Source organism: Cyrtonyx montezumae, unplaced genomic scaffold (assembly GCF_038088225.1).
Source record: "Cyrtonyx montezumae isolate F1298 unplaced genomic scaffold, pur_monq_1.0 scaffold_76, whole genome shotgun sequence".
NCBI lineage: Eukaryota > Metazoa > Chordata > Aves > Galliformes > Odontophoridae > Cyrtonyx > Cyrtonyx montezumae.
Window position 1 is genome coordinate 81 of NW_027072085.1, and position 119,255 is coordinate 119,335.

Sequence of the window (119,255 nt, forward strand, 5' to 3'; positions counted from 1 at the left end):
GGGGAATGTGGACATGGGAGTATGGGGACACGTGGAAATGGGGACAAAGAGACACAGGGACAGGAGAACACGGGGACAGAGGGACATGGGGACGCGCAGAATAGGGACAGAAGGACACGGGGACGTATAGGGCTGCATGGACGTATGGTCTGTGGGGACGCAGGGACCCGGGGACACGCAGGGATTGGGGGCCCGCCTGTGTCCCCCGCGGGGCTCCACTTTGGGGTAAGAAACCGCAACTTTTGGGGTAAGAAACCGCACATTTTGGGGTAAAAAAACCCCACACTTCGGGGTTTCGTTTCGGGCGCTTTGCGGTGGGGGAGGGGCGGAGGGGGACGGCGGAGCGGAAGTGCGTCGCGGCCACTTCCGGTGAGCGGAGCGCTTCAGATGGCGGCGCTGATGCTGAGGTGACTCCGCGCGGGCGGGGCCTCCCGTGCCCCCCCCCCCCCACACCCCCTCCGTTTTTGTGGTTCCCTTTTTCCCGTGTCCTCTCGGTCCCGGAGCCGCGAGGGTGTCCGCTCCGGGGCCGGATCCCTCCGGGGCGGCTGTTCCGGGCCGAGCAGCGCTGTCCCGGCGGGGTCGGGCCTGAGCGGGAGGGGGGGGTCCGTGAGGCAAAAGCTCGCGGCTGGAGGGCCTGAGGAACTTGGGGGGGGGGAGGGGACTGAGGGGGGGGAGGGGACTGAGGGGTGGCCCTATGGGGGTGCCCGGGGGGGGGTTGGTCACAGCAGCGGTGCAGCTCTGAAGAGGAGCGGATCCGGAGCTCTCCGCGCAGCACTGCAGCCCCCGTCGCGGTTGGGACGTTCCGTTTCTCGGCCCATTGCGTTTTGTGCCCCCCCCCCCCCCCCCCCCCCCCCCCGACCTCTGGGGACGGAGCTCTTTGGTGTCGGCGCTGTTTGGGGTTTTGTGCGGCGGGGGCTCAGGGGGCGGCCCAGAAGCGGAGCTCTGCTTTGAAGGCTGCTCCCTATAGCTCCACCTGCTGCCTATTTCTGCCCACCCCGGGAAAAAAATAACACTTCTGATCCCCGTGCTGCCCGAGGCCGCTTCGGCCTTTTGTAAAGAAATGTTTCGTCAGAGATTGGGGTGAAAATCTGAGCTCAGGGACTCGGGGCTGGGGACAGAGCAACAGCTTAGAGCTCAGAGATTGCAAAGGGGACGGCTGCTCGGTGCAGGGTGCCATGTCTGCTCAGCTGCGGGCTGTGCTTTGCAGGCAGGATTTGTTCCAGTGAAGCCAGGCGTGGTGCTTTGCATTGGGAAGAGTCTGGAGAGGACGGGGGGCTCGTGCTGGAGCTGGGGGGTTTCTTCTTTAGAACAGCAGCGTGGTTTGGAGGTGGCTCTGCCCTCCTCCCAACCACAGCAGCTCCTGCACGAGGGAAATGTGGAGTGGGTTGGTCTGGAAGGGAGAACTGAGGGGGTGTGAGTGAGGTGTGGCAGTGACCCGTGGCCTCAGGGCACAGCTTCCAGTTCAGCTCCTCTCCCGTGGGCTCCAGAGCAGGGCCGGCCCCACGCAGACACCGAGGCTGGATTGTCTTCCCACGGTGGATAAGTTGGGAAGGGAGCAGCTCTTTGTCAACGAGCAAAGGTGGGGCTGCAGCGAGCCGAGCTCAACGAGCTGGGACTCAGAGAGCTGTGGTGGGGGTGGGATCTGCTCCCAGCACTGCAGGAGTGGGAGGACGCGGACAGGAAGCATCCTGCAGGGCTGTTTATTCACACGGGGAGCTGGGGCAGCTCAGCACGACAGCTCGTGTTGCTGCTGAGCTCCAGGTGTTCCCGTGGCCGTGGGGGCCGAGAGCAGCAGAGCTTCGTTCCTCCTGCAGTGGGAGGTGCAGGAGCAGCTGCTCGTGCGCTGGGGGGGATTAATCAACGTTTGTTGCTGCGCTGGGGGTGAATGTTCCTCCTTTGGCGTTTGTGCTTTGTCGTGAACGGCTGCTGTAGATTCCAGCCCACAGCTGCCCCGGCTCCTGGAGAGCTGCCCTTCAGTGTCCCATCACAATCACCACCATTGCTCCGTGGAGTGCAGCTCCCACTCCTCCGGGTGCCGTCAGATCCTCCCCGGAGCCAAACAGCAGCGATGAACTGCTGTAAGCAGGAGCCCAGGGAGCGCTTGGAGGAGGTGGGGGTGACGCCTCCGTTGGGTGCAGTGGGGGTTGGGCCGTGTCCTCCTGGGGACGTGTGCCCCCCACCCCATTCGTTGCTGCAGTGGGAGCGGTTGTGCTGTCCTGGTGTGACTGTGGGGTCGTGTGAAGCTGTGGGGGGGGTGTCGTGCACAGCCTGGGTGCCTGATGTAGGAGCAGGAAGGTTTGGGGCTAAGGATCACAGCGTGGTTGGGTGGGGGGGACCTCACAGCCCCCCAGCTGTGGGCTGGCTGCCCCCATAGGCTGCCCAGGGCCCACATATCCAGGGTCAGAGCCAGGCCCCGTCCCGTGCAGCCTGATTTCGGGGCTCAGGTGCTGTGGAGCCGCATCCTGGCTGCGTGACATCGCCGTGTCACGCATCTCTTTGTCACTGACGGACCTCTCCCTGTCCTCTCTTGCAGATGTGTGGGTCGGCGCTGCCTCCTGGCCCAGCTCAGCCCCGTTCCCTCCGCGCGCCGGTGAGTGCAGGGAGCAGCAGGATGCGGCCCTCCCCTCGGGGATCCCGTCCTGTTCCCCTCCATCGTTCTGCTCGTGTGCTGGCTGGGCTCAGAGTGCTGCCTTCACACCTCTGTGTCACAGACGTTTGGTACAGCGTGCCGTCTCTGGGGCAGGCTGTGTTAGCAGTGCTGTGGGAGGTGTTATCCCCTGCGCAGAACCGAGCTCAGCACGGAGCTGCCCGACCCCTCTCCTTTTGCAGTGTCGTCCCTATGGCCACGACAGCCAAGGAGGAGATGGCACGCTTCTGGGAGAAGAACACCAGCTCCAGCCGCCCCCTGTCCCCTCACGTCTCCATTTACAAGTAAGGCTCCTTGTCAGGCCCACATCCCAGCGCTGCCAGCCTTCCCCTCCCTCTCAGCTTCCTCAGCAGACGCCCTTCCCAGCTCCGTGCTGCTGCTGTTTGCCATTCCCAAGCTGCCTCTGCACATTCCCCGCTCTCTCCCCCCTTTCTCTGTGCCCGGATTCCTGGGATAGCTGAGTGCAGAGCTGCCCACGGGCAGCACCTCGCCCCCCCCCCCCCCCCCCCCGTGCCCCCCTCGTGCTGACAGGCTGCTTCTTTTGCAGGTGGTCTCTGCCCATGGCCATGTCCATCACGCACCGTGGCACCGGCGTCGCGCTCAGCCTAGGTGTGTCCATCTGTGCCCACCGTGGGCTCTGGGGACGTGGCTGCCCTCCCCTTGGGCCTCTGGTTGTAATTCTGCCTTCTGCCGTGGCTTTTCTCCCCGTCCTCCCCCCCCCCCCGGAGCTGCAGCTGCTCTGGGAAGCGTTGCTCCCCCGCAGCACTGCGTCCATCACGGGATGCTGCTCTGCTCTCAGCCCCTGGCGCAGTGCTGACCCCACCAGGCCCCGCTTTGGGGGGGGGGGCTGACAGCCCCACAGAGCTCTGGGGGTCCTCCTGGCATAGGTGGAGCGTTTCAGCTTCCTCAGAGCAGCTGCTGCCTGCCCAGGACCCCTGAGAGGATGGGAGGAACAAAATGATGGCATCAAAAGTGATGACCCCCCCCCCCCCCCCAGAGCATTGGGCTCAGGTGGTGCAGTTCAGCAGTGCCCTCCTGGCAGTGGGATGGCATGGCTCCTGCAGGGGGGGCACGGGGCAGGGGGGCTCAGAGCACCGTGGAAGGGAGCAGCCGGGCTCCTAGCTTTGGGATCTCACCTCCAAGCCCTGGGGGGGATGTGCTGGGGGGGGGGGGGGGGGGGGGCTGCCCCGAGGTGTGGGGCTGTATTGCTGCCTTTTGCGTCCCGTGTGGGTCAGCACAGGACCCCCATCCCCTGCATCACTGCCCGGGTGGGGGTGGGGGGGTCCTCCTCCCTCTGTTTGCTCACGGTTTGGTGCTGCACCCCCCAAACTGACATGGCTGGGGGGGGAGGAGCACCCCATAACCGCCGTGCTCTGTCCCCGCAGGGGTGTCTCTCTTCAGCCTGGCTGCCCTGCTGCTCCCGGAGCAGTTCCCTCACTACGTGGCCGTGCTGAAGTCGCTCAGCCTGAGCCCCGCGCTCATCTGCTCTGCTAAGTTCACCTTGGCCTTCCCCTTCTGCTACCACACCTGGAACGGAATCCGGCACCTGGTGAGCCCCCCCCGGTGTGTGCGTGTGTGTGTGTGTGCAGGGATGCAGAGCTGTGGGAGCAGGATCTGGGCACGCTGCCCTTGCAGACGGGGCTCGATCTCGGAGCTATTTTTGGCTGTGTTTAAGCTGCAGAGAGCAGCGCTGTGCTGACGCCTGGCGGAGCCATCCGAGCGCCCCCTGCTCTGTGCCCCCTCTCTGGGGAGCCCTGCAGAGTGCCCACCTCAGCCCTGCTGTGCTTTGCAGGTGCTCCGTGCTGTGGGGGAGCCCTTTGCAGGATGGTGGTGCCACGCAGAGTAACCCGGGCTGCCCACCCGGGGCTGGGGAGCGGAGCAGGCAGCTCGGCCCGGCCCGGCCACGCTTCCTGCGTCTGATGGAGGAGGGAGGGCTGGGGGTGGGATGACTTGTGCTGCTTTTTCTGGCTGCTTTTGTGTCCCTGCAGCTGCAGATGGGTTTGGTTTTTACGAGGCAGCCGACCCCACGGGTGTGCAGTGCTGTGTGCTCACACCCCAGCGCTGTGGGGGCTGTGGGGCCGTGGCAGTGGGGCTGAGCACGAGGCAGCAGCGTGCCCCGGTGGCACATGGGGCCAATGGGAGCTGATCCTCCCCTCTGCTCTGCCATGGGGAGCCCCCAGCTGCAGCACCGGGCCCGCTGTGGGGCAGACTGGGGAGTGCTGGGAGAGCCCTGCAGAGGGCGGTGGAGCTATGGGGGGGAGGGGTGAGGGGGGGGGGGGCTGTCAGCTCTGCCGTGCTGTGTAACCTATTTCTGTCCTCGGGGAGAGCAGAGAGCAGCGCTGGGGATTAGGGGCAGCTTCCAGCAGCTCTGTGATGCTGGGGGAGGGGCAGCGTGGGGATCCGGATCCGTGCAGCGCACCCTGGGACCCCCACCCAGCGGGGACGGGCAGCACTTCTGTAAAGGAAGAGGGGGGGCTTAAAACCCAAAAAGGGGAGGGGGGGGGGGAGGTGAGTGCCCACCTCTGGGGGCAATGCAGGACATGGGGCTGGGGGGGTGGGGGCAGAAGGGCAGTGGGTCCAATGCGGCCCCCCCACGGGGGACCGTCCCCATCGCGGTGCCGTAACTGCGTGTCTCTCTCCCACCCCCCAGGTGTGGGACATGGGGAGGGGCTTCAAGCTGTCCCAGGTGGAGCAGTCGGGGCTGGTGGTCGTCGTGCTGACGCTGCTCTCCTCCGCCGCCCTCGCGGCGCTTTGAAAGCGCTCCGTCCGTCCCCAGCGGCCGAGGAAGGTTCGGTCCGTGCCCACACACACACACACGGGGGGGGGGGGGGGGTGGGCAGCGTTCCCCCCCATCACCCATCGTGGGGAGGAGGGGAGGGCTCAGACCCCGCGTTGTTCTCAGTGTCCCCCCCGATTCTGACGCTGTGGGGCCGGGGGGGGCAGGGGGGGGGCAGGAGCTGTCCCAGCAGCAGTGGCAGTTTATTCAGCCCTGGATTCTTCGGCCCTAAGGAGTGAATGGGGCAGTAAAAAGGGGGCGTGGAGGGTTTGGAGGGAAGGGGCAGTTCTGGGGCTGTGGGGTGTCCCATGGGGGGGGTGTTGTGTGTGGGGGGGTCCCGGGGGTCCACCGTCTCCCGGGACAGCACCCCCTGGTGGCCGCACGGTGGGGGAGGGGGTGTCCGGGTAAAGGGGGTCAGGGCTGGGTTACTTTGGAGCCAGGTTATGGGCGGTGTGGTGATTGGGGTCAGTACGATCACTGGGGGTCACTCTTGAGGTCACCCCACGATGACCTCCACTGAACAGATCCCCCCCCCCCCCTTTTTGGGACCACGCAGTGGGGACAGCGCTTCGTTCACTTTGGGTTTATTTCCTTTCCCTGATTTCTTTCCTTTATTTTTCTCCCTTTTTTTGGTTTTCCCCATTCCCAACTGCAGATCCCGGTGCCGTCTCCACCCCGCGCCCCATTGCTGCAGCCGATCCTGGGGGGGGGGGGGGGGGGTGGGGGGGGGCACCGGGCGGTGGGGTCGGTGTGGGGGGGGGGGGGGGGGGGGGACACAACGAGAAATAAACAGTGCTGGAACAGCGTGGAAATACAAAACGAAAACGGCCCAAACAGTGACGTCGGAAGAATTGGACCCCCCCCGGGGTGAATTCTCGGCTTGGATTGACGTGGACGAGCCCCGGAGCGGGGCTGGGACCCCCCAGTGGGGGGCGGCGGTGGGGCGGCGGTGGGGCTAGAGGGCGGGGCACGCCACCTGGTGCCGGATGCCGTCGTTGCAGAGCAGCGCGGCCGCGCGCTCGTCGCCGTCCCCGTGCTGGCACTGCATGTACGTGACGCCGTGGGGGGAGTAGGGGTGCGCGCACACGTTGCAGCTGCGCGTCATCGCACCGCCCGCGCTGCTCCTGCGGGGAGGGGGGGGGCACGGAGAGCCCCCCCGGGGGCACGCGTCAGCACCCGGGGCTGCCCGGAGTAGCACCCATGGGTGGCAGCCATGGGCGCTCGCTCGGGTGCTCCTCACCAGTGTCACCCGTCCCCAGCGGCGCGCCGGTGCTTCCACAGGGGCACTGCCCCCCACCCCCACATCTCTGTCCCTTACCCCCATGTCCCCCCACCCCCCCACATCTCCATCCCTTATCCCCACATCTCTGCGTCCCCGCACCCAATGCCTCCATGGGGGCAGTGCCCATTGCTGCCCACATCCCCGCCCCCCTTATCCCATATCCCCCTGCCCCCCCCCCCCCCTCCCGGTGCCCCCCCCCCCCCCCGGTGCCCCCCCCCCTCCCGCTGCCCCCCCACCTGCACTCGCTGCAGCTCCTCTGGCACTCCTTCCTGCGGTAGCGGCTGAGCAGAGCCCCGATGAGCAGCCCGAGCAGACTGAGCAGCAGCAGCGATCCCAGCACGGAGCCCACGATGACGCCCGTCTGGCGGCCGCCTCCTGCGGGGACACATTCTGTCACCGTCACCGCGGACCCCCCCGGACCCCCCCCGGACCCCCCCCGGACCCCCCGCGGTGCCACTCACTCTGCGCGGCGCTCAGTGTCAGCTGGCACGTGGCGTAGCCCACGCGGTTGGTGACGCGGCACTGGTAGACGCCGGCGTGGGCCTCCGAAACACTGCGGATCAGCAGGTCACCAGGAGCACGGCCTGGGGACGGGACGGGTCAGCGTGGGGACACGGGGACAGCGTGGGGACACGGGGACACGGGGGTGTGGGGACATGGGGACGCGGAGACGCATGGACATGGGGACACAGGGGCATGGGTGTGCAGGAACGTGGGGAAACATGGACATGGGACACAGCCATGGGGTGGGGATATGGGGACACGGGGACACGGGGACAACACGGGGACATGGGGACATGGGAACACAGACAAAGGGATGTGGGGACACGCGTGCACACAGATGTGGGTGGGTGGGTGGGGATGTGGGTCTGCAGGGACACCTGCATCCGGATCTGTCCCTGTGCCCCCGTGTGTCCACACACGGGTTCACACGACACGTGGGCACAAACACGGGGGGCACGCACGGACACGGGGGGCACGCACGGACACGGGGGGCACACGGATGTGGACACACACACACACACACACACACACACCCCGTGGCGCACGTGGCCACGGACGGGCGCGCTGTTGGACACCCACGGCCACACCGAGAAGCCCACAACCACGCGTAAGCGGGCACGGACGCGTTCACACCCACACACGGCCACATCCACGCGCACCTACGACCCCCACGCCCCCCCCCCCCCCCCAAAGCCCCGGGAGCCCCCCCGCACCCACCTTGGATGGTTCCTTGGGGCAGCCGTCCCCCGCCGTAGCCGTCCGCCAGCTTGGCCCACTGGTAGGCGAGCGGCGCGGCCCCTCCTCGGCTGTAGCAGCGCAGCAGGACACTGCACCCTGAACCTGGTCCCCCTCGGTCCAGCACTGCGGGACGGCCGGCTTCTCTGCGGGGCGAGGGGCAGCGTCACCACCGGGGGCACGGGCACCGCCGGGGACGTTGCCGCCACCGGGGCCGTGGTCGTCACAGGGAACGCGGTCGCTAGCAGGGACATCGTCATCACCTGTGCCACCATCACCACCGGGGACATGGTCACCGGCGGGGACGTCGCCGTCACCACCGCCGCCACCGGGGGACGTCGTCACCACCCCCGGGGTCATGGGCACCACCCTGACCACTGGGGATGGTCACCCACACGGGCACCCCTGTGGGTCTTGTCACCACCAGGGTCGTGGTCACCCCTGAGGTCGTGGGGACAGCCAGTGCCACCACCACCGTGAGGGACAATGCCACCACCAGGAATAGGGTCACCTCTGTGGACGCCGTCACCACGGGGGACGTCACCACCACCACACATCACCGCCGTCATCCCCCACCGGGGCCGGACCCCCGGCGGGGGTCTCACCTTGCACGGTGACGATGACCTCGTGCACGGCCACCGTGTTCTTCTTGACGCGGCACTGGTAGGTGCCGGTGTCGGACACCTGCAGGTCGGCCAGGCGGATGGACGCGTCGTGCTGCCCGGGGTCGTTCTGCACGAAGGCCACGCGGTCCTGCAGCCCCGAACCGCTGCCGTAGTTGACGTGGTGGTCGTGGTAGGAAAGGAACTGGGGGGGGGGGAGTGGAGGGGTGAAAGAGGGTGTGAGGGTGGGCAGAGGGCTCCAGGGGGGCTGCTGCACCCCGTGTGTTCCCTGCTGCACCCCTTCTGCCCCATCCTTTCTACTTCAGCGCCCCTTATCCCTTTCTCCTACCCCATATCTGCTCCTCCATCTCTCCTTGGCCATCCCTCCATCCCATCCCACCCCATCCCATCCCACCCCATCCCACCCCATCCCACCCCATCCCATCCCATCCCATCCCATCCCATCCCATCCCATCCCATCCCATCCCATCCCATCCCATCCCATCCCACCCCATCCCATCCCATCCCATCCCATCCCATCCCACCCCATCCCATCCCATCCCATCCCATCCCATCCCATCCCACCCCATCCCATCCCATCCCACCCCATCCCATCCCATCCCACCCCATCCCATCCCACCCCATCCCATCCCATCCCATCCCATCCCATCCCATCCCATCCCATCCCATCCCATCCCATCCCATCCCATCCCATCCCATCCCACCCTTCCTTGTCCTTTTCTCCCACCCCATCCCTCCCAGCCCTGCAGGACCGAGGCCATCTTGGTGACCCCAAACCCAACGCCCCACACTCACCACATTCTCGGGGCCGGTGCGCTCGGGCGTGATCTGGATCCACTCGATGCCCACGCCCTGGGGACCATTGTCCTCGGGCTCGAGGACGTAGGGGCAGCCCAGCTTCACTGAGTCGCCCTTGGCCAAATACAGCACCTCACGGCCTTTGCTGTTGATCCTCACGGCCAGGAGGAGAGCTGGGGGGGGGGGGGCCTCGTGTGAGCAGCCTGACCCCATAACCCACCCCACCCCGACCCCACACCTCTTGGATACCGTTCCTTAGATATCCCAATGGGATGGAGGTGACACTGGGGCCGTGGCACCTACCTGGCATGAGCCCCAGCAGCAGGAGCTGCCCGGCGCCGTGCCGTGCCATCGCGCTGCGGTGCCGGCGGTGAGGAGGAGGAGGAGGAGGAGTGCGGGCGGAGGAAGGCTCCGAGGCGACGGGGCACCCGCCGCGCTCGGCCCTTTTACATGCTGGGCCCGAGTGCTCCTCCCTGTGGGGCGGATGCCTTTGGGATGACTGAGTGGCTCCGAGCTGTGCGTGAGCGATGCCGCCCTGCTCCACTCCCTACCCGGTAATTATGCTCTGCCATATGGGGTTGCATCCCGTCGGAGCGGGGCCGGGGGCTGTAATAGGGGATGGGGGTCAGTGGGGCGCTCTGCGGGGCCCAGTGCTGGCGGTGGGGAGGGGATGTGGGGCTGCGAACCTGCTGTCACCCCGTGATAGGTGGTGGCAGAATCAGTGGGGTCCACCCGGGATCGGTCGGGAGCATCCCGAGGAGATGGCAGTGCCACCCTACACTGCCCCAAAAGGGTTTTGGTGTCGGAGTGGGACACAGTTGCAGGAGCTTAAAGGTGTGGTTGGACCACGGGCTCTAATCCCCTACAGATCCCTCCTCCGGTCCTGCCCCCTTGGCACGGGGCACCGCCGTCGCCCCACGGGGACCACCAAACCCACCTCGGTGACACCGGGTGACACTGGGACACAGCGGCAGTGTGGGGTTGGGGGACGGGGATGGAGGAGGTGGGGACCCACAGCGACCGCGGATGGGTTGGGGACAGCAGTGGGAAATGGGGACGGGGACACCGCAATGGGACAACAGAGGGGTTGAGGACGGGGATGGCGGCATTTGGGTGCAGGGATGCCACGCAGGGGCTGCTGAACCCCTGAGACCCGGACGAGCAGCACCCCACACCCACCCCATTGCCCCATGGGGCTGTGCCACACACGGGGCAGCTCCGGTCGGTGCCCCGCGGCACAGTGGGGCTCCGTCGGTGTTTTCCGCCCCACTGCCCGATCCGGCCGGGCAGCACCGCCCCTCCGGCCCCAAACGCTCCCCGGGGCCACAGCCGCTCCATTTTCCGTCCCCACGCTGAGCTCATCGCCGTCTCTTAACCCTTTGCCGGGAATGGGGGCCGAGCCGGGCACGTGTGGGGCAGCGTCTGTGATTTGGGGCCCCCGGGGCGGCGCTGAGGGGACGGTCCCCACCGCGGTGTGGGTCGCGGATCGGCGGTGACTCCCGCATTCCTCGTGCAGGAGGAGTGGGGACGCAGTGGTGTGGGGAGCAGTGGGGCTGAGTGTAGGGAACGGGGATGGAGGTGACCACAGAGGGACAGCGGTGGCCCCATAGAACTCGGGGTGACCCAAAATGGGCCGTGCAGATCTGCGGTGCCCAGATCCACCACCACTCAGAGACAGCCACAATAAAAGCAGCACTTTGGGGACACGGAGGAGGCGGTGTCCCCCCCCCCACCCCACCCCACAGCCCCCCCACGCCGTCCCCCTGCCCGGGGCGCTCTCGCCTTTCCCGGCTCTCCTTATTTTTCAGCTGCTCGGTGAATTAATCAGAGCCACTCCTATGGGATCGTGGCCCTCTGAAGCTGCCAGTCCCCGTCCCGCTGTGGTTTGCTGTGTTTTCCTTTTGTTGTTCCAAGGTTTGCATCACGCCGCGGACGCTTCGCTTTGTCCCTGCGCGAGGCCACTGCCACAGGGCCTGGAGGTGACACGGCGCTGAGCCAGCGGTGCTCATAGGGCGGGGGTGGCAGTGACAGCGCCGGGTTGGGCTACGCCTGGGTCACGGGGACCCCCCCCGGGGCCCCCAGGAATAGGGCAGGGGCTGGGGATGCTCCCGGCCCCAGGGGGATGGGCGGGGGGCTGTCCCTAACGCTGACCCCTACCCCAATCCTACCCCAACACAAACCTGATCCTAACCCCAACCTCAGTTCTAACCCCAACCCAACCCTAAATCCAACCCAACATCACCCTAACCATAACCATAACCCCAAACCCAGCTCCAACCCTAACCCCAATGCCCCTTCGAACCCTAACCCAACCCAACCGTAACCATAACCCCAACCCAGCTCTAACCCTAACCCTAACCCTGATCTGTAAGGGCAAAGTAAGAGAAGGACAGGAGCTGCAGTCTGCTCCACGAACATCTCTGTTTGTAGATAACTCTGCCTAAGAAACCCCGAACGGCTGAGCTGCCACGCTCTGCTCCACACGGCGCTGAGCTCCGCTCCGGGTGCACCGCTCCACCCAAGCGCAGTACTTCTCAGGGACACCAGCAGCTCTGCGGAGAGAAGGAACCTTCAGACACAGAGCTGGGATGAGCATCGGGATCTGTCTGAAGGGTATGGAGAGGAACCCAACGGGGACAGAAAACGGGGGCACTCAATGGGGACACCCAACGGGGACACCCAACAGGGACACCCAATGGGGTCACCCAACAGGGACACCCAATGGGGACACCCAAGAGGATACCCAACGGGGACACCCAATGTGGACACCCAACGGGGACACCCAAGTGGATACCCAACAGGGACACCCAATGTGGACACCCAATGGGGTCACCCAACGGGGACACCCAATGTGGACACCCAACGGGGACACCCAACAGGGACACCCAACAGGGACACCCAATGGGGACACCCAAGTGGATACCCAACGGGGACACCCAATGGGGACACCCAACGGGGACACCCAATGTGGACACCCAATGGGGACACCCAACGGGGACACCCAACGGGGACAGAAAACGGGGACACCCAAGTGGATACCCAACGGGGACAGAAAACGGGGGCACCCAAGTGGATACCCAATGTGGACACCCAATGGGGACACCCAACGGGGACACCCAATGGGAAGGCCGGGATAGGACTCAGGGACGTGGGCACCACCTGAGCTCCTGGATCTTGTGCTGCTTGAGCTGGGCGATGCGCCGTCTGCGCTGCTCAGCCTCCTCCTGCAGCCGTTGGCTCTCCTGGAAGGCGTCCACGCGCTCCCGGGCGCAGCGCTGCTGTCGCTCCCGGATCTGACTGCGGATGGCATCGGCGTGGGAGAGCTGCAGGGCGACCCTCCGTGCCTCCTCTGCCTTCTCCTTCTCTATCTGCTCCTGCTGGGCCCTGCGGGGGGGAAAAGACCTCTGAGGTTACCCGGTCCCTGTAGGGTTTTGGAACTGTAGGGTCGTTGAGGTTGGGATGGAGTTGAACCGTCCCCACCATCCCCGAGGGAAGAACTGCAAAACCATGGGGTCCGTAGGGTCGGAAAAGACATTGGAGGTCTTCGCATGCAACTGCTGACCCATCCACCCATCCTCACCCCACGGGATCGTTAAAGTTGGAAAACGTCTCCGAGGTCATTCACGTTGACCCACGCCCACCGCGTCCACTAACACCGTCACAGAAGTGGGGGGGTCGTGGAGGTGGAGGAGCACCTTTAGGACCCCCAAGGTCGATCCCAGCGCATCCCCACCTCTCCCACCAAACTGCAGCCCAAAACAGAACCAACAGCTGGAGACCTCCGAGACCCCCAACGCCCAAAGACCTCCGAGACCCCCTGCGCCCAACCCACACCCCCCACGACCACCCACCCCATCCCGAAATGCCACATCTCTGCCTTTTGGAACCCCCCGGGCCCCCTGACCCCCAGCTCAGAGCTCAGAGCAGTGCCCATCTCACCGGAGGACGCGCTCGAAGTCGTGGCGGTCGCGCTGCGCCTGCACGGCCATGAGGTGCTCCCTCGCAGCGATCTGTTGGCTCCGGCCCCGCCGCAGCTGCTCCACCATCTCAGCCTTCCTGAGTGCTGCCTCCTTCTCCTTCCTCCTCCACTCCCGCTCGGCCGCCTCCTGGCTGCGTTTGGCCCTCAGTGCGTTCTGGACAGAGGGGACGGCAGCGGGGATGGGAGGTTGGGATGGGAGGTCACTCAGGGATGGCTTTGCCGCCCCGCTCCTCGCTGCTGGCACAGCTCACCCGCTCTGCCTGCTGGTCCAGGGCCCTCTCCTGCTTGGCCCTGAGCTGTGCCATCTCCTTCTCCTTCTCCTGACGGATCCTGTGCTGCTCAGCTTCCAGCTCTGCCTCCCGCTCCTACGTGGGGCAGATCCCGGTGGCAGATCCCCGCGTGCTGTCACCCCCCCGTGCCGCTCTGCGCAGTCCCTGTACCATTTTCTGCCGCTGGTACTCGAGCGCCCGCTCGTCCGCCATCCTCTCCTGCTGCAGCCGCTCCTCCCTGCACCTCTGGTTCTCGTCGTTGATGCGTTTAATCTCAGCCTGGATTTTCTTCTGCTGCTCCTTCTTCTGCTCCAACTCCTGAACCGCAGAGCTGAGGGTCCGTGGGTGCTCGCCCCGGTGGGCAGAGCTCAGCAGCTCGGCGTTGCGTTGGAGGGCATCTCGGCCCCCCCCCAGCACCGGGTCACCCATCCAAGAGGGGAAAATCTGCCTTCACCCCCCTCTGCTCCCCAGCAGCTCCCTGCTCAGTGCACCTTCTGCTCCTCCATCTTCAGCTGCTCCAGGTAGCGCAGCATCTCCTGGCTCTCCTGGTCCCGCTGCTCAGCCCTCAGCGCCCGCTCCTCCTCGTTCTTCTCTATCTGCTTCGCCAGCTCCTGTCTACCCCTGGGGAGAACCGCGGGATCATCGAGTGCTTGGGTCGGAAGGGACCTCAAAGACCATAGAGCTATGGGATCACAGCGGGGTTGGGTTGGAAGGGACCCCCAGCCCTGCAGTGGGGCCAGCAGCACACTGCTGGGGGTGCACCCGATGCCACAGTGTCACTGATAATCACACAACCGTAGGGGCTGGAAGGGACCTCGAGAGACCACCGAGTCCAACCCCCCTGCCAAAGCAGCTCCCCCCACCGGGTAGGATGACGATGCTCACTGCATCAGCTCCTGCTTCCTCCTGCGCTCCAGCTCCTCCTGCCTCTCGTTGGCCTTCTGCCTCTCCACCTCCATCATCCTGGCCAGGCGCTCCTCCTCCTCCTGCAGCTCCTTGGTGATCTGCTGCTTCTCGAGGATCTGCGCGTCGCGGATGGCGTGGCACCGGACACCCAGGAGCATCTGCGGGGACAGACAGAGCACGGGGTGGAAAAAAGGAGGGGAAGAAGGCCCTGAGCGGTGCTCAGAGCTCAGCACCTCCTGCCACCTCTCCCCTTTGGTTCTGCGAGGTTGGGGTGGGGAGGATGGGGACCCCCCCCCTGGCTGTACCTCGCTGAACTCCTTGATCTCGTCCTCCTGCTCCATGCGCATCCTGCTCGCCCGCTGCTGCAGGTGCTGGGCGCGCTCCCTCGCCTCCTCCTCCAGCTCGCTCGGTTTGCTCTGCTGCATGAGGGCTTGGCGCTTCGCTGCTGCCTTGCGCCCGTTCATGGCCTCCTAAGGGGACAAGGGGAGAGCTGAGCTGCCGTCCTGCACCCCCGGGTCACCACACTGCACCCTGGGTCACCACACTGCACCCCCGGGTCACCACACTGCACCCCCGGGTCACCACACTGCACCCCTGGGTCACCACACTGCACCCCCGGGTCACCACACTGCACCCCCGGGTCACCACACTGCACCCCCGGGTCACCATCCTGGCCCCTATCCCTATAGCCACCATCCTTCACCTATAGCCACCATCCTTTGCCTTTTGCCACCATCCTTCAGCCTGGGCCACCATCCTGTACCCCTGGGCCACCATCCTGACCCCCGAAGCCACCATCCTTCACCTTGAGCCCTCATCCTGACCCCCCTGAAGCCACCATCCTCCAGCCCTTGGCCCTCATCCCACACAGCCCCTGGGCTCCCACCCTACCCCCCCTGTCCCACCGCCCCGCTCCCTCCTCAGGGAGACGCCCCGGACCCCTTCCTGCCGTGGGATGGGGGGGGGGTTAGGAGGGGGTGGGGGGTTCGTACGAGCACAGCCTCCCTCTGTGCTTTCAGGGCCTCCAGCTCGGCTGCACGCTGCTCCGCGCTCAGCACTCGGGACGATTCCTGGATGCGCTGGAAGTCCCTCAGGCCGATGATGAGGGGCAGAGAGGAGACCCTGCGAGAGGAGAGGAGGGGAGGGCACAGAACGGAGAGCTCAGAGCGCCCTTCACCCCCCACCCCCCCCCTCCCCACAAACCCTCCCGGTGCGGTCACGGCTCCCCCCCTCCCAGCGCTGTCACACCCCCTCGGGTCTCTCCATCCCAAAAGGAGTGGGACCACAGTGTGGAAAACCCCAAAGCAGAGCCCCACACGCAGCACCCAAAGCGTTTCGGGCCCCCCCGAGCACGTGGTCACAGAGGGACCCGAGGGTTGCAGCGCTTTGGGATGGAGCTGGGGGGGGGACACGGGGGGGGGGGGGACACGGCTGTACCCCGCAGTGACTCAGCCGGAGGAAACCACCGCAGCTCCGTGGGTGCCCCCGTTTCCCCACGCGTAAAAAATGCGGATAATGACACGGGGCTGTGTTTGGTGTTGTTTTTCTTTTTTTTTTGGGGGGGGGGGGGTTTGGTTTTGGTTTTGTTTTCTTTCCAGGACTTTTAATTAGCGGCGGAGTTACTCAGGCGACGCGTGCGGTGCTTTGAAAGCCCTTTGAAGGCGCTCGGGGACTTAAGGACGCGCTCCTATTATGGGTCACCTTTTCATCCGCCCCTCGGACGGATACCTGCATAATGAGCGCATCGCTGCGCCGCATTCCGGGACGCTTCCAAGAATGGGGAACGGCAACGGCGGCCCCAATAAACGCAGTGACGCGCGGCCCGGGCTGAGCTGTCCCCGTGTTCGGGTGCCCGAAGCGCACCCCGGTTTTAAGGAGTGGAAGAGAGGGGCACCCAGAGCTTCCTCGTGGCCCCATCTCCTCGGCCCCGTGGGGGGGGGAGCGTGGGTAGAGGCCCCAAAAGTGGGAGAGGGGAAGAGGGGGGGGGCACCGTCCGACCGACGCGGGCTTAAGATGAGCGTCTTTATGGGCGGAAAGAAAGGGAGGAAAAAAAAGGGGGGGTTGTGGGGGGGGGGGGGAAGGTCAAAGAGAGGTTAAATGGGGTTGCACGGGATAATGAGCCGCGTGTGCTGCGGGTTTTTAATGAGGTGGAGTAATTAGAGGTGGGTTCGGAGCGCTCAACCTCGTGCGCAAACAGCGCTGCGCCCAGAGAGGGGAGGGGGGTGCACTGGGGGGGGGGGGGGGGGGGATGGAGGGTTTGGGGGGGGGTCTGACTCACACGGGGCGGCGGCCGTGGTCGTCGCTGAGCGGTCGGACACCGTCGGGGCGGTGCTGAGCGCAGGGCGCTGATTTTGGGGCAGCTCGCGCATCCCGCGTGGGGCCGTGGGACTGTGAGAAAGGACGGGGAATTTCGGCTTCGTGGCACCGGAGCTTGGGGGGGCGTGGGGGGGGGGGAACGGGTCGGGAAATGGTGCAGGGAAATGCTCGGACCCCATCGGACCCCACAGAACCCCACAGAACCCCATAGGACCCCATAGGACCCCATCGCAGCGCCGTGGGCTCAGAGCTCGGCTCGTGTGGGGGGTGGGGGGGGGATTTCTCGCTGTGACAGCAGCAAAACAGAGCGTGGCTGAAGGGGGTGGGGGGCTTTGAGGGGGGGGAGCTGTGCGTCCCCTCTGTTGGTGGCCAAAGGGCCACCGGATCTCGCGAGGATCCCGCGGGACAACTCCACGTCCCACTCCGCGGCTCTCCGCCTCCTCCCAGTGCTCCCAGTGCTCCCAGTACCGCCCGCGCTGCTGCTGCTGCTGCTGCGGGTCCCCGTGCTCGAGGTGACGCTGCCACCTAGCGAGCCCACGCTTTCCGTGGGGCACCTCGAGGGCCACGCACCGCCCCGGTCGTGGGTGGGACAAGGGCAGCCAACCCCGTGCTCTCCGTCCCTACGTGGGGAGGAGGGGGGGGGGGGGGGGCTGGAACAGCTCCCAACCCCGGGAGCCCAACGGCCCCCCCGGGTTGGGTCAGGACAGACCCTAAAGATCACAGATCCATGGGATCTCAGCACAGTTGGGTCAGAAGAGACCCCAAATCCCCCCCCCCCCCAGCTCCCCCGTTGCCACGGGTGGGTGCCCCCCCCCACCCGCTCAGACCGCGCAGATCCCCACCCACATCCTCGGGCACCTCCAGGGACGGTGCACCCACAGCTCTGAGCTGCCAGGACCCATTCCCCCCCGAAAAAAAAACCCGATTTTCCCCCTCCAATCTGCAGCTCAGCACCCGCCCGCAGCCCCGGCCCCACGCCCACCCCACAGCACGCCGTGGGGCCGGGCAGCGCCCGCCGTGGGCCGGGCAGGGCGGGGCGGTTCGCTGCCCTCGGGGTGCGTTTCTCAGCCGTCCACCGTTATCAGCTGCGTGTGTGTAATTACAGGGCCGGGGCACCGGCACCGGTGTGCCAACAGATAACGGGCGGCCGTTCGAGGAGAACGGGACGGGATCCGCGCCCAGGAGCCCCGTTAATGATTGCGGGAGTGCTGTCACGCCGATGGACACCGCGATAACGGCGCGTGGAGAACCGCCCCGGGACGGAGCTCAGAGCGGAGGCGATGGCGGTGATGTCGCTCCTTCCTCCCCCATCCCCTCCCCCCCACACACAAAAGGAGTGGGGGGGGTTGGGATGGGGGCGGGGGGGGGAACCTCCATGGGGATCCCAATGGGGTGGGGGGGATGGGGGGACGCGGGGGCGGCACCCACCGTGGCGGCCTTGGACCTGAAGGGCGTTGGGTGCCATAAAGCGCTGCGGGGCCATAGGCAGCGGGTGGGGGAGGGGGGACGCGGTGATGGGGTCAGCGGCAGCGTGTGTGTGGTCCCCCCCCCCCCCCCCATAGTTCACAACAGAGGCTCTCCCTGAAGCCAACCCCAAAATGGCAGGGGGGTCTCTGACCCACAGACTTGGGTGTGTGTGTGTGGGGGGGGGTGTTTCCAGACCCAAGGAGGGGGGGCAGAGCCCCACTGCCCCCTCCCTTACCCCAAAGAGGGTCTCGTCCACCTCGGTGCCCTGTGCCCGTCTCCGGTAGCGGTTGGAGGGCTGCGGGGAGTCGGGAGGGAGGGGGGGGGTTAGCGGTGGTGGTCCCGGGGGGTCCCGGGGATGCCGTGCCGAGCCGGGCTGCGCTCACCATCCCGCTCCGGCTCCGTTCCCATAGTAACGCGACGCGCGGGGGCGGGGCCAGCGCGGAGCGGCCGCTCTAGGCAGCCCGGAGCCGACTCTATGGTCGCTGGGAGGTGTAGGGCCCCGGCTGCGCCCGCGTGGTTCCGGCGGTGTCCCTTCCACGCGTGGCTCCATCTGTGCCCTTCTGTCCTTCGCCCCGCGCGTCCCCACTCGCGTCCCCTTCCTGTTTGTCACCAGCTGTGCCCTCCCGTCTCCCTCTCCGCGTGCCCACAGCCGTGTCCCCGCGTTTGAGCGCCTCATTCCCCAGCGGTCATCCTACAAGCGCGTCCCAGCGTGTCCCATCCACGCGCGTCCCCGCCTCCCCCCACCCACGTGGGCTTCAGCATGGCCTCACCCGCCCCGCAAGCCCCGCCCTCTACCACGAGCCCCGCCCCTCCACGTGAGCACCCCCTCTGATGGAGACCCCAGGGTGGGGGTGGTGGTGGTGGTGGGGGGGGGGGGTTGGGGGGGGGAGGGGTCATCCCCTGTTCCCCCTCATTATCTCCGGACCCCACCATGGGGTGAATGCCCCCACCCCTGACCCCCTGTGCCCCTCACCCACCCCAAAAGCCACTGCGCCCCACCCACACCTGGGAGGATGGCCCCCCCCCATCCGACCCCCCCCCCCCCCCCCCCCCCCGGTCCCCCCACTCTCAGTCCGTGTAAACAAGAAGGGGGCATTTATTGGCTGAGAGCCGTTGGGGGGGGCTCTCCCCAGCACGGCCCCCCCAAGGCACAGCGGTGTTGGGACGGGGAGAGAAGTGGAGACAAAATAATAATTATAAAAAAAACCCACAGATTTTGGTCCTGGGGGGTGGGGGGTGGGGGGGGGGCGGGCACAGCCCCGGTTGGTCCACAGAGGGCTCCATGGGGTGGTCCACAGTTGTGGGGGGGGGGGGGGAGGGGAAGCGATGCGCTTTGGGGTCCCCCTTCCTCCCCGCCCCCCCCCAGCCCCACGGAAGCTTTGGGGTTGGGAGGAGGGGGCTCAGAGGATCTGCCGGGGCATCCCGTAGCCGGTCATGCCCGCCTGCGACGCGCCGCGGTTTGGTGCCATCTGCAGCCCGATGACGCTCTGCCCCTCCTTCAGTTTGTCCTCCGAGAAGACGCGGCGGTTCTCCTGCGATTTCTACGGGCCACCACCACGGGGGGTCACCCCACGACGTCCCCCCCCCCCCCGTCCGTCCGTCCCCCCCCCTTTCCTCTCCCGTATCACCTACTTGGGGAACCCAGTTGGGGTCACCCACGAAGAGCCCGTCGCCTTTGGCCACCGCCAAGCTGCCCAGGTTCATCAGCGTCCTCTGCACGCACGCCATGTTCTTCCCTGCGCCGGCACCAACGCGGTGTCACCCCCCACCCCCCCACCAAACCCCGGGGTTGGGGGGACACACATCTCGGCGTCACCCCCCCATCCCCCTCTTCACCTTCCCACAGATCCACGGTCTGGAAGATGTCGGTGGCGGCGATGCCGTAGCGCTCGGCCGCCTGCAGGAACTGGGAGATCTGCTCCATCTGCCGGAACGCCATGGAGGACGCCTGGATCTTGGCCACGGGCGCCTGGCCCCGCGGGTACAGGCTGTTGATGAGGCGGCACAGGACCTGGAGGCAGCGTGGGATGGAAAGGGGGCGGGCTGGGGGGACGCCGTGAGACCCCAAAGTGGTGGCACCGTGAGGACCCCAATGTTGGGTGGGGGGACACCGTGAGACCCCAAAGTGGTGGCACCATGAGGACCCCAATGTTGGGTGGGGGGGACACCGTGAGACCCCAAAGTGGTGGCACCATGAGGACCCCAATGTTGGTGTGGGGGGACACCCGTGAGACCCCAAAGTGGTGGCACTGTGAGGACCCCAATGTTGGGTGGGGGGACACCGTGAGGACCCCAATGTTGAGGTGGGGGACACCGTGAGACCCCAAAGTGTCAGCACTGTGAGGACCCCAATGTTGGGTGGGGGGACACCGTGAGGACCCCAATGTTGGGTGGGGGGACACTGTGAGACCCCAAAGTGGTGGCACCGTGAGGACCCCAGTGTTGGGTGGGGGGGACACCGTGAGGACCCCAATGTTGGGTGGGGGGACATTGTAAGACCCCAAAGAGGTGGCACCGTGAGGACCCCAAAGTGGTGGCACCGTGAGGACCCCAATGTTGGGTGGAGGGACACCGTTGAGACCCCAAAGTGGTGGCACCGTGAGGACCCCAATGTTGGGTGGGGGGACACTGTGAGACCCCAAAGTGGTGGCACCGTGAGGACCCAATGTTGGGTGGGGGGACACTGTGAGACCCCAAAGTGTCGGCATTGTGAGGGACCCCAATGTTGGGTGGGGGGACACTGTGAGACCCCAAAGTGTTGGCACCGTGAGGACCCCAATGTTGGGTGGGGGGACACTGTAAGACCCCAAAGTGGTGGCACCATGAGGACCCCAATGTTGGGTGGGGGGACACCGTGAGACCCAAAGTGGTGGCACCGTGAGGACCCCAAAGTGGTGGCACTGTGAGGACCCCAATGTTGGGTGGGGGACACTGTAAGACCCCAAAGTGGTGGCACCCGTGAGGACCCCAAAATGTCAGCACTGTGAGGACCCCAATGTTGGGTGGGGGGACACTGTAAGACCCCAAAGTGGTGGCACCGTGAGGACCCCAAATGTTGGGTGAGGGGACACAATGAGACCCAAAGTGTCGGCACCGTGAGGACCCAATGTCGGGTGGGGGGACACCGTGAGACCCCAAAGTGGTGGCACCGTGAGGACCCCAATGTCGGGTGGGGGGACACCTCAAAGTGGTGGCACCGTGAGACCCCAAAGTGGTGGCACCAGGACCACTCCAAAGAGACCACCATGACCCCAATACCACGCGAGGTGCCCCCGCAACCTCCCCACCACCAGAAGTGGGGACACCCCGCCCCTCAACCCCTCTCACCATCAAGTGAGGTGACCCCACAGCCCCCCCCCCACGGTCCCCACGTTCCCTTCAAGGACTCACGGTGCCATCCTTGAGCCACTGCTGGAAGCCATCGCGCCCGGGCGCGGGTTGGGGGACGTCCTCCCTCCACACTGCCCCCACCATCCAGCGCACCAAGAGCTGCTCCAGCTCGGGGTCGTACTGCCGGTCGATCTTCTGCTGCACCTCCCGGCTCAGCCCGTACGAGGGTCCCCGGTTGGCCATGCCTGTGGGGGCACCCCGTGTCACCCATCGTCCGCTGGGCTCTTATCGCCCGTGCCAGGCGCTGCCCGCTTCCTGCCCGCTGCCACGGGGGTGCCATTGGGGTTTTTCTCCTCTCTCGTCGGCCCCGCACGCTTTTACCATCCCAACGACAGCGACGCTGTGCCCACCCAACCCCACCCCAAATAATCCGAACCTAACCCAGAGCTACAGCCCTGCTTTCAACCCCAACCCCACCCCAAATAACCCGAACCTCAACCTAACCCAGAGCACAGCGCTGATTTCAACCCCAACCCCATGCAAAGGTCCATTTGGGGTCCCCCCCCCCCCACGCTGCCATCCCTTAGGCAGCACCGCACCGTGCCCGCCCAACCCTAAACCCCAAAACACCAATCCACAGCCAACCTTAACCCCAACCACACATCTCTAACCCCAAAACGCAATCCCAAACCCAGCCCTGCACTGCACCCCCAACCCTAACCCCAAACCCCAACCCTAAACCAAAACCAACCCAACCCTAAACTGAACCCCCAACCCTAACCCCAAACCCCAACCCTAACCAAACCAACCCCAACTCTAAACTGAACCCCCAACCCTAACCCTGAACTGCACCCCCAACCATAACCCCAAACAACTAACCCCAAACCCTAAACTGAATCCCCACCCCTAAACTGAACCCCCAACCCTAACCCCGAACCCCAACCCTAAACCAAACCCCCAACCCTAACCCTGAACTGCACCCCCAACCTAACCCGAACCCAACCCTAAACCAAACCAACCCCAACCCTAAACTGAACCCCCAACCCTAACCCTGAACCAACCCTAACCCAAACCCCAACCCTAAACCAAACCACCCACCCCAAACTGAACCCCCAACCCCAAACCCCAACCCTAAACCAAACCGACCCCAAACCTGACCCTAAATCCCAACCCTAACCCCCCCCCTTCAGCTCACACTTCTGGCATTCGCTCTCTGTGTGTTTGCGGAGTGCACCCGTTTGTATGGGATCGGCGCCAGATCCGGGAGCGGCCCCGGGAGCCCCACACCACAAACCCCAACAGCCCCACACGTCCCGGGAACGGCGCCCGGCCCCGGTCCCGCCGGGTGCTATGGGGCGTGTGGGGGCCCGGTGGTCCCCAGGGCCGGGTGACAGCATCCCAGTGCCACCCGCTCCCGGTGCCCTATAGGGACGTGGGGCTGTGGGTCAGGCCCTACTCCTATTGGGAGGGGGGGATATATGGCGGGGTTTAACCAGCACCCCACTGCACAGTGTCCCAAAGGTGTGGGGACCCCATTGTCGCCCTTGAGGTCACCCCCCCAGCGTGGCTTGGGCATCCAACGTCCCCGGGATCACCCCAACACCCCGAGGTCACCCCAAGCTTGAGGTCACCCCAAGGTGTCCCAACACCACTGAAGTACCCCCGAGGGCACCTTGAGGTCACCCCAATACCACCGGGGACCCCCCAGCACCTCCGGGGTACCCCGAAGCCACCCCAACATCACCAGGGTATCCCGAAACACTTCAAACCTAGGGTCACCCCACATCGCCGAGTGCCACTGGGGCTCCCAGTGCCATCATGGGGGGAGGGGGGGGGGTTGGGGTGGTCCCCCAGGACCCGGAGTGCCCGGGAGGGGGGGGGGGGTCGCAGGGGACACAGGAGCTGCACAGACCCCATGGGCAGCAGTGAGGAGGGGACGTGACCCACAGCCACCACGGGGGGGGGGGCAAACGGGGACAGCACCCCAAAGGGATGGGGACAACGGGGATCCGGGGGGGGGGGGGCGGGGGGGAACCGGGCACCCCCGGGCAGAGGGCAGCGGGGCCCGGGGGGGGCTCAGCCCCGCTCCGACGGCCGCAGCCCGGGGCCAGCCGCTCCCCCCCCCCGGGGCTGTGGGCCGGAAGCCGCGCCCCATCGCCGCTCCCGCTGCCGTTCCGGGCGCGGTGCCGTTACCCGCGGCGGTGCGGGGGGGGGCGGCTCCGGACTCTGCGGGACCGCCGTTACGGGACAGAACTGCGGCGTCCGAACCGGGGGGGGGGGGGGGGGGGGGTGGGGGGGGGGGGGGGAACTCCATCCCGGACGACCCCATCCCGGTGCCCACCCCTCCCCGTCCCCCTTTTCTTGCCCCCTCCTTCCCCGGTGCCCACCCCCGCTCCCACCCCACGGGCGGTGCCCGGTGCCCCCCCCGCCCCGTTCGGTACCTGCGGTGCCGATCCCGGTCCCGGTGCGGTCCCGCAGTGGCGGATTCCGCCGCCCGCGCCCTTTTCACGGCTGATGTCACCGCGGAGGGGGCGGCCCCGGCACCGCCCGACCCCGGGGCGGACCCGCACCGCCGGGACTGGGGAGAACGGGACCGGGGGGGGGAGGGGGGGGGACGTGGGGGTGCGATGGGGACTGCGGTGCTAAGGAGGGGGGGGCACGGGGGGGTGAGGTGACCATGGAGAGGATGCAGTGGGGATGGGGGGGGCGTGGATGGGGTGGTGGCTTTGGTAGTGGTGGGGGGGGGGGCAAAGGGGACAGGGGGGAGGGGGGGTTGTGGTGGCCATGGTGGTATGGAGGAGGTGGCTGTGGTGGGGACGGGGACACAATGGCTGCGGTGGCCGTGGGGGGGGGGGGTAAAGGGGTGGGGGGGGGGGGAAGGGTGCATGGGGGGATGGGGTGGCCGTGATGGTGACATGGGGACACGGCGGGAAAGGGGGATGGGGACCCATGGGGGGCGGGGGGATATGGTGAAGGGGGGGCGGGGGAGGGACGGGGGGGGGGGGGGGTGCAGAGCCGCAGTGTCCCCAACCCTGGCCTTGTCCCCATGGGTGGGGAGGGCCGGTGGCAGTCACCCAAACGCCGTCTCCATGGGGAGCGCCATCAAAACAACAAACACAACCTCGGGCACGAGGCCACCGCCGCCTCCTCCACAACGCCGTCCCCACCCCCACCAACCCCCCCCCCCCACCCCCTCCCCCCCCCCATGGGGAACGGTGTCACACGGATGGTGGCGAGGAGGGGACCCCGGCCCGGCGGTGTCACCCCCCCCTCCCCTATTTGGTGACACCCAGAGGTGCCACGTGGCCCGGTGCCCCCCTGGGGGGGGTGGGTGTCCCTGGGGATTCCCCCCCACCCACGCCGCCCCCCAGGGGTTTCCGGTGCTGAGAGTGACAGCTGTGGTGATGGGGGGGGGGGGACAGGGGTAGGAAGTGGCACGTGGTGACCCATAGGATGAGGGCAACCCCGGGGTGGGGGGGGGGGAAATCACTGGAGTAACACGGGGGGGTTACAGAGAGGGGCGATGGGGACAGAGGGGTGGCACAGAGAGTGGGGGGGGGCATCAGCCCCAGGGTGACATGAGAGGGGGAGTAAGGGACATGGATGACACGGATGGAGGATGGGCAGATGGGGAAAGGCGTTGTGGGGTGGGGGGGGGGTGAGCCTGGGATGGGACCCCCCCCGGGACAGCACGGCGGGTGGGGGGAGGGGGACACGGAGAGGGGACAGCACCCAGGACAGGGGATGGGGGGGTGACGGCACTTTTGGGGGGTGACACGGGGACACAGTGGGGACATCACCCCGTGGTGACCCCCCCGTCCATAACCCCGGAACCCCCCGACCCCCGGCGCTGACGTCGCGCGCTCCTTGGCCCCGCCCACCGTGACGCGCTCCCGCGCTTTGACCATATAAGGGAACGCGGCACGCAGATCACGCCCACATCCGCGCAGACCCACGCCCCTCCGCCTCTGGCCACGCCCCTCCGCCCCCGCCCCGCCCGGGGCAGCTGTTGGGGGGGGGGGGGGTGTTATGGGACGGCCCTACAGAGGCGGGGGGGGCACAGCGGAACTAAGAGAATATGGGGAGGGGCAGCGGAAGGGGACGATGGGGGGCACAGTAGGTGTAGGGAGATGGGGGAATGGGAATGGGGGGGGGGCAATAGGATATGGGGGGGCAATAGGGGGGGGGGGCAGAGGAGTGAATGTGAGGACGGGGAATGGGGGGGTGATGGGAGGCAATGGGGACTGGATGATGGGGATGGAGAGTACCATGGGGGGGGGCAATGGGAATAGGGGGTGGAAGGAATGATGGAGGAGTTGGGGGGGGGGGGAGGATGGAAAGTGCTGGGAGGGGGCGATGGGGGATCCAGGCCCCAGTGCGTTATAGGGTGGGGGGGCAGCATGGGGGGTTTGGGAGCACAGCACCCGCTCTGACATCACATCTCTTTATTCCACCCCCCCCCCCCCCACCCAACACAGAGGAAACTGCTGGGGCTGAGAGGACCCCCCCCCCCCCCCGCACCCCATAACCCCTAGAGCACTGAGGGGAGGGGGGGGGGGGGGGGGAAGCGGACACCCCCCATCCTCCAGAGCCGCCCTAGAGCAGTGTGGCCAGCTCACAGCGCTCACCGCAGCCCCCACGTCCCCCCCCCGTCCGCTGCCTCCGCCGTTGCTGGGCCCCCTCCCTGTGACGCCCGTGCTGGGGGGGTCCACCCCGCTGCCACCAACGCCTCCGCCGACACCCGAGGTCACGGCGTGGAGCCGCCGCCACCGGGCTCTGGGGGAGGGGCGGGGGGGTTTGTCACCACTGTTGGGGACCCCGAGGGCACCCCTGTGTGGGGGGGGACGGGGGGGGGGGGGACACACACTCACTTTGTCGCTCGAGGTCCCGGAGGGCGATGGTGGAGAGGGGCCGGGGGGGCTCCGCGGCGCGGTACAGCTGTAGGGCGGCCAGAAGGTCGGTGGCCAACGTCACCTCCGCGTCCCACTCGTAGCTCTCGTCCACCGACGTGTCCCTCCTGCGGGGACAGCAGTCGGGGGGGGGGGGGGGGGGGGGGGGGTCACCTCCTGGTCCCCTCCCCCGGCTGCCACTGCGGCCCCATCCCAAGGATCCCCGCGTGCCACCATCATCCCTGTGCTGTCCCCATCCCCAGGTGTCCCCCCACATCCCCGTCCCCAAACGCCACCACCTTACCCCCCCCCCCCCCACTGTCCCCATCCTCACCTCTTCCCCCCCACGCTGGGGGGCGGCTCGGTGCCCACTTTCCAGCTGCCCTCATCCCCCGGGGGGGTCCCAAATCCCGGCCCCCCCCAGGGACGGCGCGAGGGAGGGGGGCCGCAGGAAGGACGCGCTGCCGCGGCCGCTGCTCTGGCTGGTCAGGCTGCCCCGGGGCAATTTCTCGGGGGGGGGCACGTCCCTGCTTTCAGTCTTGTCCATGGGGGGGGCCGCGGCGGGTCGGTTCCGGGGGGGTCGACCAAACTGGGGGGCCGGGCAGCGAGGCTTTAAAACGGGGCCCAGCGGCACCTTGGGGGGCTGCAGGAGGGTGGGGTCCGGGGGCAGCTTGGCACATGGCACCGTGCAGTCCTGGCCCCCCCCGGGTTGCTGCTGGGGGGGGCTGCGGCGGTTCCTCGGGGGGGGGCCAGTCCCCGTCCACGCACATCTCCTTGAAGAAGGCAGGCTGAGGTACTGCAGGATGCCGCTTTGGGGCGGGGGGGACGCGGTCCTCCGCGGGGTACTGCAGTCTGGGGGGGTGCCCCGGGGGGGCAGCGAGTCCCAGCGGTCGCAGGGGGGGGCGGGGCTGTAAGGCAGAGTGACGGCGGAGGCCACGGGGGCTGACGTCCACGACGCACAGAGCGGAGCCTCCGTCGCCGCACCCGAAATAGCGGCCCCGACGGCGGCCGGAGGAGAGGGGGGGGGTTCCCCGGGGGGGCGAGGGCGTAACGCCACTTCCTCGTGGAGGATGGGCTCCGTCTCGTGGCGGTGCACAGAGTGGGGGGGGTCCCGGCGCGTGGGGGTGCTCTCGGAGGTCTCCACCACGAAGCGGGCCGTCGGGGCCGCGGCGGATGCGCTCCAGGGGACGTGCTCCCCGACGTGGCTCTCGTAGAGGGCGAATCCGGCGCCGGACCCCCCCGCGATGCTCAGCCCCAAACTGGTGCCCGCCTTCTCGCCCCACAGCAGAGCCCGGCGCAGGCTGGGGCACGGGGAGGGCTGCAGCTTCAGCTTGGCCGTGCTGGGGGGGCTATCAGAGGCGTGAGAAGGGCTGCAAAGGGAAAACGGGATCGCTGCGGTCGGAGCGTCCGATGCACCCCCCGTTATTTGGGGGTGTGGGGGGGCTCACAGTTGGGAATCCCAACGGTGCTGCTGAGCTCCGTGCCATGCTGAAACCCGCAGCGGGGGGAGAAAAAGCAGAGCACCCAAGGGTGGTACCCCGAGCCCGACCCCCGCCCCAAACCCAACGATGATGGAGGTGGGGGGAGGGGGGAGAAGAGCACAGCGAGATGTGGGGCGCGACTTACTGCGCAGGTGGGGGCTTCTTGCTGGGGGAGAACACAAGCGGTGGATCTGGAAAGCCATGAAAACACAACGGGGGGGGATCACACGGCGAGCACGGCAACAGCGATGAGATGACAGCGGCACACCCCCAGACCCGGACCCCCCCCACCCCCCCCAGCTCCTTACCTTGCTGTCGTTTCCGGACGCGTGCCGCACGCCGTCGGTTCATGATGCACGCGGCCATGGTGCTGAAGATGATGGCCACGCTGAGGAAGCAGATCCCTCCGATCACCCCCGGCCAACACCGGCTGCGGGAGCAGCTCGCGGAGCTGCGTGCGGGACGGGTACACCTCCATCCCTGCATCGGGGGGGGCGGGGGGACATGGGGTGGGTCAGCACCGCCCGGCACCCCCCGGATGGCAAAACACGGGGGGCTCCCTCGGATCAGGCAGGAAAAGAGAAGCAGGATGTGCTGCTGGGGGAAGGGCCTGGGTGCAAGGACTTATTTCTCAGTGGGGTGAATGCAAAGTCCCTGCACTCTCTGCCAATCCGACCCCTTCTACCATTCTGTGGCTCTGCGATCTGTAAGGACCTTTCCAACCCAACCCAACCCAACCCAACCCAACCCAACCCTTCCATGTCTCTGAGATCTGTAAGGACCTTTCCAACCCAACCTAAACCAACCCTTCATGTCTCTGGGACCTTTTTGTATCTTCCAACCCAATCCAACCCAATTACTCTGTATCTCTGGGACCTGTAAGGACTTTCCCAATCCAAATCAACAATTCCATGTCTCTGGGATCTGTAAGGACCTTTCCAACCCAACCCAAATCAACCCTTTCCATGTCTTTGAGACCTTTTAAGATCTTCCCAACCCAACCCAACTGTTCCATGTCTCTGGGATCTGTAAGGACCTTTCCAACCCAACCCAACCCAAACCAACCCAACCCAAACGTTCCATGTCTCTGGGATCTGTAAGGACCTTCCCAACCCAACCCAACCCAACCCAACCCAACCCAACCCAAACGTTCCATGTCTCTGGGATCTGTAAGGACCTTTCCAACCCAACCCAAATCAACCCTTTCCATGTCTTTGGGACCTTTTAAGATCTTCCCAACCCAACCCAACCCAACTGGTTCCATGTCTCTGAGATCTGTAAGGACCTTCCCAACCCAACCCAACCCAACCGTTCCATGTCTCTGGGATCTGTGAGGACCTTTCCAACCCAACCACTATTGGAGGTGATCAAGGCCGTGCTGGATGGGGCTCAGAGCAACCTGTTCTAGTGGGAGATGTCCCTGCCTACAGCAGGAGCTTGGGCCCAGATGATCTCAGAAATCTCTTCCGACCCGAAGCCATTCCATCATTCCACGTTTCCTGGCTGGGGGCAGGGGGTGGGAGCAGCCCTCACCTGCCGTGGAGACGTTCACCGTGTTGCTGGGGTCGCTGATGTAGCTACCAGCGAAGGCCACCAGGCGGAACTCATAGAAGGCGTCCTGGGGTGGGAAGAGGGGCAGAGCACAGTCACCCCCTATTTACCTCATCCCCTTCCCAGCGAGACCCCCGCCCACCACGCAGACCCTCACCTTGATGAGCCCCGGCACCAGCACCTGGCTCTCGGTGCCGGGGATGGAGCGCTCCAGCACCTCCCAACCGCCCCGATCCTGCCGCAGCTCCAACGCGTAACCGCTCAGCGGCACCGAGAGCTGTGCTGGGGGCTGCCAGCACAGCAGGACCCCCCGCGCCGTTCTGTTGGCGCTCAGAGCCCGTGGTGGGGACAGGAGGATGTGGACGGTGACGGCCGGCGGCTCCGGAGGCACTGTGGTCACTGGGAAGCCTGGGGAGAAAGGGGATGTTGGCGGGGGGTGGCTGAGGATGGGGTGGAAAGAGGGGGCTTGTTGTCTTTTAGGGGGGGGGTTTGGGGGTGTTGCGTGGTCTGCTCTCACCCCTGGGCACGGAGGTGATGATCTGGCTGAAGGGACCGCTGCCCAGCTTGTTCTGAGCCAGCACGCTGAACTGGTAGCTCGTGTCTGGCTGCAAGTTCTCCACCAAAAGGTGCTGAGCCCCCGGCGGCACCGCCAGCGACACCCAGTTATAGTGGGCACGGGGCGGGTGCTTCACCCTGCGTGGGGGACACGGAGCCCTGAGCCACAGCTGAGGGACGGGAGGGGGCAGTGTCACCGGGGCGGGGGGGGAGGACGGGACTGACAGCGGCATGTACCAGACGCTGAACCTCTGGAAGTAGCCTCCATCAAAGCCGGGCTGCCAGGAGATGTTGGCCGCCAGCGGGAGCGGGAGCACGGAGACGTTGGTGACAGCGTGAGGACTGGTTCCTGGGGACGAGGGCGGAGGGAAGGCCGTGCAGGTTGGAGCACCAAAGCGTGGCCCTTGTGCCCCACCCGCACCCGTGGGCGATGCCCGCCCCGCTCACCCAGCACGTAGACGGTGGTGGCCGTGCTGACGCTGGCCACCGCGTTGGTGGCCGTTGCACTCCCACAGCCCGTGCTGCTCCTTGAGGAGTGGGTGGAGGATGAGGCTGCTGTTCCCATCCACCTGGGCACCTCTCTGCCCTGTGCTGCCCCACCTGCGTGGCAGGGACACGCTGACAGTGGTGACCGTCCCATCCCCCCTCCCATCCTCACGGCTATTCCCACTCTCTGCCCCATCTCCATCCTCATCCCCATCCCCACCTCCACCCTCACCCCCATCTCCCATTCTCCATCCTCATCTCTATCCTCGCCCCTATTTCCCACTCTCTGCCCCATCTCCGTCCTCATCTCCACCGCCATCCCCGCTTCCTTACCCCATCTCTCCCTCGCCCCCCCCATCCCCATCCTCCTCCCAGGGAGGACACCCCAGGAGGGCAGACCTCCCCGCTGAGCTCCCAGTTGGGCTCCCTCACCTTCCTCCAGGTGACAGTGGGTGGGGGATCCCCGTGGGCTGCGCAGGGGATCATCAGCTCCCGTCCCACCTCCTGGAAGTACTCCTCCTTGGACTCACCGTGAAGGTGGGGGGGTCCTGGAAGAAGCACACGCAGCTCTGGGGACGGCGGTGGGACACAGCGGGACGGGGGGCCGCATCCACAGCCCCGCTCCTCATCCTCACCTTGAGCAGGACCCGGGTGGGCCGGGACGCGCCGGCGGTGCCGTAGCTGTTGTAGGGGGTGCAGGTGTACACCCCCAGAGCATCGTCGTTCCCCGTGGCGATGACGATGGAGCCGTCAGCTCTCATGGACCACCCGGGGAACTGCGACGAGGGACGAAGCGGGGTGAGGCCAAAGTGGGCACCGTGACGCTGTGGGGTGGGCACACGGGGCCGTACCTTGCCCAGCTCCAACGGGCGCCCGTCCCGCGTCCAGCTGACGGACAGCAGCGGGGGGTTGGCTCTGGAGGGGCACCGGATGACACCTCGCATCCCCTTGGGCAAGTGGGTCTCCGGGAGCATGGTGGTCACCTGCGCCGGGTCTGCGGGGACGAGCGGGGTGCTAGCAAGGCGTCAGGGAGCCCACGGAGGTCCCAGAGGGCACCCCAAAGCTCTTACACAGCACCGTGATGAAGGCTGAGGCTGAAGGCGGTTTCCACAGCCCGTTGCTGGCGATGCAGGTGTATTTACCCGCGTCGTCCGGGGTGGTTCGCTGGAGGAGGAGGCTCCCGTCCACCAGGATGCGCACCCGTGCCTGGAGGTGGCTGTGAGGGCACAGCGGGGATGGGGGGGAAGCCCTCCATCACTCACCCGTCGCACCCAAAGTGTGCCCCACGGATCCGTGGGGGGGGGGCCGAAGTCCCATTGCTGTACCTGAGGTGGAAGACGTTGGTGCTGCCCTGGAACCAGGTGTAGGTGAGGTTCCCCGGGTACGCCTCGGCCTGGCACGCCAGGAAGGCATCTTGGGACACGTTCACGGTGACGTTCTGCGGCGGCACCACGATGACGGGCGGCCCTGCGTTGGGGGGAGAGGGAGGGGGGGGTGGGGTTAAGGGCTGAGGATGCGGCCCCTCCCCCCACCCCGAGGGGACCCTGGTGCCTCACCCTGCACGAGCACGCGGGTGGTGTGGGTGATGGTGCCCTCTTTGCTGGACGCGTGGCACGTGTAGGTGCCCGCGCTGGCACGCTCCACCGCCGCGATGCTCAGCGTCCCGTTCCTCACCTGCAACGTCACCCGTTAGGGCCACCACGGATGGGATCCCCCCCCCCCATCACCCCCTCCCCACGTTCAGCCCGACTCACGTTGTCCCCACCTGCACCCCGTCCCCGCTCTGCAGGGTCAGGCCGCTCCGCTTCCAGCTGACGATGGGCTGAGGGTTCCCCACGGCCGCGCACGTGAGGTTCAGAGCGTCGCGGTCCCGCACCTCCACAAACGCCGGGGGGGTCTGCAGGAAGGTGGGGGGTGCTGGGAAGGGAAAGACGTGCCCTGAGACATCGGGAAGGAGAGGATACGGCCCAGCGCTGAGGGCGAGGGGTCCGCAGTGGGATCCCGTCCCGCGCGGACGGCAACGGGAGCGGTGCGGTCCTCCCCGGATCACCCACCCCACAAACCCGGGCAATGGGGCGACAAAGGGGTGCAGGGTGCTGCCGTAGGGTGGAGCATCGCTGAGCCGGGCTCAGCACCGGGACCCCCCCCACCCCAATCCCCATCCCTACCGTTGACGGTGAGGTGGATCCAGGTCCCGTTCTGGAAGTCGGCGCCGGCGTTGGGTCGGTCGAGGAAGAGCACGCGGCACTCGTACCAGCCCTGGTCCTCAGCACGCAGCACATCGATGCGCAGCGACGCGCCCTCCTCGATCCGCACGCGACCTACGGGACGAGGAGCTCGTGGTCCCCATCCCTCCCCCCAAACACAGCCCCCCAAACCCCCCCACCCCCACAGCTGCTCACCCTCGGGAGCCCTTCTAAGCCCCGGCCACCCCCGCACCTCCTCATCCCCGCGGTGCCGGGGGGGTCCGGAGAGCTCCGAGCACCGCCCTGAGGGCACCGAGCAGCGCTGAGCCCACGGTCGGGGCCACCCCCGTGTTTTGGGTGCTCGCCCCGAGCCGTCCCCTGGGATGAGGAGGAGGATAAGGACCTGAAGCGGAGCGAGCACAGCCCCCTAATCCCTGCACTATTATCAGAGCCGTAATCGGCTCAGGCGTGCGGAAAGCAATGGGCTCAGCAGTGCTGGGGGTGCGCCCCAGCGCCGCAGGACCCCCGGGATCCCACTGCTCAGCCCCCATATTTGGGGGTGGGGGGCATCACCTGGGTGGGTGACACAGAGGAGCAGCACTCCATCAGGTGGCTCCATCACATCCGTTTTGCTGGGAGACCCCCAAGTCCCCCCATGTGTGCCCCCAAAGCCCCTCCCATGTGCGTCCCCCAGCCCCCCGTGGGTGTCCCCACCCCAAAGCCCCCCCACACGCATCCCCAAGGTCCCCACGAGCATCCCCCTGGCCTCCATACGCATCCCCACCCCAAGATACCCCACGTGCGTTCCCACAGCCCCCCATGTGCATCCCCAAGGCCCCCCACAAGCGTCTCCACCCCAAGGTCCCCTGCGGGCACCCCCAGGTCCCCCACGGGCACTTCCAAGGTCCCCCACGTGGGTGCTGCACTGGACAGACGAGCCTGGCGAGGATGAGGAGGAGGAAGAGGAGCAGCAGGACTGGACAGAGCGGTTCGGGGAACGCAGCTGCAAACCCAGCACGCACCACGGGCAGCCCCGGGTTCCCCGCAGCCTCTCCCAAAACTGCTTTTCCCAGGAGGTGATGGGGACGTGGGAGGGATGGGAACGGGGGCACGGCCCCGCCGGGATGCGTGGGGCAGCCCCACAGCCGCCAGCTGGGCGCTGGGAACAGCGGGCTCCGAACAAAGGTCCCTTTGGCGCGGATCAGAGCGCAGGGGACGCCCCCTAATCCCCCCCAGCGCCGGCCCCACATCCTCCTCCTCCCCCCACTGATAACAAAACCGCCGCCGCCGTCCCCACCGGCATCCCCCGGCGCCTGGCAACCGCCATTCAAAGGGACACAAAGGGGACGGCGGCCACCGCCGCGGGGGGGGGGGGAGGGGGGGACGCGGTGACCGCGATGGGGCGACCGCCACCCCCAGCCAAGGGGACACCGCGGGGGGACGGCGGCAGCTGGCGGGGGGGGGGGGGAGGGGGAGGAACGACCCCATTTCCCCCAAAGGGCTTTGGCGGAGGTGGCTGCAGCCCACTCTTGTCCCCAAAGCTCTCGGGTGACACGAGGGGCTCCGTGGGTGATGTTGGAGCCACGGCTGTCGGGCTGAGCTCGGTGTGTGTGCGTGTCCCCCCCCCCCACCTCAGTATCAACCCCGGGGTGTCAGTGACACCGTGGGGACCACTGGGGACGGAGCCAAGGGACACAGCCAAGCCCTGTCTGCCACCTCCACGCAGGGAAACCTGAGCTCTGCAGGTAACCGGAGCCGTGGGGCCCCACGGAGAGCAGGTGTGGAGGGTTTGCTGTCACCGGTGGGGGGGCGGGGGGGGGGTTTCTTGTCTTGTGGGATCGTTCCTCCCACGCCGCGGCTCCAAATCCCGGCAGCGCCGCTGCTGAGCCGCTGAAGGGCCAAATCCCTGCCCCACGCACAACCTTGGGGCCACGCGGGGCAGCGGGGGCTCCGTGGGGACCGTGACCCACGGGGGACGGAGGTGTGGAGCCTTCGTGGGGACTGTGACCCATTGGGGATGGAAACCACGGGCTCTGAAAGTGCTACGGGGACCACAACCCACTGGGGACAGAGGTCAGACTGTTATGGGGACTGTGACCCACGGGGGACTGTGACCCATGGGGGACGACACCCAGTGGCTCCGAGCCTTTGGGGGGACAGAGGTGAGGGGCTCAGGACCCTCTGTGGGGACCACAACCCATAGCAGACAGAGGTCAGAGGATCAAAGTTCTCACGCTGACTGTGACCCACACAGACGGGGGCCAGGTGTTCGTGGGGACTGTGACCCACGGGGGGCACTGTGACCCATGGGGACCGATCCCAGGGGCTCAGAGCCTTCACGGGGACCGTGACCCATGGGGCACAGAGTCCAGGTGTGTCCCCATGAGGGTCACAGCACGGGAGCTCGGGGTCTTCGAGGGGACCGTGACCCATTAGGAGCAGCACCCAGTGGCTTCACGGGGACTGTGACCCACGGGGGACACAGTGGGGACAGAGCTCGGGGTCCCGAGGCCTTCGTGGGGTCTGCGACCTATACAGGATGGAGAGCATGAGCTCTGGGCCCTCCATGTGACCCATAGGGGACAGCACCCAACAGCTCCGTGCCTTCCCTCCCCCCCCCCACCCACCCCGACCCTCCCCATCAGCCACGCGACGCCGACCCCACCCCCCCCACCCCCTCACCGATGTACTCGGGGTCCACGCGGGGCGAGTAGAGGCCGAACTTGATGAAGATGGGGAGGACGAAGCCGACGCGCACCCACTCGATGACGTAGAGCGGCGGGCGGCCCGGCCGTGCCCCCAGCAGATCGCAGCCCAGCACCACGCTGTCCCCGACGCGGCCCACCACGGCCCCGCTCCGCCCGCCGCCTGCACCGGGACGGGCAACCGTTGGCACCGGGACGGGCTCCCGTTCCCCCTCCCCCACCCCGGGGGGGTGCTCCGTACCGTCGATGCCAGCGAGCAGGCTGAGGAAGACCGCGTAGAGCCAGCACCGCATAGCACAGGTCCCCGTCCCGCAGGCTCCGTCCGGTCACCGGGTGCCACCGCCGGAGCTCAGGAGGGGTTCTCCGGGCTCCTACGGCCCCGCACCGGCGGGAGCTGCCGGTTCTCCGTCCTCATGTCCCGCTCCGCTCCGCTCCGCTCCGCCGCCACCGTCGCCGCCAAAGCAACGGGAGTGGGAGGGGCTCGGGTAGGGCACGCCCACTGGGAGCTGCGCGGCTTCTGACTGTTTGTTGCCGTGGCAACGGATGCCAACGGATGCCCGGCGGAGGGCGATGGTGGGGAGGGGAGGAGAGAGTTGGGCGCGGGGGGTGATGGGAGGTGTAGTTCGGGAGAGGGGCGGGGTGCGGATAGGGGGTGTGGGAATAAGGGGGTATGGGGTGGGGACAAGGACTGTGGGATGGGGATCAGGGGCATGGGGTGGGGATAAAGGGTGTGGGAATAAGGGTATGGGAATAAGGGTGGGGGTAAATATGGGGTGGGAATAAGGGGCATGGGGTGGGGGTGAGGGGTACAATGTGGGGATTAGGGGTGTGGGGTGGCGACAAGGGGTATAGAGTGGGGATAAAGGGCACGGGACGGGGATAAGGGGTATGGGGTGGGGATAGGGGGCACGGGGTGAGGATGAGGGGCGTGGGGTGGGACAGAGGGGATGTGGGGTGCCATGGCGTGGCATGCTGTGCGCAGCCGTTCCAGCCCACGCCACGTGGTGCTGTGCCATACTGTGCCACGCTGCTCCGTGCCACTCTGTACCATACAACACATTCACCCACAGGATTCGGGAGGTGCAGAACCAAGGCTTGAGCTCCACGATCCCCGTGGGTCCCTTCCAATTGGGGACATCCCGTGGCTTTATGGCTCCAGGATTGCAAGCCGTGCCGTGCCACGCTGTCCCTGTGACAGCCCCCACCCCGGTGCTCTCCGGTTGCCCTCTCCCACCCTGCTCGTCACCCCTCTAATCCGCCGCTGTGTCCCCAACGTGGGGACGGCCACCGGAGCCGTGTCCCCATCCCGCAGTGCTGAGCCGGAGCTGGGCTGTGTGCCAGGCTGGGGGCTCTGGCACTGGGGGCACCGGGAGGGGACACCCCCGAGTCCCGTCCCTATAGTGCTGCCAGGACCCGATGGGTCCCTGCCAAGCCGGTGGCACAGAGTCCCCAAGACCCACAGTACCGCAGTGGGGACACTGAGGCCAATCCCCCATCCCTGTCCCCACCCTGGGGTGGGGGTCTCGCTGTCCCCTGTCCCCCCCCCCAGCCCCCCATCCCCCCCGTTCAGCTCGGCCTGGCCCGGCCGCCAGAGCACGGGAGACTATTAAGGACAGAGCTAAAGTAAGAGGAGTTAAAGGAAATAATTCTGTGGTTAAGCTGCTTTCCTGCATCTCCCAACCCCGTGTGAGTGCTGCGCCTCCGTGGGCTTAGGACCGGGCCGTACTGCCCCCTGCCCCTTCCGTGTCCCCACATCCTCCACACAGAGCATCCCCCCCTCCTTCTCCCCCTCCCAGGGCCACCCATGTCCCATTTGGGCTGTGGGCACACGAGAATCCCGATGTCCCCACGTGGTGTCACGGTTTCCTCGGAGCCGTGGTGACACCCATAGGGGACACCCTGCCTCCAAGTCCCCACGTGGGGGTGGTGGGTGACACCGAGCGCTGCCCCCCGCACCGCTTTGGGGCGTCCCCCTCCCCACGGCCGCCTCCTCCCATCCCTGCCAGCTCTGAGCCCAGCCACGGTGTGCCACCGCCACGGTGAGGCACTTCTGGAGGGGAACGATGGCACTGTTGGGGTTTCACCGCGACGCCTGGAGCTGTGGAGGTGGCTGGGTGGAGGTGAGGGCCCTCCAGCCCGTGCTGGTGGTGTTTTGGAGCCCGGCGAGCACCGTGTGCCCCGGCAGCGTGCCACGTGCCCGGGAATGGGCACGGTGACGCTTCCTGCACTTCGGATTTAAATGCCACCAAGGTTAGGAGCAGCTGAGAAGAGATTTTCAGGATTGGACTTTTGGAATGGAGATGCCTAAATTCCATCTAAGCTTCCCTTTAAGCATCCACGTCCCGGGACGGCCCTGCGGCGCTGACGCTGCTGTCACCGTCCCCGTTGCGTCACTGCGTTGGCGAGTGACCAACTCTGGGGCTGATGGGCTCAGACTCAGACCTCCACGACATGGGATCCCCAATTTCAGGGCGCTGCTGTTGGGTTCCAAGCAGCCATGCTTGGGATGAAGGCTGAGGAGCGTGGCTTGGGGACGACAGCGGGTCAACGTGGAGCAATGACTCCTGGTGGGACACGGTGGAGGTGGGGGTCTCTGGTTCCCCAAGCAGAGGTGGAGAGCAGCAACAGGAAAGTCCTTTAATGAGGGCCAGACGGTGACACCACGGGGATGGGATGGGCAGAGCTTCCCAGGGAGCGTCTCACCCCCATCCAGCACGCGCTGCTCACACTCACACCTCCCTGCTGCCGTCTCCAGCACTACAACAAAGCAGAGCCGTGTCTCCGTGGGGCTCTCAGCCCCACAGCTGCACCACATCGGCTCCATTAGCACGGGGACCCCCCCTGGGGGGGGGGGGCTGCACGTACCTAAAGCGCCGGTGGAACTCGATGATGGCTTGCTCCTGCTCCCGTGTCTCGACGGAGCCCGGCCGCAGCCGGCGGATCTCTCGGATGGCGTCGCTGCCGCTCATCTTCTGCTCCTTCACCAGGTAGCAGGCCAGCATCGTGCCCGTGCGGCCGTGCCCCAGCATGCAGTGCACTGCCACCGCCTGCGCCGTGACACGGGACACGGGCACCCCGGGGCACCCCAGCCACGCTGCGGCCGTGGCATCACCTCCCTCTAGGTGTGAGCCGTCACCCACCCTGACACTGCCCTCTTCCACACGGGCGTCACCCCCTTGGCATCACCCTCGTGGCATCTTGGTGACATCCTCCTCGTGCACCCCAACATCACCCCCCCTACCCCGGCGTCACCTCCTGTGCCACCCCCCCCTCGGTGTCACCCGCTGCCTGTTACCTCCCCGCGGCCGTTGGCCTCCTCCACCAGCTGCAGGAAGCTCTGGATCTGTCCCGGTGTCGGTGGGGTGAAGTCGGGGATGCGGAAGCGGTGGAGCTGCAGCGCGGGGCAGCAGCCGTGGTGTGGGGGGGCCCTCTCTGACAGTGACACCAGGTGCCGCACGCCCCGGCCCAGCAGGAAGCGGTAGTGCCCGGGCTCCCGCGGCATGCCCAGCCCCGCCAGCCGCCCCTCCGCCACCCACGAGAAGTTGGGGGGCTCCACCATCGCCTGCGGGGACTGCCGCTGTAGCACAGTGCTGCCACGGGGCCGTGCCATGCCCCAAACCCGTGGGAGCCCCCCGCCAAGCACCCCCACGTCGTCGCACCCCAAGATCCCCCCCACCCCATGCTCTCCTAAGACCCCTGCCCACAGCCCTCAGGACGCCCAGCCCAGGCTTCCGGAGACCCCCACCCAGATCCCCCCCCAACCAGCCCCCCTCCTCCCCCATCCCCCCCAGCACTCCCACCCAGGCCCTCTGAGACCCCCACCCCCCCACGCCAGACCCCAAACTGTGCCCCAGCAACGCTCCTGGAGCCATCCCCCTCTACAACCCGACAGCCCCGGGCCCCTCCCGGCCTTCCCCGGCAACCCCCCCCCGCCGTAGGCCGCACTCAGCAGGCCGGGTCTTGCGGCCTACCCCGAACCGAGGAGACCCCGGCCCTAAACCGAGACCCCGGCTCTGAGGCCTACTCCAAACCGGGACCCCGGCCCCTCCCTGCGGCCTACCCCGAGCTGAGACCCCGGCCCTAAACCGAGACCCCGGCTCTGAGGCCTACCCCAAACCGAGACCTTGGCTCTGAGGCCTACTCCAAACCGGGACCCCGGCCCCTCCCTGCGGCCTACCCCGAGCTGAGACCCCGGCCCTAAACCGAGACCCCCGCCCTGCGGCCTACCCCAAACCGAGGCCTCGGCTCTGCGGCCTACCCCGAGCTGAGACCCCGGCCCGGCCTGGCCGCCCCTCCCCCCGCGATCCCCCCCTTTCCCCGTGGCCCTCTCGCCCCTCCGTACCGGGGAAGGCCGCGGGGAGGCGGAGCAGCGCTGCAGGGAACGGCGGAATCGATCGCAGCGGCGGAACCGGGAGGAGGCGGCCCGGGAGGTACCGGGACAGCGGGGCTCCTCGTTTGTCCGGGCTTTAACCCCTCCCCGCTCACACGGAGGGGGACGAGGGGGGGACCCCAAAGTGGGGGATAAGGGGGGACCCCATGGAGGGGGGCAGGGGAAGACCCAAAATGGGGGGACAAAGAGGGAACCCCATGGAGGGGGGCAGGGGAAGACCCGAAATGGGGGGACAAAGAGGGGACCCCATGGAGGGGGGCAAGGGAAGACCCGAAACGGGGGGACAAAGAGGGGACCCCATGGAGGGGGGCAAGGGAAGACCCGAAACGGGGGGACAAAGAGGGGACCCCATGGAGGGGGGCAGGGGAAGACCCAAAAGGGGGGGACAAAGAGGGGACCCCATGGAGGGGGGCACAGAGGGGACATGGAGAAGGAAGTGTGGGGATGAGGGGCTGTCCCCATGTTCCCCTCCTGTTCCTGGTGGTCATTGTGTCCTCGCAGCCATCCTGGGGACAGGGGGCCAGCCCCAAATCCCTGCCCCCCCCCCCCCCTCCCGTCCACAGTGGGGTCGGTGTGCGCTCGCTTCTGTCATCGTCGCCCGGAGCTTTCATGGTTTATTTTGCCACCGAGCAGGGGAAGGACGGCGCCCACTTGGCAGCGGGACAGGGCCGTGTGCCGCGGGGTCTCAGCGGGAGAGGGGCGACGCGGATTTGGGGTGTCCCCAGCTCGCTACGCATCACATCCCCGGGGACGACAACGAGGGGGACGGGGGGGGACGGGGGGTCTCAGCCCCCCAGCGCCTCGCGCAGCCGCGGTTTCACCACCACGTCCCCCTTGGCCTCGTAGCGGAGCCGACCCCATGCCAGCAGCGCGGGCGGCAGCCGCAGCGCCAGGTACGCCGAGCGCATCTTATCGGGGGACAGCCCCGAGTCCCACAGGTGGACGTCCGCCATCTCCCCCGTGAACGAGTTGTAGACGTCGAAGCCTCCCCCGTAGGCGTCCTGCTCCTGGCCCAGCATCACCACGGCCTCGTTGCCCACCTCGTAGCCCTTCTGCAGCCCTTTGCGGGGCCACGGGCGCCCGTTGAGCCAGAACTCGGCGATGCCGCCGCCCGACTCCCAGCTGACGCAGACGTGTTCCCATTCGCCGCGGTTCTCGGGGACGCGGAAGGTGACGTATTTCCCCCCGACGTAGAAGCGGTACTCGCCCGGTTTGGGTTTGAAGAGGAGGATCTCGTTGTCCTGAGCTTTGGTGGCGTAGGAGAAGAGGCTGTGGGGCCGCGTGAGGTCGGTGTAGGAGCGCAGGCACACGGTGAAGTTGAGCAGGGGGTGCTCCGGCCGCGCCTGCAGCAGCACGTAGGCATCGCTGGGGTCCTCCCGGAACACAAACACCTTTCGGTAGAGGTCTGAGGGGGACAGAAGGGACGGGGTGGGTGTCACACCTTCCCCGATCCCATGGGGGGTGGCCGTGCCAAGTGGTGTCCCCATGAGGGGCGTCCTCACCGAGCCGTGTCCCCACTGGGGGATGTCCCCGGTGAAGGGCTTCACCGTTGAGTGATGGCCACACCGAGAGGTGTCCCCATTGAGGGACGTCCCCAGTGAGTGACCTCTCCACCAAGTGACATCCCGGCCCCCCTTCCCCCCCCAGTGTCCCCATACCTTCCTGACCCGTGACAGCGATGACAGCGGTGAGGACGACGAGCCACATCGGTGCAGTGCCCATGGTGTTGGTGCAGCTCTGGGTGCGGGCGCCGCGGGTTTATGGGGTGGGTGAGTGGGAGGGGATCACCATTCCCCAATCCCATCTGCTGGCGCCGACGGAGCCGCGATTTCACGGTGTCACACGGCTGCGGTGCTGCGTCACCCCAACACGGGGCTGTCCTGGAGCTGTGCCCGGGGCGCGTGGTGTGGGGTCGGGTGTGGGGTCACCCCACCGCGTGGCATCGCCTCGACCCCGACCCTCGTGTCGGCTGATGGTGTACATGTGTCCCCCAGCAGCATCTGTGCACTCTCTGGGGCTGTCTGTGCCCCCTGTGCCCCCTCTGTTTCCCCCCCCAGACCCTTTATCACCGCGTGACTGTCCCTAATGGGGACTTCCAAGCATTGGCTGAATGCCGGGCTCAATCCCTTCCCTTCTTGCTCATTAATTGCAGCGCCTCATTAGCATCCCCCCCCCCCCCCCCCCTCCATCCGGAGCCTCAGGAGCGGTCCCTCCCACCTCCACCCCATGGGAATGGGGCCGGAGATGATGATGGGATGGAACGTGAGATGGGCATCCTCAGGAAGCGCTGCGCCGTCCCACACTGTGCCCCACGGCCGCCGCTGTGCCAAAAAGGGGGCTCAGCCCCACAGCGCTCACAGGGAACTCTTCGGGGTGGTTATGGGGCAGGAGAGCTCCCCAGGGCATTAAACCAGGCTGCGGGCAGTGGGGCTGCAGGGACGTTTATTGTATAGGACCCCCCCGGGTGGTGGTGGAGTCAGTTTGTCAGGATGGGAGGAGTGCCACCTTTAGGTGCTGGGCGGGGTGGGGGGCACTGCCCCTTGTGGGGTGCTTGAAGGGCACCCGTGGGTGCTGAGCAAGCAGCACTTGTGGGGTTCCGGGGTAACAGTGGCACCCATAGGGTGCTGAGGCCGACGGCGCCCATGGGTGCGGGGAGAGCGACGGTTGCAGGGGGAGCAGTGCCCTTAGGGGGTGTCAGAGGAACGACGCGACCCACAGCCGTCAGGGCCACGCGTTGGGGGGCAGGGAATGGGGCAGCAGTGCCCGTTCGGGGCGCTCAGGGCGCATCCCCCCCTTTGTGGCAGCCGAAGGCAGCGAGGAGCAGCGCGAGGGGCACGAGGCAGCAGTGCAGCCCCCCCAGCGCCGCGCTCAGCCCCAGCGCGAAATCAAAGCCCTCGAAGGCGCCGCAGTTGGGCGGCAGCACCCCCGCCTCCAGCAGGAACCCCCCCACCAACGCCGCCCCATAGGGCGCCCACAGCGCCCAGAACAACCACCCCGGCCCTCGCCCCACTGCGCCCCACATCCCCCGCAGCATTGCGCCGGGCAGCAGCAGCAGCAGCACGCAGCAGCACGCGGCCAGCTGCAGCACGTACGCAACCGACGCCGCAGCCACGCTGCGCTGCACGCACTGCGTGCTCTGCCCCGTCCCCACCGCGCCACCGCTCAGCGCCGCCGGCACCGCCATCGCCATCCCCGTCACCCACAGCACCACGGGCACGCAGCGGGCACGGCCCCGTTCCCCACATCCCAACAGCAGCCCCTGTGCCAGGACGCTGCCGTGCCACAGCAGCAGCACAGCCCTGCACGGCCCTTCGCCCGCCCGCCAGCCCCACGCGATGCCCGCGGCCATCGGGAAGAGCGTGACGGCAAACAGCGCGGAGCACAGGGCCAGCTGGGCCACCAAGGCACGGCCACGGGGCCACGCGTGGGGACGCAGGGCCAGGGCCAGCAGCAGAGCGGCCGTGGCCACGACGGCGGTGGCACCGGTGGCCGTCAGGAGCGGTGGGGCCACGCGGTGGAAGAAGGGGCAGTAGTGGCTGTGGCACGGCTGCGCGGCCGCGTAGGACGCGTCGTCGGTCGCGTAGTCCGTGTCGTTGGCCGTGTAGTAGTCGTAGTCGGAGGAGGAGGTGAAGTTGAAGAGGTCCGTTAGGAACGAGGAGGTTCTGTTCGCTGCGATTTCGGGGCTCTGCGGAGGACAGAAGGCGCCGTGTGCTGTGGGGCGGCCCCTCCGGTGGCCGTGTGCCGTGGGTTATCAGTCAGGGAGGGACGGTGTGGGGAGCGCTGATATCTCAGGGTGTGGGTTCACCCCAAGCCAAGAAAACCCCGTTTTCTTGCACTCAGCTGTGTGTGTTTCCCAGGACCATGCGCCCACCCAGAGCTGGGGGACTTGGGGTGGTTGGGTGCCCCATGGCGTCGGGGTTGGGTACCCCATGGGAGTGATGTTGGGTACCCTATGGGGTTGGGTACCCTATGGGGTTGGGTACCCTATGGGGGTGGGGTTGGGTACCCCATGGGGGTAGGATTGGGTATCCATAGGGGTTGGTACCCCATGGGAGTGATGTTGGGTACCCTATGGGGTTGGGTACCCTATGGGGGTGGGGTTGGGTACCCCATGGGGGTAGGATTGGGTATCCATAGGGGTTGGTACCCCATGGGAGTGATGTTGGGTACCCTATGGGGTTGGGTACCCTATGGGGGTGGGGTTGGGTACCCCATGGGGGTAGGATTGGGTATCCATAGGGGTTGGTACCCCATGGGAGTGATGTTGGGTACCCTATGGGGTTGGGTACCCTATGGGGGTGGGGTTGGGTACCCCATGGGGGTAGGATTGGGTATCCATAGGGGTGGGTACCCCATGGGGGTGGGATTGGGTACCCATAGGGGTTGGTACCCCATGGGGGTGGGATTGGGTACCCTATGGGGGTGAGGTTGGGTGTCCCATGCGGTCAGGGCTGGGTATTGTATGGGAGCGATGTTGGTTACTTGTAGGGGTGGTGTCAGGCATCCCATGGGGGTGGGTACCCTGTGGGGGTGGGGTTCAGTACCCTACAGAGTCAAGGTTGGGTTCCCACTGTTGTTGGGGGAATTGGGGGTGGAAGGGAGAAAGGCGATGGGCGTGAGAGCTGAAAACGGGGTCACCTCCGAAGAGAGGAGTGGAACTGGGGAGCACCCCCCGGGGATGGGAAGGACTCACCCCCGGGATGCAGTTGCCCATGCTGTGTCCCCAGCGCCTCCGGGCTCAGCGACGGACGCACTCAGCCCCACTCTGCCTCTGCTCTGTGGGGCGCAGCGCTGCGGGGCCGTGATAAGGGCTGCCCCAACTCCCTCCCCCCCTTCCTCCCTCCCCACCACCCATGTTCCCTCTGCCAAAGCCGAAGGAAACGGGGCGGCTGCTGCCAGTAAAGGCACTGAGCTGCGGCGCTGGTAATTTCTGGTGCAGGAAATAATCATTTATTGGCAGAACCACCGCAGTTCCTTCGGAATTTTGTTCGGAAGCGCTCGCGGAGCGGGATGTACGAATCCGTGCCAGGATCGCAGTCCCCGCTGCGGGGTGAGGAATGGGGCCCCCCCTCGGGGGCTGGGAATGAGGCGTGGGATGGGGGTCTGGGGTCTCCATGGGGTGAGCTGTGTCCCGCCCCATCCCTTCCCCCCTGGGGTGGGGGGCTCGTGTGGAGGCAGAGACGAGCAGGCGGGTGAAGGTGTGTAATCCAGATATATTTTATAGGATTATTCTTCCGAGATTAGCACAGGATATTAGAAAGGTTATAAAGTAACACCGACGTTCGTTGTCTCCCTTTATGTACATACAAGAACACAGCACAACAACACAGCCCGTCCTCCGCCCCACGGCCGCCCCACGGCGCTCAGAGCTCCGCACTAATATGGCTTTCGTGGTCTATTGAGAGTTCAGTGCCCGTGTCCCCGTCCCTGTTTGGGTGCTCTGGTGGCACGTGGTGGCCACGGGGCCAACGCAGCCCTCGTGCTCTGGGAGGGGACACCGGGGATGTGGTGACACTGCGCAGCTCCACTGGGTGCCAGCAGTGAGGGGCACGGTCCCTGTGTCACCCCCCACCCTGGGGCCACACGTCCCAAGTGTCCTACTGGTGACACTGTGCTTCCCCTTGGTGACACCACATCCCACTGTCACCACTCTGGAGCAACCCCCCGTGCCTCTGACCTCTTGTCCCCATGGCGCAGCCCAACCGGTGGCACCGTGTCACCTCCAACCACCACAAACCCACCCAACCCGTGCCCTCGGTGTGACCTGCAGGACGCCGTGTCCCCCCTCCCCCCCCCTCCCAGCCCCACACCGGGACAACTCATGGCACTGTGTCCCCATTCACACCAGTGACACGGTGTACCCCTCACACGGGGACTGTCCTCCCACAGCCCCACCATGGCTGAGTCCCGACCCCAGATCCCCACAGCCCTTTTTTAGGGACCCCGATCCCTCGTGGACCTTCAGGACGTCTCCTGCGCTCCGATCTGCGCCGTGGAGAGGTCGTGGTGGGATGGAACCGTCCTTGAAAACACATCGCTGCGTTTCGCTGGAAAGGATCGTGCCTCTGGAGAGTGGATGGTGAAGACCTTCGGAGAAACCCACGTGCTGTGCATGCTCTGTGTGTGCAGTGACGTGAACGGCATCGTGTCGGCAGTGTGACCTCTGGTGACAACGCGTGTCCCGTGGCAGGAGCTCGGGGCTCCCGTTGGGACCGTGGTCAACGTCCTCCTTCCACTGGGATCATGACCAATGCCTTCCGTTGGGACCATGACCAATGTTCTCCTTCAACTGGAACCATGACCAACGTCCTCCTCCCGTTGGGACCATGACCAATGTTCTCCTTCAACTGGAACCATGACCAACGTCCTCCTCCCGTTGGGACCATGACCAACGCTCTCCTCCCATTGGGACCATGACTAATGTCCTCCTCTTGTTGGGACCATGACCAACGTCCTCCTCCCGTTGGGACCATGACCAACGCTCTCCTCCCATTGGGACCATGACTAATGTCCTCCTCTTGTTGGGACCATGACCAACGTCCTCCTCCTGTTGGGACCATGACCAACGTCCTCCTCCCGTTGGGACCGTGACCAACGCTCTCCTCCCATTGGGACCAACTGGGACCATGACTAATGTCCTCCTCCTGTTGGGACCATGACCAACGTCCTCCTCCCGTTGGGACCGTGACCAACGCTCTCCTTCAACTGGGACCATGACTAATGTCCTCTTCCTGTTGGGACCCATGGCCAACGTCCTCCTCCCGTAAGATGGAAGGGGTGGAATGGCAGTGAGGAACCCACGGGTTTTCCTCACGTGGTGGTGATGGCTTCGTGCATCCCTCTCAAGGGATCTGCTGATGGAGTGACCGAGCCATGTGCCACAGACATGTCCCTTGTTCCCACCGAGCCGTGGTGGCCCCAGTCCCCATCCACCACTCCTCTCCTCGTTGTCTGGGTGGGAGCAGCACTTCCACCCCACACTCTGTGGCGGAGGACGCAGTTCTTCCTTTACTTCCAAGATGGGGCTGCCCACCCCACCCCACTCTTGCACCAAAGGCTCAGAGCTCCTCTGGGCACCCCAAAATGTAATGGGGCGCTGCCAGTGGGTGGCTACTGCGAGCCTCTCGCATCCAGACCATGCAATGCCAGCACCCGGGTGGGGGGCCTGGCCCTATAGATGTAGGGCTGGGGGGAGCACGGCGACCCCGTGATGCGATGGGAAGGTGAGAAAAACCTTCTGGTTCCCATCTGGCTTAGAAGAGGCGTGGTTTCTCCCCAGGTTGGACGTTGGGCGAGTGCCAACCAAACCTCTTCGGAGACCCCCGAGCCACTGGGACACAAAACCCAAACATTTTGGCCGCCCTTGGAGCCAACGAGGCCTCTTCCAGCTCAGCACCCACAAGGAAGGGGCCAGGAAGGACAGGGGCAGCCCCGAGGAGCACTTGGAGCAGGGAAGCCCGCGGCTCACATCGCTGCTGGGGCGTAGAGCTGCCGGTCCCGGTGTGTAGCACGGATTGGGCTGTCCCCACCGCACCAAAGTCGCTCTCAGGACCCAAATCCCCATGCCAGAGGCTCCCAGGGCCACCGAGGAGGTGTTGGTGATGACCCAGCACTGAACATCTCAATAGATGGTTTGAATTGACATCTCCAATTTGAGAATTTGCAAACTGGGGCATTTTTTCCTTCTCTTTTTTTTTTTTTTCCCCCTCAATCTGCCCCCCAAAACCCTGCCCTCCCCCCCCCCCCCCTCCCCACCAGGTGGGAACGGGGCAGCCACGCTGCCCGGCAGCTCCGGGGGCTTCAGCAGTTCCCACCCTGGGAGCTCAGCCCCTTCACACACCGACGGCACGAGGACAGCTCTCCTCCCCACCAGACACTGTCGGACGAGAACCACCAAGGATAAAATCAGGGCAGGGACACGGGGGTCCACAGCACAGCCCCGTCCCTACGGACCGGGGGCAACGGGAAGGTCCCAGCTCTTGGCAGGAGCGCTGGTGACGCAGAACCCGGAGCTGATTTTATCCTTGGGTGTCAAAAACCGAAAATAAACCCAAAATGGAAGAGAAACGAAAAGAAAGAGCTACATCGACCCCAGCCCAACACCCCAACCGAGGGCCCAAAGCAAAGAGCAGCCACGAAACCAAAGCAAAGGTCCAAAGGAAGAAGGAACGTCGCTCACTCACTGCTTGGTCTGTGTTTCGCGCGAGCGCCGGGCGCGGGGTTGGAGATGCAAGCAAGCAAAACGGGGCTCTCGCTGTTCGTAGTAACAACGTTTTGTACAAGTTCAAGAAGAAGCATCACGTCTCAGCCGGTCGCTCTCTGCTCTCGGTCCCGCCATCCCTCCGTCCCTCCGTCCGTCCGCCCGTGCCGGGCGCCAGAAGTAAATCTGTTGGGTTGAGTGGGGTTTGTGGTCTGGTTTCCATTTCCATCGGGGTTTGCTGGCTCCGTTTCTCACCCTCTCCCGACGCCTTTAGATGAAATATTCCTTCTTGTCGTCGCCGCCGGCTTGGCCGCCCTCTGCGTTGATGATGGCCGTGTCGGCGTCCGGCGCGTCGTCAGAGCCCTTGGCCTCGTGGGTCAGGTAGGTGCCTGCGGGGACAGGGGAACACCGTCAGAGCTGGGACATGGGACACGTGGCACAACGGGGCCACCGTGGCTGGGAGAAATCCTGTGGGCTTGGCCTGAAATGGAAAAAAAATGGGTTTCGCTCGGGGTGAACCCCACCAGGGACCGGGCTGCTCAAAGCAGCTGATGTTGTGAGTCTACGACAGAGGGGGGATGGCTCTCCTGCGTGGTTCTGCCCACCCTGTCCCTCCATCCCTGTTCCCCCCTGGAAGGTTTTCCTGCAGAAGGAGGAGCCGGGGTGGGGATGGGGGGCTCTTACTCACACATCACCTCGGGTGGGTTTTGCTGCGGTCTGGCTGTGATGGTCTCCCCGTGTCTTATGCACACACCTGCCGGGCGGATGGAAAAGGGGTGGGGAGGTGGAAATGATGGGAGGGGGAGGGAGAGGACAAAAGGGGGGAATGGATCGGTGGGGCAGCGGGCACTGCGGGTGCACCGAGGAGGGGGAACGGAGGTGCAGCTGTCCACTGCTGGGTCAGCACGGAGATGGGGAATGGAGGTGGAGTTGGCCAACTGGAGGCCGGCACGGAGCTGAGGAGCAGGCCCCTAAAGCCGACCCTGGGGCTCTTCTGGCTGTCACCTCCCGTCGCCCCACGTCCCCGTACCTTTGTGCCTGATCAGGTAATGTCCCAGCACGATGAGGAGGCTGAGCAGGAGGAAGACGATGACGGCCACCACTCCGCCGATGACCGCGTGGTACGTGCTGGAGGTCGACAGCACGGGACTGGCGTCTGCCCGGGAGATGGAGGGGGAGAAAGCAGAGAGAGAGAGAGAGGGGAAGGGGACGCTGTGGTTCGGCCCCGGGTCCTGCTCAGTGCGGTGCTGCGGAGGCAGAGATCGGGGAGGAGCGGAGCCGGGGCGAAGCGGCGTGGGGGGAAAGCAGTGGTGGCGATGTGGGATGGGCAAAGCTCTGCCCACCGTGTGCTGCTCTGCTGTCACTGTCCCCCGGTGCCTGGCGGGGGCACGGAGCCGTGGGAACGCTGGGAGGTGACGTTCGGACAAAGAGAGGGAGGAAAAAACAGTGGGGGAAGGACGAGAAGCGCGGACATGTCGGACGGATGGACTGATCACACCACAGCGGTGATGACGTTGTCCCCATGTCACCAAACAGGGACCGAGGCCTGGCTGGGAACCTGGCACGTGGCAAAGGTGTCCCTAACCCAGCACGGGGCCATCGTCCTCCTGGCATCCTCTCCAGCTGAGGAGCAGCGGGTCCGTAAAGAGACAGAAACGGAGCGTACGGTACCTTGGATGGGAGCTGGAGTGAAGGATGAGGCGGTGGCCATGGAAGCATGAGAGATGGGCTGGGAAGGGCCCGGCGGAGGGGCTGGAGTGGAGTGAACATGTGGGGTGGGGAGCTGGGAAAGATCTGGGGAGGACAACAAAAACACAGGGACAGCAGTCAGCCCCCGGCAGGGACACAGCCCACGGGTGGGACCCTGGCATTGGGGGGGGGGGGGGGGGGGGATCATCCATGGCCCCATTTCTCTTCCTGCCTCTGGGTCACACTGGGGATACCTTTGTGGTGTCCCAACTGCCAGCAGCCCCGGTCACCCCGTGAGGGACCCATGGGACCCTCCTGTCACCTCTGCTTGGGGGTGGGCTGCTGTGGTGATGGCACCTGAGACCCCTGTGGCTCTGGGAGGGGGGAAAAGGGGATTTGAAAATGGGGGAAAACAGTGCCTGGATGCAGCTCTGGGTGTGCTGACACAGAGCAGGTTTGGAGGGGGAGGGGGGGGCACAGTGTCCTGGGGGCTGACGGGTGGGCACCGGGTGCTGCTGCTGTGAGCCCAGGAGTGGGTGCAGGAGCACCAGGGGTGAAGGGGACATGGGGAGGCGAGGGCAGGGGGCTGCTTGGGGCGTGGACGGTGTGGGGTGGGACACATCGCTGCCATGCACTCCTGCCAACCCACAGCCATTTCAGAGGGGGGAGGACGGGGCTACAACAAAGGGGGGGGGGGGAAGAGGAAAGGCCGAGGAGTGAGGGATGCTGGAAGATGGAAAAAGCTCAAGGCCGGTGGAGAGCAGGAGGACGACGACGAGAGATGAGGGAGAAAAAGGAGGAGGACCCCAAATCCAGGCCCAGAAGCGCAGGGGAGGAGGTTCCCCACGAGATATGGGGGACAGGGGGGGGTGTGCAGCCCAGTGGGGCACGGTGACAGCGAGCAGAGCACAGCCAGGGCAGGGGAAAGCAGCAACGGGACGGATGCTGCCACTTCCCCTGCAGGGATGGGCTGCGGGTCACGGGATGCAATGCGAGGGCCGCAGCACGGGGCAAGCTGTGGGGGTCGGTCTCCAAAATCTCAGGCTCGGAGGGGTCAGAACTGCACCGGAAAACCTGCCCCAGAGGCTCCGGGTTGAGACCCCCCCCCTCCCCCCATCGGAGCTGATGGGGACCGAGCTGAGCAGCGCGGTGCGCGGGCACGATCCGGACGCAGCGGGGGATGCTCCATCCCACCCACGAAGCATCTCCACGGGGTCACGGTGCTGAACCGGGCAGTGCCACATCTCCCTGCCCCCCCACTCCCCCCCCCAATCCACGTCCCACCCCACCGCCTTACCGCTGACGTCCAGGTTGTACTTGGCGATGACGCTGCCCATGGAGCTGGTGGCCGTGCAGATGTAGGTGCCGCTGTCACTCTTGTTGAGGAAGGGGAAGATGAGGACGCTGTCGGAGCTCAGCTGCAGCGGTGCATCGCTGCTGCCTCCTTCTCCATAGGAATTCCTGGGGGCTGCGGGGCGGGATGGGGTCAGGCAGCGTCGGGTCGTCCACCCATCCCCCCCCCCCCCCACAGCATCACAGGGGAGGGTGGAGGAGAGGGCTGCCCCCCCCCCCCCCAAACCCATTCCACCTTTCTGTGATCCCAGGTGCTCCAGGGGGAGGAAATCACCCCCCATAGGGCATCACAGACGGGGGTAAGCAGTGATTTGGGAGGCGTGGATGGGTGGGAAGGGGGGGGGGGGGTCCTTACACGGGGTTGCCCTGCCCGTCGCACTGCAGCTGGAGCTTCTCACCCTCCCGCGGGTACTGGGGGTGCGGCTCGATCCTCGCTGTGGGTTTATCTGGAAGGGAAGCAGCAGGGTGAGAGTGCTGCCCCGTGCCCCCCCCCCCCCCCCCCACACCACAGATGAGGTGCTCAGGATGATCCCCCATCCCACACATCCCCAAGAGGGGCACGGGATGACGGGGACAGAAATGGGTGGGGGGGGGGTGACTCTGCGCAGTACCCCCATGTGGGACAGCGTGGTGCACACACCGGGGCCACGTGTGCGTGCTGTGCTGTCTGCTGAAGAGCAGTGATGCTGAGGTCCCGTCCCTCCCCCCCCCCCCACATACACTCTTTGGCCCCAACAGCCTCGTGCCCCCCCCCCCCCCTTCATCCCCACGTGCCACGTACAGTGGACCTGCAGCTTCTGCGTGGTCGACCTCTCGGAGTTCTGCAAGGACTCGTGGTCCACCGTGCAGGTCACCTCGGCGTCGTTGTCCTCCTTGGTGACACGGAACTCCACCCGGCTGCTGACGGTGAAGTCTTCCCATTGGAGTCCTCCAACACCTCGGTGCCCTCAGCTGCGGGGACAGGGAGGATGAGGATGACACACTTGGAGGTGACAGTCACGTTGTCCCCGCAGAGGGGTGCGGCTGATGGAGCAGGGGACGCCCCTATTCCACACCCCATGGATGGGATGGCCCAACTGGGGTGGTCCAGCACTGGGCGCACCTACAGCCCCCCGTGCCCCATTTGTCCCCATGGTGTCCCCAGCCCCCCCAGTCCCGTGTCACCCACCCTTCAGCTCCTTGTGCCCTTCTTCCACCGGAGCTGTGCCCGCGGGTTTGCTGCCGGAGGACCGGCACGTCAGCCGGGCGATCTTCTCCTCATCGATGGGCTGCTCCGTGGGCCGAAGATTTGGGGTTTCTGGGGGATCCCTGGGAGAGGAGGAGGTGGGAAAGAAAGATGAGAAGCCATGAGCTCCGTGTGCGCTGCCATGCGGGGATGGGTGGGGGCACACGAGGCGTGGTTGGGGCGGTGATGGGTTGAAGGTTGGACTCGATGACCTTGGGGGTCTTTTCCATCCCCGATCACTCTGGGTTGGGCATGGGTTGGTGGAGCTGGCTTGATGGGACCCCTCCAACCTCAACGATTCCCACGACGAGGATGAGTTATGGGGTTGGGACGTGGGGTAGAAGAGATAAAGGCCGTATGGAGGGCACTGTGCAGATGGGGCAGACACACAGAGGGGGACAGCGGGTGCCACCGCTCACCCAGCACGGTGACGAGGGCCTTGGCGGTCCGCACGGGCATGGTGAAGATGGAGCAGGTGTACTCCCCCCTCGTCCGACAGCACCACATCGCTGATGCTGATGGTCAGCTCGTTGGGCGTGGACCTCTCCAGCTGGATCCTGTTGTCTCGGAGGGCTGTGGGACAAGCAGCAGCGGGGTAAGTGGCAGTGCCACCACGCTCCCCATGGGTGGGGATGGAGGACGGGCATCGCCCCAATCCACCCCCTCTGCCCAGCGTCCCCACGCACCTCGTTTCTCCCCGAAGTAGAGGGTCTGCTGGGCAGGGTTGGACCACTGCAGCGAGGAATCGTCGGGGTCCTCCACCTGGCACTTGAGCACCACTGTGCCACCGGCCACCACCGTCTCGTCCGACGTCGTGGGCTGGCTCACTGGGGGCAAGAGAGGAGAGGTCGGGGTGGGGGGCCCGGGCCGTGCTCTGCACCCCACAGCACGGGGTGCACTGCCCTCTGCCTCCACCAACAGCGGATTTGGGATGCGGGTCACTGTGTCCCTACTACGCACGGTGACAGATCTGCTGGGAGGAACGCCTGCCAGGGCTCTCCAATGGACCGCGGGGTGGAAACGGCGCTTTGGGCTCTCACCCCCAAAGTTTTGGCCCTACATCAATCCTGAGGGCTCTGCACAATCCCTCCTAGCCCACGTCTCCTTCGCACGGACGTCGCTGCCGAGCAGCCCAAGGGCAGAGAGGAGCAGTGGAGGATCAGATAACCCCTCCTGCCCCAAGGACGGCTATTTCGGGAGAGCCACCGCGCTGAGCTGCCCCGCGGGGACGGGAGACGGCGGCTCACCCAACCTGGAGGTCAGACACAACCTGAGCACTGCAAGCTGCACTCCATCACGTGCTGGATGTAAGACAACGCTCCACAGAGCTCCGCGTCTTGGCACTGGTATGTAGGGCTCAAACCTCAACCTCAGGGCTGGTCCTGCCCCGTGAGTTCACAGCGCAGTCTTCGTTGCACAAAACCACTTCCCTGCACGATGCTTGCTGACAGGAGGAGCTCCGTTTAGCAGAAGCAGCCTGAATCAGGCTGAACGTCTCCATTTTCTGCCCAGAACCACGGAGGGAAACATTTTCTTTTGCTGACATTGTACATTCCACAAAGCTATCACGGGAAGGGACGGAGAGGGCTGAGCAGGGCAGGGGGACGCCGCCGCGAAGCTTCCCAGGGCTTGTGCTGAACTGATGGGTCGGTGGTTGGATTAGATGACCTCGTTGGTCTTTTGCAACCTTAGCGATCCTACGAGAGGGCCCGTGGTTGGACCTGGTGATCTTGGTGGGCTTTTCCAACCTTATCCTTCTACAAACTCCAGGCTGGAAAGCACGGGAATCCCACTCCAGCTTCGGAAAACAACAAGAACTTCAATATTCCAAAGACAGCGGATCTGGATTAAACCATTCCCAGGGCTCAAGGCTCCATCCCCGGGGTGCTGACATCGGATGGAGCTCAGCTCCTCTCCCCTCGCTGGGGTTAGCAGGCTCCACATCTCCTTCCTCGTGGATGTTTGTCGCTGCTCCTGCTCTCCTTCAGCTCCAGCTCACTCCAAGCACAGTCCTCGTGAGGGTCTCCAGCCCCAGTCCTGGGGGTGTGGCCTGGGACAACGCTGCTCCTCTGGGTGGGGAGGTGGCTGTCGGCTTCTTTTAATTTGTTAATTAGGAGATTAAGCCGCTCCAAGCCGCTGTTGTCCAAACTCAAAGCGCTCCGACTCCGATCGAGGATGGGGCATAAAACCCAGACTACAGACCCGATCTTTCAATTAACACAATTACCATCACCTGCCGCAGGCGTAAACCCGGGGAGGGGTTCAACAGCAGGAGGAGGGCACGGGGTCCCCACGCCAGCACCGGGCTCAGGGGAACACAGTGACACTTCGGAACAACAGCAGATCCCCACTGCTCCTCCACTCCACCCCAACCTTGGGACCCCCACCCTGAGCATCGGACCCCCCCCCCTCTTTGGATTTCCATAGGGGACAGCCCCCATGGGGGGACAGCCCCCATGGGGGTACACCCCCGCTGTCCCCCACCCCACAGAGAGCTGCAGAGCCCCGTGCCCCAGATCCTGCTTGCCAGCTTGGAGCAGCAGATGGGCACGGCTCGCTGTAATTAAAACCCGGCCCGGCTGCAACCCGCCGGCCCTTGGCAGAACAGGGACACCGATGCCACGCGACCCCGCGAGCTTCGCCCCCTCCCGATCCGACACAACAGAGACAAAGCGTCGCCCCCATCCCTCAGCTCCACCATCCCCGTGAGCTCACGGGGACACCGGGCGCTGGGGGAGGAGGATGCTGAGATCGCGCCCAAATCCGTCGGGTCCCGGCGCAGCCCCGACGGCTGCGAGCGCTCCGCTTCGGGTCCCGTTTTGGGGGAGCCCCGCGCTGCTCCTCTCGCACTTCTCCAGGAGGGGGAAGCAGATCCTCAGCTCCGCGTTTCCTCCCTCTGCCCGACCCGTGGGCACCGCGCTACGGTGGGAGACGAAGTCTTGCGGCAACAAAGTGCTCCGGCGGCCGGAGAGCCGGGGTCTGACCCGCGGGGACCCCCGAGGAGGAGGAGGAGGAGGAGGAAGAGGAGGAGGCATCCAGGCTGCAGCCCCGGAGCAGCGCAGCGCCGAGTGGCAGTAACAACGTCCCTATCTCTCTTCTTTTCCCCCCCAGAATCCCCATCCCAATCCGCTCCCATCCCAAAGCTCCGACATGTGGTGCGCGGGTTGGTTGGAGCCGAGTGCGTATCCACAGTCTGGGATGCCCAGAGCCCGACTTCCAGGCTGCTCCACGCGAGCAGCTGCTCCGCTCCAGGTTTTGTTATGGGAGGAGGAAAAGCTGCTTTGGTTTCGATGCATCTGCTCAGCACAGCTCCTCCTCTTCCTCGCAGCCTTCCTCCCACAGTGCAAGCAACACGTCCCAGCCCCTCTGTAGCGTTGCTGTCCCCATCCCCGCTCACTCCTCGTGCTGCCATCATCACCATATCCCCGTTTGCTCCACGCACAGTGCTCCGGTGGCACTGGGACACGAGGTTGGGACGGCTCTGAGGGCAGCAGGAGGGGAGGAAGCAGATGGAGAGCCGGGCTGTGTGCTCGGAGCAGTGCCAGCAGTCCCGGGGACCGTCCCCACGCCGCACGAGCTCTGGCATCCAGGTGCTTTGGGAAGGTTCCCAGGTTCTGCTTCGCAGCTACGGGGATGGATCCATCCCAGTTTGCACCTCCCGGTGCCAAAACGTCCCTCTGCCAGCTCAAAGCACGAGCATCATTCGGAGCGGAGGCAAACGTGACCCCAAACATGGGGCACACAGACAGGGCCGTGCACCATCCCCCCCCCAGCTCTACAGAGGGCGGATCCTCGCGGCGTGGGGTGAGATCCCACAGCGACAGAGGGGCAGAGGGGAGCGAACCCAGTGCACACACAGAGCTGCAGCGCCTACCAGCGTGACCCCAACCGACCTGACCCCAAACGCCGCGCTTCCCATCCTTCCTCTGAAGGCAGACACGCACAGAAAGCATTTTCCAGGAAAGGGCAAAGCGGAGGAGAGCTCAGCTCCCAGCAGCAGAGCGTGGGGATGGGGCAGGGCTGCTGGTGACATCTGGTCAAGGTTAAGCAGCCAAAACACACCCAGCAATCAATGCGGGAAAAGCAGATGAGGAAAGCAGAGTGGATGGAGGTGTGGGACGCTCCTCTCATCATCACCCCGTGGGTCAGAGGCCCGAACTGCCCCACGGCCTCAAATACTGAAGTGTGGGACAGTGCCCCGGGGTGGATGTGGTCCCACAGCCACTGCTGATCTGTGGGTCACCACAGCAACCCCCCCCCCCCCCCCCTTTTTTTGCACACGAGGGAGCGCAGTGTGGGTTGGAAGCAGCCCCAGGGCTCCCCCCACCCAACCCAAACCCAGCCCCAGAGAAGGACCCTTCTCTCCCTTCCCTATTTCCAATGGGATTTACCCCCAAAAACGCTCCAGCAGAAGCATCCCACTGCCCCTCCAGCCCCACTCAGTGCTCCCACCCCACACGTGGGGAAGGGTGACCCCCCCCCCGAAGGGCTCTTCTCCCATTTGACAACAAACAGCCAAAACCCGCTTGGCCCGAGGGGCAGGAGCTAAAAAACACGCGCTCCCATCTCCAACATGGCTGTTGCCAAGGAAACGAGCTCCTTGCTTTGACAGTTCTGTTTTAAGGATCTCTGCTGCCCAGCGAGCGAGGTGTCACCGAGAGCACCCTGCCTCTGCAGTGCTCCCCCAGGTCCCAGTGCTGGGGGGGGCAGGGGGCTCCAGAACTTGGGGGGCAATGAGAAATGCGACGGTCACCACTGTCGGGGTGAGGAGGCCCAGCTCCTCTGCTCAACCCTTCCACCCCAACCCATGGGGACAAAGACCGACCCCATAGGCTCCGTGGAGCAGAGGATGGGAGCAGTGCTGACCCAGATCCTTCTGACGAGGTGGGGGGGGGGGGGTCATTGTGCCGGCACCCCCATGGGGTGACTGAGGGGTGGGGACGCAGTGCGATGGTGCATGGGAGGAGCTCTGAGATGGGGCAGGGCACGGGGGTGCAAAGGGAGCTCCAGAAATGGGGGTACTGTGGAGCAGACACCTGCACAGGGAGCACGGCACTCCCCACCGCATCCGCACGATCAGATCGTGCCCTACAACCAGCGGGATGAAGGAGAACGGAGCCCACCACCCCAAGCACAGGTCCTGCACCTCCCCCTCCTCTTCCTCTCTCTCTCTCTCTCTCTATGGGGTCGCTGCTCTCCTGCCAGGACCTGGACGGCCACGAGGAGCTCCGCATTGGGGTGAACCCAGGTTAGATCCAACCCAGCGCAAACAAACAGCGGCGCGAGCCTTCAGTGCACACTCCTCCATCTGGCGGAGGGCTGCGCCAGCACCGGGGGACTCCCAGATGTAACCACCCCCGTCCCTCCAACACCCCTGGAGAGGCGAGAACACGAGCGGGGAATCCTGGGCAGACATCCCTTCCCTCCCTCCTGCCTCCCATCCTAAGGGATTTGGGATGGAGACGCTCTCAGCGCGGCACCCTGGGTCGCTCCTCCAGCGCATCCAACCCCACACGCAGCACCCCGACTCCACCCCACGCTCCTGTGTGCCAAAAATAAGAGGGATTATCGCATCCCCTCACTGTCTGGGTATGTGGCCGAGCAGTTTTGCAGCCCTTGATCCCGGGGTATTGTCTCCAAATCCGCTGAGCGGGGCCTTTTCCGCTCCGGTCCCCTCCGCTCCGATGCTCCGGTGCGGGCGGTTGGTTGCACTCATCCCCACCCTCAGGGATCCATCCGTACCCTCCAACTATTGGGGACACGGAGCACTCAGTGATGGGGATCCGACCCCATCCACACAGCCCAGGGGTCCCACAGTGCGTCCCAGCACCGCGGTGCTCACCCTGCCCCTCCCCCACGGTCACCCTGGTGCACTCACACGCGGTTGGGGGCAGCTCCCCAGGATGGAAAAACCCCAAATCCCGTTGTTGGCACACGATGGCATCTCCCACGGGTGAGCGTGGGGTGTCGTGCAAACAAAGGCTCACACAGCTCCGGAGAGAGGAATGAATGTGGGGGGGGGGAGCGCTCCTGGAGAGCACCGAGGGCCCCCGATGGGAGATCCGCACCACGGCTCCGCCTGCACCCTCCGCTTTGGGGTCTCAGCCCCACTGGGGGCTCCCGCTGAGGTTCCCACCCTACAGGACGGGGACACGGCACCCCCTGCCCTCCCCCCCCCCCCCCCCCCCCGTGGTGAGGCTGCAGTTGGCGGCCCCATCCCCCACAGCCCAGGGACCCCGGCCCCATCGGGGGCTCCCGCTCAGCCCCAGTCATCACCCCACGCACAGCACCGGGATGAGGCCCCAACAAATTGGTTTGGGGTCTCACGGGATGGGAACGGAGCCACAGACCCCCCCCCCCCCCCCACCACGTTGATGCTGAAGCCACCCCCCCCCCCCCCGCAACCCAGAGACAATATGGGACCCAATCGCCCCCAGCACCGGGATGAGGCCGCGCCCGCACCCCAACCATTTGATTTGGGGTCTCACGGGATGGGAACAGAACCACAAACCACCCCCCATAACCCCCCCCAACCCCCCCCCCCCCCGCGGTGACGCTGCAGGCGACAGCCACAGTCCAGGGACAGCAGTGGGGACATAACAGAGGACCCTCCCCACCATCCCCCCCCCCCCCCCCCATAACCCCTCCCACGTCCCCATAGACGCAGCAGCGGTGACTGCGCCCAAAATGGGGAATGAAAACAAAAAACAAACCCCACACAAACACCGCCGACCCTAGAGGGTAAACTCCCTTTGTCTGGGGGCTCAGCACCCCCCCCCCCCCACTCCCACCCCCCCGGCCCCCTCCCCCGGGGATGGGCGGACGGATGGGATGTGCAGATGCCATCACACCGCACCACGGCTGTCCCTGCACTGTGTGCCCCCCCCGGCTCCGTGCATCGCCCCAAAACACATCTCCTCGCCCCCCCCCCAAAAGGAAAAATGAGGGTGGGCTCCTTATTCTGGGAGGGGGAGGGTCCCATCCCTATGAAGTGATGCCCCACCCATGGGTGCCAATGTTGTTATCATCCCCCCCCCCCCTCACACACACACACACAAATCAGAGGGTGACATTGCCATCCTGCCCACCCCACGGCGGTGTTATTGTCCCCCCCCCACTGTCCCCCAGAGGGCGTCACCATCATCCTGTACTCCCCAAGGTACGCTCACCCCCCCTCACCCCCCCAGAATAACCACACCACCATCACCGTACCCACAGAATGGGGCTGCCATCGTCGCGTCCCCCCCCCCAAAAAAAACTCTGAGCACACCGCCATCATCCATCCCTCTGTCCCCAGAGGTTGTCACCATCATCCCCCCGTGGGGGGGGGCAGCACCATCTGCCCCCATCCATCTACAGAATATGTCACCACTGTCAACCCGTCCCCACCCCATAGGACTGCCAGAATTGTCCCCCCCCCCCCCCCCCACATCCCCCTCCCCCCCATATGAGTGTCACCATCAGCCTGCCAGACATCCCCCCCCACCCCAAACCGCCAGAGGATGTCACCATTATTGCCCCTCCCCACCCTACTGAGGAGGGGGGGGTGTCACCACCATCTGTCTGCCCCCCATTCCCAGAAGACGCCACCACCATCATTCCCCCACCCCATGGGGACACCAATATTGTTCCCCCCCCCCACAGGAGGGTCACCATCATTCCACCAACAACACCCCCCCCCCATTCCCACAGAATGTCACCATTACCCCCCCCACCCCGAGACGATGCCACCCCCCCCTCCCGCCACCCCACGGGGGTGTCACCCTCATCTGCCCCCCCCCATCCCCAGACGATGCCATCACTCCCCTGTCCCCCCCCCACACACACACACGGGGGGGTGCCAGCACCACCCCCCAGAGAATGTCACCCCCATCTCCCAAGTGGGGTTGGGGGGGGATGTCCAACCCTCCCCCACCCTCACCCCGCCATGCCCCCCCCCCGCAGCCCCACCCGCCCCGGGAGGGGCTGTCTGGAACCTTCCGCCGCCCCGGCCCCGCCCCGGGCGGTGCGCGGTGATGGGGGGGGGGGAACGGACAGCACCGGGCGGCGGCACCGTGACCTTGAACCCCCCCGCACCCCCTCACTCCCCCCCACCCCTCCCCATGGGGCAGCGCTGCCGCTCCCGCGGGCGGCGATGCTGTGGGGCGGGGCTGTAGGGCGGGGCCCCGCACCTGCGGGGCTGACCCATATAACGGAGCGGTTCCGTTATCCTCCCCCCCCCCCACCCTCACTCCCCCCCTCCCCCCCCAAACCTCACAGCCCCCCCCCATAGAGCCTCCATCACCCCCCCCCTCCCCCCCACTCACCATCACGGGACAGGTTCCCCTCGGCAGCACCGAGGATGAGCAGCAGGACGAGGCCGAAGGGGGGGGCGGTGGGCGGCATGGCGGGGGGGGGGGGGGGGGGAACACCCGCACCGATCCGGAGCGCAGCGCTCAGCACCACCCGCACCGGGCGCTGATCGCGGAGTGGCGGCGGTGCGGCACCGCGCGGCTTAAATAGAGCGCAGGGAGAGACCATTCGGCCCAGCCGGGGGGGGGAGGGGGGGAGGAAGCGGGGTGGGGGGGGGGGGGGGACACGTGTCTGTGAGCAACCCCCCCCCCCCCAACCTCCAGGCTCTCCGAGGGAAGCAAATGGGTGGGGGGAGGGGGGGTCCCGGGGTGAGGAGAGGGGGGGGGAGGCTAGCGTAGTGATGGTTCTGGTTCTCGTTTTGGTTAAGGTTCTGGGTCTGATCCTGGTCCTGGTCCTGGTCCTGAACCCGGTCTTGGTTCTGGTCCTGGTCCTGGTCCTGGTCCTGAACCCGGTCTTGGTTCTGGTCCTGGTCCTGGTCCTGGTCCTGAACCCGGTCTTGGTTCTGGTCCTGGTCCTGGTCCTGGTCCTGAACCCGGTCTTGGTTCTGGTCCTGGTCCTGGTCCTGGTCCTGAACCCGGTCTTGGTTCTGGTCCTGGTCCTGGTCCTGGTCCTGGTCCTGGTCCTGGTCCTGGTCCTGGTCCTGGTCCTGGTCCAGTCTGATGGGGTCTTGACTGATCTGAAGTAATCCCACTCTCAGACTGAAGAGATCAGGGTCCCGGTCTGAGGGGGTCCCGGTCTCAATCTGAGGGGGTCCCGGTCCCAGTCTGAGGGGGTCCCGGTCCCAGTCTGAGGGGGTCCCGGTCCCAGTCTGAGGGGATCCCGGTCCCAATCTGAGCGGGGCTGGTCCCAGTCTGTGGGTATCCTGGTCCCAGTCTGGGGGAGGGTCCCAGTCCCAGTCTGGGGGGGTCCTGGTCCCAGTCTGGGGGAGGGTCCCAGTCCCAGTCTGGGGGGGTCCTGGTCCCAGTCAGAGGGGATCTTGCCCCAGTCTGAGGGGTTCCTGAGGCCGAGGGGTCTGAGGGCTGAGGGGACCCCACGTTTGGGGGCACTCACCACCGTCCCCCCACCCCGCACAGTGCCACCGCTGCCCCCGGGGGTGGTGGGTGACTCTGGGACTGTGACCCCCGGGGTGGGGGGGGGGGGGGGGGGGACACGGCCGTACCCCACCACTTCTGGAGGAACCTCAGCAAATCCGTCTGCGTTGGGATGGACGGAGAGCTCCGCTGTGCGGCTTCTCGGGGGGCGTGGGGCTGGGGGAGGCGGGGGGGGGGGGGGGGTGCTGCTGCAGTGTGGGGCAGATCTCACCCCTTTGGCGCGGGGATGCGGTGCTGAGGGACGGCTCTGAGTCATTGCCTCCGTGGGAAGGGGCTGTGGGTGGAACAGCTTTTCTGGTGGTGGTGGCGGCGGTCAGAGCGTTGCTCAGCCCGAATCCTCATCCCCTATTCGGATGAGGCCCTGGAGGTGACGTCCATTGCTCCAGCTCCGTCCCATGGGGTGGATTTTGGGGGACGGTGGCACTCTGGGGAGGTGTGGGAGCAGCCCACGGGGAGGACATCCCCCCAGGAGCAGTGCCAACACGAGCTCTCGGAGACCCCAGTGGGAGGGTGGGATGGGGCAGGGAGAATGGAGGTGGGGGAGGGGGGGTCCTATGGGGGGTGTGGGCGTCTCCAGCTCCACTTGCAGCGCCTGGGGAGGCAGTTTCCTCGGGAGAAGAGGGTCTCATGACACTAGGTCTCTTTGATGGACCCCCACCCCCCCCCCCCTCGGGATGCCTGCCCTAAAGGAGGACGTGGTGGGATCACCGCATCCCTCGTCCCTCTGGAGGAAGGATGTGGTGGGAGCTATTGCTGCGCCCCATCCCTGAGCCCCACGGCCCCGGGTGGCACTCAGAGCTCTTTTCATCCCCTGCAAAGCGGAGCTCACCGCTGGGTGGGTGCAGCACCCACGCTCTGTCTGTGCGGGTGGCTCCCGTGGGGTGAAGGCCCACGGAGGGAGGCAGGGGATGGGGGGATGCGGCGTGCAGCAGGTGGCTCGCCGCCACAAATCGCTGTGATTCAGCCCCGGAGCATCTGCCAGCGCCGGGGACTGAGCACTCACGAGCGGCCGAGGGGGATGCTGTCGCGCTGCCGCCTCGGGGTCCCCAGCGAGGGGATCTTCCCTGCACGGATCCGTGCTCTGGAGCCGGGGGAGGGCGGTGCTCCTCCGTCCCTGAGCCCTCCCCGGGTCCCCACCAGCCCAAACCTTTCCTCTGCTCCGTTGCTGATGACAACGCCGGGCTGTGGAGGTGGGTGTTGCGAATCAGAGTGTTGTTGGCCTCTGGGTCTCCTTGTTCAACTTGCCATGTGTGCCAGCGGTGACCTGGCAGTGTCCTGAAGCACCCCACAGCACCTCACAGCACCCTACAACACCTTACAGCATCCCACAGCACCCTACAGCACCCTACAGCACCTTACAGCATCCTACAGCATCCCACAGCACCCTACAGCACCTTACAGCACCCTACAACACCTTACAGCATCCCACAGCACCCTACAGCACCCTACAGCACCTTACAGCATCCTACAGCATCCCACAGCACCCTACAGCACCCTACAGCACCCCACAGCACCCTACAGCACCTTACAGCACCCTACAACACCTTACAGCATCCCACAGCACCCTACAGCACCCTACAGCACCCCACAGCACCCTACAGCACCCCACAGCATCCCAAGGCACCCTATAGCACCCTATAGCACCCTACAGCACCCTACAGCACCTTACAGCACCTTACAGCATCCCACAGCACCCTACAGCACCCTACAGCACCTTACAGCACTCCACAGCATCCCAAGGCACCCTATAGCACCCTACAGCACCTTACAGCACCCTACAGCACCCCACAGCACCCTACAGCACCCTACAGCACCTTACAGCATCCTACAGCACCTTACAGCACCCTACAGCACCCCACAGCACCCTACAGCACCCTACAGCACCCCACAGCACCCTACAGCACCCCACAGCATCCCAAGGCACCCTATAGCACCCTACAGTACCCTACCAGCCCAGCGTGTGCAGGCTGAGGGTGCAGGACCACCGGACTGAGGTACAGCCCCCCCCGGGTAGAGGGCATTGGAGCTCACTCACCTCCTGCTGACATCAGTTTCAGAGCTGCCAGCCCTATCAGCTGTGAGAGCCTCCCAGCCCCGTGTCCTGTCTGTGGTGCAGAAGAAGAACAAATCCCCCCCCACCCCCCCACCCCCCCCCCGGGAATTCCTCTTTTCACCCAGGGCTGCCTGGGGCGCGGCACTAAGACATCCCCAAGCACTTCAGCCGTGCTGGTTGCAATTTGGAAGAAAGCATTCTCTCTGTCTGGGGTCTCTGGGTAAAGTTTTCCCCTGAATTTGGCTTTTTCAACCTTTAGGATCCGACCTGAAGCTCCTGCCTTTCCCTGGGGGGCTGGGGGGGTGGGGGTGGGGGGGATGAAGCTCTGAGTGATCAGATGGGTTCAGTAATGTCTTTCTCTTTCAGTATCTCCCAACCGGAGCTAATAACCCCCGGGGGCTGCAGGAGGCACCGAAGTCTCCAGGGAAAGTGCTACAGATGGAAGAAGAGTCCTTTAACGATATCCTCACCGACCATAACTGCTCTCCTTAACCCCTGACAGCCCGTCAGCGCCGTGTTCTCCTCCTTCCCCCCCACCCCCAAAGACACACTCAGCCCCAATGTTTGAATTTGTGCCCCTCCGTCCCTTTGTGCCACTTCAAGCCGAGTCCCGAGCAACATCCCCCACCCCTCCCCACTCCCCTCCTTGGCTCCAGGACACGGAGTACCACTGTGAACACGGATCTGCTCTGCCCCCACAGAGCCCCTCGTTTTGATTTCCCCCATCAAAGAGGGCGATCTCATCGCTCCCCTTCGTCCACCTGGGCAGGGGGACGGGGTCCTGCAGGGGCCTGCTGCTCCCTGCAGCTCTGCAGAGCTTGCAGCCTGATGTTCTGCTGTTTCTTTGACTCGTGCAGCTCCTCTTACATCGACATCGAGGTCCTTTTGCGGTGCTGTTTCAGACCGGTGCGGGCTTTCATCGAACTCAACCTGCAACCAAGCTGATTGTACAGAAATATTCCGTACAGAAATATCTTGTCCTTGATTTGCTTCTGTTAAGGCTTTGGTAGTTACTCCTGCGTCACGCTGCTGTGAGTCAGATCACAGCTCTGATGCATGTCAGGAACCAGAACCCCGTGGCCCTGCTGGGGGTTCTCCCAGAGCTCAGCTGTCCTGCATTTAGGGGCTTTCGTTGGAACAATCTGTCTTGGGGGCAGGATTTAACTCCACCTGTCTGGAGCAAACCCAGAGGAGATGGGACTGGGGAATGTCTACAAAGCCCCAATCACAATGGGTTGGGTGGTGGGGCTGGGGAGTGCCTACAAAACCCCAGATGCAATGGGTTGGGTGGTGGGGTTGGGGAATGTCTACAAAGCCCCAATCACAATGGGTTGGGTGGTGGAGTTGGGGAATGTCTACAAAGCCCCAATCACAATGGGTTGGGTGGTGGGGTTGGGGAGTGCCTACAAAACCCCATATGCAATGGGTTGGGTGTAGGGTTTGGGGGTCCCTACGAACCCCAGATGCAGCTGCGTGGTGGGCTTGGTGCCCGCCAGCCCCAAATGCTGCTGTGTTGCAGCAAACTTTCCATATCTCCATTGGATTTTTCCTATATCCACCACTGCTCTTTGTTTCCGTAACATCCAGACCTCGCACTTTCCTCCAAGTGCAAAGCCGTACAGCACTCCTGCTGTGTTGGACATTCTTTTTACCTACAACCCCGCTGAAAAAAACCAACAATCACCCAACCAGAACGTCTGTGTTGCATTGTGCAGACGCTGGAATGATTGGAAAGCAAGGAAAGCTGCAAGAAATGCCTAAAACCTGGCATCAGCTTCGAGGAACGAATGGTGGATGGTGCTACTGTGGAGCCACGGAGACCAGAGAGGAGTGGGAGGTCACTGGAGCAGCAGATGACCTTTATCTGCTTCAACTGTTGAGTTTCTAAGAGCATTAAGGGCTTACTCAGACACGGTACCCAAGTGTCCGAGCGAGAAACCTGCTTCCTTAACAGCTCTCCCCATCAGGAGCACAAAAATAACCATTGCACCACGGACGGAGGAGGACAGCTGAGGCAGAGCCACGTTCTGGGGCAGCTCAACCAGCACAGGTGATTTTTCTTTTAATTTTATCCTATATATATATTTTTTAATTTCAAATGAACTTCATTGCCACAGTCCGTTCTCATTCATGCAGGAACGCGGCGACGTGCCGCGGCCGCGCCGCTCCTCCTGATGGCCAACGTCCAAATGGCTGCTTCTAATCTACTCAGCGCGGGCTCGGTGACATTTATTAACTCCTGGCTTGCAGCACAGCCCTGAGCTGACTCCAAATCCGGGCTGGAAATTCACTCTTTGTGGGCTGTGGATGTAGAGCAGAGCTTGGAAACCTACCCGCGATCCTCCTGAGACTGTCCGCCGTTGCTTTGACGGTTTTTTTTTGGGGGGGGTGGATTTGCTTTGCTTTGGGTGTAGGAAATGTCACAAACAGCACAGGAACTCGTTCTGGAGGATCTTATTTCATTGATTTTTTTTTGCACAAAGGAACGAATTTCACCCCAATTAATGATGTATTGAGCATAAACGCACGCCGTGTCAAAACAACGCGTTTAAATAGCTACAAACAAAACAATGCGAAGTGCCAATCAAAAAGAAAACGCTCTCAGGAAAGAAAGAAGCTGCCATTAAAAACAAAAAAGAAGAAGAAGAAGAAGAAAAATAAATAAGAGAAAAAAGACAAACGTGGCAGAAGTTTCTCCTTGGCAACTCCGAAGCTTCAGAGCAGATATCAAAGGCGTCGTTGCGAGGTGGCAATAGCGGCTCCGGAATCTTCCTCTTAACTTGAAGCCATTTAGTCACCAGAGAACAGAGAGAGTGCCGTAAACTGTTGGTTAAAATAGTTTAATTCTCACAGCGTTGACATTTGAGACATCCAGTTGTGCAATCCTCAGTTTCTTCATTCCCCGTGGATGTGGTGGAGTCACTGCCCCCTGAGATATTTAAGAAACGTGGAGATGTGGACCTTGGGGACGTGGTCAGCGGGGATGGGGTGATGGGTTGGGGGTCCCGGGGGTCTTTTCTGGCCTTAATGGTTCTGCGAGTGGGAATATTGGTGGATGGTTGGACTTGGTGGGTCTTCTCCAACCTTAATGACCCCATGAAGGCTGGGGATGGGCTGAGGTTGGCTTTGGTCACCTTAGAGGTCTCTTTCAACCTTAAAGGAGCGACGATTCTCTGTCTCTACTGAAAAGGAAGTTTTTGTCATCACGTGGAAATGAAGAGCTGGACAGAGCTGTTCCTCTTGGGATAAGAAAACGAGGTTTAGGAACCACGGATGACTCCTTTGCAAAACAACTGGTGAATGACCTTACAAGGGGAAAGGGAACTCTTGATTTATTCTACAGTAATACACAGGATCCGAATCTATATATCACTATGAAAAATACGCCCTTTTTATACCAACCATACTGTACTCAAATCCAACATCCTCACGAGCCAAAAACGTTGACGGCAACGGCGGGAATTAGGAAAAGTCTTTAAATGACATAAAAAGAGGAACCTAGTTCAAAGGAAATTAAAGAGGATAGCTAAATGAGTGCAATCGTTGGAATGGACCATGTACAGCGCTCCAGGGGGGACTCAAACCCCTCTGAGCTGCTGAACTGAAGGCGAAGGACTCTGCAAGGATGAGGTGGAAGGAAATGTGTGGAGCTGTTCCTCTGCAGACAGGTTGTTGTTCCACCGCCTGAACCTCCGAGGGCTGAGGTGGGATGCCAACGAGCAAAAGAAGTCCTGCAATGCTTCAGCAACCGGAGTTAGCACTCAGACAGCCTCCGATCGCGAGGAACAATGGTGTAGAATAATTTCATTAGGTGCTCGAATGAATCTGGTGGATTGGGGAAGGCTTCGATTTGGTTCTGAGGGAGGGAAGTCGCAGATGGGAGACGCATCGAAGGCGGACGTGAGCTGCGGTGCGGTTAACGCAGCGGTGCGTGGAAGTTGGTGCGTTCAGAGGGAATTCCCACGCTGGTGACCTGCGAAGAAACACTCCGAAGGGCGAAGAGGCAGAGCCACGGGTTCATAGAATTCGTTTTCACAGTGGCTGTGGATGATGGTGGAACCTCCGGAGGTCTGTGCTGGTATTTGTGGTGATCGGTGCGTTCGTAACAGCTCCAGAAAGGGCTGTGAGCAGCGGGCAGCCCCGTTCGTAGGGAGAAACGATTGAGGAGAGCCAAATCCAGGGCTTGAATGCAAGAAATTGAAGAGGGCCCCGTGACACTGGTGCAGATGACATTCGACTCAAACAGACGCAAAGAGGAATGCAGAGGAAGCGGAGCGGTGTGTGTGGGGTGGTGATGGTATCTGGTGCAGCTGGAGGAGGCATGGAGATCCTGGCAGTGAGGGCAGAGCTGGCTTCCCTCTGCACAGCAGAGCCCGGGATGGGTTGAGAAAGGAAAGCGGCAGACATCTGTGACGGAGGGAGTGAGGGAATCTTTTTTCTCCTTCTTTTTTTTTGGGGGGGATGTTTTCTGCTGCACGAGGAGTGGGTGCAGCAATGGATGAGGTCCATTGGCATCACTTGACAAATCTGTCTTCTTGCAGTGCTGAGGGCAGAACACAGAGATGCAATCAAAACGAGGTTGGGTGGGTTCAGGGCAAGAATCCGGGTCAAAAGGTCCATCCAGGATGGAGACCCGTACGTTCCCAGCCACCAGTGGGTCTGAATGTCCCCACGTGTCCTATCCACGTGCTCAGCTGTATGAAATCAACACAAATACAACACAATAGCTTCAGAGAAGGTGGGCAGATAGAGCTAAGCTGCAGCAGTCCAAGGGTCCCCACTGTTGTCTGGGGTGATGAGGAAAGGAAGCTCATGGGGAGACCAGGGAGCAGTGGAGGAGCTCCTGCTAATGACAAAGGGGCAGGTAGAGGGAGTATGGCATGTATTTCCTCAATGACTGAGTCTGTGACACAGGGCAAACATCAAGCCACTGAACAGGCAAATCTGTATCTCAGTTTTGCTTTCCTGTGAAATGAGATAGGGTTTTTTGTTTGGGTTTTTTTTTTTTACATGCTAGCTCCGCTTGTTGTAACATCTTCTGCATGGTTAAAGCTGCTGCATCCCCAGCAGCTCTACCAGAAAACAAGCCAACAGAGCTCCCTGGGGACAACAATTCATGCACTCCTCCACCTCTATGGGTCTGAATGACAAGCTGCCCCATTCCTGGTGATACTGGTGGCCTGACTATGGGACCGTAGCTGCGCAGCAGAGGGTTACTCCTCCACCTCTATGGGTCTGAATGACAAGCTGCCCCATTCCTGGTGATGCTGGTGGCCTGACTATGGGACCGTAGCTGCGCAGCAGAGGGATGGCACGTGCACTGAAGGCAGTGCTGGATGCAGAGCTCTGAGCTCCTGAGCTGAGGTTGTTCCTGTGGCACAAGCTGGAGCTCTGGGAAGGGCAGGTTGCAGCAGATTACGGATTGCTCGCTGCCAGTTCTGCTCTGTGGAAAAGAAGTTTTGCCCTGCAGACCTGAGTGGTAACTCTTGGTCGGATTAGAAACTGTTGGAAAGAAATGTCCTGAGGCTGTGTGTTGGGAGCTTCTGCAGGACATGGGAGCTCCTCTGCTGCACAGTGTTATCCTCAGCTGCGTGACCTAGAAGAAAGCTGTAAAATTCAGGTGTGTTCTAGATTGCAAGATCCTTTGGAAATGGGACAGTGGGGTGGCAGGCCCTAAATTAAGTTTTGGACGTATGAGAATGAAGTAAGAGGTGTATTTGGGAACATGGGCAGGGCAGGCAGTCCCTGGAGCACTGTGAGCTGGGTGGTTTTGCATTCAGGAGGGATGTAAACCAAAGGAAGCAGGCAAAGTAGCCAGTAAAACCCAGAGGAACCTTGTGGAGAGGAAAGCCAGACCCATAGCAGTGCTGGATCTACTAGGGGGTACGTATCACCGAGCTCCAGGCCCAAACAGCAAGCTGAAAGCATCTAAGAAACAGCCATGGGAGAGAAGAGTTGACGTTTTGTTCTCAAATCTATCAGAAACAAGGCGTGTGCCAAGGAGTTGGCGGAGCCAGCACATGAGCAGAGTATAAAAGGAGCAATTAGAAGAGATGAGCCCATTGCAGAGGAACTGAAGCAGTTGTTTGCATTATTGTTGATGGTAGGAGAAAACACGGAGATCCCCGTGCTGTAATTAACCTTTGTGGAGGCTCATCAGAGGATGTGTCCGATGCTGAAAAGCCTGGAGAGGAGATTATGGATCCAATCGACAAAATGGACAATGATGAAGCATCGTGGCTGGGCCGCCTCGATTCAGACTTCCTAAGGAAGCCACGACTGAGGCTGCTCGTTGAGAAACACTGCTGTGTAAGTGCTCTCTCAAACAGCCTTGCATCCGAAGGCTGAAATGCTGCAAATGAGAAAGAGAGCTCCAGAAACGATCCGGATAAGCGTGTGTTGGTATTGGTTTGCTCCCTCACACCGGAGAATGGTGTCTGTAAGCAATCAGATGCCCAGGATTTGCCAGGGGAGAGGAAGCGGAGATCTCTGAAGGGCCAGACAAGAGCAATTTGTTTCGTAGACTCTACTGGGATTCCCAAAATGCTTTTGATAATGTCCTTCATCAAAGGAAATGAAGCAGCGATGGGATGAGGCAGAAAAAAAAAGTGCAGGCGAGTGTAAATAACTGTCGGAAAGGTCAGGAATGAGGTGGGAGGAAAGAGCTCTGCGTGGCCAGAGCTGGAGTCCTGCGGAGGCTGTGGGCTCAGTGGGGGACAGATTAATGCAGCAGAGGGGACTGTAGGGCTGTGAGTGTGCAGAAAGAGCACCTGGATGGAGAGGAGCTGGGAAACATGGCACACCAGCCTGCATTGTCCTCACCGGTGCGTGGAGCAGCAGACCTGGGGGGCTTGGGGTTTTATGCCCTAATTATGGGTGAGTACAAACGTTGGAGCAGTTTTCCCTACGTCTTCTACAGAGGAAAACCAGTGGAGCACCACGGAAATGGCAGCAGCTCCTCTGGGCTGGTGGGGAAGGATGCTGAGCACGGCTCCCTGCCAAGTGGCACACGGTTATGTGACGGGGACTGCTGCTGAGGAGGAGATGCAGAAGAGAGCTGAGGATCCTGAAGGATAAAGTGAGAAATCTGGGGTGGGAGCCGGTGGCTGCGAGAAGGGCGTTTGTGCGGTGAAATCCTGAATGGGAGCAGAAAGGAGAACTGTCTCTTCGTTCATTCATCGCCGTCCTGCGGATGCTGCATCCGGCTGCACTGCTTCTCTGCTGAAAAAGTCTGCTTGCAAAGGGCAGGGAAAGCGGCCACAAGCGGAATTCAGAGGCTGGGAAGTCTGCGTGGAGAGGAAGCTCTGAGAGCCCGACACGTTTTGAAAGAGGACCGAAAAGTGTTCTGATTTTCATCCGTGGTTCAGAGCAAAGATTTCTGACAGCAGAAGACTGAGTAATCCCAGCTAGAGACTCAGCAAGGTCAAGTGGCTGAAGGGAAGAGGAGATCCGATCGAGAAAGGGGGTTCAAAATCGGAGCCGTGCTGAGGATTAACCATTGGGATGATGGAGCTAAGCGATGCACGTGGGGCTCCAGCATCCCATAACCCTTGCTGGCAGCCCCAAGCTGTACTCTCTTTGCTTAGCAGCTATCTGCTTGTCCCAAAATGAGGGCAGGTTGGCACTGCCTCGTTGCCTCGGGCTGATCTCCTCCTTGGCCATCAGGAATCCTTATCACAGAGGACTCATTGCCAAGCTGTCTGCGGAGACGTTTCTTGGACTAGAGGCTCTCCTCTCTCCATCTCCTATTTTGCCAGAATTCTGCTCCGGCCACAGATAACGTGTGTGAAATTTGAGTGTAAAGATGGTTTTCTGGAGAAATGTAGGCTGTGAAATCAGGCTTAGAAGCGAGCACAAACTACACCCTTAACTGTGGAGTCCTTAGCCGGGCTTAGAAGGATGCTAATCCCCATCTGCCATAGAGGTAAATGGCCTGAGGAGGCTCGGGCCGCTCCGCTGCCGCTGGGATATGTGTGGTAGTGCTGAAATAATTTCCTTCTCTTTTAATTAATGACTCACTCTCATCTCTGCTCTGTGCGCCTTCACTGCTCCGTATGAAAAACGCCCTTCGTCCTCGACCACCGTCGGTCTGACTGGAAGTATTCGGGATCACCCAGAGGCAGATGGAGGTCCGGGGTGGTTGGCAGCAGCCTGGGTGACAAACTGCTTCGCTCTTTCCCCTGTGTGAGCTCTGGAAGCCTGAGACATGTGGGGCAAGGAATTAGAGTTGGGAACATACTCTGTTTTCCAGTGGTTTTGCTCTTCTCAAGTCCAGCACGCAGCCAGAAAGCCAACAGCACTCTGCTCATCCTCCCGTGCACGGCAGGCAGCGTTCTGTGCTCCTCATGTAGCTCTGCTCTCTGCCTTTTGTATCACAGAGTCATAGGATGGCAGAATTTCAAGTCCTGTCCTGGTTCTTTTTGGCCCACATCGTCATTTATTTAGGGAGGAGTCCACCGAGGGATGAGTGCTGTGCAAAGCACAGAGGGAGGAACATCTCTGGCCTGAAGAAATACATCATAACTCGTGTGTAGGGCCACCAAACTCTGCTGCACTGAGAGTGCATTTTAGGTTGCACTGATCCAATGAACTCTTGCTAAAAGCAGTGGTTTCTGAATATCCTTTGGCTGTCACATTCTTGGAGGTGTTTAAAAGAAGTGGAGAACCTGAGACCAATCTCAGCTCTCCCTTCTTCTCGTTGTTGTTAGAAAGAGGTGCTGAGAAGCAGTAAAAGTGATCAAGGGAATGAAACAGCTGCTCCAGGGGAATGGAGGGGACCTGGACCCACGCTTGTGGGGGTGGTGGTACAGAGGGGGAACGTGGCTGAGCAAATCCCACAGTGCCAGAGCTATGTGAGCTTTGGTGAATGTGGGAGGAGAGAAGCTTAAAGCAGATAAAGGGAGTTCATCTTCACCACGTGGGGAGAGAAAGGGAGGAACTTACTGCTGGAGGATGGAAAGGGAGTGTGGTTCCAACAGGGTCAGAATGCTTCAGAGGCAACAGGTCCATGAGCTGAGACCAGAGGTGGGGATCCCTCCTCCAGCCCTGCTGGCACAGCAAGAGGGAGAGCAAGGAGGATGCCTGCAGAGAGGATGGGTTTGTGTGCATCCTCCTGGCAGGGATGGAGCCCAGCTGCCTCCGTCCTGGTGCCACTCTGCAGCTCACGAAGGGGGGAAGCAAGATTTGCTGGCAATGCCACGCTTTGAGCATTACACACCGACCCCAGGATGAGTACAAACTCTGCTTTCTCACAGGAGTAGTCACAGTTGGAAAGCGAGCACCAAAATATTTATCGGTGACTAAAACTTTGGATCCTTGCTTTTTGAAAGGGGATGCTGCAGCCACCTTGTTGGATGGCAAACTTCCGTGGGGAAAATAAAATCATCTGGGAGAGCTCCAGCGCCTTTCAGTGCTGCATTTCGTTAGGAGAGCCTTCCTCACTTCTATCCATGGATAAATATCCTGGGTGGCAGAACTTTGCCCTGTGCAGCAGCCAGCTCCAGCAGAGAGCCCTTCTGGGGGAGGCTCCCTGCGGGGCTGCCTTGCTGTGCTGCTGGGAAATGGTTCAGGACGGGGTTTTGCTGGGAGAACCCATCGCTCCTCTGAGGGCATCGCGATGGAGAGAGGCTGAGAGCGAAGAAAGAGGGCTCAGAGAGGAGGAATTGCATCAGGAAAGGCATTTACTTGGCAGGTTTTAGTGCTTTTTGATGCGCTCCTGAAAGCAGGAGTGCCCGCTCCTCCTCCCTGCTCTGCAGAAGCTGACACGAGTGGGCTTGGGCCACTCCAACTGCAGAACCGCTGATTTTTGCCATTTTCTTTCCTGCTGAAGGAGTGGGGAGGGACTCTGTGTCCCTTCCACTGCTGCTGCTGGGCAGTGCAGGACCAGCTCTTCCATTCACAGCACGGGTACGTGCCTGGCTCAAGCACTGACAGCATTTGCTCGCTTTCTCTTTCCCCACATCCCCATCCTGGGAAGAAAGGACTCACCCCAACGTGACTGTGAGCTCCGGGGAGGGAAGAGTGCACCGTCGGCTCCTGGTGTGATGGGCCAGAGCTTCTCTCTGTGCTGTGATCCTCACCACCCACACAGCCCATGGCAGCCGCTTTGGCCCTCGTTAACACTGCTCTGATCACTTTGCATATCTCACACTGCGCATCGCATCTCTCCGCTGTGTCCTGCGTGGATCAGGCACTGCGTGAAAGCAAAGGGATGCCCCATCTCCAGTGCTCCCGAAGCTTCATCCGAAGGGCCCTTCCTCCCTGCAGGACTCCCAGGAACTACTTTTCTTTCCAAAAACTGCCAGCTCTGTGCTGTCCGAGAGCTGGCCGTCGCCTCCGAGCACATCAAGGACAAAGGCAGAGTTATGAATCCGCTCTAGCACTGAGATAAGACTCAGTATAATTAGAAACTTTCTATGTGAAGAAATGAATCAAAGCTCCTTCCACTCCTGGGACGCTTTAACTCTTCACAGCTTCTATTATTAGTTGTCAAAGCATTTCTTTTCTCTTGGTTTCAGGCTAGAGAAACCTGGAATAAGAGAGCAGCCCACGCTGGACCCTGCTGAGCTTTGTGACCCCATGGACAAACCGATGGAGCGCGGAGACATCCGAGGGCACCTCGGTGCCATCCCATGGAGGAGTGCAAAGTGATGCGGGACTGCAAAGCAGTGGTGTCCTTCGGCCTTGATGGTGGGCAGGGGGAGGGAGACCACCGGGTGTGACAGCAGTGTGACCTGTGCCATAAGCAGGGGGGTTCGGTGGCTGCAGCTGATGGCACGATGTGGCACGGAGCCGGAGGTGATCCCTGCAGTTATCTGCTCCCTCTGGTGCTGAACTGAAGCTAAAGTTGAGGCGTTCCCATGGCAGTTTCCTAGGAGGGGAAAAGTGAAATAGAAAGGAGCGAAAGAAGGAAAAGATTTGGGAAATTTTGGTGCAAACTCCTCTTGTGCACGGGGTTGGCCTTCAGCCTCATAGAAACACTGAATCCTCAGAGTTGGAAGGGACCTTTAACAGCCCGGCAGTGAACAGAGGCACTCACGGCTCCATCAAGTTGCCCAGAGCCCGATCCAGCCTGGCCTCAAATGTCTCCAGGGACGGGGGCATCCACCACCACATCACGACGTCTTCCTACTGTCTCCATTGCATAGAGCCCGGGGGTTTTGCACTGAGCAGACAGCACAGAGCCTCAGGGTGGGCTGCCCACAGCGGTCATCGCGTGAGCTGCCCTCGCTGGAGCTCCCCGAGCATGCACTGCAGGGCTGACAGCAGCAAACAACCGCCCTTTGTGCTGAGAGGGGCTGGAGGAGGGACTGGGCAGCTTGCAGAGCTCAGCTGGGAACCAGCAGGGAGGCAGAGTTAGCAAACAGCTGCGGGGGAAGGATTCGCTGCTGTGATGGGGTCTCTGTTTGCGAGACACGGATCGGGTGCCGCGAAGATGCTGAGTGGGGAGAGGCTGCGATGCTGTGGAGGGGGATCTGGTTGCTCTCTCGTGTTGCTCGTGGAGAGGCAAGGGGAGGAAGAGCCGATCCACGCGGAGTGCACAAAGCTCTGAGTGCTGTCACTCAGCTCTGATCTGCTCCTGGCTCCGACCGGAGCGTCTCCGCGGTGGTTTTTGTGTCGGTGCACTTCAATGGGAGAGCGCGGTGGGATGCGACGCGTCGCTCTTCTTTTGATAGCTGGGATGTTTGATGAGAACCTTCCCCCGCCACGAGCACCCTGAGAGGGCTTTAAGACAAAAACGGAGATCTTAGGAGGTACCAGAAATGAGATAACTCATCTTTGCCTGTGGCAAAACAAGCTGTATTATTCGTGCTCTAATTTCCTGGACAACTTCTGGGAGCATCTGCAGCACTGTGCTGCAAGCAGAGGGGCTGAGCATCACCACGGCCGTGCTGAGCCTGATGCGGGGGGACCACCTTCTGGAGGGGGCTCCTTTGGAGCAGATTGCACGAGGAGAACATCAGAGGGCACCGCGAGAATCCGTCACCTCCCTGACACTTCTTAGCATCGCCGCTCTGGGTGACGAGCTCAAGAGATAAAATGAGAGGGGAAGGAGAAGATTCCCTATTCAGAAGAGGGTTTGATGCGTAGTAAACAAGCCCTGAGGCTGTACACCCAGCAATGAAGATATAAACTCCAACGAATGGTGCAGAAATGCAGCACAAAAGGAGGGAATGTGTAGCTGTCCGGAAAAGATTGGTTAATCTGTCTGCCATCACAGCGGCACCGGGGAGTGCTGCAGGTGCTGAGCTCCCAGCGGGAGCTGGAAGAGGGGTGTGCAGAGCAGGGTGGGCAGGCTCTGCTCAGAGCTGCGTCAGAGGCTTAGGAAAACAGGGGAACAAATGTGAAAAGCAGTACAGAGGTTGGCTCCCTGCAGCACGGGGGATGGCTGCTGGGACGGGGCTATGCCCACCCTGGGCCCTTCTCTCTCTGCAGGACATCATGAGGCTCTGCTGTGCCCGGGAGCGGGATGGAGGGCACTGATTCTCTTTGGAAACTGCAGACTCCCCCCCCCATCCCCCCTCGGTGCTCCCACATCCCGGCAGGTTGCATGAAGATGCTTCAAGTTCACACAGTGTGCAAGGTGCTCTCTGTGACTCCACCTGGGAACACTGGGGAGCGCGAGACCGAGAAACCCACCGAGTTCCCCTATCCCTGTTGGTACTCCTGTACCGATTGGCATTAATGAGCTGTTTGTCTTTCCTAGCCATCCCAGGACTGCTGGAATTGGCCTTGGACGAAGGGACTGCGTGGCACAACCTCATCGACGTCCCCAGGGACGCGGAGGTTTGTCTCAGCAGAGCATTCAGGCACAGCTCCGTGTCTGTATCAGCAGAATTGCACCGTGACCCGGCCTGCTTCCTGCCCAGCAGCGCTGCCTATTTACCATTTAGCTCTGAAATTGCAATAACAAGATTACTCGATATAAAGCAAAGCTCCGCGAGCCTTTCCGCTCCGTCTCTCCTCCTCCCTTTCTGCACAGGGACCTCTCTCCCAGGAGGAGTCAGCAGTGGATTTGCTGCTAGAAATTGCTTTCTCTCCAGCTTTGCCTATATCCTTCAAAGAGAATCACTGCTAGGAAGGAAGAGCTGTTGGTTTAATCAGGCTGTTTATCCCTTCAAAGTGAGCAGTTCTGCTTGGAGTGAGCAGGAGAGCTCAGTGGGCTCAGCCGTGCAGCAGCTTGTCCCAGCAACCTGTGCTGCCAGGGGCAGCTTCGCCCTTCAGACAGTGCAGAGAGGTACAAAGGGTTAAAATTTGGGTTTAGGTTGGGTCTGACTTCGGGTTGGGTCCATCTCTCCCACTCGCTGCGTGCCCTGTGCTGATGGAGTCAAGGTGCTGCACTTAAACTGCTGATGCACAGGGTCTTGTATATTAACTGCTCTGTTGTTTTGTCTCAGACACGTGTGAAAAATCACCCTGCTGAAGCCACAGCAATGGCAGTGTGCATACCTGCAAGCACGGTATGCAAAGTCCGACCCTGCCAAGGTAAGGATAGGCCACAGTTCTCCACTCACACACAACTATTTACAGCCCGAAAAGCAGCAGCATCAGCGAACCCCATTTATGCGCTAGGACTTCATGGCGTTAGTACTGTGAAAAGAAACAGAAGTGCTCCTTAGCCCTAAAGCAGCTCGGGGGCTGAGGATGGGGCTCTGGGCACCCGCGGTCCGTAACATCCTCCTCTTTGTGTCTCTTTAGACTTCGTGCCATTTGCACTGTACAGATCATTAACACAAATGTGTTGATCAAATCACTGTGACTAACTGGAAATTGAGACTTTATTCCTCCCTTCCCTGCAGTAAGAGGTAATAGACCCCATGCCTGAAGCTTATTAGGGATCCAGATTGCACCTGTACGGTCCTTGGGGGCATTCCTGGTGTGGGAAAGCGTGTACATCAATGAATTTCATCCCATTTATAAACCCCCTGCCCACAAATGAACTCTCAGGCACTTCAGCTGACCTGAGAAAGCAGCACTGACAAACACCTCTCAAAGCCATCATACCCTCACTCAACCTATGGCTCTCCACAATCTCCTCTGCGTTGGGTGAGAGCTCGGTGTTAGAAAACACATCAGTGGCAAAATTAAAAGGGAGAACAGTTTAATTGCTTCCTCTAGGAGATCGTTTTCAGTTGCTAATGTACTCCTGATGGAGGTCTGAGCTGCCCAGGCCAGGTGTGCACCCCGGTCACTGGTGCCACCACCTTTCCCTGCAGGCTGTCCTCCTCCTTCAGGAGCTCCTGCAGAAATGGGGCGCACCCCATAGGGCCGTGCTGGGTGCAGCCCCACCTTTCAGGCTGCTCTGATGTGGGGCAGCTTTCCCTGCAGCTGTTGGATTTGTCACTTATCTGCCAGCAACAAGAGGCTTTGGAAGGCTGGAGCAGGAACTCGGGGGCAGTGGTAATCTGGCACGTGCCCTTGCCATCAGTGGTGCCCTCGTGTTTAACTTGCTGTGCTTGCTAAGGGTCCAGGCCAGGTTTTATCTGCCTGGGTGATATCCCCTGCATCAACATCTCCCTGTGAGCCAAGCACTGCCTGTACTCACAGCATCCCTGAGCATCGCCCAGCAACGCTTCGTGCCGCCTTGACTTTCTGAAGAGTGGATTTCCATGGCGTGCCTTGAGGAGCTGCTTTCTGACCAATTCTTCCCCGAGGCCATCTTGGAAACAGAAAAAAAAAAAGAAAAAGACAAGAAAAGCTTCCTGCAGTCCCTGTGCCCTGCAAAGCCAGATTCCCTTGGAGCACGCCAAATGCACGGTCACGCGGAGCTGAGAAAATGTGTGTGCCATCTCCAAGAGCTTTGAATACGTGCCCAGGAAGCAGGATACCTGCAGGCCAGTCTGCCTACAGGAGATAGGAGCAGGCGCCTGGCACGGCACCGTGCCATGTGCACATCACTGCAGGGTGCTGGGCAGCCTGCTCCATCTCTGCTCTGTGTCTGAGCCCAGCACAGCCCCCCCCACACACTGATGGGCAACGTGCACTCATCCCAGTGCTGCATACTGGGGCTGGGATGTGGGTAGGAGGCTCTGCTCGATGACACCGTCAGCAATTGCTTTTTCCCTTCCAAATTCAGCGAGGAAAGTGGTACCTGGTTTCATTGCATTTCATATTCCCACTGGTTCCTGCACGTGAGGCGGACACAGGAGGATGCTGGAAAGGGGCAAAGCCTGGTGTGGGGTCCTGCGGTGCCTCTGTGCGCTGAGCTGGGGTTCTGCCTGCCCAAAAGAAGGATTCAGGGATGCGAGAGAGCCTGGGGTACATAAGAGGTCACCCCAAGGATGGAGGCTGTGATGGAGTACTGTGCTGGGGGGAAAGTGGGTCTGCAGGGCAGACATTGGTGTGGAGGACTGAAGCTGTCTGCTGGTTGGGATGCAGACGTGGCTTCACTTGAACTGCTCACCTCACTTCACTGCCTCGAGCACCAGGGCTCTGTTTTGCCCCCTTGGTACCAACGCCTGAATTCACCCGGTTGCAACTTCTGGCTACGAGCCTCCCATCGTGGCTCTGTTTGATCTGCCAGCACCACAGGGATGTCTGCAAGACCCCCAGACATCCGAATCCGCTCTGTAAGACAACATTTGGACAGCTGAACCTCAGCACTGGCAGAACACCGAGTGCTTCGCTCCCTGGACCCGAGCAGAACCCCTCCACGCACTCTCCATGTCACGCCTGGATGCAATCTGCTCCCAAACAGAGTCCGAGGTGACAGCTGAGACGCCAGCGCTGGCCCTGGATGCGGTCACGGTTGGGTGAGACGAATCCCAGAGATGAGATTGAGGGTTGTGTCCAGTGCCACTCGCTCAGCACAGAGCTGTGTGCGTTGCTGATGCTCTGGGGACCTCCTGGTGGTGGCACACGTGGGGCAGGAGGAGATCTGTGGGTTGTGCTGCTCGCAGCCCGTTCTGTCGGGGCAGCGTTGGTTTTATCGTCAGAGTTTCACGGTTGCGATGTCAAATGAAACGCTCTTCACATTTAATTATCGTTAAATCATCAGTTTATCACCCGGATCTATCATCCCAGCAGGATTATGGGCCGTGATGATGAAGTCTGCCTCCCTTGAACTCCAGTGGAACGGCCAACTACTCCCCGTCCGACTGACAGCCCCGTAATTACCAACTCTTCTCATTTACCTTTCTAAATATTGGCACTGAAATATTTTTCTTCCCATCTGCCGGACCTCCTGGCTCTGTTCTCACTTCCTCACCTCCCCCCGTAGATCTGCCTTGGCGGACTCTGTTACCAGCAGCCCCAGTCTGTCTGCTCAGCTTTCTATCTTCAATCAGGACAGGGATTCCCACTCATCTCCAGCATTTCTCTCTGGGAGGGACTCGTGTTTCTTCCCATCCCGAAGGCTTGGAAGCCTCCCCTGGATTTCTTCTTCCTTTTCTGTGACCTCCTTAAAGAGAGCAGCATCTGAAAGGGAATCCGGGTCACTAGATCACTTTGAAAAGAGCTGCTGATGGTTTGGTGACATCTTTTGCAGAGGAGAGAGCAGCTCCTCGGTCTCACAGTGCTCTTGTGACAGCTGGGACATTCTCCAGCCCTTCTGTGTGGACACCACTGAGGTCCATCCACGCTGATGGTGTGACATCAGGACTCACTGGGCCTCAGTTTCCCTGGGGTGCTGTGCAGAGGCACTCCTAAGGCTCTGCTTCAGCAGCTCCTCAGCCATCTCCTCTGTTCTTGCCTTACTTGAAAGCAAGGAAGCAGGCACCCAGCTAAGAGGGGGTTAGGCAAGGCACATCTCAGAGGAAATCCTTCCTGCTTTTGGAGATTGCTGGCCTGAGAGCTGCTCTCTGCTGACAGAAGTCCCCACGTGGATAGTTAAAAGACGTGTAGATATCAGAACAAACAGTTTGAAGTAGTAAGGATGCATAACGAGAAAGATTACCACAATGAAAGGGAATCGTCAAAAATAGATGAAATGCTCACCTGTATCCCAGGCTTACAGTGGAAAAACTCCAAAGGGAGCAACCCCCCCCAAAAAGAGACCCTTCCCCTGTGGCAGTCAGCCCTTAAATGAGGTCTGGGAGAGGTGGAGCCAGGCTCCACCCCTTCTGGTCACACAGGTGCATTGCCTTCACCTGTGCTCCCACAGCTGACTCAGTGCTCGCCCCAGGTGATCAATCCTGGCTGTGATTCAACAGTTCCCATACCCCATGGGTTTAGTGTCACCTCCTGGAGGTGGTGGCACTGCTGCCAGAAGAATCCCAACAAATCTCTGTGCCGTGGGATTAAACAGCAATGGTTTAACCCACTCGTCGCCCCTTGGCACACAGGAGATAAAACAATTGGTTTTAGACCCTCTCCATCTCCTGTTGCTTCCCCTACAGAAGGGTCACAGCATTTCAGCACCGGGGAACTGGAAACCACCAATAGTTTCTCCTCAGGCAAACAGAGATAAGTGGGCATTTACATAAAAATGGAATCAGGGAAAGCTAACGAGTGTTAAATACCAACTCTGGAGGCTCTGATACGAAGGGAGGCACGGAGTATCAGGAACAGATGGGTTTGAAAGCTTGCAGAAAGACTCATCAGAGCAGTTCCAGCTGCCTGAAATCGTGTCGATGGCAAAAAGGAAGAGGTGGCCAGAAAGCATCATCAGCCTCAAGGCATGGGTGGCTGTGGTGCTGGCAGGGATTTCACCCAACGTGCTTCTGTGGCATCCCAAAGGCATTAGCAGCTGTTTGACGAGGGGGTCCAGGTGACAGAGGGTGTTTGGATCTGCAGAAGTGTGGGAAAAGCTCCTCTGAAGGAAATTTAGCGGTCGCAGTTTAAGGGGAAAAGTGTTTGCAGGGCGTAATAATATGCTAAAGGATGAGGAGTGAAGACGAGAGTGGTTTTCACAGGGAAGAATTAGGTGCAGAGTGGTGTGAAGATCTGTGCTGGAGCTGGCAGCACTCAACACATCCACAGAAAAGGAGCTAAGTTGGGAGGGACAGTACTTCCCCGTGGTGCGGTGTTATTTGGGACGGTCAAACCTCACCCTGTCCGTGAAGCCCTTCCTGTTAGGAAGGTGAGTCCTCATGATGTGTCCTGGGACTCTGCTTGGGCTCGTGTTTGTTCTGGAGAAACTTTGCCAGGCCCAATCTCCAGCAGTGACCACTGAGCTCCTTTAAGGTACATTGATACGCGTTGGGTGCTGAATTAAACAGACAAAAATCTTGAAGGTTGTGCTGAGTGTGGGATTCAGCTCTTGCACTGCCCCACGGCCTCAGAGCTGGCTGGAGGCACCTGACACGGTGCAGAAGCTCATTTCTGTCTTGCTATATGTGTTCCTGCATCATTTCATAGTTAATACACCTTAAAAGCTCACAAGTGTGACAGCACCTTATTGCTGTGATGACCTTCAGGACCAAAAATGGTACGTGAGTGATCCTTGGACCAACCCACGTCCCATCTTCCAACTTTTCCCTCTGTGTTTTGGGGAAATTGCTCCCAGGACCTTAAAGATGAGGGATTCCTCTTCTCTGCAGTATTGCAAGAGGCACAAGAAAGCCTTTGAAATATGTTGCAGATTTAATGCCGAGGAGGAATGCTTAATTTGGTCTCCCTAAGATACCTTTCATCGGATAAATGATGGAGGGCTGCAGAGAGAGGGGACACAGATGCTTGACCAAGAGCTTGAGAGAGCTGAAAAAAAGCACCCACCCCAGTCACTAAATCTTCAGAACAGCAAAACAGAGAAATCTGAGCCAAAAAGTCAAGGAACCAAACCAGAGGGTCCTGTGCGGTGACATATGAATTTGCCAAAACTGCAATAAATAGACGAGCAGAGCTGAAGTGTGAAGTGTGGAGGTGTACTCCCGCTTGTAATTATAGAGAAACAAACACACTTTGTCATCCCTGTGGGAGAAAGCATCCTTACGAAGTGCCTCGCATCCACCTTGTAGCTGAGATTAATATGGTGTTATTTACATGTTAATGCAACGCATCTCTGCTCAGACCATCACAATGCCATTAAAAATAAGTCAGTGCATTCCAAGGATTATTCAGAGGAAAATTACTAGGAGTGGAGAACGAGGAGCCCCGGAGAAAGATAACCAGGCAAAATGGAGAAGGGGAGAGGCAACGGGTGCAACGTGCTTTAAGGGGGCTTTACCCTACAGGGGTAGAGCCCAGGGAGGAGCATCCCTTGCAGACATTTGCCCAACCCTGTCTGGTTTTACACACTCCAGCATAGTGCAATTTGCAAGAGCACAGCATGGCCACCTCCCATGTGGGGTGGTACCACCTCTGGCCATGTTATCACGGAGCTGTTACCACACAATTTGTTCCCCCAGCTGTATTTCTGAAAGGGACTGTTCTTACCCAGGCATGGAAAGCTGCACGTGTCCCTCCTAAACTGCAGCCTATTATTTTATTTTATTCTTCTTTTTTTTTTTTTTTTTTGGCAGACTGTTTCTCCCAGTTTGTCAAGGCTGAATTCTTAATGCTGGCTTTTAAGTTGATCCACCCGCAGATTTAATAAGAAATGCCTTTATGCTGTCGTGAAAGTCAGGTATGAAAACACCGAATAACACAAAGCCCAGGCCAGATTTCCACTTGATATATTTTCCTATTTTGAGCTAAACGATCTCCCGAGTAGATTTTCCAGCTGGTTTTGCACTTGATTTAGAGGAGCTTAACTTAGATGCCTCTCTCCACCTCATTTATAGGAATGTCATACGAGATGGTGTCAAAAGCTTTATGGAAATCCCTGCAAGCAGCATCTTCCCCACGATGCCGAGATGGAGGCGACTGCTGCATGCTCTGGATCTGCAAGGTCGGGAGCTCTCCAACCCCAAACCCAACTCATCCAGGGGCTTTCTGTCTGTTCCTTCCTCCCATCATCTCCCTGAAGATTTCACACTTCTATCCCCGGAGCTCGCGGGAGTAGTTCCCTTTTTAGCAAAGGCAAAAAGCAAAGGGAATCTCGTGCTTGTGACTGACGCCTCCCAACACCGTTTCTGCACTGTCACCCTCAGTGTCAGCGGTTGTTGGGACCTCTGAGGTTGAGGCTCATGTGGAGGGTCCCCTGAGGCTTTGCCCCTCATTCCTTGAGCTTCTCCTAACCATCCAGCCCGAGTCCCGTGCAGTGTTTTACCCTCCTGTGCTATGTTTCAAGTTCACACAATGACTGTGATGTTGAAAAACTGGCATCCGTGGCATGCTCTGTGGAAGGTTTGCAATCCACGGGCTCATCCTCACTGATTTCACCCATTTTCTACGTTGTTTTTTTTTCTCCTGTCATCCTTTCTTTCTGGCCAGAAGCAAACACAGACAGCTTTTGGGTTTCTGTTAGTCTGTTTTACCTCTTGTTCTACCGACGCAGCCATAACATTTGCTGAGCAATCCGTGATTTACAGGATCCCTGTCAAACAATCCCAAGCAGCTGAAATCCCTCACTGCTGCCACGTCCTATCTTCCAGATGATGCTGCAAACCGCCCATTAGAATGGCTGCTCAGTTTTCTCTTTCCTCATTTTGTGCTCTGCTCCTGCAGCACCCAGTCTTCCTTCTCCAATTCCTATTCATAGACCATTTCTTCCTACAGTGCATACCCAGAGAATGTACCTGTGCTCCCCATCGCCTCCTTTTTCTCCTTGTCTGCCCTTTCTCAGCAAGCTCTGCCTCTGGATATTAAAATTCCAGACAGAACTTATCCCAACAAGCCCCTGTTATGCCAATTAAATCAGAATTTTGCTTTGTAGGAAGAATTCGAGCTCCTCCTGTTTGTTCTGCTTCCTCTGTTTGTATATACAGATTTCTAAGGCATTAAACACAGTTGTCCACTACTGCCCTTGTCCTCTGGTGAACTACAAATGGTTCGGAAGCCATCCCAAAATCGGAACGGCTTCTTGCTTGTCAGAAGGTTGTTTCGGCACGCTACTTCTCTGGTGGTTAGAATCCTATTAATTTTCAGCCTACGTTCATGGCAAATTTATATTTATTTATTCTTGTGCCAATTTGCGCTTTGGATTAAATAGGTCTTCTCCCTCCATGGTGTTTGCTTCCCCGCCGTATTTATAGCGGGTGTTTCCAACGCTCAGCGCTTTGTAGTGCTGAACAAAGTGAGTTGTGTCACTTCCAGCTGACAGACTCCTCCTTTGGAGCAGAAATCCTCCGGATCAGCACTGGAGCAAGTTGGTTTTCTCCATTGGGTGACTTCGGAGCGATGGCACCCGGCACCATCAGCCCTCCTGGTGCAGTAACCCCGCTCCCCGTTGGATCAGTGCTGTTTTGACTTTAGGTGGAAACCTAAACCACAGATTTGGTGGTAATTCCTGCTGGAAGGGCTCAGCCCTCTGCTGGCTACACGCTCTGTTGGCTCCCAATGGAAACCAGGTGCTGAGGATGAGCTTTGTCCAAACATCAGTGGCCTCCTCTACCAACCAAGAGTGTTAGGGATCAGTGAGCTGAAAGTGGGTCAGAAAAGGGGCAAAATGGATCAGCGCAGTGATGGAAGAGTCTCCACAAGGGGGGATCTGTACCCCAAAGCCCCTCGAGTGGCAGCGGGCTCTGTCCCCCAGGTGTGGCACGGGGCTGGCAAGGTGAAACCATTCCAGGCTGAGCTGCTGTGTGTAGGTGTTCAGATAGACAGCTCCGTGGGCGCTCAGCGCGATGTCTTGACTTCTTTTACAGTCACCGGAGGCTGAAAAGTGTTTCTGCTTGCTCTGGGCACCTCTCATTTGACAGGTGAATTGCTCTGGTTCAAATAAATGGGAAGGCAGAGCTGGCCAGAGCTTTGCAGCGATCTGTCTTGATCTGCTCTTGCAGCCCTCTTTCCAAAGAAAGCGAGAGGCTTTTAAACCCAACGCAGGCCAAGCTGTATTGTGACATGAACTAAAATGCTGAGCCCAGATATCTTAAAGAGGGAGCTCAGATGGAATAGAAATAAAAAAGCTTTCTTTAACTCCCTCCTGCCCGCCTGCAGAAAAGGGTATCCCCTCCAGCTTTGCCTTCAGCCATCCAGAAAAGCACAAACGTTGCGTGCTCTCTTTGGGTGTGTGGTTACGTCTTCCTCTTCCCCAGCTCCACTCCCCAATTCATCAGTGCTGTCCCAGTGCAGGTGTCCCAGATCCGGGTCTGGATGGATGGGGGAAGGATCTGTCATACCTGCAGCGTCACAGCAAGCAGTAGCACTGCTGGTTCCCAAATGGGGAGGGGGTCCTAGAGGGGCAGAAGGCAAACAGAGCTCTGCGAAGCATCCACTGTGAGGATGGAGAAGTAACTGCTGCCAAGGGGACTTGCCTTCCTCTGGAGGGGAAAAAAATAACAAGTGGTTTTCCCTCAAATGCAGAATATCTAAAAGCACAGCTCCTCCCTGAGGAGAGCACGCTGAAGACCTCCATGGGAATGCACAGTGCCCAACGGTGTGGAGAGCACAACCTTCCTGCTTCCAGCCTGCAGAGCTGCCGTGCCCCAACCTGCTGGGAGCACCCCATGGCCATGGGGGTCTGCACCTGCCTCCCTGGAGCAAGAAGCATCTCTGGGTCTCAGCACCCTGGGGCAGGTGGGGATATTCTGATGTCTCCTTGCAGATATAGAAGCCAAATGCCTGCTGGAGCCAGCTAGCTGAGGGACTGCCACTGCACGGGCTGTAGTGTCACCTCCAGGTGGGTTTGGTTGCTGCCAAATGGTGCTCCCTGAGCTGTTCTGATGAGCACGGGGAGGTTTTGTGCACAGGAGCACAGTTGCAAGCTGGGCTTGCCTGCAAACGCTGCAGAAGAGTTTGATGGTGATGGGCTGTGTGACACCAGCAGGCTCCAGCGCTGCACGACAGCCCCATCCTCATTTAATTTCCTGGGACACAGAGATGTCCTGGCTGGGTGAGCTGCAGAGCCAGAGGAGGGCCGGGTGCCAGCAGCAGGGAGGGAGCTGCTGCATGGAGAAAGGTGTGCTCGGAGAGGCAGCAAACAGCCGTGGGGAGGGCTCATGCTGGGATGCACCGAGGAAAGGCTCCGCTCACACATGTGGCTCCAGGCATCCGTGTCCCCCAAGGACACACGTCTAGTGTCCTCGCTGGGAGCACACACAGTCGCTGTTGCAGCTTTGAGCACGCCATGGGGTTGGGGGTGATGACATCCCGAGATGAGCAGGGGGCGAGCAAGGGACAGCAGGGGACAGATGCGGTTCAGCAGCGGTCCCTGAGCTGAGATGGCTGGCTCGAGGGCAGCAGTTCTGCTGTTTCTCTGCAATGGGCTGAAGCCATGTGTGCTCCTCCCCGATTCCGGGAAGAGGATGGTGCCTTTGCAGCTGTTTGTTCTTGGGAACTGACAGTCCCAGGAAAGCTGCCAAATCTCTGCCTGATGGATGAGCCCCTCTCAGAGCCTGAAAACCTTTCAGACGAACAGAGCAGAGCTCTTTCAGGAGCTGCGTGTGGGGATAATGCAGAGCGAGGGGGCAGAGCTGGGATCAGGAGCGTTAGGGAGGGTGGGAACAAAAATGTGTGGAAATCCCCAGAATTTTGCTGGGAGGAGAGACCAGGAAGCTGGGATCGCTGGGCTGAGATAGGGAACATAGGAGAGGCATTAAGACAGCGACAGCGTGAGCTCCTGATGCGATGGAGAAACAAAGTGCCTTAAGATCTGGGGATTTTCGGCAGCACTAAAAGGAGCAATTTTGGAACAAATGATCTCTGTAACAGCTGCAGACCTGGGAAACTCCTGGCAACAGCGTGCCATTATACAGAGATGTCCTGGGAGCCAAACGTCTTCTCTCACACTGTTGGTGGGTCTGCATTTCCAACACACCCTTCTCAACTGAGGGTTGCCTTAAAGGGAAGCTGAATTCCCCAAGGTTTGCATCCTCTCTTACTTCCTTCCACAGGCTGCAGGCCCTGGAACCAGTAGGTGACACCACGAGCACTCCCATCCTCAGCTGGAAGCAACGTGTGAAGGCAAACAGGAATGAAGACGCCTGAAGGAAACCTTTTTGGCTCCAATTTTTGGTGCTTGGACATCTCCACAGCACCCTACATGCCCTGGCCATGCAGGTTTTCAGTCTCTCCCGATCAGGAGATGCTCCAGGCCCAACTCAGAGCTCTTTCCAGCAGTTCCTTGTGTACCTGGAGCTGAGGAGCCCAGCACTGGGCCCAGTGCTCCAGCTGCGGAGGCAGAGCACTGGGAGGGAGCAATTCCTTTGCCCTGCTAGCCACACTCTGGGCAATGCACCCCACAGAACCATTGGTCTTCTTGACTACCAGGGCACACTTCTGGTTTGGGGTCAACCACTGCTCAACTGTTGATCAACTGCTGATCGCTGACCTTCTTGACTACAAGGGCACACTACTGGCTCGTGGTCAACTGTTGGTCAACCATTGGTCATCTGGGACCTCCAGCTCCTTCTCCCCAGAGCTGTCTACCAGGAGCTCATGGATCCAGCACCGAGTCGCTCGGATGGCCGTGGCTGCGTTGATTCCTGTGTGCATCGTTCCTGGGGAGCAACAGCCGGGGAACAGCAGGGAAGGGAGCACAGCAAGCTGGAGAAGCAGGGCCAGAAGCAGGGGGAGGTTGGAACAGGCGGATGGAAGTCGGGTGGTGGGTGGGCTGGCGGGAACCCAGGGCTCGGGGAGCCTCTGTGCTGGGGCTTTGCATCCGCTCCATGCATCCGCAGGGAGCAAAGCGTGCCTGAGCCGTGCTGCACACAACCTGAGCGCTCTGGAGGATGATAATTGAGAGAATAAAATGACCAGAGAGAGGAAAAGGTGAAACACGGCTGTGCCCTGTCAGCTGTGTCGTGGTGGCTTCAGAGCTGGACTAGGAGGGAGGGGATAGTTGGCTGGGGAGCATGGCATGGCAGCACTCCACCACTGCCCAGACCCCTTGGCTGGTGGGTTGGGTACTTCATGTTGGCAGTCCTTGTTTATGTGCTTTCCTAGTTAACAAATAGGAAAGCTAATTACTGCAGCTAATTACTGATGGCACTATTTATAGCAGCCTAGCCCTCCCTAATAGATCTGCTCGTTGCTCCCTGCCTGCGCGCTGCTTTGATATAAATAGAGAGCCAGGGAGGTTGTAAGGCTGGAAGATACAGTGTGCAACAGGAAATAGGGGGAAGGGTTGTGAACCCATCCCCCCTATCCCAGGCGTGAGACACTCTGTGCAGCTGCTTTGTTCCAGCCTCACTCAAGCTTGCTATCGAGGGGAGGACCGGTGGGGGTTGGACTTGATCCTGTGGGTCCCTTCCAACTTGAGATATTCTACGGCTCTGTGGTTCTATGATTCTGAGATCCTAGGACTCATGACTCCAAGGCTCTAGGCTTTCTTGAGATGTGGTGCTCACAGATCTGACCATGTTTCACCGGAGGGCAAAATCTCTGCAGAAATGATCTGCTTGGCAAGCCTGGACCAAAAGCAAACCCAACAGCTCCAGGAATGCACATGATGAGGAGAACCAGGGGCCTGGGTGATCCAACCCCTTGGAGCTCAGCATGGATTGAGGCAGAGGATGGGATGAGGGTGAGCATTCCTGCAGTTCCTTTGCATTTCCTTGCATTGCCTCTGCTCATCCTTTGTGCGTCCCACACGCTCCCCAGCTGGAACCTAGAAACAATTCCAAGGAGAAAAGGGGCACTCTGGGTTTACTAAGTTGTCTCAGGTTTGTGAGCAACCCAAAGGAAATACCTAGTGTGGGGTGAGGGGGGGACAGTGGGTGCTACCAGTCTGCATGGAGTCAACAGCAGCTGGACAAATTAATGGATGAGAAATGCATCAGGGGCCATTAAACCTGGAGATACCATCTTGGAAATGGGGAATCCCCGAGCCACAGTCCTGTGGGGGCTGGGAAGGATGCTTCCTCTGCTCTTGTGCCCTTCCCTCGCTGCCTGCTGTTAAAATGGTGATGGATGGACCAGGGATGGCTGGTTTTAAGTTCTTCAATTAATCACCACAAGCAGATGTCTCTGCTTTATCCTGTCGTGCTTGGGTCACTTCTAACCTCCTTCTTCCACCATTGCAAAACCCCTCATCACCTACAGACCAAAACCAAGACAGAGTTCTGCTGCATGTGGGCAACCCAAATTATGGCCCTGCTGAGGAAAGAAGATATTCATGGAAGAGTGACTCTAGCTAAGTACTTTAAGACCTTCTGGCATGTTCCTCTTTGCCATACGTGAAGGTCTGGGATGGCAGATGCACTCCATCCCTGACGAAGAGTCTTGTTTCTGAAGTTATTTCCACAGATCAGGAGCATATGATGCCGCATCAGTAACGATAATTAACTGTTCTCAGCTCAAATGGCAAACGGAGCTGTTCCGTGTGCTGCAGGAGAAGGAATCGCAGAGTGGAGCAGAAGTTGGTGGCTCTGGTTTAGAGGTGGCAGAAGATTCAGAAGTGGCTGTAGTTGGAGCATTTAGTGCTGGTTCCTACATTTTCAGCTCGGGCTCAAAGCGCTGCCAGGTCCGGCTGAAGTCCGGCTGCTGTCCAAGCAATGACAAGAGGTTCATTCTTCATATTCCCACGCCAAGTTTTTCAAAGCTCTGCAAAGATGAGGGGATGCTTTTCCCCCTCCTTGGTCTGCAGACTTCGGGCACTCTCCGTGGTTGGGGCCTGGGTGGCACACAGGGTCAGGATGGCACCAAACCGTGCAATGTCTTCGGGTCACCGCTGAATCTGGTTTGCTGCTTCATTGGTTGGCTGAGCTGTGAGAAGCCATGGCACCGGGCCGCTTTTCCCCTTCACACCCCATGGAGCTGCATTTATGCTCCAGCCCTTGCTCAGGGGGAGCAGGAAAGCAGTGAGGATGGAGCGGGTTGGGGGGAGCAGAGCATGATGGGGTGGGGGTGTGTTTCCCCTGTATTTCTGGTGCTATTTTTGGAGGAGAGGGAATGCAGAGCCTTTGGGGACAGAACAGGAGAGGTGGGGACAGTGGAGGGCACAGTGGTGGCAGCCAGGGGTGGCCACCTTGGACGGGAATCGCAGCACGATGAGCACAACCCCATTATCACATCACCTCAGCCTAAAATTAGCCCTTAATGCAGGAAAGGGGAAGGGTTTCGTGATGGGGAGCGAAATCAATAAGAGCTCCTCTCCGTCGCGCCGTGCCGGAGCGACATGCCACACCGTGCTCCCCTTTGGCAAAGCGATGTCAGCGTTTGGCCACTGGGATCGATACTCACCAGGATTTATGGTCTGTCATGTAGCAGAGAAAAGAATGCCATTCCTCTGCCCGGAGACAGACAGAACGACCTGATGGCGGAGGATGGGGAGAAAACGAGCTGCTGGGCTTCAGCGAGATGCCCAATATCGGGTGTTTACATCAAAAGGATGCTGCCCCACTGGCACCAGTGGAGTGAAATCCCCCCAAACCCCTTTGCAGAGCGAGGTTTGCTACGACCCACACCCACTGCCCCTTCCTTTGGAGCAGTGACATCCTCTCCTTGCAGCCCCCAGCATGTTTTGCTCTCATTGCTCAGCGTTCTCTGAGATTTATGACCCTCTTTAGGAGCGCTCTCCCATTGACACGAGAGGTAAAGCCCTTCAAGGAGAGCATGCTCCCTCCCATAAGAAGGAGAGAAATTATTGCTGTAAGCTGCAGAGGAATGGGAGAAGTCTGGCTCTTGTCTGAGACCACCTCCAGCATCAGCTCCTCAGGGCAGATCCTTGCACCGAATGAAATATTCAACGGTGCTTCATAAATCCTAGCAGGTGGTGAGGTCTGAAGTCGGCGGCTCAGCCCCAAAAGAGTCCCTCAGATGGGAAGGAATGGTGCCAGGAGGGGCAGCTCTCCCCCCAGCTCTTATCCTGGAGGCACCGGGGCTGGAGGACCTCCAGGGCTGAGTCATTGCCCTCACCTGCCCCGCAGCAACGAGGCAGCGTGCACAGAGGAGTTTTCTCACCATCACCTCACTTTGCTTCCTCCCTTTGCTGGATTTCAGGCTCAGTGCTCCTCATCAGCGTCATGGGACAGGAGGGACAGCATCTGGGAGCCGCCCGGGATCCTGGTGGAGCTCCTAGGAATGCATTACAGATGTCCCACTCATCCCTGTCTGCATGTGCCCTGCTCTGATTTAGTCCCTTCCAATTAATTCCTACACCATCCGTGTGCGAGTGCACGCTCTGCACTATTTAAACGGTGGGAAGACGGGAAAGTCTCTGAATATTTACATTGGAGACGACGGAATTTAATCAGCAATATTAACCAGAGAAGAACCCTGCTGAGACTCCCAGTGAATAAAAAGGTTTTGACAGAGAGAACGAATAACCTGACAGCAGCAGAGAGAGAACGCTGAGTAAAAGTGCTTCAAAGGGTCCAAAGAGACACGGCAGAGAGCTCTCCCTTTGCAGTGCCTTTAAACTACAGAGCGCTCAGAGCGAGGGTGGTTGTATCCATCGTCTTCTATGGGAAGAGCACATGGAGGTCTGTGTTGTGACCTGGGCACCGTGGTGGGGTGGGGATGCCTCATGTGGGCACGTGTGTCCGTCGGTGCCGGTGCAGGAGGTGAAGTCCTCCAGGCCCTCTCTTCTGGGTGGGGGATTATCAATGTGCAGTCACCAGGGCAGCTCCAGATGCCCCCGTTTAGATGGGAGCTGTGCAAGAGGCCAAGCAGACATTTCCATTCTGGGTATGGATGACCCTGTGCGCAGTGACCAGGACAGGGAAGAGCTGCCCTCCCCCAGCGATGCTCACCCCACCCTCCATGTGTCCATAAAGCACAGAGCTCTCTGCAGAGCACCATGTTTGTCAGAGTTTTTGTTGGTTTTTACCCCTGAGCAGGAGATGCTCTCGCTCTGTGTGTCAGGAGTGGCGTCTCAGTATCGGAGCAGCATAACCCAGGATGATGAAATTGGCTTCTCCTCCAAGAAGCAAACCATAAAGCTCACCTTTACCCTGGAGAGGCTCATTAACAAATATGTAAAGGAACAAGGACTGGGCAGAATGCTCGTCTGCATCATAGACTTTTAAATAGCCTTTAACTCAATCTCCTGCTCCGAGCTGAACATTAAATGGCTGCAAATGGAACTGGTGGGAAAACACGACCTCATTAAATCCGTACTCCATCCATCTCGGGTTGGAGGGAAGCAAACCGCGTGCAGAGAGGACTTGAAGCAAAAAAAAAAAGGAATAACAGAGAGATGCAGTCTCAGCCCAACAAAGGTCGTCATCTCCGGTCCATCAATTAATCCCCATCCTGACTGGAGCAGCCTGACTCCACCACATGGGATCCCTGGGAGAAACAAAAAGTGGTGATAGTTTAGAAAGAGCCCCAAACCGACCAAAGAGAGTAAATTTTTCATTACTAAAGCAGAGAGATTAAACATATCCTAAATTATACATACGTGGGGCTCATTACACAGACATCAGGGAGCTTTGGGCTGGCTATAAACACATAACAAGGGAAAGCTCTGCAGGTTTGTGTGCTGCAAAGAAACCACAGGATAGAGAAAAATCCCAGCAAAACCAGTGCGAAAAGCGCTCAGAGGTAGAGCTCTGCTCCTTCTGTTTGGGTATGATGTCTGACTTAAGGAGCATCGCTTTCCCACTGCTTCCCATCCCATCCCAACCCCATTGGGCTCAGCATCGTGCAAAGCTCAGAGGATGGGGCTCCACCTCCCCTCCTCTGCAGGAGGCAGCCCTGGATAAAGAGCTGAGAAACCTCTGATGTACCAAATTGCAGATAATCGAGGCTGGAAGGAGAGGTCCCACAGTGTCACGGCCCTGAGCTCTCCGCGCTCTCTGTCTGTGTTGGGACAGCAGCACGGAGTCACCACGGCATGCAGTGGCAGAGCAGATGGCCACATCCGTGGTTAGATGGGATTGAGTGTGAGAGTGCATCATTCTTTTAGAGCAATCCAGGGCAAATTCATACCTGGGCCCACGGTAGCAAGAAGTGAATTCCTATGGGCAGCCATTATTTGTTGCATCCCAACCATTATCTGTAATCTGTGCATAGCTATGACTGAGGACGCAGGTGAGACACTCAGACCTGGGAAGGGCTGGATGTGCTGGAAGTCCGATAAAGGCAGCAGCAAGCAAACCCCAAACAGCAGAGAGCTATTCCAGCAGCTGCAGAGAGCAACTCTGCAGGAAGAGATAATGACCAGCGCTGGGGCAGGAGGACGGAGTGGGAGAGCTCCGTGGCACAGAGCATCCTCTGCTGAGCCCACTGTGGACCTTTCCTGGGCGAAGGTCAGGAGTGCCTCTGACACCGGTTTGTGTGGTTGATGCTTTGATTTGGCATTGCCATGCTGGTAACGAAGCTGAGTGCAGTGCATTTCTGCACTCCTGCGTTGCAAAGAGAAGATTCTCAATGACTCACTCCCATTTTATTCCTCTGACTGTTGAAAAACACAGCATATGTGTGCAGAGAGGTGAAGGCTCTTGTGCTTTGCATTGGAGGAGGGATTCATCACGCTAAGTGCAGACAACTTAAGTGTGGATGTCTCAAATTCCCTCTGGAACCCATTGAGATCAGCAGAGACATTCAGTTTGCGGGTGAAGAAAGTGATAATCAGTCAGCAGTGGGGCTGGGGCTGAGCACTGGGGGTCTGAGCACCCCAAGGCGGTCAGAGGGGATGCACTCAATGCTGGGCAGGGATTGAGCCCATCGATGGCTTCTGCCTGACCTGCTTTCCATCCTCAGGTCAGTGTTCAGGGCCAGAAGTGCTATTAGCAGATGCATTTAGAGCAATTTGGAGTAATCTGGGTATGCTGATCCCAAAGATCAGCATGGACCCCATGGGCAAGTGATGGGAGGAGCCCCCAGGCCCTCGGTCGGTTGTGCAGATCAATAAGAGGAAAGCATTAACCACAACCCCACACCATTGACTTGGACCTCACGTTTGGAGGCCATAAGAAATTCTGATTCTGGAGACCACAGATTTGCAGTTCTGCAATGGTACGCTCAAAATGTGGGGAAAAGAAAAAGAAATAACATCTCCAAATCCCCAGCCCAAACTGCTGGAGCACGCTGTGCCCTGGGACACCCAGCCAGGAGATGCCGTGAGTGGTACAGCCTGACTCCTGCTACTCAGTGACCACTGCCACCACACTGCCTCCTCATCCCAAAAGTGTTTTTCCTCCCTTGCCAGTGATTCCTCTTCCCAACAGAGGCCAAATTAGTGCGAGCTGCATGTTGGCAGCACCAGCAAACTCAGCCCTTAAAGTGCTGCGCTAATTGAGCCACTAATTCACCCCCACCCCACCCCGTGACTCACTCTCTGGACGCTGCCTCCTTGCTCTGTTCTGATTCTGCTTTCTAAAGGACTTTGGCTGAGCACAGGGACTGTGCCACCCGATGTCTGCCCCCATTCGCACCGCTCAGTGGGGTGACGTGAGTGGCGTTGCCCCCGGCGTGCGCCCGTTGCCATGAGCTCAGAGCAGCACTGGAGTTCCATCGCAGTAGCAATCCAGGTCAGCGGTAAAGTGAATGCTGATTCCTCTGCCCTACAAAGCACCCGAGTGTGTGTGCATGCCCCATGCTCTGTGCCGTTGCTCTCGAATGCAATAAGCATTGCCTCATTCCCTAATAGCTCCTGGCCTCAGGACTGCTCCTCTGCTCAATCCCTTCGGGCTCCGTAAGAGCACCACAAACTGACGCCAAGGGAGCATTTGGACTCTTTCTTTTGTTGAGATCGACTGCTCCTGAGACGCACCAACACATCCACAAGTACAGGCCCTTGTGTGCCCCTCCCCGTGCTCCTCCACTAGTGGTGCAGTGGGAGGAGGAGGATGGAGGACTTCATGATGGTTGCACAGGGACAGCGGATGGTCCATGCACAGAATTCTTTCTAGTGCGACTTGTTGCCGTTATCCCATAAATTAAGACAAAGGATATGGCGATTTTGCGGGATGCAGTTAGTGGCTGCAACGGGGATGGGTTGGGGTTGGGGTTAGGGTTAGTCTTGAAACTCTTTTCCGACCTTAACGGTTCTATGAGTGGGAATAGGGGGATGGGTTGACGGTTGGACTTGGTGGGTCTTCTCCAACCTTAATGATCCGACGATTATCTGAGTGGAGCATGTCCGGGAGGGTCCAGGTTGGACTTGGCGATCTCAGATGTCTTTTCCAACATCAGTGGTTCTATGATTCTATGAAAAAAAAAAGAAAATTTCCACGAGCAGCGTCTCTGCTTTGTCCTGGGAGCTCAGTTCGGTATCAAAAACCCATCAGGCACTGCTTGGGACCACTCTGACTTTGTTGCCTTTGGAAACCACTGCTGAGTGACAAGCTGACAGCTCTGTGGAGCAGCATCTGTCTGGAGGAACAGAGAGAGATCACTGTTTTATTATTATTTATTTCTACTAGGGATAACAGGCATACAGGCTGTGGCACAGCCTCACTCCCACGTGGAAACAGTTAATTTGGCAATCCCAGCAGAGCAAGCCAGGCATTGTGAGAGGTACTGCTGCTCTGCATTTAACAAGCAGCAGGAAGGTGCTTCCTGGTAACGGGGATCATGGAACGCTCTCTCCTCCTCGAGTGGCAATGTCTGAAGATGAACTTCTCCAACCCAATGAGAGCCTCCAATGGGGACTTCTCCCAACAATTAACGCTGAGCGGCGTCAGGGCCGTGTCCCAGTCCATCTGCATTCCTGCACTCCTCTGCTTTGCGCCGTCAGCTGCTCGTGGTCTCTCTGGTGGATGGATGTGATTACATTTCTGTAACTAATTTGGCAGTATGTGCTCAAAATCTCAGCTGACGGAGCTCGTGGCCCCGCGGTTGCGTGGCGGCAGATGGCACCGACTCGAGGCCGCCGCGGTGACACGGGGACCCCACTCTGCTCTCAGCCCTGAGCAGTTCCAGCAGTTTTCCTTCTGGATGGTGGCACGGGGCCAGGCGTCAGATGGACAGAAGGTGCGAGGTTCAGATCTGCGCTGCCATCAGCCCTCGCCTCGTTTCACAGCGCTGCAGATTCCCATCGGAGGATGCAGAAGGAGGACTCATTCGGAGGAAAACCTCTGTGGGACATGTGGAGAGGTGGAGGGATCCCTGTGTCTCCGTCCGGGCTCTCTTCACTGGATTTATTCCCCAGTGATGTGGCAGAGTTGGGCACCCGTGGGTGCCCTTTGGTCCTCGAATGTGAGATGACCAACAGAGAAGTCCCTTTTGGAGTCACCACTCCAACACCCCAATTTGCTGTTGGTCTCAAACCAGGAGTCACATGGGCACTGTGGGGTTGATGTGTTGCCCAGCCCAGCAGCCAGGAAGCATTACAAATTGAAAATGAGTCAGGAGGAGCTCTGTAGACTGCGCCATGCATGGGGCAGGCTGAACTGTGCCCTTGGCTCCTGCCCTACTGCTTGGGGCAGCCTTTGCAGGCAGAAATGCAGGGTAAATCCTCCCACATGGGTGACACAAGGGTGAGCTGCGTGGGGGAGGTGGAGGCAGAGAGCCCAGCACTTCTCTCCTGCTGCAGGTTTTCCTACATGAATGTCCCTTAGCAACCAAAGAGGTTCCTGAAGTGCTCGTGTTCCTGGTTCTCCTCCAGGAGAGGTTTATTCTGGGGAGGGAGACTCTCCGAGCTCGGTGAGCACACTGGGCTCTGCTGTCCCCACTTGGGCAGAATCTGCAGCATCATCACGCACTGCCATGAGGAGCACCATGAAATGCCCTGGTGTTCATGGCAAGATTCATAAAACCATGCGATATCACAAGTTGGATGGGATCGAGTGCACCCCCTGTCCCCACACAGCACCCAAAATCCAAACCCCGGGTCTGAGAGTGGTGTCCCAGTGTTCCCTGAGCTCCAGCAGCTCAGGGCCTGCCCGCTGGCATCTCTGTGCCATGAGCTGGCTGTAGGCCATGAGTTGGCCATAGGCAACCATGAGTTGGCCGCTATGACAGAGCTGTGGGCCATCACGAGGCTTTTTGCCTGCACAGTGTGAACCCTTCGCGTTACAGATGATCTTGGAGCTCTCTCTGAAGCCTGGGCACTTCATTAAATAAAATTTAAATTAAATTAAAAAATAAAAATAAATAAAGGTCTGTTTAGCGATTTGAGATGATTGAAATGCTATGATTGGGAAAAAAAATATACCCAATTCCCCAGCCTAAAAATGTAGTTTAGACAATATAAATGGGTTTAGACTTATCATCTCAACCTCTGAGGACATGTTCAGCGCGGCGCAGAAATGAACAATCACTGTGATTCCTTGCACAGAAATCCCAGTGCTGCTGTCTCGTTGTCACCTCTGTGATGCTGCACGACATTAACATCTCGTGGCGGTGCAACCGGCGCTGACGATGCGGCTTCTGCTGTAGCCAAGGGGAAGATATCTGCCAAAATCTCCAGGGTTGGCTGCTGGCCCCTCGTGCCTTCAAAGCAGGGCCGAGGTCGGGCAGGGTGTGAAGTTCCCTGGAATCCCAGGAGAGATTTTCATCTGCTTCAGGGAGGGAAAGGCTTTGGATTAAGCTCATCGGTGGGGAAACACAATGCCTCCAGGCACTGCGTGGCTCATTTGTTCCTCTGGGCCATGTGTTTACCCGCTGCTGTTTGGGTGAGTGTAGCTGTGCCCGAAGGAAACGCTCTTTGGAAAGCCTCTGGAAAACAAATTTGTCCTTTATCGGTCGGTATTCTTAGGCTGATTCCAAAATTAACCAATTCACTAACTAATATCCGGCATTTTGCATGTGGCTGCTCGGAGAAATCACGACTCTGTGACTCTATGAAACCCCTTTGGCCTCCTTTTTCACCATTACTTCTCATGGGACTCTCTCAAGCCAACAGAACATGAAAAGGTGTTTCGGCGTTCAACAGGAGCCATCCCAGGCGCTCAGGGTCAGCCATTTCCACCCGGTGTCTGTGTGAGATGAAATGCGTGCCTACAGACTGTGATGTTTTTTCTGCTTGCTTCAGTTTTAGGGGTTGAGGGAATAAAGCAAAGTGCCCTCAGTCTCCTCACCAGGCTGAGATGCTGTTTGTTTTATATACAGTGTTTTTTTTTCTGAATCAAATTGTACACTCATCAGAAAACGGACCTTGCTGTTTGATGTATGCTGGAAAGTGCCACGCGCGTTTATTGCGCTGTATAAATAAAATATAATAATGCTGAGACTCAAGGACTCCCATGGAGTCATTCAGAATGGAGGCAGAAAGCCAGGGAATGGATTTGGACAAGATTCAGGGAAGGGAAAGATTGCTGGTTTTGTTTATTTTAAGCAGGAAAAGATGAGAAAGAGAGCGATACCTGCCCCCAAAACAGGTCCTGAGCTGCCAGTGCTCAGCACTACACCTGACCTTGGGGCTGATGAATGAGTTTCCATCGGTTTTCATTGATGATCTGGACAACGGGCAAAAAAAACCCAAAACCAAAATATGGTGATTTCATTTAGGTATAAGAAAAATATAATAACGTGGTTGATTGATAACAGTGAGGCTGTGGGGTCTGTGGTCTTCATGACGTCCACCAAGCCTGACCCACACAGTCCTGGGATCATTGCTTGGAGCAGAATGGGTGACCTCCAGCCTCAGCCATTCTGGGTTTCTGTGTTCCTGTAGGGATAAGGATAGGAAAAAAAAACCAACAACAATCACAGGTCAGAGCTATCAAGAGAGAGGAGGGAGGGAATGAGCAGATGGTGGCTCTGACCCACATATAGGGAGTGAACGGGGACGGGAGGTGAGGAGTGGCAGGAGCAGGGGGTCGGTGGCACCATGTGCTGCTTTTTTGCAGTTGGGTCCTCTCGCTTCCCATGAGCCCCCTTCTTCTGCTCAGACGCAGCAGCAGTGAGATCTACGCTGATGGGTCACGTTAATGTGAAACTTCCCTGTTTGCACCTTTTCCTGGAGCAAATCCAAGGCTGATGCAAACACAAAGGGATTCATCACTCTCCAGCTGTCTGCAGACAGCAAACCAAGAGCAATGTTTGACAGTGAGGAATAATTACCTTGCCAGCTTTGCTTTATCCACATTTCAAATCCAGAAGGGAGATAAAGGCGCAGTATCCATGGCTCAGGAGGAGCACTGAGCACAGCTGGGAGCTTCTCATCCCAGGAGAGACGTGGCACCAAAGTGCCACCTCACCCACAACGTCCTCTGCCTTCAGTCTTTCTCCTCCAGTCCATCCCATCCGTGGATTCTTTTGGCTGCAAATGACCCTACAAATGGTGCATGGATACCCAACCAAAGCCCATCCTCGAGAACCCCACCCAGGCTGAGCAATGGAATCCCGACGTGCATCAGTGCCAACTGATTTTGCATTTCCTTCCCATTTCTTTAATTCAATTAGCTCGAATCAGAAGGGCTGCTTGACCCTGATAGGGTTAAATGAGCCCGTCTCCATGGCAACCGCCTTCTGAGGTGTGACATCTCTCTGTGTTTCCTCCAAACCCTTCGATATTCCTCAGTTTGGTCCCTCTTTGCACGCAGCTTAAGGCACAACACAGGGATGTGGCCGGGCTGTCCCACTGCCAGGGGGTGACCACAGGCTCTGCCACTGTTCCTATGTGTTTTCCATTCAGATCATCTCTGGGGTGGGTCAGGACTTACAGTAAAGCAGCACCTTTGGGTAATCCTCACAGAAATAAATCCAAATCTCACTTAAAACATTGAGCAGAAGCAGTCCCGTTGCCTCTGATCTGATTTATCTCTGGATGTGCTCATCTTGGAGTGGAAATCTGAAGCTCTCAAACCAAGGGCAGATGCCATCAAATGCACAAGTGGCACCAGAATGATGGGCACACAAAGAGACTGGAGATGCTGACACAGGATGGGACGGAAGGCCTGAGACTTAATTAGAGCACGGCTCTGCAAGAAGCCCCCTTATGCCTCCTTTGCTTCACACCCACCAATAAATTCTTGAAAAAACAAATATGTTGAGTTTTCTATCTCTCCAGTGCAAGGTTGAGGGCAAATTTTCCTTCTGGTGGCCACTCAGTCCAAATCTCAGTGCCTAAAATTTCCAAGAGTTGAGACTGGAGCTCCTTTTCCATTTCCATTTTGGCTCTTCCAAAGTGAAAAAAAATACAAAGCTCAAAAACATTGTAATAGGAGAAGGGTTCCAGGCACCATCTCCTCCTTAGGATTCAGCATAAATATGAAAGGAGGTAATGAAAGGGAAAGGCTGGGAAGTTACTTGGCTGTGCACTCTATTTATGTACCTGGCGGAGAACATGAATGGAGGAATATTTAATATAACAGGCAGAGATGTACCGAGACTCAAGGATGAAGGATTTTAAGCAATTTCAGGCCCAAAATACGCTTCAAACATTTAACGAGGAGAGGAATCTATCAGGAGAACATATCCTAAAGGAAGCGATAGATTTTGCTATCTTTTTACATCTTCAAATTGCATTTGGGAACGGAGCTCGTTTAAGATTCTTTTAAGCTATTTTAGACGCGTGCTTTGGGATGACGTGACCTGCACCCGTTGCTGTAAAGGAGCTGTGGGTGCCCGGGTGAAGTGCAGGTGGTTACGTTTAAGCATCTACAAACAGTGAATGGAGTCCCTCCCTGGGGTCCCCCTCTAAAATAGCTGCTTCACATGAGCTGTGATAAACGCCTGATTTAGGAGCGACTTGGGAAGCTCCTCTACATCGGGATTACAGAGGCGACCCCACCACGGGGTTGAAAATTGTCTGGTTTTAAAGTGACAAATTTATGGGCAAAATGAAGTGTGCACGCCCAGCCCCAGCTCCAGCCTCGTCAGATGCACAGACATAAATATCAGAACGTTTTCTCCGGTTCGCACTCTGTTCCCCAGCTGAGCCTATCTGTGATGAAATGTCTCAATAGGCTTAAGCAGATCTATCTTGCCTTTCCTATCTCAGAGAATGCCAGACAGCACGGCTGAAAACCAGCGACATGAGTGTATGATGAGCACTGCTTTCACAATGTATTGAGAAAAAAATGGGTAACAACGCCAAAAAAATGTTAACCTCGTGTAAAAGGGACATGTACGTTTGGTGTTACCCTCCTTGGTGCAGTGATGTGGTGCAAGTGACCTTTCTTTTTTTCAAAAAAATTCCCCCAAATCAGGACCCATTTCTGATAACCACGTCCCTGATGGAGCAGTGCTGGGGGAGCATTGGTCCCCAGCTCGGCCTCAGCAATATTTTTTTCTGTGTAACCACCACTACCAAGTTGCCCAGCGCCCTTAGAATCATCGAATCATAGAGCCGCTAAGGCTGCAAAAGGCCACTAAGACCATCAAGTCCTACCACCAGCCCATCGCCGCAACGTCTTGATGTTGGCTTGACGCCCACCAGACGCAGGGCAGTCTAGATGAATGGATCAAGCCCTTGCCCAGCAACAGGGAAGGTCCCCAGTAGATCCATCTCCATCTTCACAACCATGGACAGCTCCTCGCCGGTGCTCCCCGGTGGCAGCGGCCGCCGTAGCGTTGTCATCTTTTGACGTTTCCGTGCATTCTCTTTTCTCGTTGTCTTGCATGCCGAAAGCTGCGTAGGGTTTGATGAATTTCCAGAAGGCTCTTCTCTGGGCGTCACGCGTCTGCAGAAGTGGGGCACCAGCAATGCTGCTGTGAGCACAGTGAATTGTCGGGTCTCAGTGTAATTATAAGTGAGGAATTATCGGGAGATGAACGTGTTTCTTCTGGTGCGTCTCAGCGATATCTCTGGTTCTGAGATCTCACTCTCTATCCCCCCTCTCCCACAAGTTATTGCAGCTAAAGAAAAAAAAAATAGCTTCGTGCCTTTCTCCTGTGTCCTTCTGCTTCGACACTCACATCTTCCAGTCACTGGGAGTCTCTGGTGAACACCTCTTAAAGCTGAAGGAGGGGAAGTGCTATAGGGAGGGTAAGGGACCCCTTTCCTCAGCTTTCCTTGAACAGGGAAAAGTTGGTGCATATGCACAATGCTGGGAATGCTGGGGGAGGGCTCAGAGGGAGGAGGAGCACTTCAAAGTCCATCAGTTCTCATCTCATCCACGTGGGGTCTGATTCTCTGGAGATGATCTCCTCTTTTCTCCAGAAAAAAAAAGGCCCTTTTTACTTCACTCCCAATAGGAGATTTTTGTTTGCTTTGTTTCATTCTATCCTGTCCCCCTCTTCTCTGCTCCTTTTCCAGGCCTGGATCTGCTGGGGGAAGGCTTCCCCCATTGCCCACAGCTCAGGAAGGTGCCCCAGAAAATCCCCCCTCTTAGTTTCCATTTTGCTTATGCACTCCTTCATATTATTTCAATTAATTGTTATAAAATAGGATAATGAGAAGCCCCTGGTCATTGCCTGGGAATATTCTGCTGGTTTCTTGTGTCTTGCTCTTGTTTCCTTGCATTCCTGAGGGAGACCCCACATCTCTTCCTGTTAACGTTACGAAGCAGCTGCGGTTTGTGTCGCCGCTCTGAACAGAAGAGCAGAGATTACAGCACTGTGCTTCTCCCGACAGCGTAACCACACTGCACGCATCCAGGGGACCTCGTAACAGTGGTGTTGCCTTTGGCAGGATCTTGCTCCTTTCGTTTGCTTATGAGGACGTCATGTGTGGCAGTGACAGAGACCTCACTACGGCGGTGATTTATCGCGACGACCTCTCCCTCTCTATCTATTTCTTGTCAAGGGAGAAATTAGACCGTGAGTTTTGGCCTTTGTGTCCAGAGGGCACCGGCTGCTTTCTGAGGGAGTTATGCACAAGTCAGGATCTGCTCTAAAAGACATTTCTCTCCAAGCACTGGGCTTGCTCTCAGGTGTTTTATCGGTGTGCCTATAGCCCAGAGCTGCCCACATGCTTGGCTTTGTCTCATCCCAATGCATGAGAGTGTTTTCTGTTGTCCTGGAGGCAGCAAGATCCTCTCCTTGCCTTGGTGCTCCTCTTGGCAGACAGAACTCGGTGCACAAACAGGAGACGTGCCGTCCTCTTGGCAGAGGGTACCCACTCCCGTAGGTGCTCAGAGCCAAGAGGGGCTGCGGGTGGGTGCTCAAAATAAGATCCTTTGAATATGCAAAGCGCAATACATCATTAATCGTGTTCCTACATATTGTCATTACTCCCAGAAGCTTCAACCTGAGGCTGCAACAGCTTCTAATTATGTTGAAGCTCTGCCTGATGATTGAGCCCGGCTCATCTCTGCACAGACAACTTGCAGGTGCTGCTCACACAGCTCAGGGCGACGGAGCATGCAGCAGGAGCGGGCTTCTCTCTCACAACTGTCCACGGAAGAGGCATCTCCATCTGTGCAAGCACCCTGCACACCCTGTGGCAGCTGAGAGAAGTGGGGAGCACCGCACCCCGCTATGCCAACGGTTGGACTGACACTGAGCAAAGAACTGGAGGAGACAGTGGGAGTGCACAATTCCCGTGTCTGAAGCGATGGATCTGCTTTGGTGACCTGCTGTGGAGGCTGGAAGAGAGGTGAGCAGCATCGAGTGCAGCGCTGTTAAGAAATGCCTTCACCATGCCTCTCCATTTCCAGCGCCTGAGCTGCTTCCCTGCAGTCTGCCATGTCTGGGAGCACCCGGGGAGAGGCAGATGTTCTGTCGGTTGATGAAACAACTCCAGGTCAAAGTCACAAGGACTTTCCACCCGCTCGTAGAGACAGAAAAGTGAAAGAGCTCACAGTGTGCTCTACCTCCACGCAACGACAGCTGCAGAGCAGGCAGGATGCTCCCACCTCGGCCCTATCAGAGCCACGCTGCAGGGACTGGGTGACCTTCCAGCACCTCCACATGCAGAGGGTGCCCAGCCTGGGTCAGGAAACGCTGCCAGCAGAACGGGCTGAGGACCACTTCTAGGAGACCCTTAAGCTTCAAGAAGGTGCAACACAAGTAGGTGCATTCATTTGTCTTGATGTGCTGCAGAGTCCACTCTGTTGGCATTTGCCAGCAGAAGAGCCCATATCGTCACCAGATGTCACTTGCGTTAGTGACAGCACACTCAGGGAGCAGCACTGGGCAGCAGTCCTATTGCCTTTGCCTGCAGGATGAACCCAGAACTCCCTATCTGGAGCCCACGATCCATCACCATCACCTGACTCCCAGCAGCATCAAATTCCCTGTCCCCTCCTCTCCTGAGAAAGTGCCCCCAAGATGTACCTCCTGGAGGTGCTCCTGCTCTGGTGTGCGATCCCATAGTGACCCCATGATGGCAAGCTGTGGGATCCCATGGAGACACACTGTGGAACCGCTGCATTTTGACTCAGCCCTGACACAACTTTTCAGACTTTTCACTGCAGTTTCCAAGAGCAACTGCAGCTATGCCCCCCTGCACCCTTTTCTTTCGGGTTTGGGGTGGGTTTTTCTTTGGATTTGAGCTCATTCTTCCACTGGGTGCTCCGGGAGAGAACTGTTTGATTAGTGCAGCTGCCCGAGGGCTGCAGGCTTTGCTGTTTCCCCACCATCACCGTGGGAGCAGTCGTTGTTTTCTTTTCTCTTTCCCCCCATCAGCTGCATTCCACTAAAACCAGAGGGCAGAGGCATCAGGGAAGCAGAGCTGCTCCTGGCAGCCCGGGGAAAGGCAGCGGACACACAGCAGTTCTATTTGCTACCACAAATTGTTTTGCTAATATATCAGAATTTTGCTTTTCCCTTTTCACCTCTCTCTTCCTTCTATTTTTCCCCCTTTTGGCACTGAATGCAATTAATAGGGTGATGTCCAACATTGCTTATTCCAGACTGTTGTTCTATTTCTTTTCCTCTCCTTATGCCCTTTGCCATTTCAGAGTAGCTCTAGTTGTTTGAAAATCACTGAGGTCACAATTCAGAGCTCACGCAGTTTGAAAAGCAAATTTTTCACTTCGTTTGTTCTTTTCCTTCCCCAAATGATTTCCCACGAAGGTGCCATTCCCTCCGGAGGACTTCTGCTTTTCTCTGTAAGCAGATATCCACACTGCCCACGTTTGAATCGATTCTCTGGGCTCCGTACGCTCAGGGGTGATGGGTGGCTGTCTGATGGGTGATTCTGAGCCATCCCATCGTGTGGTTTTCCACCCAATGATCTGAATTCAATCCACCTATACGGAATAGTGTACACCAGAAGTTCTCCAAGATTGACCTCATGGAGATACAGAGCATCTGCTCCCACTGAAGGGTGTGCAAGCAGCGAGAGCAGAGCCCAGAGGCAAAGACTGAGCTCTCACCATTCACAAAACTCCTTCCCTGTCCCCTTCCACCCTTCCATGGGCGACACGTCATGGGCAGATGGAATCACAGAATGATTATGGAATCACAGAACCATGAAACCACAGCATGGTTGGGTCAAAAAGGGACCTCACATCTCCCAGCCCCCTACTCCTGCCATGGGCTGGCTGTTCCCCACCAGCTCAGGCTGCCCAGGGCCCCATTCATGGCCTTGAGCACCTTCAGGGATGGAGCACTTACACCACTCTGGGCAGCAGTGCCAGGGCCTCAGTGCTCCTGGGTGAGGAATTCCTCCCATCTGACCCAAATCTCCCCTCTTTTACTTAATACCACCCACTCCTCCACCCCACCCCCATCCTACAGCTATCTGTCTGTGTCCAAAGCTGCTCTCCATTTGTTGGATGAACATCTCTATGCAGCCACAGCAATTAAAACCCCCCACAGCCAGAGCTGCCAGAGCTGCCCACGGTGCAGCAGCTCAGCAAAGGGCTGAGAGGCACAAGTGGGACCGCAGGATCTGGGGAGGACCCAAGAAAGGCAGAAAGATGAAGAATTTGGACCCGTCCGCTCCCATGAAGTCATCTTATCGCCTGATTGCAAAGCCAGAGAGCTGGGAGAGCATCTGAATGGCTGCTGCCTCTGCCGCAGTGATAAATTAGATCACTTTGAGAGCACTTTAGAGCTGGACGGAAAATTCAGTGGCTCTCCTGCCAATTTCATCCTGTAAGTGGAATTAACGCTTGCTTTCGCTGCACTCTCCAGCCACAAACAAGTGCCCCCGTGCACCGCTCAGAGGGACTTTGCTCCCAGGAGCTTTGTCCATCTGAACCAGCAGAAACTGGGAAAAAGGAGAGACCTCATTGTGCTCACAGCCCCAAGGGAGCAGGAGCTCCTCCTGTTGGGTCTTCATGCCTCAGATCATCCAGAGATGGGTCTGCAGTGCAAGGCTTGACCCAGTGGTGAGGAATTGGATTGAACACAGTGCTTTCCATGTGGGAGAAGAGCATCTGCCTGGGGAGTTTCAGAAAGCTGAGAGAGAGATCCAGCACTGGGAGCAGTGGAAGAGAGATAAGGGAGTGCTGCCCACCATGGCAGGATCTCCATCTATGGATGTGCCAAATGCAAGAAGGGAAGTCCCCAAATGAACTAGAAAACAGAAGGGAAATGGCTTTAGGAAGTAACCTGACACACCAAGCCTGTTGCCTGTGCTGCCAGCACATCAACATGAGCTCCTGATGGCAGGTCAGGCATCAGCTGAGCGCAATGTTTGCAGAGGTTAATAGCATTGATGGAGTCGTGCAACACCCCTGGAAGCATTCGGGTGAGCAAAGGCTGCTGAAAATAGAGAGCAGCTCTCAGTCTGTTCAGATCAAGCCTTTTTTTTTTTCCCTGGCAGAGCTGGGTTGGCCTGAGGGCAGCTGCTCATTTTGAGTTGGGGCTGGAGGAAGAGCTGGGAGCGTGGAGAAGAGTGGAGTTCAAAACTGCTTTTTGAAGCAGAGGTTTCCCACCCAGTGCTTGGTGAAGCTTTCAGGAAGGGGGAATCCTGCTTGGCCCCAGCACTGCAGGCTCAGACACGGCTCTGTGAGCAGGATTTGGGGGACAAGGACATGGTGGCACCACGGCCCTGGTGCAAAGGCTCTGCTGGAGTTCCACCACCCATTGAGAGACTGAGTGCCATTGATGCGTGGGGTGAGGTATGACAGATCTGGTGGCTTCAGCCCACCAATGTGACATGGTTTGGGGCGCCCCACTGGTTTGGGGGTGATCCTGGCACCTCAAGGTCAGTGGTATGCAATCGTAGAACATCCCAAGGTGGAAGAGCCATAAGAATCGTCGAGTGCAAATCCTGGGACCTTAGCTGAGACCTTCCCCACTCACTGCAGGGATAGTCCCCTGTCTCCACTGTCATGCAGCCTCCTGTGTTAACCCAAACCCCATCCCCTACAGGATGCTCGTGCAACGTGAAAGCTGTTCCGGGACTTTGCTAAAACCCTCTGCCTGATTTATACCCTACATACATTCATCAGCTCATTTGGCTTTGAAACATTTCTCCCATCTGAGAGCTGTGTATGAGGCACCTGCTTAACTTCAGGCAGTGTAAGAAGCACCAATCCATTTGATAATTAAATGTTTGCTGCCACCTAATTGTCCCTTATTACACGTATTCTTTGAGCCGAAAGCCTGTCTGCTGGCACTGTCCCCGGAGTGCTGAGCTTCAAAGAGCTCTGGAGAAGAGTTTCTTTTCTTAAAGCACAGTATATATTTAAAATGGAGCCATCTCCAAATCTGTCAGGAAACAGATAAAGAAATGGAGAGAATAGCAGACCCAGCGGGCTAATTATAAGCAGTCAAATATAGGAAAAAGCAGATTGCAGCGAGCTGATAAAGTGACAACAGCAACAGCAGTGGAAGAGGCAGCACTTACCTGTGAGCAGAGCAGCAGAGCACTCCACTGAGCACAGGCTCAGCTCTAATCACCATTTCTGTTTGCAGATCTGAAAACCCAACCGCTTTCTGCTGGCGGAGCGGCTCAGATCTGTATCCAGAGCTCAGCTGCAGACATCAGCGTGACTTCAGCCCAAACCAGAGGAGATGTAGCCTCACCAACCACCTCGGGCTGCTATGCCCTGGTTTTGAAAGCGGAGCTGTGGGCTGCTCTCTGTTTGGAGCACTGATCCCAGTAGGGTTGGCTCCAACCCACCTTTGCTGCCACTCGGAACACCCACGTGCAGGTGTGTGAGTGGGGAAGCTCACTGTGAGGGGTAGGAAGCCCTGGTTATGGGACGAATGGGGCAGTGGTGGGAATGCCCCCAAGATTCCTCAGGATGTGAGCAGCCCACAGCCCTGAAACACAGAATCATTCAGAGAGAAGATCCCTCAAGTCCAACCATCAACTCATCCACCTATTCCCATCCGTAGCAGTCTGCACGTTGTTCAGCCATGAGCTCAGGGGTCAGAGCACAAGGATGTCTGTCAGAACCAAGGACCCAGCAGCACTGAGCATCGTCGACGGCACTAACCCCACCAAAACAGAGCAGTGCTGTGACTCTGTGTGGGAACTGCTGAATCGTGGCCTGAGTGACTGATGGATCACCTGAGCACTGAGTCAGCTGTGGGAGCACAGGTGAAGGCAACGCACCTGTGTGACCAGAAGGGGTGGAGCCTGGCTCCACCTCTCCTACACCTCATTTAAGGGCTGACTTACACTAGGGAAGGATCTCTTGCTGGAGATCGCTCTCTTTGGAGTTTTTCCACTGTCAGCCTGGGACGTGGGTGAGCATTCCATCTATTTTTATTAACCCCTTCCATTGTGATAATCTTTCTCATTACACAATAGACCACTTTACTATTTGAACTGCTTATTCTGTTAACTCTACAGACCCCAGCGGATGCTTTGGTACCAAGGCTTGGCCGTGACCAAGAGCTGGGAGTGGGTGAATGCCTCTTAAGGCACCAGACCCACCACCTGAGCACTGTCTGCCTGATGTCTCATAAAGCTCCTTCTTCTAGGAGCATCTGGTGGAAGCAGAGTGTGGCTGTGGGGTTCTACTCCAAACTCTTTGCATTTTTCTTGGGCAAAGTGAATTGGTTCAGGCTTCAGTTTATCACAACGAAGCGTCCCCGAATGGAGACCTCATACTCTTCTTCCTACCTGCTTCCCTTTCCTGCAAAAGGAGCGTTTTGCTGCCCTCTCCTGTCCGTAAGGCAGGCTGGAAAGGCTCTTCACTGCTTGGAAACGTGCCTTCAGATGGAGAGGGGAAAATGACATTATTTTGCCTTCACTTCAATGCATCTCTTGCAAGCATCCCCACACTGGCTGGACTGTCATCCTCAGCCTACCTGAGTTCAAACATCACAGCTGGAACACGGAGCAACCCCTAAAGTTGCACTGGGGAGGAAAATCCAATTTTCCTGCATCTGAGCAAGCACTGTGATAAAGCCGTTCCTGCGACGCCTGCCCCCGCTGTGCTCTGAGGAGGAGGCTGGAGCATCATATTGATTGGAGAAAAGGCCAGATAAAGCCTTTATCTGGGATGTCTCAGTCGGAGAAGAGAAATTGAAGCATGTTTTTGTCTTGGACATCCCACTCTGGTCCTTGGGGGCTGCCTGGCTGCATCTTCCAGCAGCGCACGCCGTTATCAGCACTGCTTTGCTATCACGTTCTGTGGGTGACAATCTCCTCCAGCCACTGCAGAACAAGAAAGCAATCACTTATCAGCTCAGACCTGTCACGTCACACCTCTGCTGTGGGGAAAATTCCATTGCTGTGGTGCTTCCAGCAGGACAGGATGCTGCTGTGCCTCATCCCGAGGATATCCAGCCCTGTGTTGAGTACTGCGTGGCCAATGTTGGAAGATTGCTCCAAAAGGTCTTCAGGAAAAACATGCCCAAGGCAGCAACGGAATGAGAAAGTGCAGGGAGAGGTGGATAAGTGCACCCAGATGACCCATTGGAAGAGCCATTCCATTTCTCTCCAGCGCTGGGGTGATGTCAGGAATTAAAACACGACACCGTGCATGAAACAAGCCAGAGATTTTTAAAGAGCTTTTAATAACCTACTAACTTGCTTTTGTTCATGCCCTCTCCAGAAGGGCATCGTGTGCCTCTATCAGAAGATAAAGACTGCCTTGCTTCCCAGGTAATTTATCCTAATAGATAATCATCTTCGCCATAGGTTGTTTGAGCCACACTTCCAGCTCCTCTCTCTCCATCTTCTAGCCATCACTTCCTGCTATGTTTTCATATATTAGAATAAAGAGCCTCACGGTACCTCTTATTTTCTTCCCGTTGAGGTATTTACACACTGCAATCAAAGTTAATGCACAATCCCCCAAGCTTTACCTTTCCACACCCAGCATTTTCCCAGCCCTCAAGAACATCCCAGCTCTGTCCTTTATCTTCCCTCTTTGTTTTTTGTCTCTGTCAGCAAATAGACTCCCTGTGATTTGTGATCCTCAGCTGTGGCCCCCAACCCATGTAGCTGTGCCCTACAGCTGCCATTAGGGCCTCGCAGATAGGAAATGTGGGGGAAAGGAGGGCTCCTACTCACAGTGTGTCCTTCAGCCCACCATGATGTCCACCCCATCCCAGTTCTGTGTTCAGATTTGAAGTCAGCTTTATCTCAGATCTGATTTGCCCTTAAATCACTGTCAGGATCAAATCACTGTCAGGATCAGTGCTTGAATGTTCTCCAGGTCCTGTCCTTCTATCGAGCACAGTGCTGTATGTGGACGTTTCTATGGTTTCATCCCATCCAACGAGCTCATCCACAGCAGATACTGTTGGATTTTAGACTCAAGAAAAGAAAATCCCTCTATTAGCCCCAGGGTGTGTGTTACATCCACGCCAACAGGGGACTACTGGAGGTTTGTACCCATGAAAGGTGCTGAGGTGGTGGGTGAGAAGGTTGCACCCCTTTTCCTCCAGAGTTGTTCCAACATTCAACTTCTGATATCTCTCAGCAACACCAGAAAAGATGATTTTTCACATGTCAAGATGCCAGTAAACTCCATCACATCGCTAATGGGCCGGGATGTAGCTTGTTGGCATCTGCTATCAGCACAGAATTACATTTCATTCCATCTCCCAAATAGAAATAAATTATTGAATGCTCCTATCTATTTTACAGAGTTATTTGGACTCGCCAAAGGACTTGGGCTGAGTTTTGCAGGATGCTGATAAAGCTCTCAGCCCTGCTGAGCACAGGGCTGGCCCTGATCTGGGTCACCCGTGGCCCTTCAGGGCTGAGTTTTCCTTATCTCCAGTGGGCTGTCCCAGAGCCATCAGATGTGACACAACCCAAGCAATGCCCCCTCCCTCCCCTCACCCAGATGTGCCCCCCTCACCATTTCATCACCATTTTACAGTTGAGAGTCCGGCAGCAAACAGATTTCCTTCCTCCAGACGTATATATTTCTCAGGATAATTGCCCATATATCTTCAAACCATTTCTTCCCCATTCCTATAAGACCCGCTGCCAGCTTTCAGCCTTTCCTAACTTTATTACATTTTGAATTTGTTCCTCTTTTTACCCTTTATTTTGCTGCAGTGATTTACATTTCTGCTGGCTGACACTGAAGCAGAGCGGGACCTTACCCGTGGAATAACGCTGCTTTTTTTCTTTCTGTTGGGCTGTGCAGAGGAACACTTAGCTTAACTTTAGCACATTAATATTTTCTGCTTGCAGCAGCACAGCCAGCTTGTCTGATTTCCAGGAAAAAGGCTCAAGCTTGAAGAAACAGGATCGAACTTCTTAGCAAATGTCTGTAAATTGCCATCGCTTCATTGTGTTGCAATACTGGGAGCACTTTAGGTCAGAATGAGGGTGTTTTTTTTTTCCCACACAAAAAACGCTTTGGAAAAAAAGTAAGAAAGAAAGGAGGGAAGGAAAAAAAAATACTTGAGTCTTTTCAGAGAGAGGCAATGGAGAAAGAGATGCTTTCATTTAAAAACAAAATAATAATAACAACAACAAAAAAAAAACTCAAAAAGAAATTCGTGGGTTTTTTTAGTTTTTATCTCTGAAAAATGGCTGTGTTTGTGCAGCCCCTGATGAGATATTTCTCTCGGGCACTCTGCTAGCTATTCATTTTTAAGGGTTTCGAACTGACACACTGGCCAGGAGGAACACACTCCATTCAGCCCCAATCACTCCTGAGTCACCTTATACCCTACGAAGCCCAAATCAGCCCCCCATGTGTGGGGCTCTGGGCAGTGGGAACACCTCCCTGACCAACATCTGCAAGCAGAACTGCCCCAAAGGTGCACAGCTGCATTGGGGAACTCAACTGGGGAGCTCCTAGGACCCCGTGGGCTGAGTGAGCTCTCCACTGCCTGGAGAGGAGAGCTGGCCATCGTTCACAAAGCGCCCTGATTTCATTTTGGATGACTGAGTGCATGGTAAGAGGCTCCAAAGGAGGTCCTGCAGCCCATGCTGCTGTCAGCATTTATCCTTTTAATCCGCTCTGACCGAAGACATCTCTCTTCAGAAGATGGAAAGGTTGGAGCTGTTCTGGGATTTAACAGGATCGTCTCCATTTCCCCTTCCACGCTGCTCGTTGGGCTTACGTGAGAAGGCTGAACAAAATCATCTGCCTCGATGCGCCCCGCAGTTATAGGACAGGAAAGTGGGTTTTGTGTTACAGATGCGTCTGCAAAGTTAGCTCGATGCCATGGTCGGGCTACTTCCATACTTCTGTTTACTGGCTGCTTATCTACAGATCTGTTGTTTGATATCCAAAGAAACCTCTTATTTTGCACAGCAGAAATGCAAAGTGTGATGGTGGACCTGCCCTGACACGGAGCTGCTTGCCTGTCCCAGTGAGCTGGACCCACACATACAGTTCTTTGTTGCAGTCCAGCTTGCGTTTCAGCTTGCAAAACCTGACAGCTGCTTTTCCATGGCTACTGCTTGTGCTGCAGAAGGTGCTTGTGCCCATACCTTGTGATGATGCTGAGTATTAATTGACTAATTTCTCTCTGGGTCATCAGACAGCCTTGGTAGGGTTCATTTGCATGAGGACAGATGTCTGCAGCAGCAGTCTGCAATCTCCAGGAGCAGCTGATCCCTCTCCAAACAGCATCTAAAATACATACACAGGATGCTCATGTATAGCAATAGATGGGAAAGAGCAATGGGGAAAAGATCAGCAACAGACATCCACACTGCACAAATCCAGGGTGGAAATTTTCTCCTGTGATGTTAGGGAAGTGCTCGGATGCTACACCTTTGGCTATGCCACTTGGCATCACCTCCTCTGAACCAACATAGGATTTTAAATGCCATCATCTCCACAGTTGAACCCAAAGAAAAAAAGACACTGAACTTTGGTTAAGGAAAACGAGGCACCCATTTCCAGCAAGTATTACTGAGCACAGAGTGGTGCTCAGGGAGTGTTCACACAGTTTATAGCTCAGCCAAATATGATTGCTTGCTGCAAACTGCTGTGGGGATCACCCCTTCAAACATCACTTCTCCATTTAAGGGCACTAAGATGAACTCTTCTGAAGCTCTGAAGCTGCACGGGGTGCTCTGCGTCGCTGGTGTAGGCTGAGCACCGACTTACAAAGCACCTACATCCAATCCCCATTCACCAACATCCTGTGGAAGATGAATTCTCTCTGGGTACGTCAATAATTGGGATTACAAATCCTTTCCCCATCTGAAGGCAAATGTGTTTTTAAAGGGTTTAAAGCTCGCTGGTGGCAGTCCAAGTGAAATCCATGTCAAGGTCAAACTCATCAGAGGCACAAATCATTTCTATCATTACTGCGCATCACCAAATGATCTCAGGGTGGAATTAATGACATCTCACCCTGCTGCGAGGCTGGGTGTCTCTGCCAGTCATCCTGCATGCTGCTGAAAAGGAAAAAGCTCCTGGCCTGGGCGGCCCTCTTCAAAAGAAATTAATCCCCCTTCACCAGGTGGTTCAGATCCGAATTCCCAATGTGTTGATTTGCTCTTGGGTCTCTCTATGGTTTGATGGCTGGTTTGGTATCAGAAACAATCTCTTCCAGTAGTATAAATATTCACTGTTGGGAGCACCTAGCATCCTTCCACTTCCAGCCCAGAACATCTAGTGCTCAGCAAAAACTGGGGTTTGGATAGCGTGGAAATGCCAGAATCAGAGCTGTGATTGTAATGGCTGATCTCATCGACCTGTTGGACTTTCCTCTCCTCAGATTTCTTGCCAACTTAAGAGGATGCCCAGCCCATGCCACCTGAAGTCCCTTTGCACCACTTGGCTCTTTCTGTGCTCCCACATCACGGGAGCCCACGTACTCTCTGCATCAGTAGTAACTCTTGGCGTCCTCTACATGACAAGCCATCCTGCAGTGGTGGGCTCGGTGAGGACCCCGTGGGATTTTTTGTCACCCACATCTCCCATGGACCACACAACTCCAGCTCAGGCTTACTGCAGTGTCCTGTACCCAGGTGCACTGGGGATCCTGATTCCGTTAGGCCTCAAATGTAATGAAAGAGAGCAACATAGGCCGTGGTGGAGCCCAGCACTGATATTCCTGAGGCTGAATCAAAAACACGGAGAACATCAACCCATCCTGAGAGACCCCATCAAATGCAGCGCCGTTAATGCTCTGGAAGCACTGCACGTGTTCAGAGCACATTGAGGGACCGCAGAGCAGCTGGTGAGCCTGGAGTTGCTCATACTATAGATCGGTCTGAGACAGCATCTTATCAACGTACAAAGACAAGGAGGAGCCCAGGACACCAGAAGATCCCCATGCTTAAGTTCCACAGCCCAACCAAACCTTGCTGCCCACAGTACCCCCGTGCTGATAATGTTGCTATAACTCTGAGTTATGGCATTCTCCTCTGAAGCCACTTGTCTCTCCCTCGGTATATCATAATTATTCAAAGTGCTCTCTAATTTGCCCATTATTACGGGGTTGATCAATCCCCCTGGTGCTGATTTGACATGCTGTGCTCAGCTCAGGTTGTTCTCACCCTCTGCTCGCCGGCATTTTGCCACCGTGGATGGACTCTGCACAAGGCACAATGAGGATTTTCAGCCTGTGCCCTCCCTTGGTATGTTTTGCACCTGACGGATGCCATCCCTCGGTCTTTATTACTACAAAATGCCTTCTTTAACGAGGTTACTGCTCCTCTCTGGAGCAGCACTGGATTTGTTTGGATTTTTTTTTCTTGCCTCTAAGAGCAAATTCCCATCAGGACGCTCCATGCCCATCATTTATAATAAAGTTCTGCAGTCCCCTGCCGGGCTGCATGGCTCTGCATCACCTGCTGACAGCAGCCTTTTGCCTGGCTAAGAGATTGATTCCTCAGGAGCCAGAGCAGCAATCAACCATCGCAGGACCTGAGCCTGTGGCACGTGGGCAGGTTTCACTGTTGGCTTCCTTTGGGTGATTTCATAGGAATTCACTGATTCTGCACTGATTTATAACATTGTGTAGCTCACAGTGGTGCCAGAGCCTCTGGACCAGTGTGGATTAAGCACACAGGGATTAGAGTGGAAGGGATGTGGCAGAAAGCACTATTTCTGTCAGGGTTGTGCTCAGTGATGCGTTGACAGCCCGGCATCCAGCTCCTCTATGTCTCATCTGAGGATTGTGGGCACTAGAAGAGTTAATTTATGTGCCTTATTATTTTTAATAAGCCAGGAACCCGCTGGATACGTGTGCTCTGGGCATGGCAGAGCCTGATGTGAGACCTTTTTCCTCCTCTCACTCCCACCTCCCAGGGCAGGACAGGTTTTCACCGTGCAGCTCACAGATGGCACTCGGTATCTCATTCTGCCTTAGTGCTTCCCCTCACAGCTGCTCCCTCATTTCCTGAGCAAAGTCCTTCTACACGGCAGCAGGACATTATTTTGTCTTAATGCCATCATTAAGGGCTTGGCAAAGGTTCTCAGTCATGCACTACCAAAGAAAAATGGGATGTTGGAGGGAGCCTTGCAAGAGGATGCTTTGATATTTCTACTGAAGAAGAGGAGCCCACTGCAGAGGTTGTGAGATTTATCTACATCTGTGATGGTGGAGAAGGAGGCCTGATCTCTTCCTTGAGCAGCCAAGCCCTGATGCTTCAGGGTGCAAAGGGGATGACAAAGATGCTGGGAGCATCTGGCAGCAGGTGCCAGTGCTGGAGAGCCAAACCCCAGAAGAACATCTCCATCTCCCCAACAGAGGTATCAGGAAAGGCCACTACGGCTCATTGAGAGCTCCCAGATGTCTTGTCTGCTTTTTTAATTATTTTATTTTGGAAAACGTTGTCTTTAATCAAGATTGCAGCCCCCCTGCAGCTCATGATTTCCCCTCAGATGTTTGCAGATGGTTGATAGCTGTTGGCTTTCCGCTCTGAGCGATAACACAGCTGGTTTATTTCATGAGGTCCATTCAAACACTGTTTTTTGAGGGATTGAAGATAAGGGCCTCAGAGAAGGAAAGAAAGGAAAGTAGAAAAGGACTGGAAAAGAATTTAGATGAGGAAGAAAATGAAGAAAGGGAGAGAGGGAGATGGGTATGAGATCCAAGAAAGCCCAAGTGTGCAATGATCGCAGCAATTAGCAAAGAAGGAGCTGCAGGGCCAAATGCGTGGGGTCAGCCAGTCCTGGAGAAAAGGTGTAAAAGCATTTGGTGTGTTTGATCTCGCTTACTGGAGGGCATAACAGTGTCCGATCGCTTCCTCAAAAGAAACTGGGGTGGAAGCATCAAAGGAAGGTGCTCGCGCCAGAGGACAACACTCACAAATGTGGACCTCGTACAAAGCAGTCAGGGCTCATTGACGCTGGAAATTGAATTTGCTTTCCTGGTATGAGAAGTAGGATGCTCCAAAGTGGCTTCTCACAGGCAGTGGGCACAGGGGACGAGGTTGATGTGAAGGTGAAGGCAGACAGGTTCCTGAAATGAATTATTTCACGTGGAGCTCCATGCCTTAGATGCGTCTTGGGGCACTGAAGGTCCCAAGAGGTGCACCCGTGCCCCAAGGGCTGAACCACAGCGTTGCCCACATCTGCAGCAGCCCCCGCTGCACGCTTCCTGCTCTGTGGTTTTCCTGATGCCTTCCCCGCTCTTTGTTTCTGTTTCTGTCTCAGCTTTTGCATGCGAATGTTTGAGCTTGTTTATCTGTTTCAGCTGAAAAACTCCGAAAGCTCCAGCAAAATGCTAATAGGAAGCATTAGCTGCAGCTAATTGAACTGCTTCTGTGATCCTCCATAATTATCTCCTGCTATGGCACCCCGAGAACGGCTCTCTAAGAAAGGCAGGACGGATGCCAGCAATAATCAGACACCAGATCTGCGAGAAGAATTTTGTTTTCTTATCCAAATGAAGATTTTGGGGGGATTGATTACCTCGCTAAATATTTGCTGTCGGAGAGCAAACTGAGCCGGTTCTGGTGGGAACGGCGAAGGGAACGCCGGGTGCTCAATTATTTACAGACTTGCTTGGCTAGCTGAGCGTGCGCCAGGAATGCAAAGAGAGCCGTCACCGGGAATCTCGTCGGAGATTTTTCATGGAGAGTAAAAAGCAAGCAATGACAAGGGGGAATGTTCTCCGGAGTTGGAACGCTGGAACTCGCCCGGTGATAAATTGAGCTGTCATTGTGGCTTGATTATCATTTCCACGGCGCACCGTCCCCCAATTGCTCCCCAAACTCAGGGAGTTTGTAGACATAGAGCTTATATGGGGTTGGCAGAGATCGTTGAGGTCAACAGGTGTGACTGCTCGTGATCACCTTTAGAAATCATCGTTGAGTCGGGCACTAGTGTTGTCCTGACCCAACGGGTGGGTCCTTAATTGAATCATTGAACAGCTTAGGTTGAAAGGGACCTCAAAGACCTTCATCCAACCCTTCGTCGCTGCGCGGTCCGTGTCTGTCACGTCCTGAACTTCCACAGATCTCTATAACTCACAGAGATGGAGGCAGCTCGTAACAATTGAAAGCCAGATTGATAAGCTGTGCATAGACGATGAAAGTTGTCACAACACTTAACGAGCTCAGTCCAGAACTGCCATACAAGCTATACAATTGGATTGCAGGAGAGCTAGAATTCTTGTGTGTGGTTTTGTGTTTTTTTTCCAAGTGGGAGAAGTTGGCAGTGGTGGCTATTAATAAGAAGCGAAGGATGGGCTGCTGTTTGGGAAGCTCAAATATCAATGAGAAGCTCTACAGCCGAGCAGCGCTAGCGGTGTGAATGGGTTTTATACAGAGATAAGCATCAAAAAGAAAAGGAATCCTGGCAGTGGCATTGCATATCTCATTGGTTGCAGATGTTTAAACTGTCGGTAAAGGTGTAGAAAATCTTAGGGGGTTGAAACCACCTCTTTAGGAGGAAGCAGGGTAATGAAATCTTCCATTCGCTGTAGAGCAGGAGCCGTACAAAGCCCGAGCTGTGGTTTAGGAGGGCAGTGGGGGGAGATGATCGCCCGCGTTCACTCACCCTGTCCTGATGCCTCTATTTGTTCCGTTGTAACATCCACTGGGCCAGACGCCAAAAAGCCATCAGCAAATATCCAGTGCCTCGTTATGACAATGATATAATTGCAAGTTCAGCGCTATGTGCTGTTATGAGACGGTGTTTGTCTGCCTGACAAAGGCAGTTCTGATGATGCACGCTACGTGCAAACTTCTTTTGGGCCTCACTGACGACACAAGTCCCTGAAGGGACCTTCACATACACACCTGTGTTTTCCAGTTAGGAGCTCTCACTGTGAGCAGATGGAGAGGAGGGCAGGATGGGGCCATTGGTGCTGTGCTTCCAGCAATCCCTGGGGCAATCACAGAACCATTAAGATTGGAGAAGATCACTACAGACATCAAGTCCAACTGCCAGCCCACTGCCACCATGCCCACCGAAGCTCTCCTGGCTGCAGGGGCTCACCGGTTCCTCCTAATCCATGCATCACATAAAACCCTGTCTCTTTTTCTGCTAAGCCAACCCCTCAGCAGGGATGAGCAAAGTTTCAGAACGCTTTAGGGGCA

At 59.2% G+C, this 119,255-nt stretch overlaps 8 protein-coding genes across 9 annotated transcripts; 1 reads left to right on the forward strand and 7 right to left on the reverse strand.

Annotated features, from left to right (window-relative positions):
* Positions 1-387: 387 nt before the first annotated feature.
* SDHC (succinate dehydrogenase complex subunit C) lies at positions 388-5,402 on the forward strand. Its single transcript, XM_065751639.1, has 6 exons — positions 388-407; positions 2,534-2,590; positions 2,830-2,931; positions 3,195-3,256; positions 4,033-4,196; positions 5,298-5,402. Exons 1-6 carry the CDS (start codon positions 388-390, stop codon positions 5,400-5,402), a joined length of 510 nt encoding a protein of 169 aa, XP_065607711.1.
* Positions 5,403-6,363: 961 nt separating this feature from the next.
* Positions 6,364-9,981, reverse strand: VSIG8 (V-set and immunoglobulin domain containing 8). The gene is given in 8 exon segments (XM_065751618.1): positions 6,364-6,547; positions 6,942-7,080; positions 7,167-7,289; positions 7,927-8,040; positions 8,043-8,090; positions 8,550-8,751; positions 9,363-9,538; positions 9,669-9,981. Coding segments are annotated over 8 exon segments (1,020 nt in total). The 5' UTR covers positions 9,718-9,981; the 3' UTR covers positions 6,364-6,378.
* A 1,824-nt stretch (positions 9,982-11,805) lies between these two features.
* On the reverse strand, positions 11,806-16,888 carry CFAP45 (cilia and flagella associated protein 45). The gene is made up of 10 exons (XM_065751638.1): positions 16,798-16,888; positions 15,512-15,690; positions 14,825-14,989; positions 14,499-14,677; positions 14,105-14,234; positions 13,785-13,931; positions 13,596-13,709; positions 13,305-13,498; positions 12,525-12,749; positions 11,806-11,917 (listed from the first exon to the last, which is right to left on the reverse strand). Exons 1-10 carry the CDS (start codon positions 16,886-16,888, stop codon positions 11,806-11,808), a joined length of 1,536 nt encoding a protein of 511 aa, XP_065607710.1.
* A 2,814-nt stretch (positions 16,889-19,702) lies between these two features.
* IGSF9 (immunoglobulin superfamily member 9) lies at positions 19,703-35,789 on the reverse strand. Its single transcript, XM_065751624.1, is given in 29 exon segments — positions 19,703-19,843; positions 19,935-20,038; positions 20,139-20,313; positions 21,693-21,877; positions 26,504-26,649; positions 26,856-26,926; positions 26,928-27,096; positions 27,098-27,302; positions 27,305-27,891; positions 28,148-28,193; positions 28,311-28,419; positions 28,421-28,482; positions 29,536-29,620; positions 29,711-29,961; positions 30,071-30,246; positions 30,334-30,457; positions 30,556-30,610; positions 30,612-30,699; positions 31,019-31,115; positions 31,118-31,142; positions 31,230-31,370; positions 31,446-31,588; positions 31,665-31,810; positions 31,920-32,061; positions 32,151-32,268; positions 32,360-32,511; positions 32,763-32,915; positions 35,463-35,648; positions 35,727-35,789. Coding segments are annotated over 29 exon segments (4,134 nt in total). The 5' UTR covers positions 35,779-35,789.
* A 2,325-nt stretch (positions 35,790-38,114) lies between these two features.
* DUSP23 (dual specificity phosphatase 23) lies at positions 38,115-39,868 on the reverse strand. 2 transcript variants are annotated; one of them, XM_065751614.1, is made up of 4 exons: positions 39,828-39,868; positions 38,781-39,047; positions 38,351-38,463; positions 38,115-38,242 (listed from the first exon to the last, which is right to left on the reverse strand). In XM_065751614.1, the coding sequence occupies exons 2-4, from the start codon at positions 39,042-39,044 to the stop codon at positions 38,215-38,217; spliced, it is 405 nt and encodes a 134-aa protein (XP_065607686.1). In that variant the 5' UTR covers positions 39,045-39,047; positions 39,828-39,868; the 3' UTR covers positions 38,115-38,214. The 2 variants fall into 2 exon arrangements, with proteins under 2 accessions (XP_065607686.1, XP_065607685.1); XM_065751613.1 differs by having other exon boundaries at positions 38,351-38,532.
* Positions 39,869-40,628: 760 nt separating this feature from the next.
* On the reverse strand, positions 40,629-41,892 carry LOC136058298 (serum amyloid P-component-like). The gene is made up of 2 exons (XM_065751632.1): positions 41,534-41,892; positions 40,629-41,280 (listed from the first exon to the last, which is right to left on the reverse strand). Exons 1-2 carry the CDS (start codon positions 41,595-41,597, stop codon positions 40,661-40,663), a joined length of 684 nt encoding a protein of 227 aa, XP_065607704.1. The 5' UTR covers positions 41,598-41,892; the 3' UTR covers positions 40,629-40,660.
* Positions 41,893-42,571: 679 nt separating this feature from the next.
* On the reverse strand, positions 42,572-44,629 carry ACKR1 (atypical chemokine receptor 1 (Duffy blood group)). The gene is made up of 2 exons (XM_065751631.1): positions 44,569-44,629; positions 42,572-43,560 (listed from the first exon to the last, which is right to left on the reverse strand). The coding sequence occupies exons 1-2, from the start codon at positions 44,587-44,589 to the stop codon at positions 42,652-42,654; spliced, it is 930 nt and encodes a 309-aa protein (XP_065607703.1). The 5' UTR covers positions 44,590-44,629; the 3' UTR covers positions 42,572-42,651.
* Positions 44,630-48,345: 3,716 nt separating this feature from the next.
* On the reverse strand, positions 48,346-60,727 carry CADM3 (cell adhesion molecule 3). Its single transcript, XM_065751630.1, is given in 14 exon segments — positions 48,346-48,464; positions 48,764-48,829; positions 49,106-49,231; positions 51,062-51,203; positions 51,205-51,232; positions 51,473-51,563; positions 51,899-52,030; positions 52,033-52,068; positions 52,286-52,394; positions 52,397-52,425; positions 52,762-52,828; positions 52,830-52,915; positions 53,029-53,169; positions 60,649-60,727. Coding segments are annotated over 14 exon segments (1,251 nt in total).
* Positions 60,728-119,255: the final 58,528 nt, after the last annotated feature.

Bases quoted from the DNA above. Each gene is read 5' to 3' on its own strand.
- SDHC (XM_065751639.1), top strand. From the start codon at position 388: ATGGCGGCGCTGATGCTGAG. The intron at 408-2,533 runs GTGACTCCGCGC...CCTCTCTTGCAG, and splicing joins ATGGCGGCGCTGATGCTGAG to ATGTGTGGGTCGGCGCTGCC. The intron at 3,257-4,032 runs GTGTGTCCATCT...CTGTCCCCGCAG, and splicing joins CGGCGTCGCGCTCAGCCTAG to GGGTGTCTCTCTTCAGCCTG.
- CFAP45 (XM_065751638.1), bottom strand. From the start codon at position 16,888: ATGCGCGAGCTGCCCCAAAATCAGCGCCCTGCGCTCAGCACCGCCCCG. The intron at 15,691-16,797 runs GTGAGTCAGACC...TGGGGGGTGAAG, and splicing joins GACCACGGCCGCCGCCCCGT to GGCGCTCTGAGCTCTCCGTT. The intron at 11,918-12,524 runs GTGGTGCCCACG...TTCTCTCCGCAG, and splicing joins CACAAGATCCAGGAGCTCAG to AGCTGCTGGTGTCCCTGAGA.
- DUSP23 (XM_065751613.1), bottom strand. From the start codon at position 39,044: ATGGTGGAGCCCCCCAACTTCTCGTGGGTGGCGGAGGGGCGGCTGGCG. The intron at 38,533-38,780 runs GTAACAGGCAGC...GTCACGGCGCAG, and splicing joins AGGCCAACGGCCGCGGGGAG to GCGGTGGCAGTGCACTGCAT. The intron at 38,243-38,350 runs GTACGTGCAGCC...GCTTTGTTGTAG, and splicing joins GAGTTCCACCGGCGCTTTAG to TGCTGGAGACGGCAGCAGGG.
- LOC136058298 (XM_065751632.1), bottom strand. From the start codon at position 41,597: ATGGGCACTGCACCGATGTGGCTCGTCGTCCTCACCGCTGTCATCGCT. The intron at 41,281-41,533 runs GTATGGGGACAC...TGTCCCCCTCAG, and splicing joins CGCTGTCACGGGTCAGGAAG to ACCTCTACCGAAAGGTGTTT.
- ACKR1 (XM_065751631.1), bottom strand. From the start codon at position 44,589: ATGGGCAACTGCATCCCGGGG. The intron at 43,561-44,568 runs GTGAGTCCTTCC...TGTCCTCCGCAG, and splicing joins TGGGCAACTGCATCCCGGGG to AGCCCCGAAATCGCAGCGAA.